Source organism: Carassius carassius, chromosome 9, assembly GCF_963082965.1.
Source record: "Carassius carassius chromosome 9, fCarCar2.1, whole genome shotgun sequence".
NCBI classification, from domain to species: domain Eukaryota; kingdom Metazoa; phylum Chordata; class Actinopteri; order Cypriniformes; family Cyprinidae; genus Carassius; species Carassius carassius.
Genome location: NC_081763.1, coordinates 32954666 through 33098844, shown reverse-complemented (window position 1 = coordinate 33098844; position 144179 = coordinate 32954666). Strand labels below are relative to the sequence as shown.

The 144179-nt window shown below is 38.9% G+C and overlaps 6 protein-coding genes across 8 annotated transcripts in view; 1 reads left to right on the top strand and 5 right to left on the bottom strand.

The window, feature by feature from the left end:
- LOC132149661 (serine/threonine-protein kinase N1-like) overlaps nucleotides 1-2132 on the bottom strand; it is a 19539-nt gene extending 17407 nt beyond the window's left edge. Inside the window, exon 1 of the mRNA XM_059559058.1 lies at nucleotides 1876-2132. Within this exon, the coding sequence (XP_059415041.1) occupies nucleotides 1876-2037 (162 nt within the window). The 5' untranslated portion in view covers nucleotides 2038-2132. The remainder of the gene's footprint in view (nucleotides 1-1875) is intronic.
- Nucleotides 2133-26427: 24295 nt separating this feature from the next.
- LOC132149630 (mucin-2-like) lies at nucleotides 26428-46289 on the bottom strand. 2 transcript variants are annotated; one of them, XM_059559022.1, is made up of 6 exons: nucleotides 46007-46289; nucleotides 35272-35920; nucleotides 34837-34918; nucleotides 30708-30904; nucleotides 29241-30515; nucleotides 26428-28958 (listed from the first exon to the last, which is right to left on the bottom strand). In XM_059559022.1, exons 2-6 carry the CDS (start codon nucleotides 35816-35818, stop codon nucleotides 26563-26565), a joined length of 4497 nt encoding a protein of 1498 aa, XP_059415005.1. In that variant the 5' UTR covers nucleotides 35819-35920; nucleotides 46007-46289; the 3' UTR covers nucleotides 26428-26562. The 2 variants fall into 2 exon arrangements, with proteins under 2 accessions (XP_059415005.1, XP_059415006.1); XM_059559023.1 differs by having other exon boundaries at nucleotides 34837-34912; nucleotides 46007-46288.
- Nucleotides 46290-56270: 9981 nt separating this feature from the next.
- Nucleotides 56271-68669, bottom strand: LOC132149638 (mucolipin-1-like). Its single transcript, XM_059559034.1, has 13 exons — nucleotides 68500-68669; nucleotides 67422-67672; nucleotides 66671-66838; nucleotides 66290-66446; nucleotides 64921-65002; nucleotides 64545-64641; nucleotides 64068-64167; nucleotides 63871-63977; nucleotides 62509-62658; nucleotides 62296-62397; nucleotides 61310-61432; nucleotides 58407-58613; nucleotides 56271-57448 (listed from the first exon to the last, which is right to left on the bottom strand). The coding sequence occupies exons 1-13, from the start codon at nucleotides 68540-68542 to the stop codon at nucleotides 57317-57319; spliced, it is 1719 nt and encodes a 572-aa protein (XP_059415017.1). The 5' UTR covers nucleotides 68543-68669; the 3' UTR covers nucleotides 56271-57316.
- A 1858-nt stretch (nucleotides 68670-70527) lies between these two features.
- Nucleotides 70528-75619, bottom strand: LOC132149761 (uncharacterized). The gene is made up of 4 exons (XM_059559164.1): nucleotides 75492-75619; nucleotides 72533-72593; nucleotides 71062-72446; nucleotides 70528-70558 (listed from the first exon to the last, which is right to left on the bottom strand). Exons 3-4 carry the CDS (start codon nucleotides 72324-72326, stop codon nucleotides 70528-70530), a joined length of 1296 nt encoding a protein of 431 aa, XP_059415147.1. The 5' UTR covers nucleotides 72327-72446; nucleotides 72533-72593; nucleotides 75492-75619.
- Nucleotides 75620-100382: 24763 nt separating this feature from the next.
- Nucleotides 100383-112436, top strand: LOC132149632 (ubinuclein-2-like). Of its 2 annotated transcripts, none has more exons than XM_059559026.1 (15): nucleotides 100383-100894; nucleotides 101851-101967; nucleotides 102087-102188; nucleotides 102849-102980; nucleotides 103854-103948; nucleotides 104196-104634; nucleotides 105099-105169; nucleotides 105257-105493; nucleotides 106482-106592; nucleotides 107269-107412; nucleotides 107490-107540; nucleotides 108589-109681; nucleotides 110613-110808; nucleotides 111739-111807; nucleotides 111899-112436. In XM_059559026.1, the coding sequence occupies exons 1-15, from the start codon at nucleotides 100625-100627 to the stop codon at nucleotides 111943-111945; spliced, it is 3174 nt and encodes a 1057-aa protein (XP_059415009.1). In that variant the 5' UTR covers nucleotides 100383-100624; the 3' UTR covers nucleotides 111946-112436. The 2 variants fall into 2 exon arrangements, with proteins under 2 accessions (XP_059415009.1, XP_059415008.1); XM_059559025.1 differs by having other exon boundaries at nucleotides 103851-103948.
- A 2345-nt stretch (nucleotides 112437-114781) lies between these two features.
- LOC132149658 (telomerase RNA component interacting RNase-like) lies at nucleotides 114782-117911 on the bottom strand. The gene is made up of 3 exons (XM_059559055.1): nucleotides 117418-117911; nucleotides 117193-117270; nucleotides 114782-115123 (listed from the first exon to the last, which is right to left on the bottom strand). Exons 1-3 carry the CDS (start codon nucleotides 117703-117705, stop codon nucleotides 115016-115018), a joined length of 474 nt encoding a protein of 157 aa, XP_059415038.1. The 5' UTR covers nucleotides 117706-117911; the 3' UTR covers nucleotides 114782-115015.
- Nucleotides 117912-144179: the final 26268 nt, after the last annotated feature.

Here is a 144179-nt window from a genome sequence, read left to right as displayed (position 1 = left end):
ATTACTATTATTAATGTTGAAAATAGTTCTCCTGATTCATATTTTTGTGGAAACTTTGGGTAAAGAATGAATTTTAATTAAAAGTAAATAAATGAATAGTAACAATAATACTTTTATTAATTACAACATAATGCGTTTTTGCTGAATAAAAGTTTTTTTTGATCAATATAGGTTTCAACAAAGTTATTTTTAAATATAGTAAATACAGTATTAGTTTTTACTGTAATTGATCAAATGTCTTTTTTGTGCATTTCCAAAAAAAAAAAAAAAAACTTTTATCCAGTAGTGTATTTATTTTATATGGTTTTAATTTCATCTTAATGCCTTTTTTATTTTACATTAATTTAGTATATAATAGCATACAATACAAATGACTGAAAAACAGATTTACATTACAATTAATCTCAAAAGAGTCCACAAAACAAGCAATACTTTCTTAAATACAAAAAGGCTCTACAGAGGATCCAAGAGAGTTCCAGTGAAATGAAGAGCATTTAAATGCAGCTTTAACTGAAGCTCCTGGTGTAGTGTTTGTCAGTGATCAGTAATGAGTCAGCAGCGGTGTGAGGAGCAAAGGGCAGCTCTGCGGTTCATACTGAGGAAGTCAACAACATCAAGAGAAACCTTATAATCATGGATCATGTAACTAACCGTCGACTCGCAAACTCTCTTCTGTGTTTTGTTTTCGTTGGCCGATACCGACACAAGAGACGCAGAGGATCGCACAGACTGAGAACTGTAATCAAACATCGCCCAGCTGAAATATAACACACTTCACACAGCCATTTCAAGACTAAACACACGTCTGTTAGTCTAAAGAGAGCAGGTAGAAGACTCAAGACACCGCAGAAACATTCAACCGCGTTATATTTCAGCTGACAGAGAGCGAACGACACTCATGAACGCTGTGACTCAAAAAGGAAGTTCAGCCGTGAGCAGCTCACTTACAAAACACACACAGAAAACATGTAGGAAAGAAAAACCCCAATGAAATCTCTTCCAAATCTCAATAGTTCAGTGGAGTTTTGCTGAACTTTCCTGCTTCTCAGACGTTCCTCCTTTCAAAAGGACCCAGTTTATCACACATTTATCTCCTCTAAAGTGTCAGAAAATATCTCAATGTCTAAAATTAGCCAAGATCTCAATGTGAACACATGAAGGTATAAACATTTCTCATCAAATGAATCAGAGCTGCTCTCCATGTTACTTTTAAAGCTCTACTCAGTCAAAATTGTAAATTAAACAAAGATTACTGGGAGTATGTTTTACAAAACCAAATTATTATGAGTATATATTCCTATTTGATGACAACTGGTGACTCATTTGGGTGTGAGTCTTGTGTATTTGAATACACATTACTGGTCTGTTGTGAACCCTTTTCCTCTCATGTCATTAATTCATCTTATTCATCAGCCACCTCCACACAAAGACATGTTCACCATCCAATCATCTTGTCCTAATTTTATCTTTATATCCTGTTTCACCCAGAAAGATGTCTCATTACGGAAGTCGAATGTCTTGAGTTATGTTCTGAGAAGCGTTTGTTTCACTACACACACAGTTCAGAAACATCATAAATGCACAAACACAACAGTTATAAACTATTATCATCACAATCTTTGTAAGTTTAGTTCAGACCTTGAAAGAATTCAAAATATTTCAAAATATTAAGTTATTAAAACTTTAACAAAAAATATATGTAAAAAAATTAATAAAACTAACTAAAAACATTAATAAATGAACAATAAAGATACTAAAATATCTCCATTCTATGTTAATCTAAAATAAACAATAAAGTCATACAGGTTTGGAACGACTTAATGGTGAGTATTTTTAGGTGAATATCAAACTGAAGAGCAGAGTTTGAGCTCCTACCACATGTTCGGCCTCGGCTGGGGCTGGGCTGGAGGAAAACTCCTCCAGCGAACAATCTCCCGCATCTCCTTCACTGTCCATCACCTCCTCTCCTCTCCCGTTCTCTTCAGACCATACCCTGTTCTGTCTGTTATTAGAGCCACTGACACCACATGAAGCCATGGCTTCCGCTCAGAGAGAACGACTGCAACAGCTTCCTGTTCATCTCTACATGACACACAAGAGACGTTTGCACAGAAACACACACACATACACACTTGGGCACGTGGATAGCTCGCTTTTGAAATCTCTCGACCAACTTCCTGCTCAGAGACGAGCTCTGCAGATTGGCACCATTACCACCAGTGTGTTTTAATCTGCAGGATGATATTTTTGAGAACTCTTGTGACTGTTCTGCAACAAAGAGGAAACGAAACCATCCAAACAAACATACACACACACAAGTGCATCATCCAAACACTATCTTAAATTCACTGTAACTGAAATATGGTTTCTAGAATAAATAACTTAATGAATAATGTCCCCAAAGCCCATACAAGATGTAGATGAGTTTGTTTCTTCATCAGAACAGGTTTGGAGAAATGTAGCATTTCTTAGCATGCTTTGCAGTGAATGGGTGCCGCCAGAATGAGAGTCGAAACAGCTGATAAAAACATCTCAATAATCCACAAGTAAATAATCTTCTCCAGTCAATCAGATAATGTCTTGAGAAGACAAAAGCTGCATGTTTGTAAGAAACAAATCCTTCATCAAGATGCTTTTAACTTGAGTCAAATAAGATGTGAGTCAAAATATTTTTGTTACAGTAGGCTATTTGTTAGCTATAAAATAGGAGCTAGTTGCTTAGGACCAGCACATAACCATCTTAAAGTAGCTCATAGCCAGTTCAGGACCATCTTAAACCAGATCATGACCAGTTCAGGACCATCTTAAACCAGATCATGACCAGTTCAGGACCAGCTTAAACTAGATCATGACACATTCAGGACCAGCTTAAACCAGATCATGACCAGTTCAGGACCAGCTTAGACCAGATCATGATCAGTTCAGGACCAGCTTAAACCAGATCATGACCAGTTCAGGACCAGCTTAAACCAGATCATGATCAGTTCAGGACCAGCTTAAACCAGATCATGACCAGTTCAGGACCAGCTTAAACCAGATCATGACCAGTTCAGGACCATCTTAAACCAGATCATGACCAGTTCAGGACCATCTTAAGCCAGATCATGATCAGTTCAGAACCAGCTTAAACCAGATCAGGATCAGTTCAGGACCATCTTAAACCAGATAATGACCAGTTCAGGACCAGCTTAAACCAGATCATGACCAGTTCAGGACCAGCTTAAACATGATCATGATCAGTTCAGGGCCAGCTTAAACCAGATCATGATCAGTTCAGGACCCGCTTAAACCAGTTCATGATCGGTTCAGGACCCGCTAAAACCAAATAATGATCGGTTCAGGACCATCTTAAACCAGATCATGATCAGTTCAGGAACAGCTTAAACCAGATCATGAACAGTTCAGGACCATTTTAAACCAGATCATGATCTGTTCAGGACCAGCTTAAACCAGATCATGACCAGTTCAGGACCATCTTAAACCAGATCATGATCAGTTCAGGACCAGCTTAAACCAGATCATGACCAGTTCAGAACCCGCTTTAAACCCAGATCATGATCAGTTCAGGACCAGCTTAAACCAGATCATGACCAGTTCAGGACCAGCTTAAACCAGATCAGGATCAGTTCATGACCCACTTAAACCAGCTCATGATCAGTTCAGGGCCATCTTAAACCAGATCATGATCAGTTCAGGACCAGCTTAAACCAGATCATGATCAGTTCAGGACCAGCATAAACCAGATCATGACCAGTTCTGACCAGTTCAGGACCATCTTAAACCAGATCACGACCAGTTCTGACCAGTTCAGGGTCATATTAAACCAGATCATGACCAGTTCAGAACCCGCTTTAAAACCAGATCATGATCAGTTCAGGACCAGCTTAAACCAGATCATGACCAGTTCAGGACCAGCTTAAACCAGATCAGGATCAGTTCAGGACCAGCTTAAACCAGATCATGACCAGTTCAGGACCAGCTTAAACCAGATCATGACCAGTTCAGGACCATCTTAAACCAGATCATGACCAGTTCAGGAGCAGCTTAAACCAGATCATGACCAGTTCAGGACCATCTTAAACCAGATCATGATCAGTTCAGGACCAGCTTAAACCAGATCATGACCAGTTCAGGACCAGTTTAAACCAGATCATGACCAGTTCAGGACCAGCTTAAACCAGATCAGGATCAGTTCAGGACCAGCTTAAACCAACAAGGATCAGTTCAGGATCAGTTCAGGACCAGCTTAAACCAGATCAGGATCAGTTCAGGACCAGTTCAGGACCATCTTAAACCAGATCATGACCAGTTCAGGACCAGCTTAAACCAGATCAGGATCAGTTCAGGATCAGTTCAGGACCAGCTTAAACCAGATCAGGATCAGTTCAGGATCAGTTCAGGACCAGCTTAAACCAGATCATGACCAGTTCAGGACCAGCTTAAACCAGATCATGACCAGTTCAGGACCATCTTAAACCTGATCAGGATCAGTTCAGGACCAGCTTAAACCAGATCAGGATCAGTTCAGGATCAGTTCAGGACCAGCTTAAACCAGATCAGGATCAGTTCAGGACCAGCTTAAACCAGATCATGACCAGTTCAGGACCAGCTTAAACCAGATCATGACCAGTTCAGGACCAGCTTAAACCAGATCAGGATCAGTTCAGGACCAGCTTGAACCAGATCAGGATCAGTTCAGGACCAGCTTAAACCAGATCAGGATCAGTTCAGGACCAGTTTAAACCAGATCAGGATCAGTTCAGGATCAGTTCAGGACCAGTTCAGGACCATCTTAAACCAGATCATGACCAGTTCAGGACCATCTTAAACCTGATCAGGATCAGTTCAGGACCAGCTTAAACCAGATCAGGATCAGTTCAGGATCAGTTCAGGACCAGCTTAAACCAGATCAGGATCAGTTCAGGACCAGCTTAAACCAGATCATGACCAGTTCAGGACCAGCTTAAACCAGATCATGACCAGTTCAGGACCAGCTTAAACCAGATCAGGATCAGTTCAGGACCAGCTTGAACCAGATCAGGATCAGTTCAGGACCAGCTTAAACCAGATCAGGATCAGTTCAGGACCAGCTTAAACCAGATCAGGACCAGTTCAGGACCAGCTTAAACCAGATCATGACCAGTTCAGGACCATCTTAAACCTGATCATGACCAGTTCAGGGCCAGCTTAAACCAGATCAGGATCAGTTCAGGACCAGCTTAAACCAGATCAGGATCAGTTCAGGACCAGCTTAAACCAGATCATGACCAGTTCAATACCAGTTCAGGACCAGCTTAAACCAGATCATGACCAGTTCAGGACCAGTTTAAACTAGCTCAAACCAGCTGCCATGCTTTAAAACATACCTAACCAGCATATGCTGTTTTTTCAGCAGGGTTTTCACTGGAGGAAGAATTATTATGGATGATGGATATTTTAGCCATTAGTAATGGTTGGAAGTTAAAGGGTTACTCCACCCCAAAAATTTAAATTTTGTCATTAATCACTTACCCTCATGTCGTTCCACACCTGTAAAACTTTCATTCCTATTTGAAACACAATGAAGATATTTTGGATGAAACACGGGAGGTTTGTGACTGTCCCATTGACTGCCAAGTAAGTAAAACTGTCAAGGTCCAGGAAAGTTTGAAAAGCATTGTCAGAATAGTCCATCTCCAGCGGTTCAAACGTAACGTTATGAAAGTGACGAGAATACTATTTGTATGCAAATAAAATAAAAATAACCGATTTACGGTATTCTACAATTTGTCTCCTCTGTGTCTCTGTGCATCGCTGTAGCACCATTTTGGCGAATCTGAGCTTCTGAGTCAGCTGCGGCAACAATAATACCGTTTCTATGTGTATTTACGCTTTGATGTGAAAGAAACCAGTGCATCTGTGTAGTGCAGTTGATACAGAAGAGCATACGCTGCTTACGTTCAGATATTCTCCAAAATTTACTACACTGATGCGAAGAGACACAGAGGAAACAAATTGTTGAATAAAGTAATCCTTTTTGTTTTATTTGCATACAAAAAGTATTGTCATCGCTTCATAACATTACAATTGAACCACTGAAGTCAGATGGAATATTGTTACGATGCTTTTCATACTTTTCTGGACCATGACAGTGTATTTTACTTGACGGGACAGTTACAAGCCTCCTGGATTTAATTTTGGGGTGTCCCTAGGGAGTATCACTTTAAAAACATCTTAATGATGAATTTGTTTCTTACAAGCACACAGTTTTTCATTTGACAAGTCATTAACTGATGGACTAGAGTGGTGTGGATTACTAGTGGATTTATCAGCTGTATGGACTCTCATTCTGACGGCACCCATTCACTGCAGAGCATCCATTGATAATGTAATGCTACATTTCTCCAAATCTGATGAAGAAACAAACTTAAATATATCTCGGATGGTCTGAAAGGAGAACATTTTCAGCAAATATTCATTTTGGGACTTCTGGCTGTAACAACTAGTGATGCAAAGCAGAAAAATGCTATATTACTGTATCAAGCTGTTCTAAAGGAATATAACATCTATGTTCTGAATATAAACACAATTAGCACTTTAATGTCATGCATCTTTCAGCTCATGTCCAAATTCGACCAGGTTAAACTGAGCGTCTACAATCCTAAATGACAGTGGGAACAGTCCCGCACACACAGGGTCTGTAAGGCTCCGCCCACAGATCCAACTGAAAGTGTAACGCTCAGGTATTCAGACTGGGACTGTTTCCCAGAAGCCATCTGACTGCTGTGTTTACAGACAACATTACACAGGAACCAAATTAAATGAGTTCACTTTTCTGAAAAACAGATGGAGCAAAGCAAAGTTAAATCTGTATGTAGGATTTAACACTTTAACAAAAATGTACTGTATTTTTAACTGATTCAACAACTGTCATCAACTGTTTCTGCAACTAAAAAAAACGAGGAGGTTAACAATACAAAATTATTACAGAACTACAGTTAAACCAAAAATCAACTTTTTATATCTGAGTGGAGGAACTGGAGTACCCTTGCAATGCCCAAGCAACCATCTAAAACACCCAGTAACTGCTTCCACCCAAAACTCCCTAGCAGACATATAGCAATGACTTCCCAGTCACCAAGAATTAGGAACCACCCAAAACACGCTAGCAACAAATTAGCAAATGCCTGAAACACCCAGCAACTTCCTAGCATCCATCTATAACACCTATAGGGCCCTATGATTTCCACAATGCATAAAACACACCCAGAAAAAACAGCAACACAGAATTTCTTAAAAAAATCTTAAACATTTATTTTTGTTGTTGTTACTAGTATTATAATTTTTCCTGAACTAAAATTATTATTAAAATTCTGTTAAAACACCATTTAGGAAAAATCATTTAAGAAGAAAAAAGGATTTCATAGGATCATAGACCTGGCAACTGCCTAGCTACCACCAAGAACACCCTTGCAACCATAGATATGTACAGGTGGATTCCTCATTTGACCGATCCAAGCAGACGCATCCACCATCTTGGAACATCGACAATGTCGTCACAATAAAAATCAATTTTTTAGAGTTTCAACATTGTGCAGCATCTGGTTGCAAAAAACGTCTAAATTATAATTCCTGAAGAAATTGGAGGTAAGAATATGTATGTTTTTAATATCTATTAACTCAATATTACAGATTTTTAAACTAAAGTATCTTTTAAATGCCTTGTTAGCTAATAGCTTTGAATTGTATTTGGTTAGTTTAGCAAAAGCATCTTCTGAAGTCTACTGAAGATATACAGTATATTATTCATACATGTGTATAACTACAGTTGCAGTGCAGATGCACGGTCTTGACATTCCATTACGCTGGATGGCTTCAGCATAGCGGCTCATAGAAACATGAGGAATCTACCTATACACCTCTATGCTTGCAACTGCCTAACTACCACCAAGAACATCCCACAACACCACTAACAACCATACTGTAATGCCCTAGCAACCTCCCAGAACACCCCTAGCAACCATAGTGTAATGCTCAGAATGTAATATTCAGAACATCCAGTCAAACACCTAGCAATGCCTTAGTACCGCCTAAACACACAACCATAGCACTTGTATATCAGTGCAAACAATAAAATGAAACCCCCAGCAACAAGCATCAAATATCAGGGTTTGTTTTACTGTTTATTATTTTATGTATCATGGGGTAATGAATTAGACTTCCTTGTCATCGGCAAGAAGGAGGCGGGAACCGGCGGACAATCAAACAACATTTTAATAATACAAATTAAAGACAAAACAGCGCATTAGCCCCTCACGGCGACTGACACGCAGAAAATAAAACCAAACACAACTAAAATCCCAGGCCTGGTCCTCTCTCGTCCTTCACTGTCGTCGCTCCAGTTTTATATCCTTCCATCTCCTACGTGGGACTCGAGACCGGCGGTGGGCCGCAGGTGTCACTGATTTGCCCAATCATTGCCGGCCTCCCTCCTTGTTCCCACGTCCCTCGGCCCCGCCCCACTCGCCACACATGGGTTTTGTGCAAAGAGGATCAGATTTCAAGAGATCTGAATGATTGCTAGTCCACACGTCTCACTGAGTGAAAACAACACCTGATCAATAAAGGTGCGTGTGGACGAGAGAGAGAGAGAGAGAGAGAGAGAGAGAGACAGGAAGTCACTAGTGAGCTTTGAGTGGACTGATCAATTTCTCTTAGTGCTTTTGGCAGCTACAACTAACAACTTAAATATAATAAAAACTGAATTAGCAGAAGGACTCTTGCTGCTGAGAAAGACGGATCTCAGAAAACCACTCAAATCATGCTAAGTCTAACTCAACACTAGTGTATGTGTGTGTGTGTGTGTGTGTGTGTTTTGTGTATGTATGTATATATGTATATATATATATATATATATATATATATATATATATATATATATATATATACACACACACATACAGTATATATATATAGGTGCATCTCCAAAAATTTGAATATCAGGGAAAAGGTCTTTTTTTGTAATTTAATTTAAAAAAGCTAAAATTCTTATATTCTAGATTCAATGCAAACAAATTGTAATATTTCAAGAGTTTTTTGTTTTAATTCTGATGGTTACGACTTACAACTTGAAAATAAAAAAATATTTAAAAGTATTTTAAAAAATTAGAATATTAAATTTTGAACTTGATTCGTTTGATTAATCTTGAGTATAAATACTGGGTACCTCTTGAGCTAGTTTAAAACATGCAACTACAATTTTGGGAAAGACTACTGACTTGACAGTTGTCCAGAAGACAATCATCAACACCCTCCACAAGGAGGGTAAGACACAGAAGGTCATTGCTGATAGCGCTGACTGTTCTTTCTTTCTTTCTTTCTTTCTTTCTTTCTTTCTTTATGACCCCTAAGGGCAATTGATTGCCTGGCTGTTCACAGAGTGCTGTATCAAAATATATTTATAGAAAGTTGACTGGAAGTAGAAAGTGAGGTAGGAAAAGGTGCACAAGTAACAGGGATGACCACAGCCTTGGGAAGACTGTCAGGAAAAGGTGATTCAAGAACTTGGGAGAGCTTCACGAGGAGTGGACTGAAGCCGGAGTCAGCGAATCAAGAGTCACCACACTCAGACGTCTTCAGGAAAAGAGCTACAGCTCTTCATTCTTTGAACCAAGCCACTCCTGAACCATACAAAAACGTCAGAAGCATCTCACCTGGGGTAAGGAGAAAAAGAACTGGACTGTTGCTTAGTGGTCCAAAGTCCTCTTTTCAGATGAAAGTAAATTTAGTATTTAATTTGGAAATCAAGGTATGGCGCACTGGAGAGGCACAGAATCCAAAGTCCAGTGTGAAGTTTCTGAAGTCAGAGATGGGTGCCGTGACAGCTGCTGGTGTTGCTCCATTGTGTTTTATCAAGTCCAAAGTCAATGCAGCCATCTATCAGGAGATTTTGGAGCACTTTATGCTTCCATCTGCTTTATGGAGATGCTGATTTAATTTTGCAGCAGGACTTTAGCACCTGCCCACAGTGCCAAATCCACTTCCAAGTGGTTTGATGACCATGATACTACTGTGCTTTTTACTGTGATTGGCCATCCAACTCACTTGACCTGAACCTCACAGAGAATCTATGTAACATCTGACAAACAATACAGAGGAGCTGAAGGCCACTATCAGAGCAACCTGGGCTTCAATAACACCTCAGCAGTGCCACAGACTGAGCGACTCCATGCCACGCCACATTGAAGCAGTCATTCATGCAAAAGGAGCTCCAACCAAGTATTGAGTGCATAATTAAATCTGCTTCAGAGATCTTGAACATTTCTGTTTTATAAATCTTTTTTTGATTGATCTCTGAGAAAATATAAAAAAATTTTGAGATACTGAATTTGTAATTTTCCTAATGTAAGTCATAACTAACAAAAAATAAATAAAACTATTTAGAATTACAATTATTTCACTTTGTGTGCAATAAATCTAAAATATAAGAAAAATTAAAAAAAAAATAAAGAACTTTTCCATGATATTCTAATTTTTTGAGATGCACCTGTATGTGTGTTAGTGTGTGTGTGTGTGTGTGTATATAAATACATATATATATATATATATATATATATATATACACATACTGTATATAAGTGTGTGTGCATTTATATATGTGTGCATCTATATACAAAACCCAGATGTTCTGAATATCAGATGCTACTGTATGTGAATTTAAGTTTAGCACGAAGCTTCGAACCTTTTAATTATTTTAATGTCGATGTGAAACGCAAATGCATTTTACTTCCATAATGTGACACATTTCAGAACATATTTATTTACTGAAGAAAAGAGAGACAGGACTTCATTTGAATCGATTGAATGGTGAAACATCTCTATATGAGAGCTGTTTGAAAAAATTATTTAGCCTATATAAAATAAAAAATTCTGATGACTCAATAACAATAAAACTACTCTCTCAATACAATTTTATTAAGTCCATTCTGATTCTACATTTAAACATTTAAGATGTAAAAGCTTCAGTTACATCTCGTTTCAGACACAGACCATCAGCATTCAGAAAGCAATCAGACACAATCATGACAAAATCTTCTGCACACAGATGTATTATTCAGAGCCACATTAAGAGTCACTTCAGAACAAATAATGTGTGTGCGGCCGCCGTCAGCATCTGCATTCACACACAAACACAAAAACATCTGGAAAGCTTCAGCTATTTGGCATTTTTGCAGATTTATTAGTGACTCAACTAATGAGGCCAGAGAGACTGCAGGTCAAAGTAAACTAGCAAAAAAATTAGCATTAGCAGGTGCAAAACTGAATGTGAGTTATGAAAAACCAAGCACAGCAATGAGAAAAACAAACAGTAAGATACAAATAATTTAAACAGGGTCTATAAAAAGAAGCACAACATCTCAAATATGTTAAAAACTGAAAATATTTCCAGATTAATTGCTAATATTTTCGCTCTGTGCATCTCGTTTGCCGAATTCCTTCCTGATATCACTCTTGAGGATGTCATGCAAAGTGCTGTAAACATTAAACAAGTGCACCAAAGACTCAAAAATACCCAGAGACTAAACCCTTCCTAATTTATTTTGCTGAGTGTGAGCTCTTTTTAGAAAGCCAAGGAATCTGTGGATAAAAGGGCAGACAGAAGCTATATTGTGAAATAAACTTGTGCAAAATTGAGTGCATACAATTTTGATGTGCGCTTTAAGATTTTACTTGCATCTTGGCATTTCCATCCAGTATTTTGACCAAAATCATGCATAAAAACACATGGATAGAAATGTCCTGCCCTGAGGTGCCCTGAACACCTCCCCACACAACCATTCACACCATTCACAACTCCTGCAACCAACCCTGAATGCCTCTCCAAACAACCGTTCACACCATTAACAACTCCTGCAACCCACCCTGAACACCTCTCCAATCAAGCGCTTTCACCATTCACACCTCCTGCATCCCCCCTCTCCCCCACACCTGCAATACAGATCAGCGAGGATGCGGTGCGCCAGGTCTTCCGGAAGCAGAAAAGGAAAAAAGCACCAGGCCCAGATTGCGTTACACCAGCCTGTCTGAAATCCTGTGCTGACCAGCTGGCCCCCATCTTCACACAGATCTTCAACAGATCGCTGGAACTGTGCGAAGTCCCTTCATGCTTCAAACGCTCCACCATCATCCCCATCCCCAAGAAACCCAAAATTACAGGACTAAATGACTACAGGCCTGTGGCTCTAACGTCTGTAGTCATGAAGTCATTTGAAAAACCGGTGCTGGCCCACCTGAAGGACATCACTGGGCCCTTGCTAGATCCTCTTCAGTTTGCCTACAGAGCAAACAGGTCTGTGGACGATGCAGTAAACATCGGACTGCATTATGTTCTGCAACACCTAGACAGACCGGGGACCTATGTGAGGATCCTGTTTGTGGACTTCAGCTCTGCCTTCAACACGATCATGCCAAACCTCCTCCTGCCCAAACTAACTCAGCTCTCCATGCCCACCTCCATCTGTCAGTGGATCAACAGCTTCCTGACAGACAGGCAGCAGCTAGTGAGGCTGGGAAAATACACATCCAACACCCGTACAATCAGCACCGGAGCTCCCCAGGGCTGTGTTCTCTCCCCACTGCTCTTCTCCCTGTACACTAATGACTGCACATCTAAGGACCCCTCTGTCAAGCTCCTGAAGTTTGCAGATGACACCACACTCATCGGCCTCATTCAGGACGGTGACGAGTCTGCTTACAGACAGGAGGTTAAAGAGCTGGCTGTCTGGTGCACTCTCAACAACCTGGAGCTTAACACGCTCAAAACAGTGGAGATGACTGTGGACTTCAGGAGAAACCCCCCTGCACTCCCCGCACTCACCATCATGAACAGCACTGTGACTGCAGTGGAGTCATTCAGGTTCCTGGGCACCACTATCTCTCAGGACCTGAAGTGGGACATTCACATTGACTCCATTGTGAAAAAGGCCCAGCAGAGGTTGTACTTCCTTCGCCAGCTGAGGAAGTTTATCCTGCCACAGGAGCTGCTGAAACAGTTCTACTCCACCATCATCGAATCCATCCTCTGCACTTCAGTAACTGTCTGGTTCAGCTCAGCTTCTAAATCTGACCTCAGAAGACTACAGAGGGTAGTCCGGACTGCTGAGCGAATTATCGGTACAACCCTCCCATCTATTCAAGAACTGTACTTATCCAGAGTGAGCAAAAGGGCTGTTAAAATCACTCTGGACCCCTCACATCCAGCACACTCCCTCTTTGAACTGTTGCCATCTGGTCGACGCTACAGAGCACTGAGCACCAGAACGACCAGACACAGGAACAGTTTCTTCCCTCAGGCAATCCATCTTATGAACAGCTGATAATAACTGTGGGACACACTACACTATTTATATTTATATACACTACACTTTTTATCCAACACACATACTTAGCGTACACGTAAATCTTTTGCACATAATATACATGTACATACATGGAACACACTATACTACTTATATTTATATTTATATACACATACACTTATTTATCCAACACACATACTTAGCGTACAGTTAAAACTTTTCCACATAATATACATGTACATACATAAATGCTCATTTTAATATACCTGCCATACATTGTCAATTTGTATATTGTCAATCCTTACCCACCTATTTGTATTTTTTTGTATTTTTATTCCTTATTGTGTTTTTTGTTCTGTCGCTGTTATGTTGCACTGCGGAGCTCTGTCACGAAAACAAATTCCTCGTATGTGTGAACATACCTGGCAATAAAGCTCATTCTGATTCTGATTCTGATGTAAAAACATGGGTTTATACTGAAGCTGTCAAACAAACTGAAGTGGTGCAGCATCTGACATCATTTCCTGTGTGTTATTAAGACTCTATGGGTTAGATTCATAACATTAATAACCGATTACTCACTGAAGGACAGCCTGTATGCTTCTGGACTTTTCAGGATTTACCGCAGAACAGAAAGGGATAATAATTCACCAAATTGTATTAAAAGAAAAGCTGATTACATTTACATAATCTCTGACCCAGATCATGATGAATATTTGCTTTAAACGATGCTCTTACGTTGTTATCACTGCTGTGACATGCACCAAACCTGTATGACTACCCATGTTGTGGAACACAAAAGGAAACATTTTCTTCATATCCAAAATTAACACATCTTCATAAAGACTACTGTTATGATACTTTTAAGGTGCTTGTTTGTCATTTTAGGAGCTTGATCATTGCGAGCCACCATCTACTTTTTGCTGTAAAACAACAATGTGAACATTATTTTAAATTCTCAGAAAAACAGAAAGTCCTACAGGTTTGGAGCAACATGAAAGTGAACAATAATTACATTAGTTACATTTTTATTAAACTATCTCTTTAAGGCAAGACAGTACAAGCCTTTTTTCTTTTTTTCTGAGGTCTTGGACTTTTTTTTGTCTTTCAGACAAGAGAAAAAATAAACATTTAAATGTGAAGTTTGGATTTCTTTTTCTATGACACTTTATCTATTTACGTCGGTAGATTTAGATGACGATACATATCTTTAAAGTCAGTTTCTCACAATGAGTTTGTTTTTCCACGTTTTTTAACAGTTTTATTTTTAGGGTTCATATTTCATTTGCTCTGAATTATATAACCTTTTATTCCTGAAACATTCTGATTACTGTTTTCCTAAATGTGTAGCAAGTTAAAAATAGAAAACTAAAAAAAACATTTAACTCTAATATGTCAACAAAAATCAAACAAGAAATTTTAACCTGACTTGATCCAATATTCAGATTTATTCAAATCATTGAATGTTTTTTTCTTTGCACACTTACATAGCATTTCAGAAAACTTGTCTTATACTGCAATTAATCAGTTGGGGATGTATGACGATATATATTAGTTCACTTTTTTAAAGTCTACTTTCTCAACTGGCATCAACACTATAGGGTGAGGAAATTTGCATCAAGTTTTCATGTGCAAATATACAACATTAGTTCCAAATGAGGTGGTCAAAAGTGTTGTCGAAACATCTCTGTCTGTCATTACGTTTCGATGGCGCTCATGTTTCTCTTGTAATGTAAACAGATGGTGGGGAATTTCACTCCAAGCCATCTGAAGGCATTTCTCTCCAAACACGAGCCCGAGGGCATTAGGGCTGATTCCTGCTCTGCTCACAGAAGAAAACATTTGGCCAATTGTTTTAGCAAACGACCAACAGCAGGTTATTGATTTTGTGCAATGAGCTTTAATGCATCTAAAGGGCTGCAAAAGCAGGGGGTGAAGAAGGACAAGGCCAGGCTAAAAGGATCATGCATTCGCAGTAATCTTGAATGGAGCATGTTTTCTACCTCTGACCATCAGGTCAGTTTAACGTTTGTGCTGAAACATTAGAAACGAGTCTTAGACGTAGCGTATCGACAGAGAACAGCTAAACCAGCCAGGCCAGCTGATTCAGTTCCTCATCTACGCTGTTTAATTTTTAATTCTTCCGTGGATGAAGCTGAAACATCAATGCTACAGAGAGCCCTGACTTTCTGTTGCATATAGCAGTAAGAGTCCTACACAACTTGGGTTCCTTTGGAGAACTATTTAGGGTTTGTATAATCCAGCCTGCATTATTCCTATGATGACCACAATAAAGAAAGACCGTCCAACATCAAACATGTTAAATCCAAAGCTTTCTGCACAACCAGATGACCACCAGAGAGAAACCAGTTCAGTTATTCCCGAGATATTCTCCTGAAACTCTAGACATGCCATCGTTACAGTTATATTTACAGGAATCACAAATCTCAAAAGTTACTGAGAAAAAAAAACGTTTTATTAAATAAATAAACAAGAGGTAAAAGGGGGTTACATCTGAATATTTTCACGCATCCAGATTTGATTGATTTCTTTCCCAAATTGCATTAACTGCTCTTAAATATGAAACAGCAGTGTTTTCGGAGTTTTGTACACACGCTTGTTTGATAATTGTTTTATTTACTCTTTAGGTTTATACACGTTTTATTTTATTTTCCCATGAGATTGTTAGATGCCAGTGTTTCCTGTCAGAGTTATTAAACTATATCTTGTTATGATTTTAAATCTGTATTTGAGTATAGAAGTATAGAAAGAGCTGCTAAAGTCTCATGGTGGATGTGCTTTTTAAATTAAATTATTACAATCTTAATTCGAGCCATAAAGGATTGTGAAAGTCTGACAGTATACCCCAGTTGAAAACACTTATTAGAATTTCAGAAAAGTAATCATATATAACAAGTTACATAGGTTTAATAAATTAATAGAAAAAGTTACACTACTTATTACATTTTAAATAGTGTAACTTGTAATCTGTATTCTATTACATTTCCAAAGTCACCTTCCCAACACTGCCTAATATTCCCTGGTGTATAAAGCACGATAACTAACACATTTTTCACTTCCTGTATTAAGGTAGTAAGAAAGAGACAGCGGAACACGTTCATTCTGTCTTCAGTGGCATTTTACTGAAGCACTCAGTAGCTTTTAAGGGAGCAGGCGCGCGCGCACACACTAATAAAGAATAGATTATGTGCAGTGCATTAAAGCATCTCATGCACAGCGACAGATGGTCTAAACTTACACGCATGGAGCGGGTGATGCTGAGGGCCATCTCAGGTGTCAGGGAGCGGAGATGACGATGCTTCTCACCTGAACAGCTTCAGTTTCACCAACAGCGCGTCATAACAGCAGCGAAGCGGCAAATACCCAACATAGTGATGAAGCAGAGGCGGTGAACTGCGTCCTGTTGCGCGGTCATAAAGATCAAATCCACCGGGCCATGTCTGCAAAAATTCCCGCGTGAACAGATGATGAAACAGATGAATTAGTTTGATCAGTCGCCTGGTCTAGATTGGATCGCGTTCATGAGTGTGCAGCATAATGAACAATGGAAAGTTGTCTCTCCTGCGTCTGGGACAGGTATTAATATCGCCTACTGGATAAATGATGAAGTCCAAAATTAAACTCTTTAAAGTAGGCTACATCTTCGGAATCTACAGAGCAAATCGAAACCTGAAAGAAAGTATAGGTTGAACGATCCCGGTAGGGTTCACTGCTGAAGAGAGAGAGGTTCATCAGCAGCGTCCTGCCCCCGTCATTCTGTGATGAGACTTCAGCACGCGCAGGAACCGTCACCCGGAGATCTAGAGCTTCGGTGGCGCGCTCGACCAGCCACCCGCGCGCACCGGAGCGCGGTCATGTGATGGACGTCTGTGTCCGGCGTAGAAACAGAGCGCTTTCGTTTTCTCTTTAATCGTCTAATCACACGCGTTAAGCTTCCTGTTAAGTGAAATTCAGCAATGACCTGACATAACATAACTGCTTTCATAATAATTATGTCAGATCGTCGTCCTATAAAAATCTGGTTGAAATGCACGTTATCTTGGTCGAGCAGAACTTTGGGTGAGTTGTAGCCTTGAAATGTCCCTTTCGAATCAGTGAGCTGTAATGTTGTTTATTAAGCATTCTGCAAAATGCAAATCATCCAAGATCCCACCGGCGATGGTGAAATGAAGTGCTTTCCTTACACACACTGAATAACAAGCGTTTAGGCCTATTTGTGGGTTCAAGTCTACAGTCTTGGTCAAGTTTGAAAGTGCGCCCCCCTGTGGAGAATTTTAAAATACCCACATCAGCAAAGGTGCCGTTATTATTTTTCACATATAGGAACGTTACATAATTTATTAGTATTTTTGTGCGTGAATTATAGGCTATTTAATAGTACACAATGCAGTCAAAATTAAGCATAATTTGACAGTTTAAAACAGTTCAACTGATTTAAAAATAAATAAAATATATTTTCTGTAGTTCAAACCGAAACCCAGATATTAAAATATAGCTACAATAAACCTAAACAAACATGTTAAATTAATACACCTGTTTAAAATAATAAATATGATTTTTTTTAAAAAACATCAAACCTGAGCGTTTGAATAATTAAGCACTCTGATTGGTTAACCGTTTTTGTCAAGTGGTGCTGGCGCGCGGACTTCACAAGCTAAAGCCAAAACCGTCTGACTTACTGGAAAAAGACTTTCCTGCTTTCCTCAAATGTGATTTTTATTGTCCACAGTAAGGTTTGTTCATATGTATAGCATTGTTATTTATACCACATCCAGCCAAGTCAAGACGATCGAGAAAGTTATTCTAGCTTAGCTTTGGCTGATAGCAAGCCTACTGCAAGCACAAACTACAGGCTAGAGTTAGCGTAAACCTCTTACGATTGTTAGAAATAGCCTACATGTTTTATTTACTGTAACTACTTTTGAGAAGTGTAGTATGATTGATTACTGCACTTGCAATCAGGACACAGATGGAGCTGGAGGAGAAAAAAGGTGAGTGAAATATTAGAATAAATGTTGGTTATTCATCCAAACGTGCAACCTTCACCAATAATGGCAACTATTTCAAACGTGAAATCTCATTATAAATTCCTTAAATATAAAAATGTATCTAGAAATATATATTTCATTAAGTAATGAAGTTTTAGTTTGTCTTTCTTCTCTGCAGCTAATTACTTAGTCATCTTCTTTAATAAACCGAAAAAAAAGTTTTATTTAGTCAAATGATACTATATGGTTCCAGTCCTCCATTTTTTTTAAATCCTCAATTAAATGGTTCAGATATTACTGTTGTTCTAAAAAGAACGTGGAAAAGGAAATAAATCGTATATATGTGGTTGTATCTAATTTATGTATCATCACTGCACTTATGATTTTAATAGAGAGAGAAAAAACTACAACCATTTTCTGTAATATACAATTACAATATATATCTTTAAGTAATAATAATGACTTATATCAACTTACCTCAGAAAGTACATTTAACTGTTGCCTAGATCATTGTTTCCTAAATAAATAAATTGGTTTGTCCTAAGAAACCAGCGCAGCATCAATTTATTTTTATGATTCATCATCTGTAGGTGGCGCTAGTGCAACAGATCCTAGTCTTCAGCCAAAAAATTTAACCTTTCTAAAAGTGAAGACAAGACACGAACAAAAATACAGAAATTGGATTACTAAAGTGCTGTAGAGAATATAACAGAAATAATAATTATTTTATTACTATTAGTAGATTTTGCCAACAGGCACACACTCAACGACGACTCCTCCATCAGATATTGTACATCTAACTCTATATAAAAAAATACACCCTCCACAGCATCTAAAAAAAGTCAAATTGATGGCATTGACGACAAACAGCTCATTTTCTATAGCTTTGTGTCTTTAGTAGAGTAGAGAACATTCTCTCTCTCTCAGTATATACACTTCCTTCACTCCTTTTCTCCCTCATGTGTCTTTTAGACACCTCCTTTTTTGTAGTTGCCACAACATCATCAGTAACCCAGGAAACCCATTGACTCAACAAGGACCCAGGAAATGAGGTTATGGTTCAGGAATGTTGGGAGACAAGAGTTTCCCCCACAGCTGAAATCCCCCTCTCCAGAGGAGAATGGCAAACTCTGTCTGACGCCATGTGAGGGCAAGAGTTCTTAGACAACAACATAACATTACCCATAACACAATAGAATGCATGATCTTATTACAACCTATATCTGTGTAAAAATCTCTACTAACCTAATAATACACAAAACAGAGACAAACAGAAAGTTGTCTGAATATGATCGTCTGGCAAATGCAGTCATATAGGTTAAAAGACCAAAAAGCTGTTTGGCAATAAGAACTTCAATAGGCTGTGAGGGTGAATGTAAGTTTGCAGTCAGTTGTGAGGAATTACTCCCTTGTTGAAACCATTAACCACTGTTAAATTACTGCATTATCGGCAAGATTGAAAAAAGTAATATTACTTACAATAATTGCTCAAAACCATTTTCCAAACTTTTCTTTGAGGCTCCGCAACACGTCCTGGCCTGGATTTCTATATGGCTTTGCTAAAGGTAATGATCAAAAAGCAGTTTGACCAATAACATGCAGGCATTGTATATAACTGACCAATCGTGGCACATGAGAAAGTGGGATCTACAGAGAATGGCCAAAGTGATCTAAATATGCATACATATAAGGTGTGTTCAACTATAAGGGGTATAGCTATAGCTCTCACGGTAATTTGGTGTCATACACCGATCGGTTTGTGGAGCGCCGCGTCTAGTCCAACACAATATTTTTAGGCAATATAGAAATCCTGGCCAGGTCATGTCTGGGAAAAGGATATTGTCACACTACTTAATCAAACACAGCTAAATCAGCACATTAGCAGAAACGGCAAACCTTTAAATGGATGGGTCATATAATGGAGACGTCCAAACTATTGGGGAACAGGGTTGGGAAACAGCTTAAACAATATCTAATTAACTATTTGGCTGTTATTTAGCATCAACTCGTAACCCACATGGCCTAATACATCAGCTAAAAAGAAAAGTTATTTCAAATGTGGAGCTGGTTCTTACATTTTGATGGAAGATTAAAGCAACATTTTTCTCATTCACAATCATTTACAATATGGTCAAAGTAAACTGATGAAAGTAGTAGTAGTTGAAATCCTACAGGCGTGTAATTAATAAAATACCATTGATAAAGGTTTTAATATTTTTAAATGTATGATTGTTCAAGCAAAATTATGGTTTTAAGCTACAAAGAAACCCAGATTTTCAGGAATGTGCTTGCACACTGAAGACTCAAAATGACTGCATTCAGAATGGATAAACTAGAACACAAGAGACCCGATTAGAAGGCTTGTAGGATACATTTGTGCTTAGAGCTTAGTGTTTTCTATAATAGTTTTGGATAGGTGATTGATAATTAGTGATTGTTTAATTAGTGCACATGCTGGGTTGAATGGTGCTCAGACTGTCAGTGATGTGTGTCCAGTTCCACCACAGTCCAGTCACCCTGTAGGGAACTGGCCTGGTTGCTGGGGGAGTAACAACTGATAGAGGCCACTGTTGCGGTGGAGCAGTCGAAGTGGGACATGATTTTTGGCCACATGCTGCTCTCTAGAGGGCTGAGGATGCCCCCTCCCTGCCCAGGTAGGTACAGGAGTGGAAGACAGCCATTCTCCCCGGCTAGAAGCATAGTCTCATTAATAAGCTGCTGGACCATGTCCAGTTTTGTGTTCCAGTCCAGTTCCTGTGGAGGTGGTCGGCGAAGGTTTCCATTGTCCACTCTAAGGGGTAGGTCTGTCGGGATGGAATGGCCTGTCTGGTTGGGTGAACCATGGTTGGCGGTAGATCCAGCATCCCCTTCTTCCTCCTCGCTGGTCTCCATGGCCTCATAGATGGTGCAGAGTCCATATGAAGATGACTGGAGACATGGTTGCCCTTTCACCCGCCTTTTCACCTGTGACTGATGTTTGAGTCTCTTTTGCTGCTCCATCTCAAGCTGCCGTTGCAGGAGCTGTCGGCGGAGTCGGTGTTCCTGTTGCTGCTGTTGTAGTTGTAACTGAAGCAGTTCTCGATGTTGCCTATTCAATGACCTTTGCTGCTCCTGCCGCTGCCTTTCTTCCTCCAGATACAGCCATTGCAGCCGTTCCTGTTCCTGGCGTCGCCAAATGTGCCGCAGCTGTAGCTGGTGCTGCTCTAGCCTTCGCAGGTGCACATCAGGCACCGATGGAGTCGGTGGGATCCTCTGAGGAGGATCAACATGTTGAACATTGATACGAGGCTGTGGCTGCTGCAGTTGCCTGTGGGTGTTTGGCAGAGGTGCAAGGTGGTTATTGTCATTCAGCTCTTGGGTTAGCCTTGGATAGTTACCATTCTCCTGTTGGATCAGTGAAATCTGGTGCTCACCAGTCTGTATAGCGTTCCTGGGTTTCCCTGTGGACAGTCAAGACACTTGCAACGTGTTTACGGACTGAGGCATTTGTTATAAAGAAAGGGTGTGACCAAACAGGAACAGAGGAAAAGCACAGACAGAAAGAGGAACATGCAGACAATAAAAGAAAACAAACCAAAGAACAAATTAAACAAAACTCTTAATGAAGTAAGGAATCAAGTTTTCCCACACACCATTCCTGTAAACACATAAGGATATTTTTAAAAACTAGCAAACAGTCATGTAAAGAATATTTTTAATTCAATACTGTATCTGCGGCGTGCTGTTCATTATAAAGAAAATAAAATACTGCCATTTAAAAACAAAAATGTATATGGGACAAGTGATCAACTGCTGCTAGAGAAGCTGTGGAAAGAGCTTTTATTTAACTTAAAATATTCCTTTCAAGTAATATTCAGTCTACAATGTTAAAACAGAAAATCACCTGTTTTAACCAGTGAGAGCCCACCAGTGAGATTTACCAGAATAGTTCAGCACTTCTGATTAAAAATATTTTAGCTGTGTAAAAAAAAAAAAAAACTCAGTTTGCACATATTTTTTCATTGTGAATGTTGATCTGCCTTCAAAACATCCGGTAAAAGTGTGTCATCACTATGGACACACCCTTTACACCATTGGTCCTGGCTTTTGTTCACACAGGGCTCATTCCGGGACTGATCTTGTAATGTTAGGTCCCCATTCCGGGACCGTTCACGGGAACTATCCTGGGACATGTTAGTGTTCACACAGAAGGCACTCCAGCAATTTTCCAGAATCAATGCCCATTGTGATAGGGGCTTTAGTGAGATTTCATATTTGAACCAATCCAAGAATGTCACTGGGTTGGAGAGGGCCTGATTCTTTGGAACATTAACTTGGCAAAATATGGAAGAAAAGCATATAAGTGACCGTTTTATACTGCACAAATTTTTTACAAAATGTAAATTGTCAATATACAAATGTTCATTTTAGTGATTCAACTCAAATTGTAAAACTTGTGTATTAAATTCAATGCACACAGACTGAAGTAGTTTAAGTCTTTGGTTCTTTTAATTGTGATGATTTTGGCTCACATTTAACAAAAACCCACCAATTCTCATCAAATTAGAATACTTCATAAGACCAATAAAAAAATGTTTAGTGAATTGTTGGCCTTCTGGAAAATGTTAATTTACTGTACGTGTACTCCATACTTGATAGGGGCTCCTTTTGCTTTAAATACTGGATCAATTCGCCGTGGCATGGAGGTGATCAGTTGGTGGCACTGCTGAGGGGGTCTGGAAGCCCAGGTTTCTTTGACAGTGGCCTTCAGCTCATCTGCATTTTTTGGTCTTTCGTTTCTCATTTTCCTCTTGACAATAGCCCATAGATTCTCTCTGGGGTTCAGGTCATTGTCACACCATGGTCATTTAACCAACTTTGGTGCTTTTGGCAGTGTGGGCAGGTGCCAAATCTTGATGGAAAATGAAATCAGCATCTTCAAAAAGCTGGTCATCAGAAGGAAGCATGAAGTGTTCCAAAATTTCTTGGTAAATTGGTGCAGTGACTTTGGTTTTCAAAAAAAAAAACACAATGGACCAACACTAGCAGATGACATTGCACCCCAAATCATCACAGACTGTGGAAACTTAACACTGGACTTCAAGCAACTTTGGCTATTAGCTTCTTCACCCTTCCTCCAGACTCTAGGACCTTGGTTTCCAAATGAAATACAAAACTTGCTCTTATCTGAAAAGAGGACTTTGGACCAATGGTAACAGTCCATTTCTTCTTCTCCTTTGCCCAGATAAGACGTCTTTGAAATTGTCTATGGTTCAGCAAATTCCTGGACACGTCTGTGTGTGGTGGCTCTTGATGCCTTGAGAGCCCAGCCTCAGTCCATTCCTTGTGAAGTTCACTCAAATTCTTGAATCAATTTTGCTTGACAATCCTCATAAGGCTGCGGTTCTCTCGGTTGGTTGTGCATCTTTTTCTTCCACACTTCGACTCAACTTTCTGTTAACATGCTTGGATACAGCACTCAGTGAACAGTCAGCTTCTTTGGCAATGAGTGTTTATGGCTTGCCCTCCTTGTGAAAGTTATCAATGATTGTCTTCTGGACAACTGTCAGATCAGCATTCTTTCCCATGATTGTGTATCCTAGTGAACCAAACTGAGAGACCATTTTTAAATGCTCAGGAAACATTTGCAGGTGTTTTGACTTGATTAGCTGATTGACATGTCACCATATTCTAATTTGTTGAGATTGATTGGTTGGTTTTTGTTAAATGTGAGCCAAAATCATCACAAATAAAAGAACCAAATACTTAAACTGCATCAGTCTGTGTACACTGAATTGATTTAATACACGTTTAAAATTTTGAGTTGAATTACTGAAATACCGTAATTTCTCAAATAAAAGCCGGGGCCTTTATTTACCTGAACTGTAGAATGTAACAGGCTTTTATTTGAAGCAGGCTTTAATTAGAGGGAGGCCTTTATTTGTAATTCCATCTGTTTTATAAGGAATTGTTTTAAATAACCCGTTTTAAATTAAAAGCGATTGCGTTCTAGTGGACAGAGATCATAACATTAGCACAGAATCAGTTAAGAATCAACACCAAAAGAATCAGATCGGTTCAGACGTGCTCTGTGTCAGTCTGCTTCACGCTGAATCACGCATTCACAGTATCATCAGCTCCTCGGTTCTCGAATCGGACACGCGTCCGACAGAAACGCTTCTCGGTTCAGTGTACTGGTGTTTTGAAAACCGATGTTTTCCCCCGACCTTTATTTAAGACCGACCTTTATTTGTCCGTGTTGACCACGCCCCCAGCCACTATAAGTGGCCCGGCGTTCATTTGACTACCGGTTTTTATTTGAGGAATTACGGTAAATGAACTTTTCCATGACATTCTAATTTATTGAGATGCACCTGTATATATCAAAAGCCAAATATAGTAATAAAATAAATAAAACAATCTAAACAAAATAAAATGTAAATGAAATAATGATTGAATTCCATTAATATAGGACATTTTTAAAGAGTAGATGATACATAAATACATAAATCAACAAAAAAAGTGTGGATGACCTAAACTTTAAAAAATGTAATTTATTTTCTCAACGTACCCAATCTGCCACATATGATTTTAAAACAGCATAAATTAAAGTTCAGACAAATGTCCTGAAACAGATATATTTCAAAACCGAGACAAGGAGATAAACTGATTTTAAATCAAGAATAAGTTGTACTTTGGCTTATTCTCCTCCAGATGTTTTTGATGTAAAATGACTATTTTTGAGGGCAGGTGGGTGAAACAAAAAAGGAAGTAGAGAGGAGATGAGATGAGATTCCATACTAAGAGGAGGGGGAAAAAAAGATTCCCTGGCACACCCAAAAACAAACGAATATTCAGGGCGGATTTTGAATTTTTGTGTTGAGTTTGTGTTTATGCTTTAAAACATGATGATGACAACAGGCATTTCTTGAAACCAGTTAACCAACTCCTTGAGATACCATGCAACCTTGTTGTGCTGGGCTTTCAGGGTGAGGTCCTGATGTTGAGTTTAGGGGATATTAAATGCTTTACTAAAGAGGGATCATAGACAATGAGCACTGACTGTCATTTAATCAAAAATACATCTGGAATAAACACCATTTCAGTAGATATCTGTTCAAAATCAAAAACCAAAGGAGCACTCAGATGAGAACAAGCCACTCAAAATAAAAAACAAACAGGAAAAGACAGCATTGTAATAATGTTTAATGGAATTCGTGGAAAAAACTTTTAGTTATTGTGAATCATTAATTTCCAAACAACCCTGGATCATGTCTGGATTATTAGCTAAATTAATTTCTTAATTGGTTACATATGCACTTCCAATTCTTGTCGAAATGTCCCAGTACTCACAGTACACTGACCTGTGAGCATCATTTTAAGATTTACAAATGCAGGAAAACACTTCAATTTTCATTAAAAGAAATGTTTAGTCTGTTCCGAAGTACAAATGTTTAACAACTGTAAATGAAAGAATCCAGATAAATCTGAGCCTAGTACTTTAAAACACTTAAGTTACGTGCCAATGAGAATCTATGTTATCCTTCACAAAAATAGGCAGCAGTAGCTCAAAACTAACAAAAGACAACCAAAAATGAAGTATGACTTGCAATCTAACACTCATTCACCTCCCTATGTCAAACACTGTGAGAGTGAAAAGCTTCTGGAGAATATTTAACCTGTATTTAATGCTAAAACAGTTAGTGCTGGAACATGTTTTAAAAGAGAAAGCTGGGATAAGTTTTAAAAGCCAGTAAAGCTACTTTTACAGTGCAGGAAAACTGATGTGTGTACAAACATTAAGGTAAGGACAGCGATCTTAACAAATCAAATAAAAAAAGAAGAAAGTATAAAAAATTACATTTGATTGGTAAAAACAGTAGGATAAATACAAAGGTAGTTGGAGTCCACTAAGTGTGTTTATTTTTTTGCATTTTTGTCCTTTCATTAAAGGACATCAACTTAACTTAGTCTAACATTGCAGGTTCGGGGGTGCCATGAATGTGTTATTTAAAAAGTACATTCTAATAGAAAATGAGAATAGCTACTGTACATACAGAAATTTAAGCCATACAATCATAACCATCACCGTGGTACTGCTCTTCTTTTCTTTCCCCCTTCTATTACGTGTTTCTATTCACTTCTTTGCTTATTAATCCCACATTTGGAAGAAATGAAGGACACAGGGTGGAAGCTTGGAGTTTGGGGTAGACAAGGTAGATTCCAAAAGAGGGACTTTATACATTACCTGCCATAAAGTTATCAGTCTTTTCACATATAGCAGAGTAGTATGGTGGCTGACCATCAGAATCGTCCCCGTGTTGGGGAGATAGGTGCATAGGGGACTCAGGATCCATTTCCTCCATCGTTCCTGGGCCTGTCTTACTGCACAGCATGTAGTGCTCATCAAACCCAGCATCCCTCTCTGTGGGCTTGCTGATAGGCAATAAATCCACTGGGCAGCCCAACAAGTCATCACTGTAGGCAGTAGCTGCTGGCAGGGTGAGCTCCTTGATGAAAGAAGGATCCTTGGCTTCTTCTGGAAGCTGCTCTTCATTTTCCAGGCTAAATATGCCTGGACTCTTTCCACAGCTTTCAGCCATAGAGTGGGCATTGGAGATGGATGCGGAGCAGTCAAAACCGTAGGAGGCCACAGAGTTGGCTGACTGAGGCGTATCACCATCTTCCTCACCAATCTGTTCAGGAGCCTCCTCATCTTCCTCCAGGGCAGTGAGGTTGTGGGGGACTTTAGCATTGTCATCAACCGCAACATTGGGGTCATTGATTTGCATCTCACCCTCTGTATCACTGGCTTCATCACAAGAGGTTGATGGTGATGATGGTACAAAGGCTGGTGCTTTTGCGGCATCACCCAGTACTTCATCAGCTGGCAGTGTTTCTGCCTCTTCCTCCTCCCCATCACCTCGCTCAAGGTGAATACCTAGGTCCTGCTCCATGTCTGTATGCATGGCAGGGACTGGCGTCTGCTGCTTGTCTGATCGGGATTCTACACCTGAGCTGCTGTCATAATCTCCAAGCTCTTCAGGTGTGCTGGTCTCACTGCTGCTATGGGCAGCCACTGTTCCACTGAGGGTGCTGGACTGGGACATTCCAGTGGCAAGAGGAGCCAAGATACCCGACTCCACTAAGACAGAGATACAGGTCTCCTCTTGGATGTCAGGTTGAGGTTCAAAGGTCTTAATCAGGGGTGGACTTGTGTCCAGAAAAGCCTCAGATGGGGATTTGGGTGGTGTATCTGGTTCAGCTGAGAATGTGGGTATTGTGTCAAGGTCGGCTGGGAATTTGGCGAGTGTGTCTGGATCTTGAACTCTTGAATCTGACAGGATTGATTCTGACAGGGCGAAAGAAGGCTGGGCCCAGGGATCAGAGAATGGATTGGAATTACTCCATGCTGCTGTCAAAGGCATAGATGTTGCTTGAGCAGTGTGACCCATGCTGTTGAGAATTAGATCACTCTCATCTCTGTAATCATCTTCATCTTCATTACCATCATCTGTACGAACCCCAAGTCCACTCTCAGCCATGACTCTTCGTACCATCTCCACATCTTCATCTGCTTCCTCTAAGTCTTTCTGTTGTTTGAGATGTTCATCATCGTGCTCTAATGCCAGATCCATGTCTTCCTTCAAATGTTCTTCTTCCTCATCTTCACTACCAAATGACTGGATTCCAGGAGGCCCTGTGAATGGCTGTTCCCTATCTGCCTCGGTTATGATGAAGTCATCTGTATCTTTAGCACTGCAGCTGTCTTCAGCATTAAAAGGAGATGTCACTTCTGAGTCATGTTTATTACTGCTGTAGATGTCATCTGATTGCATCGTACCCCAGTCAGAGCTGGCAAAATCTGCCACCCCCTTTTTAGAGTAAACTTCTTTCTCTGTTTGGGGCACATATTCCTTTATGCCAATCTCTTTTAATGCTTCTTCCTCCTCCTCCTCTTTCTCTTCCTCCTCCTCATCATTGTCTTCATTAATCTCTTCTTCAGCTTTCTCCACTGCCTCTTCTTGTTCTTTCAAGGGGGAGACAGGAGCTGCATTTCTGATGTGATCCCCACTAGTGGAGCCCATCAGATTAAAGTCTTCTATCACATTCTCTGCAGCAGAGGGCATCTGTATATCATCCTGATCTTTTTCATCATCCTGTTCACTTTCTTCATTAGGCTCTCTTTCCATATCCTGCTCCTGGTTCTCTATGGCTACAGAGATGGAGTACAGTGAAGAGCGCTGTGCCCATGGTTCAGATGGACCCTCCATGCTCCGGAAGGGAACTGAACTTGGGAGCTCAACTGGCATGGATGGTGAGCTGGTGGGAGACGATGGTGGGGACAGTACTGTTGTACCCAGGGGAGACACAGCAGGCACTGGCACCTCCAGACTGACCAAGTCTACTTCAGCATCCAGCTGAGACGTTACATGGTCATCTTTATAAGTGTCCATGCTCTGCGGGACATCCTGGGAATAGACAAGCTCCGCCTCATCAGAAGTAGGAGAAATAACAGGTGTAAATGTGTCTTCAGGTTCGTCTTCAAAGGCTGGAGGAATGACAGGTGAAGTTGTTTCTACAGGTGCCTCATAAGAGGTAGGGGGAATGATGGACGCAGTTGTGTCTTCAGGTGTTTTGTCAGAGGCAGGAGGCATGACAGGTGAAATGGATTCTTCAGGTGCCTCATAAGAGGTTGGGGGAATGACAGCTGTAGTTACATCTTCAGGTGTTTCTTCAGAATCAGGAGGAATGACAGGTGAAACAGTTTCTTCTCGTGCCTCATAATAGGTATGAGGAATGACAGATGTATTTACATCCTCAGGTGTTTCTTTAGAAGGAATGGCAGGTGAAACAGTTTCTTCTCGTGCCTCATAAGAGTTAGGAAACATGACAGATGTAGTTGCATCCTCAGGTGTTTCTTCAGAAGGAATGGCAGGTGAAACAGTTTCTTCTCGTGCCTCACAAGAGGTAGGAGGGTTGACAGATGTAGTTACATCCTCAGGTGTTTCTTCAGAAGGAATGGCAGGTGAAACAGATCCTTCTCGTGCCACATAAGAGGTAGGAGGATTGACAGATGTATTTGCATCCTCAGGTCTTTCTTCAGAAGGAATGGCAGGTGAGACAGTTTCTTCTCGTGCCTCATAAGAGGTAGGAGGAATGACAGATGTAGTTACATCTTCAGGTGTTTCTTCAGAAGGAATGGCAGGTAAAACAGTTTTGTCTCGTGCCTCAAAAGAGATAGGAGGAATGACAGATGTAGTTACATCCTCAGGTGTTTCTTCAGAAGGAATGGCAGGTAAAACAGTTTCGTCTCGTGCCTCCAAAGAGATAGGAGGAATGACAGATGTAGTTACATCCTCAGGTATTTCTTCAGAAGGAATAACAGGTGAAACAATTTCCTCTCGTACCTCAACAGAGTTAGGTGGAATGGCACACACAGTTCTGTCTTCAGATGTTTCTTCAGGATTGAAATGTGTAACAGAGTCTTCAGGTGATCCCTCAGAGAAATGAAGAATGACAGGTGTAACTTTGTCTTCAGGTGCTTTCGTAGTGCTAGGGGCAATGACAGGTTTGGCCATTTCTTTTGAATCCTCTTTAGAGTCCTCGGAGGAAACAGGAATTGGAGTTGTAAATGAGTCTCCTAATTTCACCTCAGAGGCAGCAGGATTGACCTGGGTAAACAAGTCCTCAGGTGCCTCTTCAGTGGCAACAGGAACAAAAGATGTGGCTAAGTCTTCAGGTGCTGCCTCAGAGGTCACCATAGAAACAACAGCACCAGCTGCTGCAGTAGCGGCTGCAACCATAGCGGGTACCATGTCCTTTTTCTCGGCCTCTGTGGCTGCTGTGTCTGCAGGCTGGGAGGCTTTTGGGCCACCCTTCAATGGCTTTGGAGTGCTACTGCCAACTGACTTCTTTGGGCTGCCTGTTTTAGTGCTGGGCTTGCTGCCTGTGGTCTTGGGGCTTGCATTGACCTCCTTGGAAGGCATTGCTTTGCTCTCCTTGGGTTTACTAGTCTTAACATCTGCCACCTTACTGGAGGTGGTGGGTTGTTTGGAGGCTGATTCTGCCTTGGCAGTGGAGGCTGACTTAGGGGTGTCAGGTTTGGTGGTCTTAGTTGGTGCTGGCCGGGTAAGCGGAGAAGAAGTGGTCTTCTTGGCTGCTGGAGCAGATGACTGCTTACTGACATCTAATGAAAAGAGAACATATAATTCCAACTCCATATCACAGCTTCTTTCATGAAAAAAAAATACAATTTAAAATATATATATATATAAATATTTACCATATTGTAAATATCAGTATTCACGTACTACAACACAATATTAGTGTTAAAATGGTTACAAATAAGCTGTATGCATGTGTTTCATGAGATACCCACCTTTCTTGATAGGTGTTGTGGTCTTAGGAGGGGGAGTGCGGCCAGGAGGGGGAGCTGTGGTTTTAGCAGGTGAGGGTTTAGCAGTGGTAGATGGTGTCTTGGGTGTACCAGTAGTTGGCCTGGATATGGTTGTAGATGTCTTGCTGGCAGTTGTCGGTGTCCCAGGCTTGGCGGCAGCAGGAGCTGAGCCAACAGACCTGCAAATAGCAGATGTTACAAGAAATTGAAAAATCAATACAGAGGAAGACTGCGTCAAATCCTTATAACATGTATGTTGAGATGTTAAAACATTTTCAGGTCTGGCTGCTCCTAGCTTGCACAACTCTCTGGTAGGAGACTTCCGTTGAGCTTTCAAGTCCAGCTAGGACAATGACCTCATGCATTTAAAAAGCAGCTGGAAAAAAGATCACACAGAAAAGTTCTAGTGTGTCTGAGTTAAAACTGCACTCTCCGCTTCTTTTGACATTCAGTTTTTGGTGATACGTCATGTATCCCATTTAAAGCAGTGACTTATGAGTCAAAGCTTTGATTAGTCACAGCACAGACAGGTAGCTCAAGAACACAACATGGAGTTACGTTAATACTAGCAAAAACATTATTTTCAAGAAATCACCCTCTCTCAGCTATATACCTATAATTCCTCTGTTCTATCCTGGGGTGCCTGACTCTGTGGTTATACACGTTCTACCCTGACGGGGTCTAGTATCTGTCCACTCTGGTCTAGTATGAGCTCAGCTTAGCACACGGCAGTGACTCAGTATATGTCCAGGTAAAGTCTGAGTAAGATAACCTAGATCCTCTTGGCTTGGAAGGAGCTTCTGATTTCCTGTGCATGCTCCACTGCATGTGTCTCTCCTGTTCTAAATAAAGAGCTGACGAGCACGAGGCAGGGTGCGTATCAGTGTAGAAGACACAGTGAGCACCATTTAAATCTTTCATTGTGTTGAGTAAAAATAACCATGCAAATCCCACTGAGGCAAACAGCATGAATCTTGCTAAAACACATGCTCCATAAGCTCCACATTTTGTCTAGGCAAAGTCCAAACGAGATGGGCAGGGGTGAAAATCTACAAAATTGTGGTGTCCTATATATCAGGTGAGAGAGCAAGCAACTGCGCAAAAGAGAGAGATCCAGCAGTGAAGGTTCTGGAACAAAGAGGCCAAGTCTATAAACAAATAAACTCAACAGAGGATACTACACAAATAAATGCAGTGGTGTGTTGTGGCTGCACGACCTAGTTTCACTTTACAAAAACACCTACTTAAGCACACTATTTGGATAAGAACTTTAGTCTTTAAGCTAACTTGATAATCAAACCTGCATATAGTTAATAAAGAAGCTGTCTGACTGAAGCCTTTGCAGTTCTTTTTTTAACCACATATCCAAATGTAACAAGCTGTCCAATATATATAATATTATATATTCTTATTTATGCTTTTTCTGCTTCACCACATCATCTATTGCCATGTTTAATGACATGATTTTACTGTATTTTAATGTAAAAAAAAAAATATATATATATACATTTACTAGACCACAGTAAAGGCACACAGCAAGGGACATTTAAAGAGTCAATCAGCACTAGGAAGAAGCAAAGTAATGAATTGACAGATTATTGGAAAAAATCTACATTTTTTATTGTTTCTAGTATTCAGATTTGCATTATAATTAAACCTTAAATAAGGAAAGCATGCTAGAAGAGAATGATAGCGATAGAGAAAGAGAGAATGAGGTTCTATATTCATCTTAATCTCAAACAAAGAACCAACAGAAATAATATATAGTGACAGGATGACTCAGTATAAGAAGCGAGCACAGAGAGATTAGCACAAACATCATTCTCCTGCAACACGAGGCAGGGAGCGAGTTAAAGAGAGTGCGGGAGAGAGCATCTTTAGCATTCAGTGAAGGCGTATAATGCCATGAAAATCCAAAAAGACCAAGAGTTCATATGACTTGTACACTATATTATTTGGTACATTAATATAATTTTTTTTAAGGTACATTAATAGAACAATGGTCAAATATTCCTTTCAAAAATGAAACAGCCTTTGTCATGCTAATGACAAATCTGAATGTTTTGCAGAATAAAGAAAGTGATTATGGTCAAAGTGATTCATTTTTTGAGTGAACTATTCCTCTAATAGAAAAAACAAACAAATCATCAACAAAAAGCCATAGTTTAACAAGCAAAGCATTTTTCTGTTAGAGCTCTGCCAGGGTCGGGGCAATTATAATGCACATTAAAACCCCAAAATGCACTGTAGCTTAAAACCAATCCAAACACATTTACATGTGTGCATTTGCTTTAAGTGCTTCAAGCTAACGGCATGCCATTCAAGCATTTTTTATATAGCTCTTTAATGTTTTGGGAGGAATGGAGAAGCCTGTTGCCTGATTGTCTAATAAACACATTTTAACTTGCCATTACATTGATGATTAGCAAAATTTACCCTGAAGCCACAGCAACAGTGAGGAAGAAGACCTCCTCCTGAGCCAGTGACTGGCAGACTATGGCTGATGAGATATTAATAAAGCACTCTGGCCTGAAGGGACTCTTTAACCTCAATAACGAGGTTCAAGTCCCTTCAGGATGAATCCTAATGCATTGGTAAAGCTGTGATTTAGTTGCATTTGATGAAACTGCATGTACCTGCTAGCACTTACCTGTGTGGAAATTTGCTGTGTTAGCTTCATATAGCCCAACAGTCATTCATCTGAATAATATTTGATTTACTTTACCTCAACAGCAAAGATCAAAAATGTAAAAAAAATAAAAATGCAGAAAACTCATGAAGCACTGCAGCAAAATCAGAATCACTGAAGTGTTACAAAGCATCCATCGAGTTGGCTGTTGGGAAACACGCAAGCTCCATTTGGAGATTAGATGCAGTGGCTGCAATAAAACCTCTCTCTGGAGGACTGAACTCTACCATGAACTAATGAATGAGAGAAAGTGGGACAAAGAGATACAGAAAGAGAGCAACTCATTTATGAGAAATGATGGTTTAGCGTTGGCTGCTGGGTGTGCCTTTTCCCGACCAGCCCATAGTTCTTACATCAGTATGACATAATCATTGTCAGGGAAAAGCTCATTCATTAAGGTTTCCCTAAGAATTCAGTTAATCAAAATGATTCATGTTTTTGGCCAGTTCTATCATGTCTGCACTACTCTAATGAAGCTAGTATCCAAAATACGTAGGACTCACACACATATATAATATCATTTTTGCCATTCCATTTGGTGCCACTAGTAGCAACTGCAATAGATTTAAATTAAAGTTTGAGGTGGCAAACATGCACCATTAATGCTACATGTATGTTTTATTTATTCAAAATCCAGTAGGTTAAACAGATGCAGAATTCCCTGCAGTACAACCTCTACTGCTCTAGACAGGACACACACATGGTTGGATGCCTATATGCACACTACACTCTTCACATGCACACAAATGTGAAGAAAAAATATGCCACACCCAAAACTGAGTCATATATTACTGGACTGTGAAACAAATGTTAATTTAATATTAAGATATTGATAATTAAGACAACTGTTTTTTGTTATGCTGCTCAACTGTACAAATTTTGACCAAAGTAGCATTTAATATTTGTCAGATCGAAGATACCAAGCGGGTCAAAATAAATATTACAAATGAACACAAAAATATTTCCCCTACCCTCACATAACATCATGAGTCTGAGCTCCTTTGCAGGCCTCATAATGTCCCTCATCGCCTCCATAAACAAGCAACAAAAACTCCTTCATTGTTCATGGCTGATTGCGATAAGTCAACTCAAATCAGCTCCTGTGAGAGTCTTAAACTCACTGGGGAAAGTGTAAGAAGAGAGTTCCTCTTCACATTTTTTTATAATCAGGAATTTTAGGACTGTGCCAGTTCATTTTCCAGCAAATGAAATGCTTTCCCTTTCAGACTTAGAATTCATGCCTAATGCTTTAAGTATTTAGCGAATTAGGAGTATGGACCGCAACGTGAGGCTGCATAAGTAATGCATTAAGGACATTGGAAAAGAATGAGCTACTGAAATGGCCCACATTGCAGAATGCTCATTAGGATACCCAGTCTATTAGCTTCTGTTTGTGACATTCCCACCCTATGAGATGCTCACCTGGTTGTTTTGGCGACAGGAGAGCCAGTGATGCTGGTCTTAGTGGTGGATGCAGTAGCGGGTCTTGCAGCTGGAGCTGGAGTGAAGGATGATGTGAAGGGTTTTTAAGAGTATTAAAACAAGAGGAAAATTACAGACAGTTTATTTGAAATTTTGATAATATGCTACATCAGACATTCTCTACTGAAAATGCAACTTAAATATAGCCTATATCAGGGGTCTCCAACCCTTCTGCTGGAGAGCTACTATCCTGCAGAGTTCAGCTCTACCCCCAATCGAACACACATTAAAAATACAAGCATGCTGGAAAAGGGTTTGAAGTCTAAAGGAGTTGGAGACCCTGGCCTGCACTGAATTAATGCTGGGGGACACTTATTGAATGCGGCTGGGAACCACTGCTGTAATCAATAAGCTCAGATGATACTTTTGACTTACCTGTAGTTTTTGGTTTAGACTTCAGACCATTAGCTGGTGCCGCAGGGGCTTTCTTTATGGGCTGTGCTGCCCCTGTTGTCTTCACACCACTGGCTGGAGCACTGGCAGGTCTTGCCGTCCCCACAGGCTTTTTCTCAGTCACCTTGTTTGGGGTCTTGGTTGTGGGTGCAGAAGTAGAGCTGACTGGTTTTTTAGTGGCAGCAGTGGTTGAGGTTTTCTTCTCCAGGCCTGCTGTGGTGGTCTTTTTGGTGACGCCATTAGCTTGTGACTTCTGTGCCCCATTTATCAGATGGCTTTGGCCAGTGGTGGGACGGGAGCCTGTTGTAGTTGTCTTGGTTCCAGAGGTGGGTGTCTTTGTTTTGACAGGAGCCTTTGTCTTGGCTTTGGGATCCCCAGACTTGTTGGTTGCTTCTTTTTGCTGTGGTTCACCTTCTGTTTGCGCTGCAGGCAAAGTCTGGTCCTGAGCTTCGCCCCCTGGCACCACTTCGACCGCAGGACCTGTGTTTAATGCTTCCATTGTTGCTGTGTCAACACCATCTGGTTTCATCTTGTCCTAGTCCTGGAGGTCCGTCTCAACAAAAGAGAAATCAGGAACCTAGGACTCAGTCCACTAGTTGAAGTCTACAGCTATCAGATGTCTATGGTTTCCCTGAAAACAAGAGCAACAAGAGTTGTAGTTTGATCCGAGACTTCAGACAACAAACAAACAACAAGTATGAACAAGAGAGAACTCTGCACCCCTCTCACTGGCAGACAGACAATCAGATAAAGAATCAGGTCTGGTTAAACTGCAAATGCTAAAAGAATGTTAAAGAACGAGATTAGGAATGAAGTCAAGAGCGTGCTGTGCAAAGGGGAAAACAACAGCTGATTCAGAGCTCAGATCTGTTTAAACTGTAACCAAAATGAATTAAAAATTAAAAATGTCTAATTGCTAACTACTAGCAAAGCAGCCATGCCAGATGCATTACCCACAATGCTTTACTGAAGCAGATGTTGTTTTTATGATTTAAGAGCAACAGCTCCACAGCAAAGTTCATACAGTGGAAGAGGCCAAAGAGAGGAAGTGTCTTGGCTCAAGAAAGCATGAGAAAAAACAAAACAATGGAGTAAGTCAACAAACACTGAAAATGCTCACTCATAGAGGTAGACGTCAGTGTCACAGGACACATCGTCCACATTATATTCCAGAGCTGCAGAATCTCCCTGATTCTTTCTGAGGTCGACATTAATTCCTCCAGCCCTATGACTTATTCTGCCCATTACAAAATCCTAACACAGATGGTCCAGCCAGCTGAGCATCTTAAATTAGAGAAACTGGGGGAGGGGGACAGCGAAAGTGATGGTAAAGAGAGAGAAGGCCCAGGGGAAAGAACCCATTCCATATATGCTGCCAGTTTTTTCAGACCTGCAGATCATTTGCTCCATTCCGAAACAGGGACTTCAGTTGTTAATACTGTTAAATTGTTTCTCGTTTGTTCAATTCAGTTTTCAACTATTATGAATAATGTTTTTATATAACACATCCCTATTATAAATTATGATACAGCTTGGGCTGTCAGTCTTTTGGGTGAGATTGCTTTCTCACCACAAATTAACCAGTCATTTTCAGTCAGGCTGAGACACCATATTCGGGTAATCGCAGACTGATTATTTTGGTGAGGATTCAAGTGCAATTTTCATGTTTTTATGTGCCTAAATTAATCAAAACTGAGGGAGAAAATGTGCCAATGTCTGAAAGAAACAAGCCCAATGTGAGTACGCTCTTAGAGAAGGAAGAATCTGAGCCACTCAAGACAAAAAGTTACACACTCTGGGAAACACTACCTGTTAAGTTTTATATTATGCAGTCATAAAATGTAATTATATGGTCAGATTAAAGTTAGTAATGAAGACTACCAAAGATTTTAATCTTTTAGGCAAACACAACCACATGCAACATCACTTCCACTTCAGAGACCTCAAGGGCTATTTTCCCTTATGGAAGACGACAACTCTAGAAATACAGGCTTTGTTGAATCTGCTTTACCCCTCCCGACTCTTTTTTTTCTTCTGCGATTGATCCTGTTTAGAATGATAGATGAGAATCGGCCTGTGAGAATGTCAGGAGGTGGACAGCTGATGAGATTATAAGGGTAAAACAGCCTTGTTCCGAGAAGGAAACACACACACCATCACACGGCATTATGACCTTAATAATACAACTGAGGGTTATGGACTGCTTCCTCTGTATGTAAACAACAGTGACCCCAGGGGGTCAGAAGCCTATGCTGTAAATCTTATCCTGGGGGGAAGATCTGACCTCTGCTGACTTCTGATGAGCTCTATTCTACAGAGTGGCTGATGTCAACAGGCAAGCATGAAAAAAAGAATATGAAAATTAAATAAACAAAGTTTGAGGCAAGTGGACGGGGCAAAACAACCTTATTTTATTTTCACTTAAATCATGTTTCTTTTATTATGCCTCAGTAACGCTTGTTCTTATTGAAAAACATACAGTTCCTGCAACCTCTGGATCACAAAATGAACTGGCTAATTGAGGTTATTTAATTTAACATTAATGTTCAATAGTCAAATATTCTCAGTTTGTGTTTGAAACCCACCAGTTTTGTCATTACAGCATAAATGCTAAAAATGTCTAAAATAAAACTACTTGGAGAACTACTGCTTTGGGAAACCTATATATATATATATGCGTACATACACACACACACACATGTTTATATATAGCCTTAGTGAGCACAAGAAACCACAAAAGGTAGGTGTGGAGGCTTTGTGACCTTACAAACATAAGACCCATCATACTTACAAACCCTCTTACTGGCACTCCGTCACTCTCAGGGATGAAATGATAATGCCTCATCCAATTATTGTAACCAATCCCAGTGCAGGAGCCTAATGTCCTGAAGGGATGACTCTGCGAAGCGCTCATCCTCCAAAGACCCACATATGATGTAAACAAACACTGCAGACATGCTGCACACCTTCTAGAGGCAGTATTTTGGCAAGTCTCCAGCGACAATGCATCAGTCTTTAAATTGTCCCGTCACCGAACCCCAGATAACCCCTGTGTTAATTGGGTCATTGTAACAGTAAAATGCACTTTGGCCCCCTTATCCGAAGTGCAAGCTCAACACGGCCTTGTGCATGCACTAAGTGCTGCATTTTGCCTTAAAAAGTCCCCCATGTGCAAAGCATGCTTCTAACAATCAGCTAACCACAGTGGCACAGCAGGGGCTAACAGGCTAATGCCATCTTAGCCCTCTTCCAGTTGGGGCAAAACGGACGTGTCTAATAACTGGAGAACAAGAAAACCAACTGCACAATCTCAATGGCTCACAATAAGAAATAGTTTTTTTCCCTACAAATTGCAATCAATGGAGAGACTGTGCCTGGAGGAAGTGCAAATTTGCACACCACAGAGATGCTGCATGAAACTCATGGCTTCTCCCAGGCCGTTTGCATAGACTAGGGAAGCTATTGTTGGCCTCTGATTTGGCGTTTGGTCAGAGTACTGACTAATCAGCGGTAATTTGTCACAGTTTAGGCTTTCACATATTAAGTCTGGCTTGCCAATACCCCATTGTGCCTCCTCAGAGATAATGCACAATCAAAAAATATTTATTAAATATGTCTGACATATGCATAATTTAACTCGTTTTTTATTTTTTATTCTGTAATCAAAATGAAATTTTAAATGCACTTCAAATACATAAATCTTACATTCTGACCTAAATTTATTAAGTGCAGCATCTTTATACACCCTTCCAAACCCCCCTTTTGTTTGTACCCTCCGGAGGTTGCAGAAGTTTCCCTCCACCCCCATCTCTCACTCTAAAACAAGGGAACACTGGATCTATTGAGAGATGACCACCACCACAAAGGGCCACCGGGATTCTCAGTTTGCTGGTTGAGGAAGAAACACACTACTGTGTTGCTCTGAAGAGTAAAAGGTCAACAAGTTTGAGAAAGAAACAGGCAATCAAATTTAAATTCAAGCACCTGTTTCTGAACCCTAAGAATAAAGCAAGAATAAACGTTACCTCAGGTCCATAAGCTAAAAGAATCCATTAAAAACCACAGTAGTGAGGAACCGAATACAACTATAAATTGATTTGCAGGGCATATAAGTGGTGAATGTCAAATGCATTTTGATCAATTCTTTTTAAATTGATAGCTTAGCTTACTGTCAGTTACTTAAGAGTCTTTTTTATCCTCGGAATGGGAGCAGGTCTTTTTATAAAAAGGCTCATTTGAATCACTACTAAAATTCAACAGCGGACGGAGTCTTAAACACATCTGTGTGTTCATACTGGTCCCCTATACCGATCACATGACTCTCTGAACGGCCCATTATACAGCACACACACGCCGAGATGAAGTCGAACGGCCCGAGGAGCATTCCATGAAACAAGTCACCAAAGAAGGGATTGTTGGGGTGGCAGCCCTTTCGGAGGAGTGAAAAGAGGATAGACACACACGGAGGCATATGACAGGACCGCTGCTGTCCAAGCTGACAAAAGCCACTTTAGTGCCCCCACTGTCGAGATAGCAATCATGGCCAGCACATTCCCAAAACACCCTTGGCCAAAGGTCCGGAAGCAGCTCTATCCAACTCACAAAAACAAAGTCATCGGCCCATTCTACAGAACAATTTATAGGGGACACAAACAGAACGAGTAAGTAAAGGTAGTGATGTTAGACTGTAAGAAACCATTCTGAGGCCATTACCCTTAGGGGGATGATTGAAACAAAACCAGTGGTAAACTGAGACAAAACTAGCTGTGATAGAAGAATTGTTTTCTGCCTAAGGCACCAACAGCATGTGTGGCAGATGCCTGGATAGCATCCAGAGGTGACAAGGAGGTAATCCTTGTACTGTAAGGAAGATTTACATAAGTTTTCTGAAACATATGCTACTCCAGGGAGTGAGACACTGGACAGCTCTCTGCGATGCAAAAGATAAGTGACCTACACAAGAACGCTTAGGGGCCATTTGCACTGGATGTATACTCGTGTTCTGCCTTATAGTGACTGAAAAAGCTATTGCACTTTCATGCGAAAAGTTTACCTTCCCCAAAGAAAATTTGTGTTCACTCACAAAAATGTTGCCTTCCCCCCAAAAAACATTGAGTTCTCTTGCAATGCTTTTGCTTTCTCCTAAGAAACTTTGCCCTCTTTTGCAAAACATTTGCCCTCCCCAATAAAACTTTGAGTTTGCTCACAAAATTTTTGCCTTTCCCCAAGAAACTTTGCATTCCTTCGCAAAACTTTTTCACTGTCTTCCAAAATGTTCCCCTTCCCCCAAGAAACTTTGTTCGCTCACAAAAATGTTGCCTTGCCCCAAGAAACTTTGCACTATCTTGCAAAATGTTTGCCTTATCTCAATAAAATTTCACATTTGCTCCCAAAACCTTTTCCTTTCGCCAGGACATTTTCAGTTTGCTCATAATACTTCATCTTTCCTTCAATCACTTTGCATTTCCTCAAAAAAATTATACACTCTTGTAAAACATTCGCCTTCCCCCATTACTACTAAAATATTGCATTCCTTGCAAGGAACTCCCTTTTTTTTGCCATGTAACCATAAAATAAATAGCGCAGTACTAAATGTCATTGACATGTTAGTGTAATAAAGACTCATGCACAAATGACCAAATAAAGTAAAGCCACGACATTTAGAAATAAACAAACAATATTTCTGCAGTTTTTTTTGTCTGTAATGAATGACTAGGTCTGCTCCAGCACACAAAAAAAAGAAAAAAAAAAAAAAAAACCTACCTATGCGTTCTATACTAGACTAACTGAGACTTGTCATGGCACTTGTACACTGTTGTTGTTCTCTTGTTGACCTGACTGCTTCTATTGTTCTCATTTGTAAGTCGCTTCGGATAAAAGCGTCTGCTAAATGATTAAATGTAAATGTAAATGTAAGCACACCTGTCTGTTACTATTAAGTTCGTCTAAAGATCTTTATAAGCTGGTTCAGGTATGTTTGATGATAAAAGATAGATCTCCAGGAGCAGAAGTGGGAATAGTGGTTTGTGAACACAATAGCACATCCAATGTAAACGGCCCTAAAACGACACCATAATTTGCTTAAATGCAGTTAAGCAGTGTCAGAGTAGGGTTACATGACTGAAGGAGCTGATACCAGCACCTCTGTTCACTCATTGAACAGCAGCATGAAACATCACAACCAGCGGCAGACCAACACGGTCCCCTGGGGACAAGGAGATTAACATATGACAGAGCTCGTTAACTCAGGACAAAGCATGATGCTAATCCTGCGCAATCCTCCGACGGACACCCACAGAACAGGACGCACACAGGACATGGGCTAGATACGGGCACCAGCCAGCATGCTATGCCACCTGGCCAAGAGAGTAAGAGGAGAAATGGTGAGACGAGATGAGAGAAGACGGATATTGATCATTGAGAGAAAGTGCAGGGGTCAGAGCACAGATGGGAGAGTTGAGCAGTGCATTAGCAAAACATGTGGGCACACTGGTAGGTTTTTGGTGTAAAGGGGCCTTTTTAACTAATTTGTAATTCAAGGAGCTAGTTGATTCTATTATCTACTGGGAGCCCCAAAAAGCTAAAAAAAAAAAAAATTACATAGGAGTTGATAAAAACCAGCTGGTGGGGTTCAATCAATGACATCTGATAGTCTGTGTTTGCTTGTGACAGCATGGACATAAATGTCATCTGCAGCAGACAATAAACATGCCCTTCACGAACATGAGGAAGTGACACACACACAGACTGCACAGGAATTGACTGTACCTATAAGAGGATTATCCTTCTGCTCACAGCTGACCATTACCTTCTAAATGGACTCTGAGCCTCTGTTCTGACTCAACAGAAAATTTCATAATGTGCCTGTTGGCGAAGCGCGAATCTACATAAGGCTGTTTAACTAATATACAACCAAACATTGATATTAGATGGCTATGGTTGAGGATCTAGACTAGGGCTTCACAATTAATCGAATTTCTTATTGCAATAACATTTATGGATGCCACAGTTATGTAATCGTTCAAAGCGGCAATTAATCGTTAAAAAAGTCCACTTATGTTATTCTGTGTGCATAAGATACTTTTTTTTTTCATTTCTACGTTATCTTAAGGGTTTTTCTATTGTTTTAATTTTAGTATTAGTGTAACATTATAATACCATTCATATTTGTACTTTTTAATATATATTTTAAAGAAGAAACCAATCATACCAAAACTATTGATAAGCACTAAAAGTTTTTCAGTGAAGAGTTTTTTATCTCGTTTATTTTCATATAAATATCCGGCATGCAGTTGCATCAAACGATGGTGTAAACATCATTCAATGTAAATTGGGATAATCATCATTAATAATCGCAATTACAATTTCAAGGGAATAATCAACCATTTAGATTTTTGTCATAATCATGCAGCCCTAATCTAGACTGGCAATGTAAAGGTTGGTTTGCACTCCTGCAGAAGTGATTTCCCTTCTACTGCTGTAGCTTTGCGTGAACGTATTCAACCCCCAGTTGCTCAAAACAGACTGTCACTGTGTTGAAATACTGTAAGCTGCTTTAGATGAAGAATCTACTAAATAATAATTTCCCAGAGTGGATTTATACTTCTCAGAGGTTGGACTTTCAGAGTATTTCATGTCTCAAATTTCTCTCAAACTAATTTTAAATTATTTCTGAAATACTGTAAGAATTATAGAGGCAAAATATGGACAGAATTTATATTGAAGTTATATATATATATGAAATATGAGAAATATTTAGGTTCCTGGCAAATGAATAAATGAGCGAATCCGAGTTTCAGACATTGAGATCCCTTCTGAAATTTGAAACAAGTGAGATTACTGTGCTATTTTTGTCTACAGTCTATTATTTATTTTAAAGACCCATTGACTTACTTGGAAGGAAAGGATCTGGGCCGGGTCCAATAAGCCAATAAGCAACCATCAAAACATTCTAGCAACCATATAGCACCACATTCAAAACTACACATCAACTGCATAGCAACGCACAATGTTTTTCATCGGAAAACTTAATTCATTTTTACTTCTATTGGGAGTTTGGATGCCTCAAAAATTGCTGACAAACTGCAGATTTTATGAACACCTTGAAGTTGATGCTTAGAGAAAATATGAAGGTTGGCGTTGTTAACTGCAATGGAGGCCTGCGGCATCAAGACACCTAGTTTTTTTAGGACAGATTCTTATGGAATTCAGACACAAGAGGGATTTTTACAGCATGTATACTTTAACCTTAATAAAACAGCAGATCAATATCCATTCAATCCATCAGTAAACCGCAGCACCCAAATGCAATCTGTGATACCCTCACAGACACCATTCACTGAGTGACATCTGCCAATACTGGAACAAAGGATACTCAACCAAAATGCAAATGTTGTTCCAAACTGAAAATTAAGATAGCAAGAGTGCTACAACTGCACAGCAGTCGTGTTTACAGAAAGCAGAAGTGTAACCACAAAACACACTCCAAAAAAAGAACTCGGAACGCAACAAACCCTTCAAATTACCACAACTGCAACACAATATCCCATCCTAACAGAGCCAACTGTCCACTGTGACAACTGCTCAGCCCCTAGGGTGCTATCTTTACTGGACGAGGAAGCGCTTCAATATGAGAGACTTATCAGAAAACGACAGACGACACAGGGAAACCACTGTAACTGCATCTTGGGACAACAACGAGTGTTCACAGCACTTTTAAAAGTGAAGGTTCAAAATTTAGTTTTTAGCGATGCAACAGAAGAAGTGTCAAGAATCTAAAGAACCTTTTTTCACTATAAATAACTTTTTGTCCAATGAAAAGGTGCCATGGATGACAAAGGTTTGTCACCGAACCATTGATGCCAATAGAGAACCATTATTTTTAAGAGAGTTCAGTGAGCATGCAAATGTTAGTAGGACAAATAATGCAAAGTCACATTCACTTATGTCACTTCAGATAATCATAAATAAGACTCTGACCTTTCTGATGTCATTTGCTGTAATTTCTTCTCTAGCGAGTCCCACCCCCATTCCTCATACAGTCACTACCCATCATGCCATGACACATTTGTAATTGCTGGCAATGCCTTCCTTCAAGAGCCTAATCCCTGTAGGCTGGAGTAAGACAACCACAGCATTGTCTCAGGATATGACAGAACAATGAAAGTCAAAAATGGATCTGATTTAAATAGAGAGATTTGTTTGCTTTGTTTAGCAGTAACTCGCATATTCACAATACACCAACAGCTTAAAATAGTCTGTATTACTCTCTCTCTATATATATAACTAATATTTAATTATTTCCATAATATACCAAACAAAAGCAGAAGAGATAGATCTGATGAAGCCTCTCTGGAGCGGTGAGATGGTGGCTGAAGGGGGTTGAGGCATCCGTCTTAAACCTTTTGTTTGCCGAGAAGAGAGAAGGGAACTATCGAGCAAGACAATAAGATGAACTGACTTCCAAAGCCAAGATTTAGCAGAAGCTAAACCAAGCCGCACCTGCTGCGAAACGCTTCATTTTGACTCCAGTTGCACATGCAGGGAGCAGAGCCAAGAAACCACCCTGTTGATTTCCATTGTCCCTAAACCACCAGAAGAAACTACCTAAAAAATTAAAACTTATCAAAATGACCCCATAGACCCTTTGAATAGAGTTCACCCGGGATCCTCTCTAAGTACATTACAAAAAATCGGTCAGATTAATTGCCCTTGTCACTCTTTTTTTTTTATGTGGAGAAACATCAATACTTCACAGTAGACCACTGAATGATATCGAACTGCTGGTCTGTTTCTCTTAGATATGGACAGGGTTTGGACAGATGAACTGCACCAGCGGGCGTATATTCTGGCAGGTTGGGTCGTTTAATTAATTCCTGCGGTATCATTATGAGGTCTGATACACATCTAATGTGGTTAAAACACGCACACGCAAACACAACAGACAATTGTATATTTAATTAGTTTTTATATAGATATAGAATGAGTAGGGGACTGTATTTGATTTAGCTATTTAACATTGGTTAATTTTCCAATCCAGTACAATATACGCCTATAGAGCGAACAATAGCCCGGGTCAGTACTGAATGGCCCGAGAGTGTGTTGAATGTGGGGTGTCCGGGCGTGTGGAGGAGGCGCAGAACAAAAGACTCGAGCGAACGCGCTAGCGGGAAGTTTCACTGCTGCGAAACACACACAAAACACCACATGTGGGAAACCGGTATTCTCATTTCGTCTTTCATCTGTCAGCGCAATGTTTTTGGAACGACTGTCCGTGTTTAAAATCGGTCACCGTTACGAGTGGGTTTGTCGTCACCGCCCAAACATCCACCATTGAAACGGACTCAAAGGATGAACAAGGGAACACAGAATAAAAGAAGACAATGTGCCGGTTAACAAGCAGTGAAAGCGCCAAACTAACTAAACCGGTTGCGTGTGCTAGATTAAAGCGTATAAATCAAACCGGTGTGAAACCTGATCGCTTCAGGGGCATTTCCATCTGATGATCTCATTTGTACTTCTATTATAATGACCGATGTGAGCGAGAACTTAATCATTTACATATCAATGCATGCAGTCGTGAATCATGCTGTTGAATGAAAACCATTTCTTAAACTGACTCTGACATTAATGTTTTAGTTTAGTTAGTTGTGACACTGTGAAAAACGCTTTTAATGTATCGTTGACTATTTTAGGATTGGCACGCAGATAATCTTACCAAATCTATAGCGCTTTTCCTCCAGCAACGCCCAGTCGGTACTCGCGTCTCCTCCCGGTTTTTGCCGGTAGCACTGAGGATCGAGAAAAACGGGCAACGATTGTTGAGATGAAAACAGGTAGACTGGAGCTCTGACGGAGGCTGTTTTGGAGCAGACTGACCGTCTACCGGCGAGTAAAGAGATGCGTGTCTCCTGGCAGCAGAGAATGAAACGGCGCTCGGCGATCCGCGCACGCACGCGCACACACACGGACGAGCGAGAGTGAGCATTGAAAAGGATGAAAAGCGCGAGCGGCTTCGATTTCTCCCGCCCGTGACCAATCAGCTCTCAGGCAGAGATTTATGCAAATCAGGGATGATGTCATCGCACAGGCCACCCGGCGTCCTTTCTTTTTTACGCGCCGTCGCTCTTCTCTTCTTTTCTGTCGCATTGGACCCCGTCCCCTGCCCCCACGTGCCCACCCCCAACGCCCGCGTTCCCGCCGTTTCTTTTCACTTTCACTCTTCACTTTCACTTGTGCACACAAGAGAGCAAGAGAGACACATTCAGGGCCAACTTAAACACTGAACACTGATTGTGTTTCGTGAAAATAAACTTCAACTGAAATAATTAAAATATTACAAAAGAAAAAGCAAACACATTCCACTTGGTTGACAGGCAACATTATATATATATATATATATATATATATATATATATATATATATATATATATATATATATATATATATATATATTATGAGACTATATTATAAAATAATGAAATCTATAATAGTATGTGAATGAGAGTAAAATAACATTGAGTTTAGCAGACTGCAGAACACAGATTACACCTTGTATATAATATTCTGACCCGTGCAAAATGTGGCCCTGCTTTATTCAGAATTATTTAAAGACATAAATAGATAACTGGCATCTATTTTGGAAGCATTTTTGCCTCTTCTTTAAAAGCTGACACAGCTGTTTACTTTGCTTTCATGACTATTTATGATAATATTGTTAACCACATTTTATTATTAACACTTGGGATTCTTTTTCCTGCTCTCTTTGAAAAATAAAATTCTATTTGCAACCCACCCGTTGAGAACCACATGCCAATACAGATAATATTTTAAACCTCAATAAGATTGGGGGTAAAATAGTAAATCAAAAATGTTTTGCATTCAGATGTGCATTTAAACACAAAGAAAAATCCGGATCAGATTTTAGACAGATTTATTTGGTTTACAGCTTAAAGACACCTGTGAGCACATTAAACTGCTCCATTCAGTGGACAGTTTGCATGCATTTTGTCCTATCTTACATGTGGTTTAGTAGTGTGTGCTTGTAAGCCGGTTTTTCCAGACACGCTGGAGAAGCCTCTAGACTGCTGCTGCTCTCATACGAGTCTTTGTCTTCCTTCCTCTCCAGCGCTGTGGAGACGGTGGGACACAGGGTGGGCTTTCGGCATGTGTGTCTGCCTCTCTGTCTCGCGAGCGCTCTCCTTTTCAGACAAACAAAGCTGCATGTAAGTGTTCCTCTAGCAGAAGCCCATGCATCTCTGAGAGGCAAAGCACACAAAAAAACTCCTGTTGTATTTATTTTCTGTAGTTTCTACTATGAGTCTCTCTAATTACATCAGTTGCATCTGCAATAATATCATTGCATTACTAAATAGAGATGTTTATGGCAGTGCCTGGTACTATACTAGCTCATGTTTTCTTTTTTTTCTGTTTAATTTCCAGCCTCCTGATTTGAATACAGATACATTTCAATCTCAACAGGCTCCTGTACACACCCAGATAGAAATATTACAGAATATTTATTGCACAAGCCGGTGCCCAGAACCAGGCCTGATTTAGTAAATGGGTGAAACCTCCACTTTCGACTCTAACTATGATATCATAAAGCTTTTGGAGTGGTGCGATGACCTCATGCTTAGCAACAGCAGAGCATCCAGGAAAAATAAAAGGGTGACATTTACCTCTGAGCGCTCAAACGTGAGTGTGTTGGCTGACGGATGTTTTGGCCCCCTTCAGGAGTGCACACAAAGGGAGGAAATATCCTGACCCTGGAGGCAGGGGACGGTGCAGAACCGGCAGGAAGGGGCTGGGCATTTGAGCCGTCACTCACTTCCTATGCTATTTATCTGATTGTTTTTTCCCCAATGCCAGCGTTCAGCCCTGTAGCTGTGCAAAATGAATCGACAACACTGGCACTCGCACAAAAACACAAGCCTGAGCTAGAAACATGACAGGAACAAACACTACCTAAAACAAAAACAGCCCAGATTCAGAAACTTCAGAGCAGAAGCTAAGAAGTAAAGCAGTAAAATCCTGTTTGTTTCCTACACAGATGAACTGACATTGGCGTATACAGTGTGATAACAAATTAACCTGTATCAGGGTGTGCAATCATCCCTATTCAGCCAGATGTTATTTATTGTAATCAAAACTATGAGCGCGAGTTAAGCATTCCCAGCACCCTTTCACAAAAAAATTTTTTTTTGAACACTTAAGCCCGATTTAGACGGTAATTTTTTCTCATGGTAATGTCAGCTATTTTCAACATTTATCTCCTTCCGAAATCACAGTCGGTTTTTACTGTGAATGCCTTTCACACCAAGATCGATAACGATAACTACAACTATAAAGTTTGAGAAATCGTTCTATTCTAAAGCAGGAATGCCACTTTTGCATAGTTTGTGCTTGCTGTTTAACCCTTTTACTGGTAAGTTTACAATATTCTAACTGTCCCCCTGGAGTGAGTTTTTTTTAAAGGTGACCGTTATTTTAGAACATGTTCCCTTATTGTTTCCATATTTTTCTTACAAAATCACATCGATTGGCTACAGGAGGCCTTTTTTTTCATCCCCCGGAGCCATGTGAGACACTTCTTTATTTTTATGGAAGGGTGCTTTTACTGTCTATGGGCGCTCCGCAGCAGACTTCTACCCGACAGTCAAAAAAAAAAGTAAAGAAAATGAACAAAAACAATTTTTAAAGTTTGGGCTCATAAATATTAGATCACTCACACCCAAAGCAGTTATTGTAAATGAAATGATCACAGAAAATAGTTTGCTTTACTGAAACCTGGCTTAAACCAAATTATTATTTTGGTCTAAATGAGTCTACTCCACCGAACTACTGTTATAAGCATGAGCCCCGTCAGACTGGTCGTGGCGGAGGTGTTGCAACAATATATAGTGATATTCTCAATGTTACCCAGAAAACAGGATACAGGTTTAACTCTTTTGAAATACTTCTGCTAAATGTTACACTGTCAGACATGCAAAAGAAGTCTAATGTATCTCTTGCTCTGGCTACTGTGTATAGACCACCAGGGCCGTATACAGAATTCCTAAAAGAATTTGCAGATTTCCTCTCAGACCTTCTAGTTACAGTTGATAAGGCGCTAATCATGGGAGATTTTAATATTCACGTTGATAATGCAAATGATACATTAGGACTTGCGTTTACTGACCTAATAAACTCCTTTGGAGTCAAGCAAAATGTCACCGGGCCCACTCATCGTTTTAATCATACACTAGATCTAATTATATCGCATGGAATCGATCTTACTGCTATAGATATTGTACCCCAAAGTAATGATATTACAGACCATTTCCTTGTATCGTGCATGCTGCGTATAACTGATATTAACTATATGTCTCAGCGTTACCGTCTGGGCAGAACTATTGTTCCAGCCACCAAAGACAGATTCACAAATAACCTGCCTGATCTATCTCAACTGCTATTTGTACCCAAAAATACACATGAATTAGACGAAATTACTGACAACATGGGCACTATTTTCTCTAATACATTAGAAGCTGTTGCCCCCATCAAATTGAAAAAGGTTAGAGAAAAACGTACTGTGCCATGGTATAACAGTAATACTCACTCTCTCAAGAAAGTAACTCGTAGTCTTGAACGCAAATGGAGAAAAACTAACTTGGAAGTTTTTAGAATTGCATGGAAAAACAGTATGTCCAGCTATAGACAGGCTCTAAAAACTGCTAGGGCAGAGCATATCCACAAACTCATTGAAAATAACCAAAACAATCCAAGGTTTTTATTTAGCACAGTGGCTAAATTAACAAATTACCAGACGCCACCTGATTCAAATATTCCACCAACGTTAAATAGTAATGACTTTATGAATTTCTTCACTGATAAAATAGATAACATTAGAAATACAATAGAATGTAGATTCTAAAGCGTCTAACACTTCAGTTTCATCCATCGCACCCAAAGATAAACTGCAGTGCTTTACAAATATAGGACAGGAAGAGCTAAATAAACTTATCACTGTATCTAAACCAACAACATGTTTATTAGATCCTGTACCCACTAAATTACTAAAAGAGCTGTTACCTGTAGCCGAAGAACCGCTTCTCAATATTATTAACTCATCGTTATCTTTAGGTCACGTCCCAAAACCATTCAAGCTGGCGGTTATCAAGCCTCTTATTAAGAAACCAAAACTAGATCCTAGTGTACTGGCAAATTATAGGCCTATTTCAAATCTTCCATTTATGTCTAAAATTTTGGAAAAAGTTGTGTCTGCTCAATTGAGCACCTTCCTGCATAAAAATGATCTGTATGAAGAATTTCAGTCAGGTTTTAGGCCCCACCATAGCACAGAAACTGCACTTGTTAAAATTACAAATGACCTGCTCCTTGCGTCAGATCAAGGCTGCATCTCATTTCTAGTCTTACTTGATCTTAGTGCAGCGTTCGACACCATAGATCATGACATACTCATAGATCGATTACAAAACTATACAGGTATTCAAGGGCAGGCTCTAAGATGGTTTAGATCCTACCTGTCCGATCGCTACCATTTTGTTTATTTAAATGGGGTGTCATCTCATTTATCATCAGTAAAATATGGAGTGCCACAAGGATCCGTCCTAGGTCCCCTTCTATTTTCAATATACATGTTGCCCCTTGCTAATATTATTAGAAAATACGGAATTAGCTTCCACTGTTATGCTGATGATACTCAGCTATATATCTCAACGAGACCAGATGAAACTTCCCAATTATCTAAGCTAACAGAGTGTGTTAAAAATGTAAAAGATTGGATGACCAATAATTTTCTCCAATTAAATTCGGATAAGACAGAGATATTAATTATTGGACCAAAAAACACCACACAGAATCTTGTAGATTACAATCTGCAACTAGACGGATGTACTGTTACTTCCTCTACAGTCAAAAATCTGGGTGTTATATTAGACAGCAAATTGTCTTTTGAAAATCATATTTCCAATGTTACAAAAACTGCATTCTTCCATCTTAGAAACATTGCCAAGCTACGAAACATGTTGTCTGTTTCTGATGCAGAAAAGCTAGTTCATGCATTCATGACCTCTAGACTGGACTATTGTAATGCACTTCTAGGTGGTTGTCCTGGTTCTTCAATAAACAAGCTACAGGTAGTCCAAAATGCAGCAGCTAGAGTCCTTACCAGGTCAAGAAAATATGATCATATTACCCCAATTTTACAGTCTCTGCACTGGCTACCTATTAAGTTCCGTATCAGTTACAAATTATCATTACTTACCTATAAGGCCCTAAATGGTTTAGCTCCTGCGTACCTAACTAGCCTTCTACCACACTACAACCCATCACGCACCCTAAGGTCACAAAACGCTGGACTTTTGGTAGTTCCTAGGATAACAAAGTCCACTAAAGGAGGTAGAGCTTTTTCACATTTGGCTCCCAAACTCTGGAATAGCCTTCCTGATAATGTTCGGGGTTCAGACACACTCGCTCTGTTTAAATCTAGATTAAAAACGCATCTCTTTCGCCAAGCATTCGAATAATGTATCTCTTAAATTGTGAGTGTAGTTGCATCTGCATTTTTATTCTTTAGCTTGGGTTAAACTAATTTTACTTTGTTGGATCAGCAGCTATGCTAATGATGTCTCTATTTTGTTTCTATGTTTTGCCACGGGATTTACACAAGCTCCAGTCTGGATCCAGAACACCTGAGAAGAGATGATGCTGACCCTCAGAGGACCCCAGATGATGCTTACCCTGAATCAACAAACAGAACTAACAATTATTGCTACATGTGTGACTGCATCATATAATTACTATTAATTAATTATATTGATAGTTCATGGTCTAGCTGACTACGTCTTGTATTATTATTATTTTTTTTTATTTTTTCTAAAATCCTGTCAAACGTGCACAAACTACTAGCCACTACTAAATATTGTAGAAACATAATTTTCTGTAAAGTTGCTTTGTAACGATTTGTATTGTAAAAAGCGCTATACAAATAAACTTGAATTGAAATTGAATTACTGAGAAGATGACAATAAAATACTTCTTGAACCAAGCTGGGCACAGGTAAGGTTCAAAGCACTCTGTGAAACACCAGAAACACGCTCAAAGCAAGCACCCAGGTGAATGTGTCGGCATTCATGCACACACACACACACACACACAACCCACAGCCTCTTCTGCACGGGTGGAGATGTCAGCGCATGCAAATCCCGCGTTCAGCGTTTCTGCGCGTGCACACACCGATGAGTTGGCACCATGGACTGTATAAAACAGGTTGGCACACGCGCGCGGGAGCGCGGTTACCCTGGAGACAGGAACATACCGACACTGCACCTGATTAACATTCAGCTTGTGCACGCTAATGAAGCACACGCTCGTGCACGCGTCACGCCCGAAACAGCCTCCAAACAGCACGGAAATAAAATGATTAAATTACATGATACCGCTGCGTTAATTACATTATGATGTCTCAGTACATTTGATACAATTAATTTCTGAGAAGGCTTATGTACTGTAAATACAAAGGAAAACATTATTTTATATTCCTTGTTTTAATGAGCTTTCACTACTCTTTATCTGAGTGAGTAACTGGACTTTAGCCAGTTTAATGATTAACTTGTGTATTTATACGTAGGTACACCGAAATTGTCATTTATTATTTAAAATAAAATGTAATATTATTAAAATAATATATATAATAATATATTTATTTTAAAATGTTTTTATTTTCTAGGGGAAATCTTAATATACCAAATGTATTAGCTATAAAATGTCCAATGCCTAATTTCATTTAATTACAATAAAACATGCCCCATAATCAAAGAAGTCTTACAAAGTTTACATACTTAATTTTTCACCTCATGAATTTTGTCAAATATAATTACTATACGTCCTATAGGAATGACGTGGAGATCTCTGTGAACAGTAAAACGTGCTCATGAAATGATTAAAAATGAACAGATTTCATGTCCTGAAGTGACGTGTGGCACTTTCTCTCGTAATGCAGGCGCTTCTTGTGCTCTCAGGTCAGCAAATTCAACTCCTGGAAGTATAAAATAGACAAAAGTTATTAATGCATTCTCACTCAAACCACTTTCACTCTTTTTAGGACCTAGCACTGTGTGAATACTGAGAAAACTGGATTGTTTTTTTTTTTTCACTCTTCTCACTTTTTGGTCCATGTTTGTCAAGATCCTTCACCTGCCTTTAAAAGCCTCCCCGATATCGCTCTACATATCATGAGCACAGCTAAACGCCTGGAACACAACAGCGTATACATGAAATATTCAGGCCCCAGGTGACAGACTGACAGGTGCGAGGCCACCTTTAACACTGGACACGGAGGAAGTGAGCTCTCTTGTGTCCCTTGGGCTGCAGTCTTCAGTCTATCAGTCCATCTGATGGTCGATTGTGCTTCCTGTGGCTCCGTCCTGCACTGAGTAATGCATGTGAGCGTTAAGAGAAGAGGACGGACACATCTGATCACATCACTCATCCACAGCATCTCCAATGTCATTTAAGGTGAGCTCATCTTCTCAAATGCCAAATACTGATGTTCTTGAGTTGATGTTTCTATTTGAATTGTAGATGTGTGTTCCTGGCACTTGTATTGTGACTCAAGCGTAGAGGCATTCGAATGGCTCGCCAGCTTTCATTTATCAATGTCATTTTTATTGTGTCTGTTTTCTTCAGTAGTGTGGCTCTAGATTCACAACTCCTCCTCCAAATGTAGTCTCTTTTCTCTTTCCAGACATTAGTGAATCAAGCGCAGCAGAGACACATCTCATGATGTTTACTGAGCCATCTACAGGACAATCAGAGTCCGTGCATGCACTTTAACTAGATCAGTGTTTCAATCAGGTCCAGTAAGAACATAAAAAAATGTAATCTCACAATTCAGACCTTTTTCTCAGAATTGCATGTTTAAATCTTACAATTGCAAGGTTTTTTTTTTTTTTCCAAAGAGATGCAAACTCATTGAGGTGGGGGGGGGGGGTCTTAGGATTGCAAGATGTAAACTCAGAATTGCTAGAAAAAAGTCAAAGTTGGGAGATGCAAATAAAAAAATCAGAGGGAAAAATTCAGAGAAAAAGTCATCAGAATTACGAGATGTAAATTTATTAATGAGAAGGAAAAAGTAAGATTTGCGAGATCTGAACTCTGAAAAAAATAACTAAATCAGGACTGTGCATTTAAACTCAGGATTATAAAAACAGAAAGATGCAAGATGTACAAGAGATGCTATAGCTCTTGAAATTACATTTATTTAAAAGAAGTCAAAAGAAGTTTTAAAATAAGCTAAGCCAACTTAAAATCTTTTTGTTTTTCTTATTTTAATTTAAACACGTCAACAACTGTTTTCTGTCTTTGAAAAAACAGAATTCCCAGAATCTTTGAAACCCTGCATTTATGAGGAAGTCTTGAAATGCCCTTGGAAATGTTATTATTGAAGTTTTCTCTGAAACATGCATTACACTGTTCCTCAAAATTGTGAAAATCGAATCAAAAATGATATTTTTTAGTTACAATCATAACGTTTTATATATCTTTCATTCTTCAGAGGAATACAGAAGGAGAAATTCTGAAGAATGCTCTGCATTTTTTAAATTATCACCACTATTTTATTACTATTTTTGTTTAGAGAAATATTTTTTGATATTAATATACCGTTGCATTTCAGGAAATACAAAAATTCTAATAGATGAAGAATAAAGGGCTCAGAAAAATCTTCAGTGATTCAGTCGAGAAAACAGAGAGAGGATGTTTGATGTTGACATTCACAGATGGATTTCATTTGTGACTTTTAGCGCTGAGATTTGTGTTAAAATAAGAGAGCATACATATCAACCATTTTAATGCAAAGCAACTCTGTTTTGTACACAAAACGACAGATACACATTCAGAATAATCACTTAAAATATGTGCAAAACGATGCCTTTTTAAAAAAATTAAATAAAATATCCCCTTTGGTAAAAAACAAATAATGCCACTTATGACACAAATGAACAAACCAAATGCATCTCAGCTTACAGTTAGACACAAAGGAAAATATTAAGATAAACAGTATGTCAAGTACTTTAAATCCCACACCTCTTTAAAACATCCCCAAAATCCCCGGCAGTATGACACTACACCAAAAAGGCATTCTGGGGAAGAAACAATTACATCAGAGTAAAACCACCACAAAAACACCAAATCTAATCAGATTCTCTCTGTCCCAGAGCACTAGATGAAGTCACGCATGAACAGATCTGATATTAAACTGAAAGTCCACGACTAACATCATAAATATAGTACAGAGAAAGCTCATAAATAACATCCAGTAATCAGCTGGTGTCGGGTCCCTCATGGTGATGGTTTCTAAATAGCTAGTAATCATTAATAGACAGATATCAGCTTGCTATGGAGCAAAAACACACAGAAAACACTCAAAGCATCTCTGTAACTCCCTGATGGACTGAGCCCTGTGTCAATATGCAGAGAAAAACTCTCAAGACACCCGAGGCTTCTCAAACATCAGTGTGTGTGTGTGTGTGTGTGTGTGTGAGACGGCTCTGAAAGGAGCAAATGCACCAGGGACAAGTACGATACACCGTCCACATTAATATTAATGTCTAAAAAAACCTAAGCGATATATAATATACTGTAGACAAGGAGTATTCTCTAAAAAAGAGATACAAGAATACAATTATAAAATACACAGTATGAATGCATATGAATGGAATAAAAATATTCAGGCAAATCTCATGAATTCAGTCAAGAAAATGTGCAGGTCTTATTTCAAAATAAATGAAAAACAAGAAATATTTTTGCATATGAGAAAACAAAACCTATTTTTGTTGCAGTATTTTTATTATATATTAGAATTAATATTTGTTCAATTGTGACATTATTTTGATGACAAACGCATTTTCTATATGTCGGGGAATTATTAAACTTTCAGTCTGAATCTTAAAAGTAATTAAAAATGTTTTTTTTTAACTGTAATACAGTAGTATTAATTACAATCCAAATATTTAATTGTCATGAAAATAATCTCACAAAGCAAAACTTTTTAAGGGTCCTCCTTACTTTTCTTCAAGCAAAATATCATTCATTTTTTTTTGCCTTCGATTTTAGGGTTAAATATTGCCTGAAAATGTGCAAATCATATATCAACCTAAAATAAATCAGAAACAACATTAAATTGTTTTGCATATAAGACCACAAAACCTATTCTGTTTTATGTTTATATTTCATGTATTTGCTGAATCAGCATTTAAAATGTATGCAGATTTAAACTGAAGAACAATTCCAGTAGACATTACTGTACTACAGTAACACAAACTAGATGATAACCACGAAAGAAAATCAAAAACCTTTATAACTGTCATGAAAATAATCTCAAAAAGCAAAACATCATAATGTTGCTAAAACAGGATTCATTTTCTTTAAGCAATTTATTTATTTTAGGATGAAATGTGACCTGGACATTTTGTTGCGAGATTCAAGTAAAGCCCCTGAAATATAATGCTGGAAAAGTGTGTTTTCATCTGTGTTTGTGTGCTGTAACTCACTAAACTCACTAAAAGAAAATGTGCAGGTCATATTTCAACCTAAAATAAGATGCTAAACATCATAATGTTAATAAAAAATGCTTTGTTTTCTTTAAGCAAAAAATAATTTCTAAATTTTTGAGGAGAAATGTCACCTGCACAGGGAGATTCGAGGAGATTCACCTGAAGTGTAATGTTTTTCTGTTATTGTGTGTGCTTTAACTCCTCCACGCCTCTAGAGGGAGCAGTTCCCTTTAGCTGGTCTAGTGCATCAAGTCCTGATCACTAAGCCAAGATGCTCATGAATATGCAAAACACATTCAGCTCATTAATTATAACGTGTATAAACGCTACATGCTGAGATCGGCTCTATCAGTGCAGCTGCAACAGCTTTACCTGCAAACAAACACACAAAGAAGTGCACGTCCCTTCCTCTCCCTTGTGCCTGAGAAACAAAGCTTTACCCAGAATCCCCTTCACAAACCCAGTCTCTCTAGTTGAAGCAGCAGAAGAGCGAGCAGGTCGACGGCTCGGGGCTGTGGAAGTTTCCAGAGGTCGGTGTGTCGGTGCATTGGGCGATGAACCGGTGCAGTTCAGACACCTGTGGGACGTCCTGGGTTTGTTGCTGAACACAAAACACACACACACACACACACACACACACACACACAGACACACACACACACATACAGAGAGAAAACCATGATGTTTACAAATCTGACAGGGGTTTTAAATGTTTCGTTTTTTAGCTAGATATGCTGTCTAAAAATCACACAGAAGCCTGTTTCCATCATAAAATAAAAAAAATTTAAAAGATAATTTTAAGAAAATCTCAGAATTGCAAGATATAAACTATTCTGAGTTTACATCTGGCAATTCTTTTTTTTATTTCGCTACTTAATAAAAAACTAAAATTCTAACTGTTTTCTCACAATTGCATGTTTATGTCTCACTATTCAGACTCTTCTCAGAAAGTTTGTATCTCGCAATTTCAAGTTTCTGGCAACAACAAGAACAAAGTCAGAATTGCAAAATCCAACTTTCCATCTCAGTTTATATCTTGCAATTCAGATTTTTTTTTCCACCTTAGAATTATGAGTTAACATTTCAAAACTTTTCTGAGTGATGAGTTTAAATCTCAAAAATGTAACATTTAATGATTATTTTTTCCCTCACTGAATTCAGTTTACATCTAAGTTATTAAAAAAGGTAATTGCAACTTTTTATCTCACAGTTCAGACTTTTTTTCTTGCAATTGCGAAATTATATCTAAAAATTTTCTTAGAATTTTGAGTTAATATCTCGCAATGTTAATATTTTCTCTTGCTCTCATAGTTTGCATATACAGTTTTTATCTCTAAGTGTGATAAAAGTCAGAATCTATTAATTGTTCATCTATTATTTAAATGACTATTTAATTTAAGTTTAATTTCAGTCTAAGTAAAACTTTAACAAACAAAAAGAAAATTGTAAATATTTACTACTTGTTTTATTTTATCTCAGTTAACAGTTTTATTTCAATTAATGTAAAAGATTTTATTTTTATTTTTGAGTCAACGATGACAGCACTGCTCTGGACTCACAGTGATGCTGTCGTAGGCTCCGGTGATGAGTGCGATGAAGAGCGACAGAACCATGTAGATGAAGAGCGAGATGAAGCTGTAGAGATAGAGCTGACTGAACACCCACACCAGCGTCCCGCTCTGCTCCACCTCCGAGAACGTGGCAAACATGTCGTCTCCATTAATGAGAGAAAACAGACACTCCGACACCGTAGAGAGAGAGCGGAACTGAGAGAGACAGAGGTCACAAGACATGGACATGTCAGCATATGGCTAGTAAAGAAACTCTTCGGATTGTAGCCTGGTAATTTGTGATCCGTGCTGGCAAAATGAATGTGAATGCACACAGGCTAATTTTGAGCTACAGACAAAAAAAGTGAAAAGAGCCCATGTTACACCTCTCTTTATCTCCTCGTGGTACCATTAAATTACTCAAAATCAATCTCCAGAACATTCTCCTTCACCATTCCTGGCTGGTGGAATGATCTTCCCACCCCTGTCTGGAATGCTGAATTCCAATATACGGTAATTTACTGAAGTATATCATACTTTAGCGGGGTAATATACTGACGTATATCATACTTTAGCGTGGTAATATACTGAAGTATATCATACTTTAGCGTGGTAATATACTGAAGTATATCATACTTTAGCGTGGTTATATACTGACGTATATCATACTTTAGTGTGGTAATATACTGAAGTATATCATACTTTAGCGTGGTTGTATACTGACGTATATCATACTTTAGCATGGTAATATACTGAAGTATATCATAGTTTAGCGTGGTAATATACTGAAGTATATCATACTTTAGCGTGGTAATATACCGAAGTATATCATACTTTAGCGTGGTTGTATACTGACGTATATCATACTTTAGCGTGGTAATATACTGAAGTATATTATACTTTAGCGTGGTAATATACTAAAGTATATCATACTTTAGCGTGGTAATATACTGACGTATATCATACTTTAGCGTGGTAATATACTGAAGTATATCATACTTTAGCGTGGTAATATACTGAAGTATATCATACTTTAGCGTGGTAATTTACTGAAGTATATCATACTTTAGCGTGGTAATATACTGAAGTATATCATAGTTTAGCGTGGTAATATACTGAAGTATATCATACTTTAGCGTGGTAATATACTGAAGTATATCATACTTATGCGTGGTTATATACTGACGTATATCATACTTTAGTGTGGTAATATACTGAAGTATATCATACTTTAGCGTGGTTGTATACTGACGTATATCATACTTTAGCATGGTAATATACTGAAGTATATCATAGTTTAGCGTGGTAATATACTGAAGTATATCATACTTTAGCGTGGTAATATACTGAAGTATATCATACTTTAGCGTGGTTGTATACTGACGTATATCATACTTTAGCGTGGTAATATACTGAAGTATATCATACTTTAGCATGGTAATATACTGAAGTATATCATACTTTAGCGTGGTAATATACTGACGTATATCATACTTTAGCGTGGTAATATACTGAAGTATATCATACTTTAGCGTGGTAATATACTGAAGTATATCATACTTTAGCGTGGTAATATACTGAAGTATATCATACTTTAGCGTGGTAATATACTGAAGTATATCATACTTTAGCGTGGTAATATACTGAAGTATATCATACTTTAGCGTGGTAATTTACTGAAGTATATCATACTGTAGCGGGGTAATATACTGACGTATATTATACTTTAGCGTGGTAATATACTGAATATATCATACTTTAGCGTGGTTATATACTGACGTATATCATACTTTAGCGTGGTAATATACTGAAGTATATCATACTTTAGCGTGGTAATATACTGAAGTATATCATACTTTAGCGTGGTAATATACTGACGTATATCATACTTTAGCGTGGTAATATACTGAAGTATATCATACTTTAGCGTGGTTGTATACTGACGTATATCATACTTTAGCGTGGTAATATACTGAAGTATATCATACTTTAGCGTGGTAATATACTGACGTATATCATACTTTAGCGTGGTAATATACTGAAGTATATCATACTTTAGCGTGGTTGTATACTAACGTATATCATACTTTAGCGTGGTAATATACTGAAGTATATCATACTTTAGCGTGGAAATATACTGAAGTATATCATACTTTAGCGTGGTAATATACTGAAGTATATCATACTTTAGCGTGGTTGTATATTGACGTATATCATACTTTAGCGTGGTAATATACTGACGTATATCATACTTTAGCGTGGTAATATACTGAAGTATATCATACTTTAGCGTGGTAATATACTGAAGTATATCATACTTTAACGTGGTAATATACTGAAGTATATCATACTTTAGCGTGGTAATATACTGAAGTATATCATACTTTAGCGTGGTAATATACTGAAGAATATCATACTTTAGCGTGTTAATATACTGAAGTATATCATACTTTAGCGTGGTAATATACTGACATATATCATACTTTTGCGTGGTAATATACTGAAGTATATCATACTTTAGCGTGGTAATATACTGAAGTATATCATACTTTAGCGTGTTAATATACTGAAGTATATCATACTTTAGCGTGGTAATATACTGACATATATCATACTTTTGCGTGGTAATATACTGAAGTATATCATACTTTAGCGTGGTAATATACTGAAGTATATCATACTTTAGCGTGGTAATATACTGAAGTATATCATACTTTAGCGTGGTAATATACTGAAGTATATCATACTTTAGCGTGGTAATATACTGAAGTATATAATACTTTAGCGTGGTAATATACTGAAGTATATCATACTTTAGCGTGGTAATATACTGACATATATCATACTTTTGCGTGGTAATATACTGAAGTATATCATACTTTAGCGTGGTAATATACTGAAGTATATCATACTTTAGCGTGGTAGGGTCCCAGTACAATCCAGCCGCAGAAACAGTAGCCCATGTAAATGGCAGCAGCACAGCAGCAGAACCGGATCACGTTTGGAAACGCGGCTCGTAGAGTCACAATCAGAATCTGAGATCAAAACAGATGATTCACATCATAGTCTTTGTAATATTCCTAGTCATATTTGTTAAAGAAACAAAACTAAAGAAAGAGGAAATATGAATCTCACAAAGCCTGTCTGTATTTCAAGACAAAAACTGAAGAAAAATTTATGAACTGACTGATTCATTCATTCATTCATTCATTCAAAAAAAGTGTTTAAAGTGTTTTTACATTGCCAATTAAATTACATAATACATAAGTTTTTTATTTAATTAACAAGACATGATTAAATAAATAAATAGTTTGTTGACTACAATTCCAGGTAACATCACAGTTATATTTGTTGTGCTGAAGTTGATTTTTCCTATTTGAATATAAATAATAATAATACAGCAGAAAAATGACTGTATTTCAGTAAGGTCATCAACAAGAACTACAAAAAGCAAAACATTCGGACAGATTACAGAAACTAGAATGCTTTGTTTTTGCACTGTAAGGGTAAAATTGTTGATTTATTATAGTTAACTAAAACTAAAACATTTCTCATTTTTATTTAGTTCATTTAGTACTAAAATAACTAAATCAAAACTAAAATAAAAAGCTAATAGAAATGTCAAAACACACACAACATAATTACTAAAACTAAAAAAGACAATATGATAATAAAAACTATAATTAATTAATAATAATAATATCAAAGATACTAAAATAACACTGATTCAAATTCACCTGTTACTACAATTTAAATCTTTATATGTCTATTTTCTTTATACAAAATGTATAAAATATTTTCCTCTCAATTTTGGGGTGAAATGTGACAGGTGAAATGGAATAAAATGTTCACACAAAATAAACAACCAATTTCAGAGGAATAACCAATTATGGCTCACGTTGTATTTCTGAAAGAAGCTGAAGTATCGTATCACGCCGACCCACACCAGCAGAGTGGAGGTTCCCATCAAAATACTGCAGACGTCATACGACGACAGGTTCTGCGGCACCAACACAAGCACCAATCAGCTCACAGCATTTCTCAAGCGCAGCGAGAGCTTCAGCACTCCAGGGTACGTGTGTGTGTGTGTGTGTGTGTGTGTGTGCGTTACCTTGGTCTCGATGGCGATCTTGATGAAGGAGGCGATGATAGTGAGAATGTCGCTGATGATGAGCAGCAGATACCAGCCGTTGATGAACTCCAGACGCTCGCCCAAGCTCAGCGACCGGCCCAAAGACCGACGGAAATAACACACAAACTCCTGCCAACACAGATGAATACTGAATTCAGTATTTCTAACAGCTAGGGACCTATGAAATCCCAATTTTCCCCAAATTCTGTTTTATTCTTTTCCAAATTCCATTTTAATTTCACTTGATTATATATTTTTCTATTTTTCTGCTCTCCATTTTAACAGTTAAATTACAGTCATCAAAAAGCAAATCATGAAATAATGAAACTTGTACACTAAAAAAATATTAATAGTTTATTTTTAGGGCATTTTATTTTTCCCAAATTCTGGTATTTCTTTTTTATTTTTCTGGACATTTTAATGGATAAATTAAATTTTAGTAATTTAAAAATCATGTCTTATTATTTACCAAAATCATGAAACTTCTACAATTTAACAAGTCACTTAAATAAATAAAAACAGAAACAAAAAAATATTTACAGCTCTGTGAAATCTGGATTATTCCATTTTATTTATTGTCTTTTTTTAACCAAATTTTATAATAAAAATGTCTTATCAAATTAATTTATGTAAAGAAAAATATTTTTTTTACATTATTATTATCATTATCTTTTACATTATCTTTTACAGTAATAGAGCACTATGAAATGTACCCCCCCCCAATTTAATTAATCTCTGTTAATTTGTTAAAATGTGAATGAAATGTGTAAATTGTATTACATAATTCAGTTTTCAAAATAATTGTATTATTTTTTCTATTATAAGTATTATTGCATTACTAATGCTTAACACTAAGCATTGATGTACATTCTACTGTATAGTAGGAGTAATACATTTCAAGACAAGACACTGGTCGATATCTCTATTAAGTGTACAACCCGTTTTTGATTTATTCATTCAAAATTTCCCAAATTCTGTAACATTTCTTAAGATGATGCTAACCCTGAAACAACATATAATATTAACAAATATTGCTACAAGTGTGACTGCATCATATAATAATTGCTGTTAATAATGTTCATCGTCAGGTTGACTACGTCTTATATTAATTTTTCAGAATATTTCTGTCATATGCACATAAACAGACACTCACCACTTATAAGCTACTACTAAATATTGTAGAAACATAATTTTCTGTAAAGTTGCTTTGGAATGATTTGTATCGTAAAAAGCGCTATACAAATAAACTTGAATTGAATTGAATTGAACATTCCAAATTACACAGTAAACTGAATGTTTGGATTCCATCCGTGCTTTCTGCATTGTGGAAATGACACTTACGTGCTGCAGGATGATTCCTCTGAGGATGGAGCGTCCACACAACACCAGAGACAGAGCGCAGACCACCGCCACCATCACATCGAACGCCACGCGCACATAACTGTCCGCTGGACACACACACACACACAGAGAGAGAGACGGGTTCAGCTTCAGCGGGACCGCAGACAGACAGACATGAGTGTCCAGTGTCGTCTCACCGTGTCCTGAAACATTGGGGTCTCTGCACTCTTTAATAAACGCCTCGTTGAGCAAACTCAGCTTCACTTTACCACTGTGAGCCTTATTATCAAACAGGATCTGAAACACATGTGCCACATTCCTGAAAATCTACATTTATGTGTTTAAAAAGAACACACAACTGTTTTCATCATTGATAACAATCAGAAATTATTCACTGACACTGAAGACTGGAGGAATGATGCTGAAAATACAATTTTGATCACAGGAATAAATTACATTTTAATTTATATTTACACAGAAACAGTTATTTTAGATTAGAATAATATCTCACAGTTGGAAAAATAAATACATGCTTGTTGAGCAGAAGAGACTTCTTCCAAAATCATTCCAAATTGTAAAGATTCCAAACTTTTGAATGACAATATAATATAATTTTGTGAAATGTTATTGGATTCTGTAAACTGAGTTTAGCGTGCAGTGAAATCTGTGCGTACAGTGATGGAGAAGGTGTAGCAGTCGGGAATCTCATTATTGATAATCGTCTGGATGTTTATCGCCTTCAGCTGGAACTGGATAGTCACATTAATCAACCTGAGGAGAGACAGAAAGACGGGAAAGAGAGGAACTCGAGCAACGGTTAGGCAAAAAGTGTCACATTTGCACAGATCAGGGATTGAGAGTGTTACTGAGAGAAAGTTACTCCAGCAAAAAGAATTGCCCCAAAATTAAGCGAAACCTTCTTTTTAGGGATGATTTTAAGTTAAAAACAACGGATTAAAAAGTAATTATCATATTTCATATGTAAGCAGTAGTGTTTAGTATGTCCTCGTTTACTGTAGATTGTTATATTAACACGTGTTTGTGTCTCACTTTTGGAAGTTGAGGGTGAAGTTCCTGTCGTGGTTTTGTGATGGACTCGAGGAGTCTGGAGGTGGATTTACTCCGAGGCAGTCTAAACCAACACACACACACAGAAACGTGCAAAATGAAAGCTCTCTGACTGAAAGCAGCTCAATTCAAACGGACAGCAGCTTTGTGTTGCCAGGCAACAGTGGAATCAGAACAGAGGATCCATGGAATTTAGAATCTTTCGAACATCAGTTTCAGTTTGTTGAACAGAAAAAAACAACAACTCCTGTCTGTTCAGGAAACATCTGCTCTGAACCCTAGTGAGACGACTTCTTAGGGAGCATCTGTGGGAATCACTGCCAATCAACACTATTCCAGCATATTTATTCTGCTCTCTTAGATGGATTGGCTTGATTATAGTTATTACAGATGATTATAAAGCAGCATTACATGTATCCTTTGTGGAGAAGACTCCCGAAATCCAGTTTAATTGAATCGAGAAGGTGCACTAGTCTAGAGAAATGGTGATAAAAAGACATGCTAATGTTGGCATGAAACGGAAGTTGTGACCAACTTTACAACTGTATTGTTACGTATTTCAAAGCAAAATGACTGTCCTCCATCACTGCATACAGGAATGGAGCACTGCAGAAATTATTTTACTTAGCATTTTCATAGTATTTTTGTTGTGTTTTCCATTATAATTATATAAAGTCTTACTAAAAAGAAGATACATTTACTATAGATGCAAAATTATATTTTTCAGAAAACAAAAACTTATTATAAATAATTTATAATAAAGAAATTATGAATATTAATAACAATTTTTAAATAATACATATTTTTTTCTTGTTTTAGGCATATGTATCAATTTTGATAAATTCTAAAGACTTAATATGTTATAAAAAATTAAGTGTTTATACTTAAAAACAACAAACATTGGTAAGAAAAATATTACAAATTATAATAATAAATAAAATATTACATAATAAAATAAAGGGGGAAAATGTTCCTTTTGAATTAAGTTTATTTTTCTTACTCCACTGTGACAGATTTTTTTTTAAAGATATTTTTGTCAAGACAAAAATACTAAGCGAATCATTATTTGCAGTGAGCTAGATCTGAATGCAAATGTAATGCAATACGTTTTTGCCCACTTTAATAAATAAACCTATATTCCATCCAATAATGAAATGCATTAACCAAAATGGTTAAATATAATTAATAATGTACTATTTTCCCAATATCTGTGTCTTGCATATTTATATGCTCAGAGTTTTGTGTGGATATCCTGATAACATGCTAATGTCAAACTAAAGATGTGTAAACCGCAGACAGCATGACAGAGCTATAGTTTCTAGTGATATACAGAAAAGGATTTCCTGCCCACCAGTGACGACATGAGGGTCGATGTCAAACGTGTCATTAACCGGGTCGATAGTGCCCTTCCTGTAGTAGTGCTGGCACAGATAGAGGGCGCTGTCGTTCAGAGCCGAACCTCGAACATACGCGTACCTGCCGACCGACGTCTGCGGCAGAGCCAGATACTGACAGATAGACAGAAACACAGAGAGAGAGAGACGGGTGAACTAGTTCTGCAGTCTACACACCACCGGCTAGACTCCTTACAAATTGTAGTCCATTACTGATTACAAAATACATGTCAGTAATTGTAGCTTGAAATGTAGTCTATTAGATTAAGCATGTTAGGTAATGTATTCGGACTACTTCTTACCCAACTCATGAGAAAATCTTTTCTGTGGGTCCGTACCTGCTCTATGGCGTACTGGATGTGATCATAAACGTCTCTCTGTGTGTGGATGCACAGCGGCTTCTCCGAATCATCCACATAGTCTCTGAGGAACAGATGCTTGAAGGAGTCTGTGTTCTCCTCCTTAAACGCCACCACCATCTGATTACTGAGACCGAACAACACCAGCTGACACAGACAGAGACGCACAGAGCCATTAATTCATGCACAGGCCAGAGTGAAAACATTTATCGTGTGCATTTAAAGATGCAGGTGTTTATCTATTACGCTAAGTGATACTGCAGTCATCTTGGACCAGCCAGTTTTCAGTTACCGATATCATTTTAGAAATGCTGCAACAATAGTAATTTTTCTACAGTAAAACATAGTGTTAAAATGTCAGTAAATGTCTCTGAAATAGGGGTCGACCGTTAATCGGCCTGGCCGATATTATAGTTTTTATGGTTATCGGTATCTGTCAGTTTCAAAACCGATTAACCGATAAAATTATGTAACATTTTTACACATATCGGTTCAAAATATCAGTTATCGGTCTGCTTGATCTGTAGTAATCGGTATAGTCTCTAAAAAACACATATCGGTTGACCTCAACACTGAAAGACTCTTTCACTGTTTGAAAGCAATCAAGTATTATCATATCAGCGTTTTACAGTAATAAAGCATTATTTTGGAGGAGCATGTCACTTTGGATGTGTGCTAAATGAGGAATAATGTAATAAAAATCATGGCTGATCTCAGTGGTTTAATGCACCTGTACAGTGACTATGATGATCTTGAGTAGCTGAAGGGCGAGTTTGAAGGGTTTGCGGCCTTTAGCGTGGTATTTATCACACGGGCTCATGAAGAAGTACTTCAGCTTCCTCCTCAGGGCCTCCTCCTCTTCCTCGGCCCGCAGACGTGAGCCTGACACACTCATGTCCAGTTTGGGAGGGCTGGCGTGACCCCCGCCGTTCAGGTCGCCGGAGCCATATCCCACCACAGGGGACAGCAGACGCTCTGTCTCTGAAGAGACACACACAGATGAACCAGGAGGGTCAATTAGTGGTTAAACATCTGGGCCGGAGGTTTGAATACTATTGTTTACAACCTGAAAAATCACAATGGTGACTCGTTTTTGCCCTATTAACAGTTAACACATGTAGTCTTACTACGGTATTTTGACAAAACTATTGTAACCATGGAGATATAATTAAAAATGTATACTGTCAAACAATTAATCACAATAAATCGCATCCAGAATAAAAGTTTTTGTGTGTACTGTTTATATTTATTGTTTAAATAATTCACATATTTAAATCCATATTTACATTTATATATATTTATATTCATATATAATTTACATTGTATATAAATATTAATATTTTATATATAAACCAAAACATTTTTTTTCTTAAGTATATGCATGCATGTGTGTGTGTTTACAGTATATATACACAATAAACACATTACACACACATATATTATGTAAACAAAAAAAATTTTTGTTTTGGATGCGATTAATCGCTTGCCAGCACTACAAATATTTAAAGAATGAGTGATACATCTAGAATAATAAATTATATTTTTAATTAAAGGATTTACATGGATATTTACTTTCTATCAGCATTAACTATGGCATTATTACGCATTATTATTATAATAAACGTGATGCGATTACTGAATAGGTTTATTAAATGTTAAATGTTCGGATTATGTTTGGACAATCAGGATAGTTACATAGGATTAACCGGATAATTAAACCTCAACCATAAATATTTAAAAACACTCAGTTTCAGTCATTTTATTGAGATGTAAAGAAAATAACGCAGATTGATAATATAATATCAAACCTGTGGCCCCTTGAGGTGAAGCTCTGGTGAAAGAGCTCGCCATATTACGACCATCGGTAAGCAAAAGCAGATATTGGTAGATATATCATAACAATATGATCGATGTGTTTATGAAATAATAACGGACGCGGATGAGGCGCATCGCTGCAGCACAAGCAGAACACAACACTGACGTCATGCGCTCTGAGCACAGGCACTGTCAAAATAAAAGTCCCGCAGCGGCCCTTTCGAGACATGCGTGAGGTCTTTGCAAGCACACAGCATGCATCATGCTGTATATGCATATGGAACTATCGCAATGTGTCTTTATTAAAATAGACATTTAATATAAAATCGTTGCATTTTATCTTGAAAGCATTCATAAACAGTTTTAATGTAACTGTAATGTGTTACAGGTACTGAGAAAAATATTTTCACACACGTACAGATTTTATTGATTTCTTTCCCAAATTGCATTGACTGCTCTAAAATATGAGACAGCGATATTTCAGGAGACAGATAGAACTGTGTCTTACTTACTAGATTTTGCAGGGGACATTTAAATAGGAATAATTCGTCATACTAGGTGAACGTCACGTTGCGTAATTAATATTAATGAGCCACGCTTTTATACGCACGTCTCTCTCTCCGAACGTCAGCAGGTGTTTCATTTCGTGGCACAGCGCGACTGGAGACATGGGGAACGTTGGGGTTTCTCAATAAAATAGATTTATTTAAGATATTCAGGTTGTTTTATTAATAATGTTCACCTTGGAAGTATATTGGTCGATCCTGAAGCATTGCGGAGAAATGTTGGGTCTTATGCTATTTCAAGGCCATCATTGTATCAAGGTATCATTGTATGTGTGAGAAAATGACTTTATTAATTTATAATGAAAGCCTGGATCTTTGAAAATGATCTTGTATTTTGAAAATCTCACTTTGATTTCTTTTGAATGTCATAATATCTTCACACTGGCCTTCTGTTTAACCATGTGAAGCCCAGACTGATTTTGAATGTGCACACAACTAGAGCCCTGAATTGCTTGTCGTGTATTGTAGGGTGTAGGATGTGTGCTACAGTGCAGCAGGGTCTCTGTTCTCTTCTCTCTGTCCTCAGGAGAGCTGAGATGCTTCAGATCCTGCCACAGTTTCATTCTCTCCAGTCCAGCGTTTCATTAGAGCTGCTTCTAGATTTCAGATGAGTAATGCATGCATGTGCTCATGGCAGACTATTACATGCATTTATTTCCGTTGACTTGCAGGATGATGCTGAACAGATGGAGAGACAGAAACTGGTTTGGGGTCTTTGTAAGAGCTGCCTCGTCTCCAAACACTGAAACAGCATCATAAGCAGATGGGTTTATCACTGTGACTTCAGCATGTGAAGAAATCATTTAGACAAAGATTTGATCATGAAAGACCCTGGAGAAACTCTGTGAGCTTTAAACACATCAACAAATAAATGGCATTAAAACACAAAGTGTCTTGATTCAGTTTATTAACATTTTAGTTTTATTTTTGCTGATCTTTTGTTCCAGTACATAGTTTAATATGAAGGTGTTCACATCCATTAAACAATTACAATTCAGAATCAGAGAGTAGACAACAAAATATGATGTAAACATGAGCAAATATCAAAACATGGATTTATTAAATGTTAGTTCATTAAGATACATATTTAGAAACACCTACTCATTTAGTCTTCCAGAACAATAGAAAAGTCATCAAAAATATAAAATAATAATAATAATAGAATAGGAGTTATGTAGTAACTGAAAAATGTGAAACTACATTATATTTTAGTTTCTTTAACAGAGCCCCCAAAGTAACACTGTACATCACATCAAAAACCTTATAATATTTAAACATGAGATGATTTTACACAATATTGGAGAGTTTGTTGCTGACTGCTTTTCTGAACTATATCATCCATTTATATAACTAATAACAACAATAATAATGCAAAATGTAGTTTTGTGAAGAAAGAAAGAAATACATAAGCATAATTATATATTTCTCCTCAAAACTAATTGTAAGCATTTAAGCCTAAGGCTTCAGTTCAAATGGTTTTCCACATCTTGAGAAAGCATTATCATATTAGCACATATGGGGTTATTAAGCACTAGTGAGATCATTTCAAGCTCAAAGGCACATTGCCTCTTGGTCAGTCTGTGATCTAAACACACTCGTAAGAGTAAATCAGACATCTCGCTGTGTTTCAGTGTCATTTGATAATGCAGTAAATCACTGTACACATGTCAGATGTAGACAAAATCATTGTGATTAGAAAGTGGGGTACATATTGTGACCTTAATCTCAGCACTACATGACCCTTCATTTCCATTTCCCTCCACCAATTTCACTTTCCTTGTAATGTCTATCTCTCCCTCAGTGCAGCTGCTTTCTGTGAACGTCAGCCCGGATTCAAATTCAATCTGTTTAATTGGCACAATGTATTTTACTAGCACATCTAGCACATTTTTGTCTTGATCGTTTTTGTCTGTTGATTGTTTGTTTTTGTCTGTTGATTGTTTTTTTTTTGTCTGTTGATTGTTTTTTTTTGTCTGTTGATTGTTTTTTTTGTCTTTTGATTGTTTGTTTTTGTCTTTTGATTGTTCGTCTCCGTCTTTTGATTGTTTGTCTTTGGCTGGTTCCTCATTGGGCATCCTATAGCATTCCAGCTCTACCGTCCCATTTTCATGCTCGATAATTATCACCTTAAAGAAGTGAGAAGGTACTATTTTCTTTCTCCAACTCTTCAATTTCTCTGCCTTTTTTCTTTTATCACTTTGTGGGTAAATTGGTCCAGAATACACATGGACATTACGGATATTCTCTGAATTGTTTATTTTCGCTTGACAATAATTCTCCAACTGTTTCCATAAGTTTTGGTTTAAATAAGGAACCTGTGGTGCTATGTTGCTGAGAAAAAAAGTGTCCTCATAGGCTTCCTGACACCATTTGTGATTGGCAGCAGAGGCAAGATGACCCTGTTCATAGTTACTTTCATCACATTCTTCTATGTTAGCTGCTTCGTAAAGTGTCTCAAATGGTTCATCTTTAAATTTTAAATCCGCTTTACGAGATTGAGTACCGGCTAAAGTACTTTTGTTCAATATCTCATACACCCATGTAGCATTCCTGGTTTGACTGTTGTATAACATAACGTAAGACTTCTTTTTCCTTACTTCTCTAAGGAAAGGAATACTGTCGATTAATTTATAGGTAGGTCTGTTTTTTCCTTCACTTTTCCCCCTTCCCTGAGAGGTTGATTCATTTTTAAACATGACTGAGAGTGGGATACGTATGTAGGTATTTTGAGAATTAGGTTTGTTTGAGCATTCTTTTATTTGTGTTTCATGTGCTTTTTCATTGCCACTTTGAAGTAGATTTTTTGGTACTGACCCTTTGTGTCTTAAAGTGTCTTTCATTGGGTCAGGTGTGCCATCCACACTCTCTACACAAGTCAGTGATACATTTTCAACATTGCTCTGATCAGACTGTGCCTCTTTTCCTTTAGATTCATTGAAATTCTGTCTTCTTTTTATCACCTGCAACATTATCGCAAGAGACCAGCGTTTTCTTTTTAATGAGGTTTTATCCATTCTTTGCGTTTTTCCCCAAGCTCGTTTGATATCATCCTCTGGCCAGCAATCGTCATGCTCCCTTTTAATGTCATATTTCTTCTCAATATTTGTATTTGTTTTATTTAAGTGAGGAGACCCTCCAATATACACTAACAATTTATTAAATATGTTATCTAAAGTTTCATTTGGTGGGTTTCTCCCCCCTTTCTCAAGAGTGGTTTTAACATTTTCATCAGGTTGATTTTGTAGAACTTTCATTTTGGTGCAATAAGAGTGTCTTAAAAGCAAAGTTAAGATATGAAGCAATCTGATATTACTTTTCCAACGTCTTCAATAAAGGATCTTCTCTTCTTCTTGGCTAATATAATGTCTACACTTCTGGGAGGAAGAAAAAAAAATCCTTATTTTCAGGACTTCAACAATAGAATTCTTAGAACAGGTGTTAGAAACAAAAAGATACTCACATCAGCAGATTGTGTGATCTGTCAGGAACTGCTACTGCTCTGATAGGACTTCACCTCTGTTCTACAACACACACACACACACACACATTTTATAATGTTATTTTCAAACAAAACAACTTCAAAACTTTTATTAAAGGGGTCATATGATGCGACTTCAATTTTTCCTTTCTCTTCAGAGTGTTACAAGCTCTTGGAGCATAAAGAAGATCTGTAAAGTTTCAAAGACTAAAGTCTCAAGTCAAAAGAGATATTCTTTATAAAAGTTAAGGCTCGTCCACGCCCCCCGAAACGGCCCCCACATCTCTATGTCACTATGTGGGAAAATTTGCATAATGCCACCAAGATGTTCACACAAAGAAAGAAGGCTTGACTTTTATTCTCTCTGTTGCCATGTCATGCCTAGAGCTGATCCAGTCCGTCACCACTCACTCCAGCCGTTTGTTGCTTGTCATTTCTCAGATCACACATGCTTGAGGTATTCAGCCAATCACAACGCACTGGGTAACTGGCCAATCACAGCACACCTCTCTTTTCAGACCGATGAGCCTTGTACAAATCGACGCGTTTCAGAAGGCGGGGCATAGAGAAGAAACAAAGATGTACAGTATGTGGAAAATAATGTGTTTTTTGTTTTGTTTTACTTAAACCACATAAACACATTTCATTACACCAAATACACTAAATAATGTTATTTTTAGCAGCATCATATGACTCCTTTAAGACAAAAGACTTTACTTTTTGGCTCATACAACCCGAATTCCGGAAAAGTTGGGACGTTTTTTAAATTTTAATAAAATGAAAACTAAAGGAATTTCAAATCACATGAGCCAATATTTTATTCACAATAGAACATAGATAACGTAGCAAATGTTTAAACTGAGAAATTTTACACTTTTATCCACTTAATTAGCTCATTTAAAATTTAATGCCTGCTACAGGTCTCAAAAAAGTTGGCACGGGGGCAACAAATGGCTAAAAAAGCAAGCAGTTTTGAAAAGATTCAGCTGGGAGAACATCTAGTGATTAATTAAGTTAATTGATATCAGGTCTGTAACATGATTAGCTATAAAAGCTTTGTCTTAGAGAAGCAGAGTCTCTCAGAAGTAAAGATGGGCAGATGCTCTCCAATCTGTGAAATACTGCGTAAAAAAATTGTGGAAAACTTTAAAAACAATGTTCCTCAACGTCAAATTGCAAAGGCTTTGCAAATCTCATCATCTACAGTGCATAACATCATCAAAAGATTCAGAGAAACTGGAGAAATCTCTGTGTGTAAGGGACAAGGCCGGAGACCTTTATTGGATGCCCGTGGTCTTCGGGCTCTCAGACGACACTGCATCACTCATCGGCATGATTGTGTCAATGACATTACTAAATGGGCCCAGGAATACTTTCAGAAACCACTGTCGGTAAACACAATCCGCCGTGCCATCAGCAGATGCCAACTAAAGCTCTATCATGCAAAAAGGAAGCCATATGTGAACATGGTCCAGAAGCGCCGTCGTGTCCTGTGGGCCAAGGCTCATTTAAAATGGACTATTTCAAAGTGGAATAGTGTTTTATGGTCAGACGAGTCCAAATTTGACATTCTTGTTGGAAATCACGGACGCCGTGTCCTCCGGGCTAAAGAGGAGGGAGACCTTCCAGCATGTTATCAGCGTTCAGTTCAAAAGCCAGCATCTCTGATGGTATGGGGGTGCATAAGTGCATACGGTATGGGCAGCTTGCATGATTTGGAAGGCTCTGTGAATGCTGAAAGGTATATAAAGGTTTTAGAGCAACATATGCTTCCCTCCAAACAACATCTATTTCAGGGAAGGCCTTGTTTATTTCAGCAGGACAATGCAAAACCACATACTGCAGCTATAACAACAGCATGGCTTCGTCGTAGAAGAGTCCGGGTGCTAACCTGGCCTACCTGCAGTCCAGATCTTTCACCTATAGAGAACATTTGGCGCATCATTAAACGAAAAATACGTCAAAGACGACCACGAACTCTTCAGCAGCTGGAAATCTATATAAGGCAAGAATGGGACCAAATTCCAACAGCAAAACTCCAGCAACTCATAGCCTCAATGCCCAGACGTCTTCAAACTGTTTTGAAAAGAAAAGGAGATGCTACACCATGGTAAACATGCCCCGTCCCAACTATTTTGAGACCTGTAGCAGAAATCAAAATTGAAATGAGCTCATTTTGTGCATAAAATTGTAAACTTTCTCAGTTTAAACATTTGCTATGTTATCTATGTTCTATTGTGAATAAAATATTGGCTCATGTGATTTGAAAGTCTTTTAGTTTTCATTTTATTAAAATTTAAAAAACGTCCCAACTTTTCCGGAATTCGGGTTGTACAATATGCACAACTCTTAAAATGTATAAAAATTAAATAATTCCATTTATTTTCATATAGGCTATAAAGACTCTTCTTCAAGAGTCTTCTATATATATATATAATGTATAAGAAGTGTCCTTTTTCCACTTAAGCCCCTGCTACTCAAAATGCCTGTTCAGGTCCTTGGACAACACACTGTCTGGTCTGAAATGTAACAGTAGGGGGAGTGTGGGAGAGGTTTGAGTTAAATGTAATTTCCTGTTGAGAGTTACAAACAGTTTTTCTTCATAGAAGGATAATGGAACTAAACAATCATAAATTTTAATCTCATAATTTCACCAGTGTGCCTCTATGAATATTGTTTTGGACAGCAGTGTGTAGTTTCATGTTTTCTTTTACATATTGTATTGCTTATATGCTCTTGTTTATTTTTAAATTTAAAATCAAATAATTTTTTGGAAACCAAAACATAGAAGAGAGAATAAATTTTTTGTAGCAGAGCATACATTTTTTAAAATTGTAAACAATATTCCACGTGAAGCTATTAAGCCATAGATTTTATATATAAAAAGTGTATTAGAGAAAAGCAGTTTTATTCCATAACAGAACTGAATTAAAGTCCTTACCTTGCTTGTCTTCTAGTTGAAATACATAGAAAATCTTGTGAACTTCGGTATAGGGCCCAGTAAACGATCCAGAGAAATCTGTGGAATTGAAATGCACTTCATTAATAACTGCATTAGAATGCTATCAACGACTCAAGCCTCGTACCCAGCTTTAAAACGACGTTTTGTTACTAGCAAAAGAGTCATTGGATGAGATGTGGAAGAAATAGTCCTACTCACAATAGACCCCTTAATCGCCTACATCGCTTTGACGTCACCGCTATAGCTGGAGGCAAAACACAAGGAACTAATAACATAACATAATAACATCTATTCATTTAGCTGACGCGCTAAAAGTTTGAGGTTTTGACTTTAAAATGTCGTCTTTTTTTGTTTTTAGCTGCCTGATAGAAGGAACAGCACTTTTGGTTCAAAACTAGAAACCAAGATTGTGGTTGAATGCGTACAGACTGGACGGAGACGATCATAAATAATGCTCGTGTTTGCAGTGCAGACTTCATATCAAGTAAAATAATCTATGTACTGGTGTGTTGGTTTTATCTAGTACAAATCAGCACGTTTCTGTTTTATAGGTGAAAAGTCGCCAACCTTCAGCGCACTAGTTTAAATGTTAAACAAACATACAGCGATAGATGTGTGTGTCATCCTTTGTATGGTCACTTTAAATAATACACATTGCAAATCATGGTTAGCCCAGCGATAGGTTACATTAGACAATAAGCCTTGACAAAATTCCCCAATCCACCCGAAAGTAATTCATATGGCCGTATGGCATACGGGTCAGGTATCCTGCTTCCATCCGCGAGAGTTAATTTAAAAAAATAGCTGTCACGGTCCCGCAGAGTCAGTGACTCACTGTACATATTAGGACAATTCAGAACCTTTTTCTGCATCCATGTTTGTTCTGTCGATTTGTCCTAATCTGTCAGATTTTCCTACCTCCCACTAAAACAGTGGGTAGTACAATTCGACAACGAAAAATGCTACTGTAAAGTTATGAATAAATCCCCCTAAAACATGCTAGTTTACCATAGACTGTATAAGTAGTTTACGCTTGTCAATATTGTGTCCGCGCCTCTTTTTGCATCCAGCTAAGCCCCGCCCACCCAGAGACGTTGCAATGTTTACAAACTTTCAAGGGGTCTATAGTGATTTAAGTACAAAAACCGGAAGAATCTCTTTAAATAAATCATAGAATCGATGTCTCGAGGTGTAGTAACCATAGTAGAAGCGAAATGTTGAATTATTAGAAAAATAATGCACACCCGAGGTGTAACGGTTAACCCTTACGAAAAATAATTTAAACTCCGCTTCGCGTCGTGGTGTGCCTCGGGGTGTGCATTATTTTTCTAATAATTCAACGGCCCGGAGTCAATTATTCCTTACTTAGACGGTTTCACGTTGAGCATAGACCGTCCCTGAACATGCGGGAGACATACACTACAGAAAACAAACATTCTGAGTGACTAACCAGTAAGAGTCTCTAAGCTCTGTTCTGATAAAAACCTAAAATTCCCAGAATATCCCATTAATCAAAAATGGTTAGTTGGGTTTTAATAACTAAATAAAAAATAAAAAAAGTCAAACCTGAGGAACTGTTTATTCCAAAAGGTTCTGTGTTGTTTTCTTGAATTCTTTTGCTGTATTGCCACTGTATTGTGGGCTTAAATCATTGTACTGGTGTTTCGCAAGATGCATGACAGCCAATCAGAAATCATTAGTATCCCAGGGGGTGTATCAGATTTGTGCTCTCTCTTTCTAGTAAATCACGTGACTTTCAAGAAGGGTCGGGGTAGGAGTGGACAGTGGCGCCCCCAGAAAATTTTAATAGGGGTGGCCAGATGAGGCCACAGTAAATCTTGGGGTGGCACATGAAAAAAAGAAAGAAAAGAATAATAATAAGGGTTTGTAATATTGAAATAAAACAATATCTGTGATTTCTGGTATTTTTTTTTTACCTTTTTTTTTAAGCTTTTTTTTTCTAAAAGTGTGCACCATCTTTTAGGTCAAATACTTGCATTTGGGCTGTTACCAATCAAATGCAATCAGTATCAACAAAATTTATATTTGCAATGCAGAGAAAACAGAAGCTGCATCTGAAGTGCCATTTAGATGTTTTACACACTGTTTAATACAGCTCTGTGGGACATGGAATACTTTAACCTGCAGTTACAGATTAATAAATCGTGTTTTGGTATTTTAAATGTAAAACATTGAAAACTGATGTTTGAAATTATTTAAAAAATGATAAGGTACCTTAAATGTGAAATTAAAACCGCCAGTAGGTGGCAGCGAGTCACTGTTACAATAGATTGCAGTAGAACCGAATCATTTAAATGGTTGATTCATTCAGGAACGAAACACTATCATGTTGCTCAAAACAGTGGCTGTGTTTGGACTGATTTTTGATTGAGGGAATATGTTGTCTAAAAGGTAAGTCTCTTGATATTAACTTCTTGTTTTTATTGAACTGTTGTATAAAATCAATATCACATTTGTAATTATGCTGACTTTTGGAGAAAAACGTCACTCTTTGTGTGATAGTAACTATATGAAATTATATAGATCTATAAATGTTCTGTCCCATATATTGACACATTTGATAATTCTAAATTTCCAGTGAAAGAACGCACTATAAATGATTATGAGCACTAGTCTAGAACATCACATGTAGCTACATGCACACTCTGTGTTTTGATTGGACGGGGGAGGGGGAGGGTTGAAGGGCAGCTACTCTGGTGGCACCAATCTGCAATCTTTTTTCAAACCTTGCAAACCTTTTTTCACTTCTTAAACTATTGTGAATTTACATTCTGCATTTAAATTAATAGTACCCACTGCAAATCATCCTAGGGGTGGCCACAGGGGTGGCCAGAGTTTATACAATGGTGGCCGTGGCCACCCCTTGGAGGCGCCCCTGGGAGTGGAGAACAATGGAAAGCCTTTTTAACATTTAATTTATAAGCTGTACTAGTATCTTTTTTTCAAGTTACTAGTACTTATTTTTTAGATACTAGTATCTTTTCCATTAAGTACTAGTACTTATTCATTAGGTACTAGTGCTTATTCATTAACTACTAGTGCTTATTCTTTAGATACTAGTGTCTTTTGTAAAGTTACTAGTACTTATTCATTAGATACTAGTACTTAATCATTAGATACTAGTACTTATTCATTAGATACTAGTACTTATTTATTAGGTACTAGTACTTATTCATTAGATACTAGTGCTTATTTATTAGGTACTAGTACTTATTCATTAGATACTAGTACTTAATCATTAGATACTAGTACTTATTAATAAGATACTATTGCTTATTTATTAGGTACTAGTACTTATTTTTTAGATACTAGTATGTTTTCCATTAAGTACTAGTACTTATTCATTAGGTACTAGTGCTTATTCATTAACTACTAGTGCTTATTCTTTAGATACTAGTGTCTTTTGTAAAGTTACTAGTACTTATTCATTAGATACTAGTACTTAATCATTAGATACTAGTACTTAATCATTAGATACTAGTACTTAATCATTAGATACTAGTACTTATTCATTAGATACTAGTGCTTATTTATTAGGTACTAGTACTTATTAGATACTAATACTTATTCATTAGATACTAGTGCTTATTTATTAGGTACTAGTACTTATTCATTAGATACTAGTACTTAATCATTAGATACTAGTATTTATTAATTAGATACTTATTGATTAAATACTAGTACTTATTTATTAGAAACTAGTTTTTATTTATTAGACACTAGTACTTATTCATTAGATACTAGTACTTAAATCAATAGTGACTAGTAACTTTTACATTGTTACTAGTAACAAATTCAACATTTTTGCTATTGACTTCTATGGGGATTATTAGTTATTCATTAGGTACTAGTGTGTATTTTTTAGATACTAGTAATGATTCATTAGATACTAGTACCTATTAAATAGACACTAGTACTTATTCATTATACTAGTACTTATTATTAAATACTAGTACTTATCAATTAGATACTAGTACTTATTTTTTTAGATACTAGTACTTATTTATTAGATACTAGTACTTATTCATTAGGTACTAGTGCTTATTTATTAAAAACTAGTTCTCATTCATTAGATACTAGTACCTATTAAATAGATACTAGTACTTATTTAATAGATACCAGTACACATTTATTAGATACTAGTACTTATTCTAAATGTTACTAGTATGATTTTTTATTTTACTAGTAATTTTTTTGTTGAACTCTACTGTAGCCATTTGGACTAGTCATAACATAAGAAGAGTAAAAAAGCAAATCTGACTAGTAAGATAAGAATAGTTACTAGTAGTGATTAAAAAAGTTACTAATGTCTAAAGAATAAGAACTAGTACCTAATGAATAACTACTAGTATCTATTAAATAAGAACTAGTATCTAATGAATAAGTACCAGTATCTAAAAAATAAGTACTAGTATCTAATGAATACTTACTAGTAATATTTAAATAGATACTAGATACTATTGCAATAATTACTAGTCAGAAATTAAAAGATGATATCAAAAACAGAATAACCCAGAGTCCCTGTTCATTTGGAGATACCTTCAACCTCATTAAGAACTAGTAAGAATGCATTTGGAGATATCCAATCAGAGTCCACATGGTAATACAACACGCAGAATATATTTGCATTAGGATTGCGTTTTAAACTTTATTCTCATAAAAATACGCGCGATGGTTTGAAGAGCAGAGATAAAAGCATATACTGTCACAGTCATTGTTTATTTTCATCAAGTTTCATCAGTAAAACGTCTATCTGAATGTTATTCAGCTACATCTACAGCGAAAGCTGAGTTTCCTGGAACTTCATCAGTGAGTCTCACTTGTGGAGTTTCTGCGCGAGGGTGAATTAAAAATAAATTCATTGAGTTCATTATTGCTTGCAAACAGGGGCGTAACAAGCTTTTCAAAAGTGCGGGGATGGATGTGGTTTGTTTATAAACAATAAAAACGATGAATACAGTGACAGAGGGGTACAAATGCAGGACATCTCGGTTACGTATGTAACCTTGGTTCCCTGAATAGGGAACGAGATGCTGCGGTGACGTGACCACGTATGGGAACACCTTCGGTGTGACGAATGTCTGAAGCCCTATACCATCCCGCCAATCCTATTGGCCAAATAGCGCGTGGCACCGCCCAGCATGCGTAGGCATATATATACCTGGTGCCGCGCGCCATTTACCTCAGATTTCATGACGAAGAAGAGAAGAAAGCTATCAAGGTATGGCATGGCCAGAACCGCAGCATTTCGTTCCCTATTCAGGGAACCAAGGTTACATACGTAACCGAGATGTTCCCTTTCATAGATCACTTCGATGCTGCGGTGACGTCACCACGTATGGGAACGCTATACCATAACGCATGACGTACCTGATAGCTGGGATCCAAGGAAGCATCTGCTCAAGCGGAGAGAACCCGGGAGCCAGGAGCCATCCTCACATCCAGACTGTAAGACCTGATAAAAGTGCTCGGTGAGGACCAGCCTGCCGCAGCACAGATATCATCCATAGAAGATCCACTGAGAAAGGCTTGAGAAGAAGCCACTGCTCTCGTGGAATGACCTTTTACTCCTAAGGGCGAAGCGAGCCCGCGCGCCTCATAGGCCAAGAAAATAGCCTCCACCAGCCAATGGGACATGCGCTGTTTCGTAACTGCATGACCTTATTCTTATGTCCAAAACAGACAAACAGCTGGTCAGACTCACGCCATGGGGCAGACGTTCCACATAAGTCTTTAACGCTCTCACAGGGCAAAGACTTAGATCCCCAGACTCCGCCGCAGCAGGAGAAAAAGCCTCCAGGACCACCTGCTGAAAGCGAAAGGGATAGATGCGACCTAGGGACATAATTAGGCCTTGGTCGCAACAACACTTCCACAGAGTCTGTGCTATAAAAGTCAGGATTTATCCGGAACAAATTCCAAGGGCTCAAACAGATGCCCTGATAAACCATGCAACACAATGGAAAAACCCATGAAGGGACCCGCACGGGGCGGAAAGGCCTCAGCCGTCGCGCACCCTTTATGAACGAGAAACAGTGGATGACGGCCCACTGAGGCACCATTTATATATTCGTGGTAAGCTGAATGGCTGCCATGTAAACCTTAGGGTAGCTGGTGTCACTCCATCCGAAAAACGTTCCTGAAAGAACTCCAGTACTGATGCCACTGGGCAGTAAACTGGATCCATATTATGAGTTTCACACCAGGCCGTAAACAGTCTCCACTTGAAAGCATATAAGCGTCTCGTAGAAGCTGCTCTAGAATTCAGTATAGTCTCGGTAGTTTCAGCAGAAAGACCAGGACATATGAACTCACTCCGCTCAGAAGCCACGCCCACAGATTCCATAGATCTGGCCTCGGGTGCCAAATCAGTCCCTGTGCTTGTGATAATAAATCCTGTCTGAGGGGAATCTCCCATGGAGAGCCCGCTAACAGATTGATCAGATCCACAAACCACGGCTGTGTGTGTGCCACCGCGGAGCCACCAGCAGCAGCTGTTCCACCCTGTCCACCCGTATTCTGCATAATACCGCCGAAATCAGACAGATTGGGGGAAAACGCATACAAACTGGTCCTGGACCAGTTGTGGGCTAATGCATCCAAGCCCAGGGGTGTTGGAGGGCATAGGGAGAACCAAGGCGGGTAATGCGTAGTCGTGTTTGACGCAAACAATTCCACTTCGCTTCCCCAAAAATCTGCCATAGAAGACTCACCGTTTGGGGGTGCAATCCCCACTCCGCTTGCTCCAGAGTCTGCCTGGATAGCGAATTCGCTCCAAAGTCCAACGTCCGGGGACATGAACAGCTCGGATCGATAGAATTTAGTTCTGAAAACAAAGAACATTTTTTGCCAGCCTGCACAGGGGGCGAGAGAATAATCCTCTCTGATGATTCAGGTATGACACAACCGCTGTGTTGTCTGATCTGAGCAGCACATGACGGCCGATCAGCAGATTCGAGAAATACTGGAGAGCCAGAAAAACAGCCAGTAATTTCAACCTGTTTATGTGCCAACTCCCTTGACAAACAGCTCCCCAGTCGGTCAAAGACGCATCCGTCGTGACAGTCTCTCGGGAAGCGCAAATCCCCAGCCGGACTCCGGTCAGGATAATTCGGTTGACATACATATTTTTAGCGACATCACACATCGCCGTGTCACCGGAATCGTCCGATGCGGAGACAACGGGGTGAAACATTCCATACGTAAGCCCAGGCTGTTAAAAGATTCAGCACAAGATCCCCATGAGAGTGTGCTTGAGTCTGCGATTGCGCTAAACACCAGCTAATCGCCTAAAATAGTTCAAACACGAACACCCTGGGACCGCAAAGGGGCCAGAGAACCATCCATGCACTTTGAGAAGTACTGATACACTCTGCTCTCTAAAGCGAATCTGAGGGACTTCCTGAGTGCAAGATTCAGATGGTGTAAATCCAGAATGGGTCGTAATCCGTCAAGTGTTTTTTTTGTTTTTTTTTTTTTACCACAAAATTACGGCTGTAAAAAACCCCGCCTCCATCTGAGAGGGGTGTACTTCCTCTATAGCCCCTTTGCTCAGCAGAGTTGACATCTCCTGTCGCAGCACCGCTATTTCCATCGGCTTCGCCACCGTGGAAAGAATTCTGCGGAAAGGAGGCGGGCCTTATTGAAACTGAATGGTGTATCCATGACAAATCGTGCGTAACACCCATAGAGAAATGTCGGGCAAGCGTTACACACGGCCCGAGACCATACTAGCGGTCTCAAAATTTTCGTTTCCTGCAACGCTGTCATACATGTTAAAATGTCCGGGCATGAAAAGCTCGTGGCGTTCGTGCACAGGGGAAGTGTATGTATAAGAGCCGTTGCGTCTCGTTGTGTATAATCCTGAAACGTGTCCACGGCAGGAATTAGGCCAACAGATTGAACATCGGGCTTTGCCGCTAGCGAAAAACGCCGGCTGTGCGAGCCGTCATAAATGGGTCGTCTGTGCAGGACCCTTGAATTGCCCCTCGAATTCTGAAAGCTGGATTGCGCAGAGTGTCTGAGGGAACGTTTGGCATTACAGCTCAATCCAATGCTGCTCGAAGCACCGTTTGCTGCGAGGCAAACAATGTAGAATGTGGGGACTGCAGTGAGAGAGTTAGATGTGCATAGCAATCCAACAGCACTCTCTAGTGGAGGGCACAGTCCCTGGCAAGCATTAAGGAAAACGCATGCGTCAAACTCGCTGCGTTTCGTTGTGTATAATCCTGAAGCGTATCCACGGCAGGATTTAATCCAACAAGATAAACATTGGGCCACGCTGCTAGCGAGAACGCGGCAGCTGTGTGAGCCGTCATACACTGGCCATCTTTGCCAGCCTCCGCGCCGTCCCTCAAACTCTGAAGGCTGAATTGTGCAGGGTGTCTGAGGGGGCGCGCGAATGAGAGCTCAGTTCAATGACGCTCGAGGTGCCTTTGCTGCGAGACAGTCAATGTTAGAGAACATGAAGGAAAACGCATGCATCAAACTCGCTGCGTTTCGTTGTGTATAATCCTGAAGCGTATCCACGGCAGGATATAATCCAACAAGATAAACATCAAGCCACGCCGCTAGCGAGAACGCGGCGGCTGTGTGAACCGTCATACGCTGGCCATCTTTGCCAGCCTCCGCGCCGTCCCTCAAACTCTGAAGACTGGATTGTGCAGAGTGTCTGAGGGGGCGCGCGAATGATAGCTCCGTTCAATGACGCTCGAGGTGCCTTTGCTGCGAGACAGTCAATGTTAGAGAACATGAAGGAAACGCATGCATCAAACTCGCTGCGTTTCGTTGTGTATAATCCTGAAGCGTATCCACGGCAGGATTTAATCCAACAAGATAAACATCGGGCCACGCCGCTAGCGAGAACGCGGCGGCTGTGTGAACCGTCATACGCTGGCCATCTTTGCCAGCCTCCGCGCCGTCCCTCAAACTCTGAAGGCTGAATTGTGCGGAGTGTCTGAGGGGGCGCGCGAATGATAGCTCAGTTCAATGACGCTCGAGGTGCCCTTGCTGCGAGACAGTCAATGCTAGAGTATGGGGAGTCTAACTAACAGTCTAACAGTCTAACAGCACTCTCAGTGAAGGGCATAGTCCCTGGCATATTAACATGAAGAAAAGCGTGTGCGTCAAACTCGCTGCGTTTCGTTGTATATAATCCTGAAGCGTATCCACGGCAGGATTCAATCCAACAAGATGACATCGGGCCAAGCCGCTAGCGAAAACGCGGCGGCTGTGTGAGCTGTAATCCACCATTTGAAGAGCAAAACTGTTGATTAACGCGCTCGAGTGGGGGAGAGCGAGCACATGGAACTCCAGTGGATCACTGTATTCATATTCAAGCCGCACATATCGCCCCTAACCAACACCTCGTGCGGGGCCTCGGCGACCGCAGAAGCGAAACGGTGGGGGTTAGACGCGAGGCGACTTAAGAAATACACTCCAGAGCGCGGATACTTCCTATTGGCGTTAGTGCACAGGGGAAGTGTATGCATATTTTACTGTAGCCATAGGCTATCAAGGAGAGAACCTGTAGAGAGGCTGCAACGAACCTCTCATAAGTGCCTCCTCGTGATAACCCATCATACGGCTCCTACCTTTCGTTGACTCATCGCGTCCGCGGAGAGGAGTATACTGCTCGTAGATGATCGCTGAGAACGCGAGATAATAGGGCACAGAAGATTCGCTTCGTACTGAAGGAATGAAATCTGAGGTAAATGGCGCGCGGCACCAGGTATATATATGCCTACGCATGCTGGGCGGTGCCACGCGCTATTTGGCCAATAGGATTGGCAGGATGGTATAGGGCTTCAGACATTCGTCACACCGAAGGTGTTCCCATACGTGGTGACGTCACCGCAGCATCGAAGTGACCTATGAAAGGGAACTTTAAGTTCTCCGGCACTGTGCCGGATTTCCGGCTTGCAGCGTTTGGCTGGGAAAAAAATAATCCTACATTTAAAAAAAAATAAAAAATCAGAAAAGGGGAGAAAAAAAAACGCCCACACAAAGCTTTTTCTCTGGTGGTATAAATAATGTAACAATTTACTGTTTTTTAGCAATAAAATAATATACACTTTTCTTTCATAGTTCTTCAACAGGTATGCAAACAATGTCATCATTTCTCACTTTTTTCTCCTCAACAGGTAACGTTATAATCAAACACAACAGGTAAGTATCCACAAAAGTATTCAGCTAATCAACAAACAATGGTCAAAATATCAAAATCAGTTGCACTGGCAATGAATCCATAAATACACTGCTTAACAATGGCAGTTTGTCCCCCCTCCTCGTCAGTTCCCTGCCTTCTTCATCACAGTTATGTTATACATTGCATGCCACATAACGTTACATAACCGAATTTAGCTAGCTGCTGAACAATATCCCATTAATATAAATTAGCATTAGTCTAAAAAACTAAATATAATACCGACAACACTCGACATGTCAAGAAAACGATAAAAGAACATCTTCCCAAACACATATCAAGCTTATTTAAAAACCTCGAAAGCATAAACACTCATTCAAAGTACCTGGAAAAGGGAGATGTAAATAACAATAATCATAAGTTCCCGCCTCCTCATACAGTCGCATCTAGTCATAGCTGGGGGCGTGGCAAGGGCGGAGTCGGCGTGGGGGAAAACACTGCGAACATCGTGTGTATCTGAATGACAAAAATGCACATATTGAGCACTCATTCCCAGAGACACGTAGAACAATTGTAGTCTTTTTTAACTTTAATATTCATATACACTAGTCCATATCGATATTTGATTCATTTTACAGCCCTAATGTAGATGTATTCATTCAAAAATAGCCAAATTCCGTGACGTTCTGCTTTATACAGCAAGTTCTATTTTTGACTGGATTCCGCGATTCAATCGTTTCGCAAACACAGACGGGGTGAATTTATGAATGAAAGTGTAAAAGTTCTGACACAAAACTAAGTTGTTACGTGTCCACACGCTTTTTTAAGTGGGTTTATGTTCGAAACTAGGCTAACGTTACATAGTTTAGCTTCAGGTAGAATGATAAGGCTAATTATATATGCATGCCACTTTCTGAAACAACCTTACACAGTTTTGATGGCGTTAATAATGAACACAATGTTAACGTAGCCTGCCTGTGATGAAATGCCGACTGCACACATACACATGCTTAGTCTTGGGATTCCACAACTTCCCTTGATCATCCTCATAAATTATTGCTTGGAGCCATTTTATCATCCTTTCCGGCTCTGTATGTTTATTAGGAAGGATGTAGAACTTCCATTCATAATTTGTTAGTTTATTGGAGGTACAGAAAACGACACAGCAACTCTTCGGCGTGATTGCCCCGTGTATTTCAATTGGCGCCAAGGCAATGTTTTCCCCCACGGGCTAAATTCACATCACGTGACGGGGCGTTCCCGGGGGCGTTCCCAGACCAACCGTCTGTATCTATAACACCCCAAGAGAGGCGGGACTTAAGGCAGAACAGCCAATCATCCGCCGGTCACACTCAAAGCCGGTGTCATGTTTGAGGGGGAGGAGGAGAGGAGGCAACCGCAGCGAGAGCAGACTCTAGAGCGGCCAGAGAAAAGGAGGAATGATTGTAGTAAGGCGTTTGTGCAAAACTGCGGAAAAACTGCAGAAAACGTGCGGGTGTTGAACCCTCTCACCTGGAAAAGTAATCCCACGGGTGCGATGCCCCTGCTTGCAAAACCCTAAATTTGAGTAAAAATAGCTAAAATAATTAAGAACTTTGAGGTAAAAATGTGCAATTCCTTACGTTATTCTCCGGGGTAAAGAAGTGTGCATTTTTTTGCAGCTATATTTATTATTATATTTATTCTTATATAGGCTTCTCAGTTTTGTATATTATAGTGAAATAGTGTTATTACAAAAGTAATGGTCCTTATTTTGTATAGTGTTTTTATTTAGAAATAATAATAACCCTAACCATTATTAGTTTTATTAATATATATATATATATATATATATATATATATATATATATATATATATATATATATATATATAAAATAAAATTAAAATAAAAAAACATTGGGCAAAATTGTGCAGCCCTTCAAGTACAGCAAACCTGGTGTTTTATTATTATATTTTTTTATTAATACCTTTTGGCCTTCTTTTCAAATAAAGAAAATGTTTGTCTGAAAACCACAAGGTTTGGATTTTGGGTGCCCTGTACAGAACATGAATGTAAAAACATTCAGTGTCTGCTGCACCAGTGCTACAGTCATGCCCAAAAATATGGACACCCTTGGTAAATATGATCAAAGAAAGCTGTGAAAATTAATCTGCATTGTTAATCCTTTTGATCTTTTATTTACAAAAATGCAAAAAATTCTAACCTTTCATTGAATAATAAGAATTTAAAATGGGGGGGAAGTGTTATTATGAAATGTTTTTCTCTAATGCAAATTGGCCAAAATTAAGGACACCCTTTTATTGAATTATTTTTGAAACCTCCATTTGCCAGTTTAACAGGTCTACATTTTCTCCTATAATGCCTGATGAGGTTAGAGAACACCTGACAAGAGATCAGAGACCATTCCTTCATCCCCAGCTCCATGTTGGTGCTTCTCCTCTTCAGTTCACTCCTCTCATTTTCTGTAGGGTTCAGGTCAGGGAACTGGAATGGCTATAGCAGAAGTTTTGGTTTTGAGCTCATTGACCCATTTCTGTGTTGTTTTTGAGGTTTGTGTTTGTATTATTGTACGGTTGGAAGATCCAAACATGGCCCATTATAAGATTTCTAACAGAGTCAGTAATTTTTTGATTTTTTTATATGTTGGTATTTGATATAATCAAAGATGCCATGTATCTAAACAAGATGTCCAGGACCTCCAGCAGAAATATAGGCCCACAACATCAAAAATAGAGCAGTATATTTCATTGTACACATGGTTTACTTTTCATCTCTGTGTTCACCAAATCCATCTTGAGTGATAGCTGCTAAACAGCTAATTTTTTAGTTTCATCTGACCATAGAAGCCAGTCCCATTTGAAGTGCAGTCATGTCTGATAACTGAATTTGCTTTAGTTTGTTTTTGGATGAGCTAGGAGAATTTTTCTTGTAACCCTCCCAAACAGCATGTGTTGATGTATGTGCTGTTTGACAATTCTTTTTAAGGTTTTCTGAACCCGAGACTCAACTATTTTCTGCAATTCACCAGCTGTGATCCTTGGAGAGTCTTTAGCTACTCAAACTCTCCTTCTCACCACACATTAGGACGATATAGACACACGTCCTCTTCCAGACAGTTTCGTAACATTTTCTGTTGTTTGGAAAGTCTTAATTATTGCCCCCTAATTATTTTCACTGCTCTAGCTCAGTTGTTAAAGTCACTTTCTAATTTGTTAGAAAGAAAATATATTATCAGAAATATATTCTTTGGTTTTTCTCATTGTGATGGATGATTAAGGGCATTTGGGCTTTGTTTTGCCGCCTCTTTATATTTCTGTGAAAAAGGAAGCAATGGCTGGATTATTTCATGTTCATAATCATGCTGGAGTGCTCAAAATTGTGAATATGACTGGGAATATACTGTAGAGTTATTTTACTCATAAGGATTTCTAGGGGTGTTCTTAATTGTGGCCAATGTGTATTAGAGAAAAACATTTATATCATAATGATATTTCCCCCCATTTAAAATTCTTATTATCCAATGAAAGGTTAGATTTTTGTGAATTTTTAAAATAAAAGATCAAAAGGATTAACAATGAGTATTAATTTTCACAGCCTTCTTTGATCATGTTTATCAAGGGTGTCCATATTTTTGGGCATGTCTGTATATAAAAAAATAATAATAATTAAATTAAGTTAACATACAGCTCGTGTATGATATTTATTGTTTTTACTGGAGGAAAAATAGGAAAATAACAGCTAATACAATTGGTGCCGTATCTCCATCCTGACAGCAGAGGTCACTCAAAGACCAACAAACACATTAGGCTACTATATTTACGAAATATATTAACGACAAAAATACGTTTTCTATGTGCTTGTGTAAAAAATAATTGTTTCTTTTCTATTTGGTTTTCTAAAAAAAAGTACATCCATCTCCTTGTTTCAGTTTCCTGTTTAATCTCTCTCCTATATGTTGCTGGCTCATTAATATTCAACATACAATTACAACCCGAATTCCGGAAAAGTTGGGACGTTTTTTAAATTTTAATAAAATGAAAACTAAAAGACTTTCAAATCACATGAGCCAATATTTTATTCACAATAGAACATAGATAACATAGCAAATGATTAAACTGAGAAAGTTTACAATTTTATGCACAAAATGAGCTCATTTCAATTTTGATTTCTGCTACAGGTCTCAAAATAGTTGGGACGGGGCATGTTTACCATGGTGTAGCATCTCCTTTTCTTTTCAAAACAGTTTGAAGACGTCTGGGCATTGAGGCTATGAGTTGCTGGAGTTTTGCTGTTGGAATTTGGTCCCATTCTTGCCTTATATAGATTTCCAGCTGCTGAAGAGTTCGTGGTCGTCTTTGACGTATTTTTCGTTTAATGATGCGCCAAATGTTCTCTATAGGTGAAAGATCTGGACTGCAGGTAGGCCAGGTTAGCACCCGGACTCTTCTACGACGAAGCCATGCTGTTGTTATAGCTGCAGTATGTGGTTTTGCATTGTCCTGCTGAAATAAACAAGGCCTTCCCTGAAATAGACGTTGTTTGGAGGGAAGCATATGTTGCTCTAAAACCTTTATATACCTTTCAGCATTCACAGAGCCTTCCAAAACATGCAAGCTGCCCATACCGTATGCACTTATGCACCCCCATACCATCAGAGATGCTGGCTTTTGAACTGAACGCTGATAACATGCTGGAAGGTCTCCCTCCTCTTTAGCCCGGAGGACACGGCGTCCGTGATTTCCAACAAGAATGTCAAATTTGGACTCGTCTGACCATAAAACACTATTCCACTTTGAAATAGTCCATTTTAAATGAGCCTTGGCCCACAGGACACGACGGCGCTTCTGGACCATGTTCACATATGGCTTCCTTTTTGCATGATAGAGCTTTAGTTGGCATCTGCTGATGGCACGGCGGATTGTGTTTACCGACAGTGGTTTCTGAAAGTATTCCTGGGCCCATTTAGTAATGTCATTGACACAATCATGCCGATGAGTGATGCGGTGTCGTCTGAGAGCCCGAAGACCACGGGCATCCAATAAAGGTCTCCGGCCTTGTCCCTTACGCACAGAGATTTCTCCAGTTTCTCCGAATCTTTTGATGATGTTATGCACTGTAGATGATGAGATTTGCAAAGCCTTTGCAATTTGACGTTGAGGAACATTGTTTTTAAAGTTTTCCACAATTTTTTTACGCAGTCTTTCACAGATTGGAGAGCCTCTGCCCATCTTTACTTCTGAGAGACTCTGCTTCTCTAAGACTAAGCTTTTATAGCTAATCATGTTACAGACCTGATATCAATTAACTTAATTAATCACTAGATGTTCTCCCAGCTGAATCTTTTCAAAACTGCTTGCTTTTTTAGCCATTTGTTGCCCCCGTGCCAACTTTTTTGAGACCTGTAGCAGGCATTAAATTTTAAATGAGCTAATTAAGTGGATAAAAGTGTAAAATTTCTCAGTTTAAACATTTGCTATGTTATCTATGTTCTATTGTGAATAAAATATTGGCTCATGTGATTTGAAATTCCTTTAGTTTTCATTTTATTAAAATTTAAAAAACGTCCCAACTTTTCCGGAATTCGGGTTGTACCATACTGGGCAGAAATGCTAATTTAAAAAGTAGTATCTATTAAGTTCAGGATATCTCTGGTCTAAAAAGTTACTAGTAACTAAAAAATAAGTACTAGTTCTATTTTTTGTTAACACGGATAGTTTATTGAAATACTAGTCACTATTGGAATAAGTACTAGTATCTAATGATTAAGGACTAGTATCTAATGAATAAGTACTAGTATCTTATGATTAAGGACTAGTATCTAATGAATAAGTACTAGTATCTAATGATTAAGGACTAGTATCTAATGAATAAGTACTAGTATCTAATGATTAAGGACTAGTATCTAATGAATAAGTACTAGTAGGCTATCTAATGGAAAAGATACTAGTATCTAAAAATAAGTACTAGTAACATGAAAAAAAGATACTAGTACAGCTTATAGATTAAATGTTACAAAGGCTTGCCATAGTAGAACTTTGTCTTTAACAAAGTTGCATTCATGATTCATGATCTTTATTTTTTTTCTTCATCATCAGCTTCTGTGCCTAACATATGTACTGGCCATCGGGACTACCAGGAGATTCCCGGTGGGCTGCGGTCTGGTTGGGCTGGTGCGTCATGTATTTTGTTTTTAAATCATTATTAATCGCAAATATATTCGTAAGTATATTGTTGTATAGTCCAATTCCGGCCTTATGTGTCTCTCTCATGGAGCCGCGTGATGCTGATGCGAGCTGCGAGACGTGACGTGACGTGTTCACTGCTCATTGGCCAATCAGAATCAAGTTCTAGGCTTGAAAAGCGGCCGCATTACAACTGCAACGAAATTCAATATTCAATTTTAAATAATAAAATATCTAAGCGTAAAGGAGGGGCCGAAAGTTGAGAGAGAGAAAACGAAAAGCACTTGAGGCAGATGCAACCAAATGTGTCAAGCTAAATAAGTGATTTGCTGGAAGGCAAAAGAGTTAAGTGAAGATGTCAGCAGGGCGGGACTTGACTGCTGAGGTGAGACAGAAATGTAAGGATACACGTAGGCTTCTACATTGTTTTGTTTCAAAAAGTTAGGATATTCCAGCTGTAATATGTCACCACTCACTGATCTATATTAAATGACATTTAAAATTCTCAGCTCTCAGGTTCTGTCCATTTTATTACAAAATTCAGACAATACCGTTTTGTCGTTAGAAAATGTGACGTGACAGATCGCTTTCCGATCATCTGTTACTTTCTATTTAAAGATAAAGTACAACTTACCGAATTGTATATATGCCTCATAAATAATATCGATCAATCAGTCATCAGTCAAAACAGAACGTTACATTTACCTCAAGAAAGCCATTTAAAGACCATAGCAGGTTAGTTGAGAAAAATAGCCATAAGAAAGGAGTATTTTGCTAAATATGTGCACTATAGTACATATTTATGATATTTTCACAGGTCATTAAATAATTGTTGTTATAATGAAAACTGCATTATATTTAATTTTAGCTAGTTATTTTTAACCTTTAATAATACCAGCTGATGCTCTATGTCTCTGTATGTTTACAGCATTTATGTGAGATATATTTTTTCAATTTGTAATCAATTGAGAAAAAAATCCCTTAAAGTGCCAGGCAGAAACCTTATACCTACCGTCGGTCTGTGTCATCATTAATGTGAACAAAAGACAAAGAGAAATAACTCACTGCTCTTGAATAACAGCTTTAACAAGGATATATATATATATATATATATATATATATATATATATATATATGTATGTATGTATGTATGTATGTATGTATGTATGTATATGTAAATGTGTGTGTGTTAAGTGAAGTATTTTACATTTGATTATGCAATATCTGTACCTGAAAACAGTGCTATTTATGATAATTTTTTCTTATTTTATTACTGACTGTTCACTTGTCTTCATTAATGTTTGAACTTAATAGTTAGTGTTTATTGTGGTATTGAAATTGGAATTGTGAAATGAGACTGCAGCTTATTTACAAAGAAAACAATAGCAATTTTATTTTTATTTATGTATTTATTTTTTGGCAGGGCAAATACAGTTTTGAACCCTTACATTGAGTTCTGCATTTGAATATATAAGCCTGTGTACTTCAAGATTTTTTAAAGGCCTTTGATTATATTAAGAAAAATTCATTATAAATCACTACACAACGTTCTTTGTCTTAATTACTCTTTTATTTTATTGTAGATCAGTGGTCTTTATAAATCATGTTTACTGTAGATCAGTGCTCTTAATAGCCTATAAGCAGCCAACAGGTCAAAGGTAATTTGTGTAAATTAATATAAAAAAAACAAGTGTTATGTTGCAGCACATTAAATAGTTACAGCAGAAATTGTGTACCCTAAGCATTAATATTTATATTAGAATAATAAGAAGCACATAAATTAAGACCTTTAGATATTATAAAATAAAGCCTGATAAAATCATTTGCGTTTTCTTTGTTTATTACTTTAATAGTTTTTTCTTGGTTTTAATAGTAATACATTCTAATCAGTAATTTTACATACAGATTAATGTATGTATAGACATGTAGTGTGTGTGTGTGTGTGTGTGTGTGTGTGTGTGTGTGTGTACGCGCGCATGTTTACATGCATAGTGGACCGGTCTGGATGAAGTCCAGGGCTGATTTTTTTTGTCCCAGTCCAGCTACCATTCACCCCATATTTGGTCTGGATCTGCGAAATCAGAGGAAGACTGCAGACTATTTCCACATAATCACCTCAACCGTAACTGTACTGTAAAACTTAAAATTTGTTGACTTGCTGGAAGTTATAAGTGATGCGCGGTTACGAGTCATCCAAAAATATTTTAAATGATATTCGGGTCGCGGTCGGTCGGGTGGTTTGAAATAAAGATGCCAATTAAAGCTGCAGTCGGTAACTTTTGATGCTCTAGCGGTTAATAAACAGAACTGCTTGCGTCTTGCGGAAGAACATTGTAGCCGGAGCTACTTCTCTCTGTTTATGTCTATGAAGAATCACAAAGGTACCGGGTTACTCCGCCGCGGTACCCCCGAAGCAATCTAAAATAGTCCGAATATAAACACTTATTATAGGTGTACCCTAGTGATTCAGGACAGGCTAAAAACACGGTTTGGAAAATTGATTCATGGTGTACTCGCTTATTATATACATTTTGTATACTTTGAACACAAAAAAAAGTTACGGACCGCAGCTCTGTTTAGTTTTTTCTTACCGCTCCCGGTAAAGAAACAACCAATCAGAGCTGCGGTCCGTAACTTTTTTTTACTGTCCGGAGTAACCCAGTACCTTTGTGACTCTTCGTAGACATAAACAGAGAGAAGTAGCTCCGGCTACACAATTTTGAAATACATAGGCCTACACTTTATTGGCTGAATAACTGGCATGATTATAGAGTGACATTGTACTGTACAGCAGTTTTAGCCTTTGTCCCGCCTCATTCATATCTTTACAGAAAAGGTATGCTATTATAATGATCAACAAGATTAGTATTATGGGGCATACACGCCAAACGTGGGGCATCGCGTCTCTAGACCTGCAGGAGGACACGTCTGATCCATCGTCTGATTGCGTCTTTGCATTGACTTTGTATGTAATCTAGAAACATGCAAATCAGTGCAATCGTTTTTCAATAAACCAAATGACCCACCGGCTGACAAAGTTTGGGCAGCAGAAGTGACGAGCATTTATCATGCCGTACATCACACACATTCATATCGCTCTACTGACTGCTGTAACAAGTTAGCCCCAGTCATTTCTCCTGATTCTGAAATAGCTAAGAAAAAAGCTGTAGAAACTTTGGGTGATATTTTGGGTCAGGTAGTGTCTTAATCTTTTAGTCGGTGGGTTTAAAGAAAAATATAGGCAATATATTACAGAAAACTTGAAATGTCTACTTTTAAACGAAAATATTCAAATCAAAATAAATAGGCTACTCTCAGATTATGTAATCCATATCAAATGTGCATTTCTCTCCCGCGTTCATGGAAAATGCGAACAGTGTCGGACTGAAACTAGCAAACACACTTGCGCTGTGCCTTGCATCGCATTGCGTCGGGTGTATGATAGGGCCCTAAGACTTACTGAGTTCGCCCAACAAAAGTCATACATTTTGTCATTTACATTGCAGACATGCAGTTACAAACCCATAAGAGTTTGGTTCATCTTGAAAACACGACTGAACAAGGACCTGAACAGGCATTTTGAGGGGCAGGGTCTTAAGTGGAAAAAGGACACTTATTATTTTTTTTATTCCCTCACACTCACCCAATTGTTTCAATTTCAAAAAATGTCTACAAAACAATCAGTTCTCAGTGGTGTTATAAATACACTTACTGTACCAGGCACGCGCACACACACACACACACACACACACACACACTCCGACTGATGGTGACAAGAACTTTGTTTCTGATTTGAGGGAGGGCTCAGGATACAACATACTAATAGAATGGACGGTTCGTAGATGAGGAGCCTGAGATCAAAATTATGAAGTTATTGTTTAAGGCAGGACACTTTATGTACTGTTGAATTTTAAGATTTTGGTCTATTTTGCTTCCACATCGTCTTTTGCTCTTATGAAAAGGAAATTTCCAAAAAATACACACCAAGATGTTCTTAAGCCAACTACCTTCGTCTGTTTGTTTTCAGTTACCGATATCATTTTAGAAATGCTGCAACAATAGTAATTTTTCTACAGTAAAACATAGTGTTAAAAATGTCAGTAAATGTCTCTGAAATAGGGGTCGACCGATTATCGACCTGGGGTGCGTTTCCCAAAACCATAGTTGCTAACCTGTTAGGAACTTAGTTGGTTGGCAATGGGAAATTGCATTGCTTAGTTAGCAACTATGGTTTTGGGAAACGCACCCCTGGCTGGTATTAGTTTATGGTTATCAGTATCTGTCAGTTTCAAAACCGATTTGACAATAAAATTATTTAAACACTTTTAAAGATCGTTTTTGTCAGAATAATACAAAATTTGTGAAATGTAGTCTTTTTGTTGAAATTTGATGTAGCTATTGTTTGACTATTAAATGTATTGTTGAAATCTCCCAATAATAAAACATTCAGTGGTTTGTGAAGCCTTTGGAAATGTCTGTACTTCTGCATTGATTACTCTTAAAATGTGAACTTAATGATTTTCTCCTCAATCTCCAGTGTGTCATTACAGAAATCTGCTGTAGCCAGCAGCAGTTGAACAATGAAAAAGAAATGTGCATTATACTTGGCCCTTCTCTGTAAATTGTGTTAAAAAATCAGATCTGCCGCTGCCTAAAGCACAGCATGAATAAAATATTATTTCATACCACCCAACATTAAAAGCTTCTGTATATTTTCAATGTAAGTCAAATTGTGTATTTTTAACTGTAAATGATGAAAGTTTAAAATCATCATAATTTACCTTTTAAATCTACATTCTTTTGGTGGTGACATTTTTATTTTTTATATCTTTGATATCATGTTTTTAAATGTATAATATAAAATGATGTATAATATGTGTTAGGGTGATTGTTGATAGATGTCAAAATAAATAAGTATAATAAATAAAATGGATGGAAAACACGTCTGTGTGGGTACTTTGGGTGTCTTGTTCTTCATGTGTAGGACTATTTTATATAAAAACAACAGATTGTAAGTGACATTCAGTTTATTAGTAACAACGTATGAGCGTGACACGTCACATCTGCCTATGATCTTGTCTGTACATTATCAGTATGGTACAACCCGAATTCCGGAAAAGTTGGGACGTTTTTTAAATTTTAATAAAATGAAAACTAAAGGAATTTCAAATCACATGAGCCAATATTTTATTCACAATAGAACATAGATAACGTAGCAAATGTTTAAACTGAGAAATTTTACACTTTTATCCACTTAATTAGCTCATTTAAATTTTAATGCCTGCTACAGGTCTCAAAAAAGTTGGCACGGGGGCAACAAATGGCTAAAAAAGCAAGCAGTTTTGAAAAGATTCAGCTGGGAGAACATCTAGTGATTAATTAAGTTAATTGATATCAGGTCTGTAACATGATTAGCTATAAAAGCTTTGTCTTATAGAAGCAGAGTCTCTCAGAAGTAAAGATGGGCAGAGGCTCTCCAATCTGTGAAAGACTGCGTAAAAAAATTGTGGAAAACTTAAAAAAAAATGTTCCTCAACGTCAAATTGCAAAGGCTTTGCAAATCTCATCATCTACAGTGCATAACATCATCAAAAGATTCAGAGAAACTGGAGAAATCTCTGTGCGTAAGGGACAAGGCCGGAGACCTTTATTGGATGCCCGTGGTCTTCGGGCTCTCAGACGACACCGCATCACTCATCGGCATGATTGTGTCAATGACATTACTAAATGGGCCCAGGAATACTTTCAGAAACCACTGTCGGTAAACACAATCCGCCGTGCCATCAGCAGATGCCAACTAAAGCTCTATCATGCAAAAAGGAAGCCATATGTGAACATGGTCCAGAAGCGCCGTCGTGTCCTGTGGGCCAAGGCTCATTTAAAATGGACTATTTCAAAGTGGAATAGTGTTTTATGGTCAGACGAGTCCAAATTTGACATTCTTGTTGGAAATCACGGACGCCGTGTCCTCCGGGCTAAAGAGGAGGGAGACCTTCCAGCATGTTATCAGCGTTCAGTTCAAAAGCCAGCATCTCTGATGGTATGGGGGTGCATAAGTGCATACGGTATGGGCAGCTTGCATGTTTTGGAAGGCTCTGTGAATGCTGAAAGGTATATAAAGGTTTTAGAGCAACATATGCTTCCCTCCAAACAACGTCTATTTCAGGGAAGGCCTTGTTTATTTCAGCAGGACAATGCAAAACCACATACTGCAGCTATAACAACAGCATGGCTTCGTCGTAGAAGAGTCCGGGTGCTAACCTGGCCTGCCTGCAGTCCAGATCTTTCACCTATAGAGAACATTTGGCGCATCATTAAACGAAAAATACGTCAAAGACGACCACGAACTCTTCAGCAGCTGGAAATCTATATAAGGCAAGAATGGGACCAAATTCCAACAGCAAAACTCCAGCAACTCATAGCCTCAATGCCCAGACGTCTTCAAACTGTTTTGAAAAGAAAAGGAGATGCTACACCATGGTAAACATGCCCCGTCCCAACTATTTTGAGACCTGTAGCAGAAATCAAAATTGAAATGAGCTCATTTTGTGCATAAAATTGTAAACTTTCTCAGTTTAAACATTTGCTATGTTATCTATGTTCTATTGTGAATAAAATATTGGTTCATGTGATTTGAAAGTCTTTTAGTTTTCATTTTATTAAAATTTAAAAAACGTCCCAACTTTTCCGGAATTCGGGTTGTACTTTTGATTGTTTAATAGAAAGTGAAAAAAAAAAAGTGAAGTGACATTCAGCCAAGTATGGTGACCCATAATAGCATATGGTACGAGTCATGCCATCATATTAACTTTTGCTATGCAGTTCATGTTGTTGATTTGAAATATGTGTAATGATTGTTAGTGCATTCATGTTAATTTATTCATCTTTTTGTGCAGATAAGTTCAGAAACCAAACTGATGCATCTATGTGGGGGCATGGTGCTGTGGGTTGAACGGCATTTTATGGGCACTTAGATCAGCAGTATAGCTCTGTTAGCCACTCTCGCGGGGATATGTGAAGATTCCTGTTGAGGGGTCAAACAAGAAGTCTCCTCACTTCAGTCCAGTGATGCCAAAAATAAGAGTAAGTAACCTCATCCTACTGTTTGAACGACTCGACTCGATATGGTATGGCTTCCCAAGCCTGCGCTCAGCAGCGAGGGGCCTGACACTCGCACTTCAGTAAAGAAGCACTGCATGTGCCTGTGATTATGGGGAGAGACAAGAAGCATGACTTCTGTTTTGGAACAATTCAAACACAAGAAATGTTCAGACATCCACAACTTAATCTTAGATAGACGGGTGAGAGATGGGAAATATTCACATTTTGGCCTGGATTAGAGTGGATGCAAATCTGCGAATCGTCAGTGTAAAAATGTTAGTTCAGTTCGAGAGAACTGCCGAAGAGGAAACATATAAATGCTAAAAAGCAAGGGACCAAGTAGTGAGCCCTGAGGGACACCAGTATTAACAGGACTGACCTCAGATCTGTGACATCCATAAAAACAAAATGACTACAAAACAAAGTGTGGTGGTCTGGAGCCTTCAGGTGTGTGTTAACACAATGCCAAAGAGGAAAGACATCAGCAATGATCTTACAGAAGCAATTGTTGCTTACATCAGTCTGGGAAGAGTAATACAGCCATTTCCAAACAATCTGAAGTCCATCATTCCAGAATGATTTTATTTTGGGGGCAAATTATGTGGGCAAAATAAAGTGAAAACCCAGTATTTTTATTTATTTATTTATTTATTTAAATAATATAAACACTCTCAAATGAATCTAAAATAATAATGATCAATGCATAATTTGATGTAACAGAAGATGCTGGATTTGCTTAAAACCCATCAGGGCTCTGTGAGCAGTGGAGACTTTTGAATTTGAGAGAATTTGAAAAAGGTTTCATTGATGTAAAATATTAAATGGTATCCACTTTAGCAATTTAGACATTAATGAATTATAAACAGGCCTCAATTTTTAACTGAAGGGAAATATAAGAATAGCAATAAAAGACCTATAGATTTTAACAGGTTTGAAATTATTTTAATTGTTTATTAAATAATAGCTGAATATTGAAGAAAGACCCGTTTAGTCACTGGTCGCCATCTACAGGTGTAACATACAGAAAGACTACATATTTACATACTTCATACTTGTTAGCATGGAATATTGCTAAACCTACAATAAACACAATAAAAAGCAGTGACGTGAAAATAGAAAATAAGGAGTTAGAAATCATAATAAAATAACGATAACTATAAGCAAACAATGAACTGCGTCTCCGAACGAGTCTTTTAGTGAACTGAATCAAAAGACTCGACTCACTGGGATGAATCACACTGCTGTGCGGTTCTGAATCTCGAATCTCCCGCGGTCAGCGCGCACGGAAGCAGCCCCGCCCTCGCCCGCTGGGTTTTTCACAGTGGGCGGGTCTTAGCGCGCTGCGAGACTTCTGATTGGTCACGTGTCAGTCGAGCTCGTATCGCGCAAGCGCTGTGACCCCACATCCTCATCCGTGAAAATGGCCGAAATTCAACAGAGACAAACAAAAAACTATATTCACACTCGACTAAATGAGATGGATGCAACGCAAACACGTTGAGTGAATATTGTGTGACGCAAAACGGAGTTCATTTCGTTCCGTGCCGTCACTGAAGTGTTGTTTAACAGTGTAAGCGCTAATTTTAGCTCAAGCTAACAATCGGCAGCGCGCACGCGCCTGTGTGTGTTCGGGCTCGCGCAGAACCGGAGAGAGTCGGTCCAATGGCTGACCCGAGAAAAGTCCAGTTCGTCACGCTCGCCTCATTCAGCACCACACCGACGGCGCCCGAGTCAAAGAAGCGGCGACGGGAGGACGAGCAGAATCAACCGAGTGCCGGTGTCACCGGAGTGGGGGTGTTCGGTACCGGGAAACCGGCATCGGATCTCAGCGAACCCAAACCCACCGTCCGCCTGAACCTGAACCTGTCAGAACCGAGCGAGCAGCGATCAGTCGAGTTCAACTACGGCGAGCTGGCCCAGTCCAGTCTGCAGGTGGGTTAGCGGTAACTCGAACCCAGAGAGCCGAGCATGCCCTACATGTACTGTGACATACTTTAGTTTAGATAAAACTTATTTATTAATTACCAGTGTTGGGGGTAACGCATTACAAGAAACACGAGTTAAGTAATCAGATTACTTTTTTCAAGTAACTAATTAAGTAACGCATTACTTTTACCTTTCCCAGAAAATATCTGCGTTACTTTTTCAACTACCGGTTACTTTGTTTTCTCGTGTGTTGACTGACAGCTCTCCTGTCCTCATGTTGAGAGAAATCCGGAGTGAATGCAGAGGTGTGTGTGAACATGATCTTACTGTAGATCTGGACTAAATGTGAACATGCATTTATTCATCACACTTGGACAATAACAGATTCAGTATTTATTACAGTAGCTGCTTGGTCTGTTCCTGCAATGATGTGTTTAATTACCCACCATTTATCCATGTCTAAAATTAACATCTACACTGGACAAAATAATTAGCACCTATTATGCTTTACCTAAACAAGAAAAAAAATATTTGTCCTAAAATATGAAATAAATGTCATAGAAAGCATTCAATTGTACTACCTCGTAACCACACTCATTTTATGTTTTAAAACAAATTATAAGTAAACTGTTTCTATTTCTTGAAAATTGGTGCTTCAGTTCATGTTTTGTAAGATGGAACCTTATAAATCCAAGCGGAACTTTTTTAGAACTAGAAGGTTCTATCTGCATTTGACCTGTTCCACAAATCTGAGAGGATTTTGATATTGTGCATTTATAATTTGTGTATGAAAGAGACTTGCTCCCCATATCACTTTTGCTATATGCAATGCAAAAACCTTAAAGCTCAATATCTCAAAAGCGCTCAGAATGCAGATAGATCCTTATAGTTATACAAATATCCATAAAAGTATCTGTTGGTATTTGGGACTATAAATGAGTTCCTTTGGTTTGCTCCTAAAGGTGAGGAAGGTTCCTCAGGGTCTCACTCCAGCTCTGGACCCCAGCGACCCGTTTGCAGATGAAGACAAAGAGCGGCAAGAAGTCGAGGCTCTGGCCAGGAAATTCGAGAGCAAATATGTATGTAATCTTTCATATGACGGCCAATCCCAATCCTAGTCATGACATGTTAAAGAAATATTATAATGTGTGAGATGTGTTATTGACTTTACATTGAGACACGTGCGTTATCGTCTCAGGGAAGCACTGTTAAGAAGAAGAGACGAGACCGGATGCAGGATCTCATCGATATCGGTTACGGCTACGATGACACGGATCCGTTTATTGACAACTCTGAGGCGGTGAGTATGAGCGGGAGATGCATTGATCCTCACGGACAAATTCACTAATGATTGTCTCCTGAAATGCTCTCAATCACAGCGTTGTGCCGATAGTATCATGCATGTGTTTAAAACCCCAAATTGTGCAATGAAAATATGTGCAGCACCGCTTATTACACGATTATTGCGCGCCATCTTTCCACTTTTGCAACGCTGAAATTGCTTTTGCCTAAATGGTAAAATACATGCAAAAATATGTCAAAATGCTCCGCTTGGTGATTATTCATGTATATCTTCGTCGGTCATGTAATAAATGAACGTAAAGTGTTGAGAATGAAAATACGTATTAACAGTAATTTGCATCCGTGTGGCACTTAAAGTCACAGCGGGCTAGGTTTTATTTTACATTTGATTATTCATAGGCCTGTCACGATTACAACATTTTGTTGTGTGATATATTGCCCCAGAAACAATTGCGATAAGCGCTATTATTGTAATTTTAATGACCATTTTATGCCACTGAATATATAATCATAATGTAACGGCATAATAATGCAACTTTTATCTTTTATATAAAGATCATGGAAATTAAGTATCAAAAAAAACCTTAAAAAACCTGAATAAATAGTAAATAAACATTTTCTAACAAAAATTGTCCTCATGTCTGTTGTGTCTGTACAGTACGACGAGCTGGTTCCTGCGTCTCTGACCACTAAACTGGGCGGTTTCTACATCAACACCGGCACGCTGCAGTTCAGAGCCGCGTCTGAGTCCGAGGGAGAAGACGGACGGAGAGACGCCAGCCACTGCAAGGTGACCATCTTCATCACGTGCTGCTCATCCTCAGACACATCATATAGAGAGACAGAACTATGGTTCATCAGTGCTAATTTATGAAAGGGTTGAACATGATTATTAAAGCATCAAATAATGAAATGCACATCTGTGACTAGGGCTGCACGATTAATGGCATGCAATATTTAATGCACATCTTGCTGCATGTGAAAGCAGGCAGATTACGGCTGATTACAGAACCGCTTTACTGACAAGATGTGCATTAAATATCGCATGCCATTTATCATTCAGCCCTATATGTGACCCTGGAGCACAAAAACAGTCATAAGATGAGATTTAATAAATCAGATTTCCATTGATGCATGGTTTGTTAGGATACAACTGTTTGAAAATCTGAAAGTCTGGAGGATCCAAAAAAACATCTGAATATTGAGTAAATCGACTTTAAAGTTGCTTAAATGAAGCAAAGAGGGATGCACAAAACACTTGTGCATTATAAGTTATAGGCACTTTTTTATTTAACAATATTGGACATTATTGGATGTTTAATTAATCTATCACTAATTTAATGGAATAACGATCGATTTTGGCAAAGGTTTACCCTTGAAAAGTGCATTAAACCCTTTGAAGTGTGCATTTTTGTATATGTTTTCTTTTTCTTTTCTTTTTTAAAAAGGTAGTTTGAATTAAAATATCTGCCTATTTATTGATGATCAGCCATAGCATGAAAATGGTGCATGTTTTATGAATCGTATCACAGTTCAGACTGCAGTGTTAGTTGAAGTAATCCCAATGTATCTGTCTGATCGAGTCATGCAGTTCTTCTCAGTGTCTCTCTCTGGTGATTATTGTGTGATCTGAGATGATGTTCTGGGCTCTGATCGACAGAAGGATGGAGAGGAGCGGATGATAAAGAGACGGAAAAAGAAGCAGGACGGCGGTCTGGAGGAGAAGAAACCCAGGAAATTCAAAGTTCCCAAACCAGGGTGAGTTCAGATGAGTCGTGTGTTTTTAAAACCTTCTCATTTTACTGATGACGCTTTGAGTATCTGCATTTGTTCAGGAAGGTCTTGAGAAATATGTTTTCAGTCTGTATTACAATAATGCATTGACTTGTGTGTTTACGATGCAAATTTGTAATTTGTACGATGAAATTGAAATCTTCAGTAACATTATACATGTCTTTTTTTATTAATGTATTAAATAAAAGCATTTTGTGTCTCTTCCTGACAGTGTTTCAGTTCTGAACCGGCCGGAGAAGAAGAAGAGGAAGAAGCTGATGAAGGAGACTCTGTCTCTGGCCGCCATGATCCGCCGCTTCACGCGTGAGAAAGAGGATATCCGCAGGAAGACCCCTGCGGCCCCCGTGAAGCTCATCCACGCTCCGCCGAGCACCGCCCCCAGCTCTGACCTGACCATAGCCGATCTGACCTCTGACCCGGTGGTGATGTCACTGCTGGGCGGAGCCACAGAGAGCGACGTGCTGCAGGAGCTGATGGCTGATCTGGACTTCAGCCTGCTGGACTCTCCCGGGCCGCCCAGTCCTGGAGCGAGTGAGACGGGCCAGAGAGCAGGAGGAGTGGACCGAGGGCAGAGGACGGGCCTGATGCCTCCACCGCTTCCCCTCAGCCTTCCTGCTCCGCTCCTCAAACGCATCGAGGACCTGCGCACGGTGAGGAGCGCTGAGCTTGACACGCACGGCTCAGTCTCTGTGTTTAGATCATGAGCCGTGACGCTTTCAGAAACATGAGCGTAGTGTGCATGTGTACATAGCCACCAAAGCAGCAGTGTGTGTGTGTGTGTGTGAGTGTGGTGTTTTCTTTCCAGCAGACTGTGAAGCAGAGAGAGGAGGACTGGAGGTAGATAGAGGTGTAGGAGGAACAGAGCTCGTCCTGATAGAGAGACAGTAGAGAGAGGAGTGAGAGGGAAAGGTTAGATGAAGGACAACAGTAGATCAGATCATGCTGCAGTATTACTACAGATCTTTTTGACTTCTGTTCACACAGTGGGGGATCCTAGCAGACGGGCAAACTGTTCATTTCCTTGTGTTTTTCCTGACATATTTTGATGCATTTTTAACCTGTTTGTCACCCTGAAAACAGCTGAGCTGCTGTTAAGTGCTTGTTTTTGTCCCAGGCGTCTCGTCAGTTTGACATGGAGGGCAGGAAGAAGTTTTTCACACTGGACATGAACAACATCCTGCTGGAGTGAGTTCCTTCGGCCGCTGTTGTAGTTTCTCTCTCTGGTGTTTATCTGGCGTCTCACTGCTTCTGTGTGTGTGTGTGTGTGTGTAGCATCGAGCTGCAGGTGCAGGAGCAGCCCGTGTCGGTGCGAGCCTCCGTCTACACTCATCTGGAGGCCTTCGTGCCGTGTAATAAAGAGGCTCTGCTGAAGCGGCTGAAGAAGCTGAGTCTGAACATCCAGGACGACCGTCTGCGGACGCCTCTGCACAAGCTCAAGCTGGCCGTGTGCAGCGTCATGCCCGAGCAGATCGCTCGATACAACATGCACTGCATGGCCAGAGTCACCAAGTGAGAGCCTGGACCAACCTGACCATGATTCACATTCACATTTCAGGATCACAGACGCTCGGTTCAATTTACATTTGATTTATATTCATGTGTTTAGCAGATGCTTTTATCCGAAGTGATTTACAAAAGAGGAACAGAAGCGATTAGTCAAAGATAAAATAATATTGGTAACACTTTACCATAATGTATGGACTTGATCAATATTAGTTTTTACTTCATGTTAATTCACTAATGTTAACAAATACAGCTTTTGATTTTAATAATGCATTAGTAAATAATGCATTAATTAACATTAAATTAATAAATGCTGTAAAAGTGTTGTTCATGTTAACTAATGAATTGTTTTTTATTTTTTACATATTTTTTTGACTTTTTCCTTTAAATTTTAAAGGAAAGTCTTAATGCTTAATTTAGATATTTATTTTATGTATCATATATTGAATGTATTTGTTATTAATTTCTACCGATAAAATATTGTAGAGGTTGAACTAGAAAAATGCTTTATTAAAAAAAAAAAAATGAAAAAAGTAAATTAATTATAAAAATGCCCACTTGTTTTTAAGGACTTTCTAAGTCTAGAAATCATATTTTTGAATGACTTTCACAGTTTGTGATTTACATGATATATATTTATGTATTTAGCAGACGCTACAAAAGAGCAAAAGCAATGTCAAAGAACAAACAATATTCATAATATACGATGCCAGGTTTATTAAACTACTAGATCAGGAAGCCAGATACAGAAGAGGAGAAATGAAGAGAAGAATTAGTATTTATTTATTTGTTTGTTTACTAAATATATAGATATATTCTTATTCCTGGTTTCTACCGATTAAAACATTTTAGAAAAAGATAATTATAACAAAAATATATATATATATATTCAAAATATCCAAGGCTCTAGAAATCCTGGTTCTTCAATGACTAAAAAATGTATTAAATGAAGAAATCTGAATATTTTTGGCGTCTTTTATTGCTTGTTTGTCAGGCAGCAGACGGAGGACGGCGACAGAAACGGCTCCGAGGACGACGATGAGGAGAAGCCCGGAAAAAGAGTGATGGGACCCAGGAAGAAGTTTGTGTGGGACGACAAACTCAGGTGAAACTCACACAGATCAGGAAACTGTCTGTACAGTGAGCCTCCAGGTCGTCCTCTTAAGCCGCTTATTTTGAATCAAATGAATTCCAGAAGTTTCAAGATTTGAATAATCTTCAGGTTTCATACCAGGGTTATTATCCTTAACTAAAACTTAACTAACTAAATCATTTTCAAGCGACTGCTGAAAACGTATTTCTTTCGACTCCATCCCAAAAAAAAAAAAACTTTCTCTTTATTTATTCCTTCTTGTACTTATTTGAACAATGCCAGAAACTTGATGTATATCAAATTTAATTCTGTTATTAATGTACACATGTAGGCTTATTGAATGCATTAAAGGAGGAATTAAATTTAGGCCAAATCACAGACGCTTCTGTTATAAGCAGTTTTGTGCATTTAGATTTATACTAATCCATGCGTTTATAGACTAAATACCATAAAACCATTAATAGAAATTATCATCATTATTACAACGATCCCAACTCAAGACTTTTCTTCAGTTGTTCATGACCATATAATCACACTTACATCTCCCTCATATGGCCAAGACTTGCTTGAGGTGATTATTGTTAGGAATTATTGGTTTGAGCTGATTTGAAAGCTAGTTTTGTCTTATTTTAGTCATGTAGTGGTGGAGTAAAGCCGGTGTAAGGTGTGTGTGTGTGTGTTTGCGCAGGTCTCTGCTGTGTAGTCTGGTGCGGGTGAAGCTGGGCTGTTACCAGCTGGAGGGTCAGAGGTCACTCTCACCTGAAGATTACCTGAAAGTCTTCATGGAGACCGAGGTCAAACCGCTCTGGCCCAAAGGATGGATGCAGGCCAGGTGGGTTTCTGTGCCAAAGCCCCTCAAATACAAATAATGTCAAGAATGTGCCTCATGATCGTCTCTCTGTGTCTCAGGATGCTGATTAAAGAGAGCCGGATGGCTCACAGTCATCTCACTGGAAATACGTGAGTCATTTGTCCTATTCTTTTGAGGAACTGCTTATTTTTATACACAAACTAGATGTTTTGCCCTACTTTGTGCAGATCTATTGTGAGCGCTTTGTTAAAGGAATAGTTCACACAATACAGATTTGCTGAAAGCGAATACTTTTAGACTGAATTGTGGTCCTTGAGACTTTGAGAGTCACGAAAGCATGTACAGGCCGGACAAAATAAATACTCGTGGCTCCTGATGATACACTGAGGTCTTATAAAGCGAAGCCGTCGTCCTGTGCAAGAAACCAAACATTATTTACAACATCATTACCTGTCATCCAGAGCCTCGGGCAACAGGGAAATATGATTTCTGTCGGATTAATTAGTTCAGTTCACTAGTTTATTTACGTAACCAAATAAACAATCACATCTCGTATACGTGATTGTATTATTAAAGAATATGTTTTACATGTCTAAAGCATATTAAGTGAATAAACTAGTTTTCATCAGCTCACCTTTTTACATGTGTGCTGATGTTTTGACTGATTTGCGGTCGCAGTGGCTGTCAGGCGTCTGAAAGTCAGTTTTGATCGAGTAACTTGTGGTTCGGTCTGATTTGATGAACTGGTTTAACTAGTTCACCTACAAGAACGATTCGTTCGTGAAGCGGACATCACTTTACAGGTAATAATGTTGTAAGTAATCCTCAGTTTCTTGCAGAGAACGATCGTTTCGCTTCGTAACTCCTCAATATATCATCAGGAGTCACGGGATTCATCTGATCTTGCCTGTATATTCTATCTTAGCTCTTAAAGTGGCAGCACCCATTGACTTGCATTACGGTTTTGGCTAAAAATCTTTACTGTTCAACTAAAGATTTTTTTTTCCTCAAATTCTCCAAATTGAAGAATGACACGCATATCTTGCCTTTAAAATAAAATAATAATAATAATTTTTAATATTTTAATAAAGAAACAATTTAATATTGTTTCATGTAGAATATTGTCTCAGTACAGAAGTAAGCTGGGTGATGGTGTATCACGTTGGTCTTGATTGAATTGCATCGCTCTGTTTTCAGAGTAAAGAGGAGGATGTTAGTGGCTCCGAAGGTGAAGCCCAAGCCTCAGGACAGCGGTGTACTCCAGCGCCCATCGGTCTCTGTGGACTCCACCCCTCCTCCACCCGTCTCTGTGGACCCCGCTCCTCCTGCGCTGTCCCCGCCGGACCCCATCTGTCTGTCGGACTCTCTGGATGAGGACCTGAGGGCCCCGTCGCTGGACTCCATCTCTCACGCTCTGGCCATGCTGAGCAGTGCTGCTAAAGACCTGGCCCAGTCCAACAGCTCTCCATCCTCCGAGGTGCCCAAACCGTCCCAGTCACAGCACCTGTGCAGCACCCTGCCTCCGCCTCTGCCTCCGCCCGGTGTGCTCTCCTCGCCCACACCTCCAGCTGTTAAAGGCGTCCCACCGCCGGTTCAGAGACATTCGGTAATTCCCGCTCAGCGACCAGCTGTGACCCCGTCCAACAAAATGGCCGTGTCTCCAGCGAAGCCCCGCCCCCCTCCAACGGCATCACCTCTTCACGCCCCTCAGAAGATTCCGGCAGGAAAAACTGTGACTGTCGCATTACCGACAGGCTTCATCAAAACCAGCAATACCAGCTCATCCCCGGCACAATCGCGCGTGGCTCCCGCCACTTCTTCAGCATCGCTTTTAAACGTCAAATCCATGCAGACTTTCCACATGACACCGCAAGCCAAAAACAACGAGTCGCCCAAACCTGGCTTCATCACGCCCATGCGTGCCACGCTCACCAAATCACCCCACAACCCCAGCTCAAACATCCTTAAGCTCACACCCACCTCCTCGCCTGTCGTCTCCAGACTGCCCACGTTACCCAGCATGCACCAGCACGCCTCCAAGGGCTTCCACGCGGGGTTCGTCTCCAGCGGTTACAGCGCCCCCGCGGGGCAGAAGACTTCCTCTCAGGGCAACACAGTCTCTGGACTCGCCAAAACAACCGCAGCGGTCACCAAGCAGCCGGCCACCAGTGTGTCAGCCGTGGCAGGGACAGCCAATCACAGTCAGCGACACAGACAAGTGGGAGGAGCTAATCAGGGGGTGAAGACAATCACGTCTGTGTCTTCTGCCACAGCGTCTCCACTCTCACAGGTCTGTCTCCTCGAAGAAATTGTATTAGAATACAAAAATTCATTAGAATAAAATGAGTAATTTGAATGTTTAATAAACGTGTAAAAACAATTATTTACTATTTAATTATTTTTCATGTTTTCATTTTTTTATTTTAAAAATCCTGCATCTACATTTTCATTAAATTAAATTTATTTTGATTATTTAATGGAAATTTTACAAATAGTTAAAATAAAGATTACAATTTATCATTTTAAAGGCTATTTGTTTAATTTTAGTAGACTTAAGTAGTTTTGTAATGTTTAATTGCTTTTTTTTTATACAAGAGTCCTAGAATTCTTTTCTTCAGTTAGTAACTTGAACTCTTAAATATTCCTCAAAATATGAGCCATTACTAAAAGGTAGTTTTGTCACTTAAAACCATCAGACTCCACAGAAAAGTCTTAATTATTTTATGTTTGAGGAGGTCTTGAGGAAGGTCTGCTGTGTGCGCTAATGCTGATGATGTTGATGATGATGATGCTGATGATGCTGCTGATGATGATGATGATGCTGATGATGATGATGCTGATGATGCTGTTACTGATGATGCTGCTGCTGATGATGCTGATGATGATGATGCTGCTGCTGATAATGATGATGCTGCTGCTGATGATGATGCTGATGATGCTGCTGCTGCTGATGATGATGATGATGCTGCTGCTGATGATGATGCTGCTGATGATGATGATGATGCTGATGATGATGATGATGCTGCTGATGATGCTGCTGCTGATGATGATGCTGCTGATGATGATGATGATGATGCTGCTGATGATGATGATGCTGCTGATGATGATGATGCTGCTGCTGATGATGATGCTGCTGCTGATGATGATGATGATGATGATGCTGCTGATGATGATGATAATGCTGCTGCTGATGCTATTGTCCTCCTCTTCCTCGTCTGCAGGTGTCGTCCTCCAGCGCTCAGCTTGGGTCGGCCGGTCCCTCTCTGCCGCTGGGCTTCGGGATGTTGGGAGGTCTGGTTCCCGTCTCGCTCCCGTTCCAGTTTCCAAACCTGCTGAATCTGCCTTCCTCTGTGGTTTCCACGGCAACCACCGGAGCCTCGGCCACTCCCAGCAGCTCAGGGTTCACCCTTCCCCAGAGTGAGTCCAACCCATCAGTAAACATGGGATAGCTTATTAATCATTAGTCATATTTAAGTCTCAGAAAGGTGAATTCTACATAATCTTAGGCTGTTTACATTCTTTACTTCTCTGAGATCAGTGCTGTAATGTTCCTGAGACTCGTTTGTGTCATGACTTCATACAGTATTGAACCCTGAAGAATAACCAGTGTCACATTATATCATAAATCATATTAAATGATATTAGGCATTTAATCTATTCAGAAATGTAATTAACAGATCTATTTAAAAAATATATATATATATATTTTAAATAATTTATACTTATTTTATTATTTAAAGGAAATATTGTTGAATTATTGTATATCCATTCTTTATTTATTTATTGAAGTTGTATTATTGTTTCTACTGTTTTGAGCCATGAAAATAACCTTTGCTGCTATGACTTTTAGTAATCAATATTGAAAATAATTATAAATTTTTTAATTATTCTATTTTTAATAATTTAATTTATATATAATTATATTATTTATATAAATTGTTTATTATAAAATTAAATAATGGTGCATTTGTAGTCTTTAAGTGACAAATGTGTATCAGGAATAATATGATAGTGATAAATATTCAGATTTTGTTTATTTTTTAGAAAGTTGCCAGTTATCAATAGTTTATTCACTCTCTCAGTATGTTAATGAAATAAAGACTCAGTAAATGCAACATCCCTTCACTCATTTACTTGCACTTTTGTCCTTACAAATGTCCATTATTCAGACTTGTTTTTGATTATTCATTTTCTTTTGATGTACTAGCCAGGCTCGAGTGAGTCCTCATTAGCTGCTGTTGTGTGTGTATTGTGCTCTTCATCACGTGGCTCATCATGCATCGGTTTCCTCTCATTGTATCTGTGTCTCATGCGTGGGGTGTGTGTCTGTGTCCCGTCTCTCCTCAGATGTTTTAACGGGTCTCATGTCAGGGGCTCAAGCCACTCTGCCGCCACACTTACAGCTGGCTTTCTCAGGTAAATGCTGAGCGGGCGTCTGCTGCTGCTGCTTCATCTTCAGTCGGGACGAGTGGCTGTGCTTCATAACTCTCTCTGTATCTGTGTGCAGATGTCAATCAAACTCAGGGCGGAGACTTGAAGAAGAAGACCTTATGACATCACACAACCTTAACCCAGGACTGACTCCGCCCACTTTTATACATGATCTGCTGGCCTGCGAGACTGAACCGTTTTTATATGCATTTGAATATTGATGCTGATGCATGGTGTTTGTCTGAATGATGATCCGTGGCGTGGGTTGTACATATGAATCAATGTTTACACAGACAGACCCGATCACTGTGACGGGGAGGGAGACACGTGTGTGTGTGTGTGTGTGTGTGTGTGTGTGTGTGTTGACTTCTGTAAGTGAGGGTGTGTTTGTTTTGTAGGGTGTGTATTAATATTGCTGAGCGGGTGAGTGACGGTGTTCCTCCCTCTCTGGTGTAGGTCCGTGTCTCTGGTACTGTTCACCAACAAAACACCCTTTAAAACCTTCAAACAATCTGAAAACCAAATGCTGAAGGGCATTTTCATATACTTGAATTTTCAGGATTTGTTTACTTGCATTTCAGGACAAAATAAAAATGCAGAAGCCTTAGTCAAAACTCTGTGTGTGTCTGTGAGGTTTCTGACATGATCTCAGACGTACATAAAGTTTTTTTATTATTATTTTGGTGACGAGTAAAAAAAAAAAAAAAGATTTCTTATTTTGTTTTACTTTTTATAAGGGTTTGATATTGCTTTAAAATATCTAAATAAATGACCTCTAATGAAGACTTGCTGACTAATAACATTATTGTGAATTTGGCGTTTTGAGCTCTGAAAGGTCTCCTAAATTATAAACTATTAGTTTGGATTAATGCAATGTGTGCTTGATCCTGAATGTTTTACCATGTTTAAATCCAGATTTTCCTGTTTAAAGAAACTGCTCAGAGAAGCAAATGCTGTTTAAAGTGCAGATTGAAATGTAATTTCATCTAAAATGTAAAAAAAAAAAGTTTAAATAAGGATAACTACAAACACAAATGTCTCTTGTTTAATTTTATGTTCTGAAACATTTCTCCTGCTTTTGTATTAAGTTAATTTAGAAAAACGTTTGGAGCATTTTATGTTCTTTAAATATAAGCCTATGTTTGATCAGATTAGCCTTCTCAAATCATCATGACTTGTAGAAAATCTGTAGATATAAAACAGTTGAAGCATATAACAATGTTTAAACATTAGACCCAGATAAATGTGCGCTATATCCAATACATGGAGACGCCAGCACGATCACTTGCATTTCTTTCAGTGGATACCCCGTAATTTTTTGTTAAGTCAAAGTTAAGACTCGAGTAATACATTATTCGTAGCTGTGAAAGGTCTACTTTTTGGCTTGCACTCACAATAATCAACAAAACTTTGTGCTTTTATAAAATAAAGAAAACAAACATGATGCGCTTTTTGCCGTCTCGTCTTGAAGTGAAAACATGCTTCATAGACATAATAAATATATCTGTAGAAAGCTTTAAATTATTACTTAATGAAATAAAACAAATCAAAAACTCTTCCATGATAATCATAATACGTGAAGATGCACTTCTCTCTAAAGCAGGGAGGGCCACTATCCTGCAGAGTTTAGCTTCAGCCCTCATAAAAACTCACCTGCCTGTAATTATCTAGTAATCCCGAAAACACTGATTGCCTTGTTCAGGTGTGTTTAAAGGGTCATGAAACCCCAGACTACTTATTCTAAGATTTTAGCAGAGGTGTTTGTGTTGCACATCATAGAAGACAATGTTAGCATCCGCTAATTTTAACTGTTGGAGAAAATTGGTTAATTTTAAGCTTTTTTGCTCCATTTTCATCTTCCGGATTTAGAATCTACATTGTGTTGACGTCACAATGGACTATTGTACATTGATGACACGTCGGTGTCTATTCAATTATTCATGAGATTGCGTGTTTATCCTATGATAAGACGCTTCGCTTAATTATTCACAACAGCATGTGTTGATTTGCTATTAAAGACTCATCAGACTGTGAAATGACATCGCACACATTAACAGAGAAACATTCATGGATTGCAGAAGAGTGTTTGTTTTTTCTTTGTAATAAGAGTTCGGCACAAACGCGATTCATTCACTTGGTGAGTGTAACCGTTTTTATAGCTCTGTGACACAACCTGTCAGAAGGCTTATATAAACGCCACAGAATAATATATATGTCTCATTTGTGAGGCGCTTTGAATAAAAGCCTCTGCTAAATGACTGAATGTGTAATATGTTTTCGATGCAGAGTGCAAATGGCTGTGCATTTATTTGTGCTTTTAGCTCGATGGGAGCGAAATGAAACTTTCTGAACGCAAAGCTGTGTGTGCTGTCTGTCTCCCCTCTTTCTTCCCCCTCCCCCGGTCCGCTGCACACCACGCCCACTTTTTTAGCATTTTTTAAAAACCGTGGTGAGAACTAACCTGTGCTGAAATAGGGGGTTTCATGACCCTTTAATTAGGGTTGGAGCTAAACTCTGCAGGACAGTGGCCCTCCAGGACCAAAGTTGCCTATCCCTGCTCTAAAGGAACGAACAGACGAACACGGTCTCATATTGTTTACACCAGCACAGCAGTTTTTTTTTTCATCACTAATTGATGGATGTCTAAAATATAAAAATAAGGAGAAGCCTAGAACAGGCACGGCCCACGTCTAAACTATGTGGTAAAAATTTGCCCGAGGGCTGTAAAAAAAAAAAAAAAAAAAAAAAAAAAAAAAAAATGTCGGGGGCCCATTTGGTCCCAGGCTGAAATTCAGGGCTCTATTGAGAACCATGAAGAGTTAAAGCAACTTGACTATTAAACTAGTTGATGCTATTTGAAAAACATGCAACATTTATAGAAAGACAAAGCATGGCATCCTATTGGTGGTGAAGTGTGTAAAATGGAAACCACCTGAACATCACAGTCAGATACAGATACTGTGGTACGGTGAGTTTAATTCATCATCGTCAATCTTCATCAGGTGACATTCAAGAACCAAACATGTCGAGTACAAAATATCAGCAAGGTGAACGAGATCGCTCTGATGCCACGGACTAAATTATAATGTCTCAAAAAGATCCAGAACCCATCAAACACGGTGCACAGGAAAAAAAACTCGACCTGGAAATGAAGAGCTGAAGGAGAGGAACAGACAGTGTGAAGCAGTTCAGTCTATTTGACCAGCGGTCTGGTTTTATCATCGTCTCCACACTGATGCGCTTTATACTTTTTCACTTCTGCCATGTATTTAGTCCAGGCGTCTCCTTTCCCAGTCTCCATCTGCATCAACAAACACACAGATGTATCACAGCTTCCACCAAAATATGAACTGTTTTCAGCACTGATAATAATCAGAAATGTTTCTTGAGCAGCAAATCAGCATATAATTAATGATTTCTGAAGATCATGTGACACTGAAGACTGGAGTAATGATGCTGAAAATACAGCTTTGATCACATGAATAATTTACATTTTGACACACCCATATAAAAAAAATTGATGCAAAAAAATGAAATGCAGCCTTGCAGACAAGAATTAATTCAAAAACATTAAAAACGAACTGTCATTTTCTTATAGTGGACTTCAATTGGAATCAATGGGCTGAAAGTCCAAATAGCAGTTTTTTTCTTAAAAAATAAATAAAACACTTTTTAACCACAAATGACCAATTGTTTGCTAGAAGCTGCACTAAAACTGCAATTTGGACCTTCATCCCGTTGATCCCCATTGAAGTCTATTATATGGAGAGAAATCCTGGAATGTTTTCCTTAAAAACTTTACATTTCTTTTCAATTATCAGGAAAGTTTTATTCTTGATGTGAACGCATCCTTTAAAGTCGGCATGAAATCAAATTTGACAAATCTTTTTATATGTAATATTGTAGTGTTTATTATAAATGATTTATCTGTGCACTTAATTATTTTTTTTAAATTCATTTACCCTTATAATCTTTAATCAAATACATTACCCTACCATCCCCCCTCGAAACGACCTCTCTTCTCTTTCGGTCACGTGCCATGGCGAAAGGGTGCGGCTATAGGTGTCTGTCTCGTTTCTGCACCGCCTCTCAGAGAAACTTGTCAGTGTCATTTTGTTTGCAACGCCCAACCTCCAACGAACCAATCAACGAAACCAAGCCCCGCCCCTACATTTTTTCTAATTTCAGAAGCCGTTTAACTCGGATATACGTCACAGCAAGGAAAAAATGAAAATCTCAACTTCCGTTTCATGCCGACTTTAAAGGTAAAGTAGCAAAAGCCTACTAATTAAAAATTAAAAAGGTCGAAGAGAGTCAAAAACTATCATAAAAACAAGTTTGTTTGGAAATGACTCTTTTAATACTTTGCTTTAATACTGCTAGACTGTTAGGAAACCATGTAAGAATTAAATAATATGCTAATACGCTTTGCAAAATATCGGAAATCACAAATTGATATTTAACTAACAATTACACATTTGTACAGTATTATAAAGTATATGAACATTTTGAAAACGTCTAAAGGAATATCGTTATGGAAAAAAATGGGACATTCAATATATCAATGTTTTGTTTGCTAGCAAACAAAACATTTTTGTGTAGTTTGTTTATATTTTTACTGTTAACGCTAATATAAATCACACATTTTGTGTGTACAACAGCCTTTCATTGAAAATGAACCTTGTTTTACTGTAGTTCAACTACAGTTTTTGTAGATTTCCATGGTTACCATTACAGTAATTGTATTTTAAACATGTACAAACAGAAGTTCAACCAAAGTTGCATTAAAGCTACACTAAAGTGATTATTACATTTTGAATATGGATATTTTTCTTATAAAAACGCATGGATTCGCTTTAGGTCTTTGTTAACCGCCCGGAGCCGTGTGAGGCACTTTTTTTATGGATGGGTGCTTTTTATTTCACTTCTTTTGGACTGAAGCACTGCAAACAGCCACTGAGTGACATTAAGATTATATTTTTTTATATAACTCCGATTGGTTTTGTGTGAAAGAAGAAAGTCATACACCTAGTTTGACTTGATGGCGAGCAATTTAAGGGATCATATTCATATTTGGGTGAATTAACCCTTTAAGTTTATTAGTATTGTATTTAAAAGGTATCGGTATTAACGTTAACAGAAACGGTCTTCCATAAAACGCGCCGCGGACCGTTGGTCTGTTGCATAGCAACGGCCTAATTTAATCCAGAAGCCGTTGAAATATTTAAATTCTGTGAGCGCTACTGTATGGATTTGCGCCATGAAATAACGTCATAATGAAAATTATACTGGTGTTTTTTTCCATTCTTATACAAATAACAAGATAATTTTAGCCGTTATTAAATCATGACCGGAGAGCACATCTCTCACCTCGGAGTCGAGCTTCTGTTTTTTGGCCACCATCCCGGTCTTGAGCGCCAGTCTCGCGCCTCCTCTCCGCTTGCCCACCTGAGTCAAACAGGGACAGACTGACAGCGTTACACGGGCTTCAGGAAGCGGCAGGGACCCGAACAGAGCCCGAATCTCTCTCTCTTTCTCTATGTGTGTGTATGTATGTGTTACGCTAAACTAAAGCGCGTCCACTGTCGTTCTTACAAAGCTACTCCCTCCAAGCGGCTTCTTGTCCTGAGGCGCTTGACCTGCAGCAGCAGAGCTCTTCTTCTTGTCCTCCTCCTCCTCTTCCTCGGTCTGTCTCTTCCTTCTCTCCTCCTCCATCTTCTTCTTGAACAGCTCCATGAAGCTGCCGTCGTTGGCGAAGGCGTTGGCCGCTGTGGGCGCCCCGTGGGCCGGGCTGCTGCCCCCGGACTCCCCGCTGCTGCTGCTGCTGCTGGGGGACTGCTGATGGTGAGGATGTCTGTCTGATTTATGTTGCTTTTTTTCCATCGTTTTTCTGCCTGGTAAAATAATAAATAAAGCCTTTACGTTCACGTCTGTTTTATTATCGCGCGTTTAAACGTAACACAGGTGAAAACGAAATAATGATACGTTGGTTTGCCTGGTTATTTGATTATAAAGTGTCGCGACGAAACGGAAACACCGTCAGCGGCAAGCGCGATTATTGAGCCGCGGGCCCGCGTGTGATAATACTCGCTCATCTGCCGGATCGCGGGAGGAATTCGCAAGTTTGGGGGTTTTATCCCGGTTTTTTTCGCACAGTTTTGTTGTATTTCAGCGTCGCTCCGCCATATAGACAGTAAAGGGGGGGCCATACCATACTGCATTTCATCTGCGGCCAGCGGTAAAGAGCTCTGAGCGGCGCACCGCCGCCTGCAGGCCGGAGGAAGAACTGCAGTCACTGAATATAACGCCTTCAATAAGTATGTATGTTTAATTGAATATATTAGACAAGAAATCACAATTTTTATCTTTCAGCTTCAAAATTTCACGTTGAATTCAATGTGCTACTTGCCCTTTCTTTGTAATTATTTGCGATTAGCAGTTTCTGAATTAACATTATTTATACCACCATTTTTAAAGTGAAGTTATTTTACTTATTTCATAGTTTTATTATCCATGTAAACATATAATGCAGCACGTGTAATAATTACAGCAGCAAGATTAGTAGTAAAAATGTAAAAAAAAGAAGCAGAAACACAGGGGTTTATGGATTATGATTTAATTAATTTAGAAAGCTTATTTTGACCAAGATTTGACTTGCATTTCAGGTAGAAATGTTTTATTCCTCACATTTACAAGATCAATAGATAGATAGATAGATAGATAGATAGATAGATAGATAGATAGATTTGAGAAACAGTGTAAAAGATGCAAAAATATATAAATGACAAAATAAGATTAACTAATGTGACTAAATTTGATTAAAATATTTAAAAAAATATTTGATTTGATTTATATAAAATAAAATGATTTAATACATATAACAGTACAATATATAAAAATGATTGAATAAGGGTTAAACTAACTCATCTAGCTAAATTTGATCAAAATAAAGCAAATGTACATCTAACAAAAGCATCTAACAGTACAGTAGTGAGAAGAAAGACATTTTTTAATGATGTAACATAATAGAAATGAAGTATTTTAACAATAAAACTACTTCCATTGTCAAAGCTCGGATTCATCTGACTGATTTCAAGTACTGATTTGTGCAATATGTTTAATAATAAAAGCACATTTCTCATACTCAACTACATACTGACGTTTGGATCGACTAAAAATAACAGACAAACTGCATCCTGTCTCTGTTCTCAGCAGGACGATCACAGACAGACAGACGTGAAGCGACGTGAAGGGTTTATCGGGACAGGCCTCTGTGGGCTTGCGTCCACTGTCTCTGCTGGGCCAGGAAGGACTGAGCCGGACCTGAACCTGATCCAGATCTCTCTCCGGTGACCTTCTGATGAAGAGTGAGGTACAGAGATGTGTTTAATACTCAACGCTAGCATCTGCTGCTCATCTCACAGACAATCATCTCAGCTCGGCCCTCGCTTTCTACAAATGAATGGAAATTTGATATAAAATAAGAGTTTTAAAACTAAAAAAGATATATATAAAAAAAAGTCAGAATTGCGAGATAAAGTCAGAACTCCAAAAAAAGAAAAAAGAAAATTATAAAAATCTGATTAGCGGGAAAATCATTAGAATTGCAAATGAAAGTAAAAAAAGTCAAAATAGCAAAAGAAAGTCAGAATTACGAGAAAACTCAGAATTGCAAAATAAAAAAAGTCATAACTCCAAAAAAGTAAAAATTCTAAGAAAAAGAGTCAGAACTTCAAAAAAAAAAAAAAAAAAAGTATTGCAAATGAAAGTAAGGATTTAAATAGAAAAAAGTCAGAATTGCGGTACAAAAGAATCCACAACTACCTTTTATACACTACAGACCAAAAGTTTGGAAACATTACTATTTTTAATGTTTTTGAAAGAAGTTTCTTCTGCTCATCAAGCCTGTATTTATTTGATCAAAAATACAGAAAAAAATGTAATATTGTGATATATCATTACAATTTATTATACTTTAAATTATCATTTATTTCTGTGATGCAAAGCTGAATTTTTAGGATCATTATCACATGATCCTTTAGAAATCATTCTAATATGATGATTCATTATCAAAGTTGGAAACAGTTCTGCTGCTTAATATTTTTTCAGAACATGTGATACTTTTTAAGGATACTTTGATGAATAAAAAGTAAAAAAAAAAAAAAAAAAGAAGAAGCTATGTTTTTAAAATATAAATATTTTGTAATAATAATATACACTACTGGTCAGTAATTTTGGGTCAGTAATTTTTTTTTCTTTCTTTTTTTAAATAAAATCAATACTTTTATTCAGCAAGGATGTGTTAAATTGATAAAAAGTGATAGTAAAGAAAATATATTATTAGATTTTTATTTTTATTTTGAATAAATGCAGTTCTTTTTAACCTGTTATTAATCAAATATATGAGACAGCAGAACTGTTTCCAACACTCATAATAAATCATAATATTAGAATGATTTCTAAATGATCATGTGATAGACTGATGTTACATGTGACACTGAAGGCTGGAGGAATGATGCTGAAAATTCAGCTTTGCATCACAGGAATAAATTATTTTTTTAAAAGTATATTCAAATAGAAAACTATTATTTTAAGTTGTAATAATATTTCACAATATTACATTTTTTTCTGTATTTTTGATCAAATAAATGCAGGCTTGATGAGCAGAAGAAACTTCTTTCAAAAACATTAAAAATAGTAATGTTTCCAAACTTTTGGTCTGTACTGTATATATATATTTTATGGTGAAACGGGCTTCCATACATTGACTTCCATAGCACCCCCCCCCCATACTATGGAAGACAAGACAAGCAACTATTTGGTTACTCATACTTAGTCTACTTATTCTTCTTTCACACTTACATTTCTATCTATCTATCTATCTATCTATCTATCTATCTATCTATCTATCTATCTATCTATCTATCTATCTATCTATCTATCTATCTATCTAGCATCACATTTTGCAGTAATTTAACAAGGTCTATATCCACCTGTTCTTAAATGTGGAGAATTTATTAAAATGTCAAAATTGTAAAAATGTACACTTATTGAGTTTTTCTGACGTTTTTAAAAATAGAAAAAACAGCACTTGTGATGCAGATCTGTTGTGTGACCACTAGAAGGCACCAGCCAATAACCTAAAGTGAGCAGATTTAAGTTTTTTTTAAAAATTTTTTTATTTAAGAAGTGAGAAAGAGTGATAAAAATAAATACAAATAAAATAATAACAGCAAAAAAAAATAAAAACATTTATAGATAAATAAATGATTTTTTTTTAAACAGATCACATAAGAAAAAACAACAATCTTTCCTATGAAACAGAAAAATTAAACTGAAAAATTATACAAAAACACCAAAAAGTGAACATACATTCAAAGTTTCAGTTCCTGGAAGGTGACAAGGATTTAATAACTTCTTGAAAGTAATACAAATGGGGGCAATCTTTCATAATCTTGCTTTTGTGAATAAGATATTTGGCAAGCAAAATAATTAGGTTGCAAACACAACAAAAACAAAACATCTTTAAAACAAAGCTTAAAGTGATTATGAATGAAGTTTACAGTGAACTGGCAAACTGGTTTTCTTGTATGAACACGATGCCACACAATATGCAAAACAGGTTCTGGTTGTGAGTTGCAGAAAGTGCAGTTCACATCTATACTTCATTTGAGTTTTAACAGGATAATACTGTGCCACGTAAAATAAAAGAAAAAAAAGATCACGAGACTGAAGTCGTACTATTTTTAGAAAAAAAAATTTAAATTACAAAAATAAAACCAAATATATTTTGAGAATTAAGTTGAAATGTATAGTACTTTAAGTTATAATATTTTGATATTAGTATAGCAATTTATTTGCATATATGTGGGATTATTAGCACAAATAACACCATGTGTCAGAGACAGCGTGCCTAGAAATAATATTTAATAATAATAATAATAATATGTCTTAGAATCTATTTCGACTTTATTCTCAAAATATTTAAACTTTATTCTCATATTGCTATGACTTTATTCTGGTAATTTTGACTTTTTCTCAAAACAGTGCGCGTTTAATCTCGTAGTTTTACTATTTTTTAAAATGATTATTATTTTAAAACGTGGCACTGAAATGCGTCACAAAACGACTGGAACGCTAACTCAGTTGTTAATCGTGGTTAGTCTTTACATGACACTTCACACGTAGACCTGTGTTTACATCACTTGACCGCTCTAGCACACTTTCTGTTTCTGATACATGTACACGCGTACACACGTGCTTACGTCACTTCCTGCTCTTCCTGTCCGGCCTGTCAATCACCCGTGATTACTGTGGTTGTGTAACACCTCTTATTGCAGTTATTATGTGTTCAATGTGCAACTTATCTACAAGTAAATATTGCATACATTTTTTTTTAAATGAACAATTATTTTGAGGCGCTGGTCTGTGAGTCAGAGCGCATGTTCATCTGATCTGACCCTCGGAGACTCACTGGTTTACATGCTGCTGCTCTCTGGTTATGGTTAGTCATCCTCTGGGAGTTCGTGACTAACAAGCTGGCAAAAGTCAGGAAGGGGATTTCCACAAGACGGCTATTTTCATCCGGAAAACTTCCTCTTCTCTGCGCTCAACCCGTCTGTCCATCCAGATGTGCTTCCTAAAACTACTTCCGTTAAATAACTGACACATTATTTTTTTCTCTCCCTTGCTCTGTTCTCAGTGTATATTTAATACTATGCATACTATGTTGTCAAAGCATCAACACACAAACAAACACAGTAACAGAGGAGACTGTTTTCTGTCGGTAATGGAAATCCAAATAAAAATAGCTTCATTTAATTAAAAAAAGTTTAAAAACATTAAAATTAAATACTCTAAACTTTCAAAATACATTAATAAACACTCTCTTTAAATAAGTTAAATAATATTTAATAATAAATAAGTATAAATAATAAACGGTTTTTGCCTACTTTGTTTAATCATAATTCTTAATCCAAAATATAGTTATTGTAAAAGGTATAAAAATAGAATAATGTGTACATTTGCTTCGTAAACCGTGCATTTGATTGATTTTTTTAAGTTTAAATCCTCAACAATATTCATGATTTGAGGAATCATTCGTGTCTGGAGCACAGAAGTATTACAAAGATTAAATGACATGATAGTTCATTCAGAAGAAATCTCTGCACATTCTGGATGCGGGTTGGCAGACTCTAATTTAGGGTCACACACCCACATCTGACGTCAGATCAGACTAAACAGTTTATAACCAGCTTCTGATGCAGACTGAATATGGAAGGGGAATGGGGCCAAAAGTCCTTAAACAGAGCGCATAACATTTGACCATGTAAATCTGCTTTAAAAAGTTCAAGCAGGGTCAGAGTGTGCATGACTTGAGAAACAAATATTAAATACAACATTTTCATCTGAACACTGTAAAGCAGATGCCTTAATACAGAATGTGTGTGTCTATACATAGAAAAGAAACACAGTTTGTGTTGAAAGGTTCAGTTTAAAGACTTTTGGCCCCATCTGCCTTCCATACTTCTGAGGCATGTTGAATGCATGGTGGTTTTGTGGGTGTCCTGTGTCTTTAAGGCAGGAATGTGTGTTATGTGCGACTGCTGCCAGCTCTGGCTGACGGACGGCCGAGAGTGTTGGCACATCACAGCATTGTGCCAGGTGCAGGAAACACAGGAAAAACAAGACGAGATGTGCTTAATGTGAGGAACACTGTGGGCTGGGCAGGTGGATTTACAAACCCACGACTCCAGACGTGAGCTCATGAGGGCAGGACGACACTACAGGTGTGTTTTCACCCCAGATTCACTCTGCAGATGAAGATTTACAACCTTGTCGAGGGCGGATCTGATAGAAGACAGCAATGACCCTGCAGATGTGGCCTAAACACAGACGAAGACTATTAAACCAGGCTTTAACGAGGTACTGTGTTGACTCACTGTGTGCAGGTGCTGCTGGAAGACCTGACATGAAAATAAACATCGTAAATATTCCCTGCATCCTTCATCTGAGGAAAATCAAGGAGAAACAGATGCATGTAGCAACATAAAAGTCAAGCAGCTTCTAGCCGACTGAGCTTGAATTATGTCTTTTTGAACAAAACCCTGACCTTCAGTATTAAACATCTGCACACAACTTATACATTTCAGAAATTTCAACCGGTAGATGATAAAATGAGCACAACAAATCCAGAGGGAAATCAACCCTAGCACCTTCATGTCTTATCAACCTCATAGTATTCAATTCAATTCAAGTTTATTTGTATAGCACTTTTTACAATACAAATCGTTACAAAGCAACTTTATAGAAAATTATGTTTCTACAATATTTAGTAATAGCTTATAAGTGGTGACTGTCAGTTTGTGCACGTTTGACAGGATTTTTAGAAAAAATTATACAAGTCGTAGTCAGCCAGATGATGAACATTATTAATATTATTAATAATTAATACTTATTATATGGTGCAGTCACACTTGTAGCAATATTTGTTAGTTCTGTTGTTGATTCAGGGTTAGCATCATCTGAGGTCCTCTGAGGGTCAGCATCATCTCTTCTCAGGTCTTCTGGATCCACACTGGAGCTTGTGTGAATCCTAGTTACCAAAACATAGAAACAAATAGAGACATCTTTAGCATAGCTGCTGATCCAACAAAGTAAAATTAATTAGTTTAACCCAAGCTAAAGAATAAGAATGCACATTTGATCAGATACAACTGCAGTCACAATTTAAGATACATTATTCAAATGCTTGGTGAAAGAGATGTGTTTTTAATCTAGATTTAAACAGAGCGAGTGTGTCTGAACCCCGAACATTATCAGGAAGGCTATTCCAGAGTTTGGGAGCCAAATGTGAAAAAGCTCTACCTCCTTTAGTGGACTTTGCTATCCTAGGAACTACCAAAAGTCCAGCGTTTTGTGACCTTAGGGTGCGTGATGGGTTGTGGCGTGGTAGAAGGCTAGTTAGGTACGCAGGAGCTAAACCATTTAGGGCCTTATAGGTAAGTAATGATAATTTGTAACTGATACAGAACTTAATAGGTAGCCAGTGCAGAGACTGTAAAATTGGGGTAATATGATCATATTTTCTTGACCTGGTAAGGACTCTAGCCGCTGCATTTTGGACTACCTGTAGCTTGTTTATTGAAGAACCAGGACAACCACCTAGAAGTCCATTACAATAGTCCAGTCTAGAGGTCATGAATGCATGAACTAGCTTTTCTGCATCAGAAACAGACAACATGTTTCGTAGCTTGGCAATGTTTCTAAGATGGAAGAATGCAGTTTTTGTAACATGGGAAATATGATTTTCAAAAGACAAATTGCTGTCTAATATAACACCCAGATTTCTGACTGTAGAGGAAGTAACAGTACATCCGTCTAGCTGCAGATTGTAATCTACAAGATTCTGTGTGGTGTTTTTTGGTCCAATAATTAATATCTCTGTCTTATCCGAATTTAATTGGAGAAAATTATTGGTCATCCAATCTTTTACATTTTTAACACACTCTGTTAGCTTAGATAATTGGGAAGTTTCATCTGGTCTCGTTGAGATATATAGCCGAGTATCATCAGCATAACTAATATTTCTAATAATATTACCAAGGGGCAACATGTATATTGAAAATAGAAGGGGACCTAGGATGGATCCTTGTGGCACTCCATATTTTACTGATGATAAATGAGATGACACCCCATTTAAGTAAACAAAGTGGTAGCGATCGGACAGGTAGGATCTAAACCATCTTAGAGGCTGCCCTTGAATACCTGTATAGTTTTGTAATCAATCTATGAGTATGTCATGATCTATGGTGTCGAACGCTGCACTAAGATCAAGTAAGACTAGAAATGAGATGCAGCCTTGATCTGACGCAAGGAGCAGGTCATTTGTAATTTTAACAAGTGCAGTTTCTGTGCTATGGTGGGGCCTAAAACCTGACTGAAATTCTTCATACAGATCATTTTTATGCAGGAAGGTGCTCAATTGAGCAGACACAACTTTTTCCAAAATTTTAGACATAAATGGAAGATTTGAAATAGGCCTATAATTTGCCAGTACACTAGGATCTAGTTTTGGTTTCTTAATAAGAGGCTTGATAACCGCCAGCTTGAATGGTTTTGGGACGTGACCTAAAGATAACGACGAGTTAATGATATTGAGAAGCGGTTCTTCGGCTACAGGTAACAGCTCTTTTAGTAATTTAGTGGGTACAGGATCTAATAAACATGTTGTTGGTTTAGATACAGTGATAAATTTATTTAGCTCTTCCTGTCCTATATTTGTAAAACACTGCAGTTTATCTTTGGGTGCGATGGATGAAACTGAAGTGTTAGACGCTGTAGAATCTACATTTGCTATTGTATTTCTAATGTTATCTATTTTATCAGTGAAGAAATTCATAAAGTCATTACTATTTAACGTTGGTGGAATATTTGAATCAGGTGGCGTCTGGTAATTTGTTAATTTAGCCACTGTGCTAAATAAAAACCTTGGATTGTTTTGGTTATTTTCTATGAGTTTGTGTATATGCTCTGCCCTAGCAGTTTTTAGAGCCTGTCTATAGCTGGACATACTATAGTACTATACTATACTATAGTAACACATTATATACTTAGTAACTGCATAGGAGCACCCTGGCAGCTGCATAAGACACATTAAAAACACTTAAAATACACCGTCAACCACCCCAAATACTCTAGCAACCACATAGTAATGTTTAAAACCATGTTAAATACCTTGCTAGTGCACAATGTCACCCTGTGGCAAACACACAAAACAACCACTTCGTAACACTAAAAGCCATGCTTAAAACCATGCTAGATTCCTTGCAATTGTACAACACCCTAGCAGCTTAGAATATCTTAACAACTGCATAACAATACCCTGGAAAACAACCCTCCAACTCGCTAGCAACCAGATAGTAACACTAAAAACATGTTAAATACATTCCAGTTCTATCTACTTTGGCTAAGTTCACATTGTCAGTTTTTGGGATTGACAACCACATTTCTTTACAGACGTGAGTCTCGAAATGTCTTGTTCACACAGCAGCTTACAGTGCTTTGCTCAAGGACACCTCAGTCGTGCGAATTGCTGTCCCAAGACTCGAACCCACAACTTTAGGGTTAGCAGTCAAACTCTCTAACCACTAGGCCACGACTTCTTTCTTTGGGTGGCATTACACAAATATTTCCACATGTAATGAAACGTGCATTTTTATTAAACTTTTTCAACATTTTGAACATTTACATTAGATATCTCAACATGCTATTGAACTGTAGTCAGTCGAGATGAAGTGATTTATGTGTCTGTACTTTCTTATCATCTCCAGCACATTTTAACAATACCGCGATAATACAGATAACACTGATAATTTTGGTCACTATAATCGTGATAAGAAATTTTCATACTGTTACATCCCTACCCCCCAACAACCACATAGTAACATATAAAAACCATGTTAAATACCTTGCAATTGTACAACAATATCCTTGCAACCCTAGTGTCACCTTTCTGTACTGTTCTGCGTTGCTGTGCTTTTGAGACTGTTTATGGACATGTGGATATTTTCTTCAGGATTTATGATCTAACACTCCTTTTGACCTTTACTCCTTCACCGTGCACTTGATTACTCAGCCAGCACGCCTAGCAACCACAAAGTAATGTTACAAAACTTTTAAAATAGTTTACAATCGTACAAAGCCGCAGCTACTCAAAAGACCTGAAGAATTCTGTATGGAAACATTAATATCTTAAAAATAATGCATTTTCATTTGTAGCTTTAAAATAAGTTATTAATCAAAACTGAGTGACAGAAGCTGTATTTTAGTAACACAACTGTGCTAACACAACTCAAGCGACTCAGAGATTGTGGCTCTGGTTGTTTGGTTTGGATCTTATCAGTCACAGAAGATCCCTGATATGAAAGTAAATCAAAAATATGATTAATCAGTGCAGTAGATGGCGAGCTCATGTGGCACGAAGAGATGAGACAGATGTGTCAGACGGACCACAGACATGATTTATTGCTGGAGTCCTGCGGTGGCATCTCACACCTAAACACACGCTTACACAAGGCCTGCAGTGAGTCGCTCTCACCGGCCATGTGCTGTCACTGCAGGGGTGGATGAGTGCGTCCATGATTTCTGGGAGACTCCCAACACATTTCTCTGTCATTTTGGCCAAATCCTGCGATGCTCAGATGGGAGTGTAGGCTGTGGGGACATAACATTACTGCTATTGTTCACATATGAAAACACACACACATAATAAACAGGATTCAAGCATCTGGTGACCCACTTCACATATGTAGCATGTGCACATGACAGCCGTTTTGTGGATGCATTTTTCGTGAAGTTTACAAATCTGATTCAGTCCCTGATCAGTTCTTTTAATGATTCTTTTAGTCATTTAAGCACACAAAGGCTGCATTTATGTGATTAAAAATGCAGTTAAAACAATCAAATATTATTATGTTTTAACAGGACTGTTTTCTATGTGAATATATAATATTAGAATTAATAGAGAGTATATGTGTTAAATTTACTGCATTTCGCATATGATGATTTGCTGCCCAAGAAACATTTCTGATTATTATCAATGTTGAAAACAGTTGTGCTGCTTCACATTTTTGTGGAAATGGTGATACATTTTATTTTTTCAGAATGCTTTGATGAATAGAATTTATTTCAATTATGAAATATATCGTAACATTATAAATGTCTTCACAGTCACTTTTGATCAATTTAATGCATATTAGTTGAATAAATGCATTACCTTCTCTTTTATAAAATAGAAGTCAACAGTACAACCTGCTGCACTGAAATGAGGCCAAACATAAAACATGCGCATAAATAAATCGTTTTTTAATACATAAATGAGTCAGGATCATGCCAGTACCTGAAAAACTCACCTCCTTAAATCACTGCATGGACTCTTGACCCTTTAAAGGGATGTTTCACGGTAATCGTTTTCAATTTGTGTTTCGAAGAGGATAACGGCTTTGGAATGACATGAGGGTGAGTAATTAATGTCTTAACTATCACTTTAAGGGCAGTTAGATATGATTATCTAACCCTGCTTTCTGTGCTTCTGCCGCTCAGACAGCAAGTCAACCAGATAATGTCTTATGAGATTCCCTGATGATATGCTCCTGAAATCCAAGTAAATCAGACTAGATCTTGATTTCAGCCTGGAATCACTAGTGAAAATCTGCAGGATTCATTATGCATTCAGTACTCTCATATAAGTATGTGCACATTAGAAAGGCACTCACAGCTTTTCTGTTGACTCGTCCTCTCACAGTTATCGCCCCCAGTGTTTGAGAGTTTGGACACAGAAGTGCTTGGTCAGGAAACCCGCAGTGAAACTCTGACCTACTTGGACACAGAAGAATCAGAAAAGCTGCTGAGAGCCGCACATGTGCAGCTCAACCTCACAGCACATTAATCACAACAGAGCTGCTGGAGGTCTGCAGATGTTAGTCCGGTGACTGCAGCCGTGTGAACGAGGCTGGAAGAAGACACGCACTTCTCAACATCTGATTCTTTCAAGGGAATCGGTTCGTTGGGGGAAAAATGATTCACTAGTTCAGTTAAATCCCACATCATGTTTAATCTCATTTTCTGGACAGGATTTCTGAACAAGAGTGAAACTCACCTTAGCAACAATCACTGTGGTAGAAACAGTACAGTGTTGTGTGTCTGTGGGGCATCACACACCTGTGTGTGTAATTACAGACTGCAGTCCAGACCAGGTGACACACACACACCCACACACACACACACACACGCCGGTGACTGATCAGTACCGCTGTGACCTCTGACCTCTGAGTAAAGGTTCAAACGGAGGTTAATCTGTCTATTACTTGCTCATTTTCTTTCTATCTATCTACCCATTTCCCTATCTATCTATCCGTCTGTCCATCCATCATATCCATCAATCCATCCATCCATCATATATCTATCTATCCATCCATCCATCCATCATATATCTATCTATCCATCCATCTATCCATCCATCATATATCCATCTATCCATCCATCCATCATATATCCATCTATCCATCCATCTATTATATATCCATCTATCCATCCATACATCTATGCATCATCCATCCATCATATCCATCAATCCATCCATCCATCATATATCTATCCATCCATCCATCCATCATATATCTATCCATCCATCTATCCATCTATCCATCCATCTATTATATATCCATCTATCCATCCATCCATCTATGCATCATCCATCCATCATGTATCTATCCATCCATCCATCCATCATATATCCATCTATCCATCCATCCATCTATGCATCATCCATCCATCATGTATCTATCCATCCATCCATCCATCATTTATCTATCTATCCATCCATCTATCCATCCATCATATATCTATATATCCATCCATCCATCATATATCTATCTATCCATCCATCCATCATATATCCATCTATCCATCCATCTATTATATATCCATCTATCCATCCATCCATCTATCCATCATCCATCCATCATATATCTATCTATCCATCCATCCATCTATGCATCATCCATCCATCATGTATCTATCCATCCATCCATCCATCATATATCTATCTATCCATCCATCATATATCCATCAATCCATCTATCCATCCACCATATATCCATCAATCCATCTATCCATCCATTTATCATATATCCACCCATCCATCTATCCATTATCCATCCATCTATCCATCATCCATCCATCCATCTATCTATCCATTATCCATCCATCTATCCATCATCCATCCATCCATCCATCTATCTATCCATTATCCATCCATCTATCCATCATCCAACCATCATCCATCCATCATATATCCATCTATCCATCCATCCACCATATATCCATCAATCCATCCATCCATCTATCATATATCCACCCATCCATCTATCCATTATCCATCCATCATCCAACCATCATCCATCCATCCATCCATCCATCATATATCCATCTATCCATCCATCATTCATCAATTTCAGTTAAGTTTACTTATAACTTTGATTTGCACATTTTTTTGTTTAATCAATTCAAAATCAATTAAATTCAGCATATTGTATATTGTGTATTATATGTCATATTGTGTATTGTATTTAATACGGTTTATTGTATTGTGTTCTAACAGATTTCCCCACAAGCCCTCATTCTCAGTGTCTGGTGTATCAATCTCAGTGTGACATGAAGACACATATAATACACAGCAGTCTGTCATCCTCAGCTGTGTTCAGACGTCTGCTCAAACAGGCTCAGACGAGTAAACCGTGTGTTAACCTGCTGACCTGATGACTAACCCCAGACACAGACTCTGCAGGTGAGCTTCACCGCTCTGCTGTCCTGTAAACATCATGTTTGGTTCTGTATTTCAGTACATGATCTGAGTTCAGACTAGCAGCCGTGTGTCAGTCGTCTCTGTGTTTACAGGAGCCATCAGATCTCATTGGCTCTCAGAAACGTGGGTGAAGTCCCCTAAGTTTCCCTGTTATACAACACACTGTCTCCTGCAGGACAAGCACTCTTAGGAGTCGAACGGATACAATTAAACCCAGTTAAACAACAGGCTGCCAAACAACCCGACTTCAAACGGATAGTCTGAGTATCAGAGTGGGTTATTTATGACACTGTCCCACCTCTGAAGAGCAATGCTAATTAGAGCTGCTAGCATACTAGTGACCCGAGTCACTAAACAGGCTTCATTCAGCAAGCAGCTGTGTTCACTGGAAATATGAACACACAAATGACATGGACACGCTCTTTAGTATCTCAACTCTATCACCTAGACAGCTGTGAGATTAAATGAAGACATTTCTTAAGATCTACTGATGTTTTTCTTCAACATTGCAACATGATTTTTAAATGTGTTATATGATTTATATTTGTTTTTCACATGAATTTGAGGAGAAACATCTGAAACAAGCATTAAGTCATACATGTAACTGAACTCGGTTTGATCTCGGGAGCTACAAAAGAGCAACAGGGGTCCAAAGTTAAGAGAAAAACAGTCTGAAAAAGCTATAAATACATAATAAAAAAATATATATAAAAAATAAAAAGTATTTTGATTCATTCACATTTAAATGTACAGATTAAAATATGTTTTAATTGCAAAGTAAATAATAATAAAAAAATAACATTTTATATAATTAAACAAGCGTATTAAAAAGTAAATAAACCTAAAAGCAAGCAAATATGATTAAATTAAGTAATTGTAAGATTAAACTAGATATTAAAATACATCTGATTAAAATAAATACATTATATTTGTATTTTTAGAAAATTACATTTGATTACAAAGTAAATAAATAAAATTGAATTAAAATAAGTAAATATAAATATAATAAGATTAAAGTAGATATCTACAATATATAATTGAATCAAAATAAAAAAAACAGATAAAAAATAAATGTAATTAAAAATGTTAATGAATAATAAGAAGATTATTTAATTAAATTTGATTTGAAGAAAAAAATATTTTAATAAATACATTTTCAATGAAAAAAGAAAAAAAAACAATTTAATAACTTGAAAAAAATAAATTAAATTAAATAGATAAAGAATACGTCTTAACAGTACAGTCGTAATTAGAAAAGGTAATGATGTAACGTAAAAGTAACTTTATATAGTAATATATTACAAAATCATTCACTTCTTAATTCGGGTCTTTACATATGAAAGCATGGCTGCCTTGTAAATTTTAAGATGAGGATGATCATATTTGTGGGTCTGTGGCATCTAAAGATTGAAACCCCCTGATGTGAGCAATGCACACACACACACACACACACTGTTCTTCACAGTTAACAGCCCGGACCCCACAGCAGCAGACAGATGACGGTCCCACACACAAACACTCGGTCAGCCTGTGACCCCAACGCCTGTCAAAAGAGCTTTTATCCCTGTGAAGGAGCGAGAGGGAAAAAAGGAAAACATTCCGTTTCCCGTAAGGCGGGAAGGGAGGAGGGGGTTTTGGGAAGCTTGGTGAGTCATCAGTTTCTCTGTTTTAAAGCCTGTCTCTCTCTCGCTCTGCCCTGTCAGAGGCAATGACTTTCTCACAGGTCCAGTGATTTTCAAACACACGCTTTGTTTTTATTGTGTGTGTGTTTGTGTGTAACTGTAGGTCTGCACCTGATCTGATCTAGTTACTGTAGTATAGCACTCCTCGAAACACACACACACACACACACACATTTGTTAGTGCTATGAGTGCTTCTATATTTAGACGTTTCATGATCTCGGCTGTATCTGATGGAATATGAACATGTCAGGACAGAAAGAGACAAAACAAGTACAGTACATTAACACGGATATGAGTGCCTGTCCAGATCGCAAACAGGACAAACGTTTACATACACTTTCAATGTTGTTAATAATCAAAACTTCTGGAAATCATCTTAACATGCTATATAGCTTCTGGTGGGCATAAAAATGAATGAAATCTTTAAATAAAATAAGAGCAATTCACACATTATGTTCAGAAGTTTTTATATTTTTATAATTAAACTAGGTAATTAAATTTGGTAATAAATTAAATTAAATTCTATTGAAAGATGTATAAATAAAATATTAAATGAAAAATAAAAACAAGCTAACTAAATTTGTTTAAAATAAATAAATAAATGTTTAAATTGTTAAAAAAGTAAATAAAAAAATGCATTACAATAATAAATGATAAAAAATTAGATTTAACTACCTAACTAAATGTGATTAAAATATATGAATTTGAATTGAATAAACTTAATTAAAAAGTAAAGAAAAGGAATTAAAATGCATACATACATGTATTGAAATAATAGAAATAAATTGATTGAAAATCGAATTAAAATAAAAATTTAGTAATTAAAAAAAATTATATTAACTTGCCCGTGATATGTCATTAAAATAAATCACATTTCATTTTAATAAATAAATAATTTTGATTTAAAAACTAAAGAAAAAATAAATAAAATGTACATTGTGCAACATACTTGTGTTTTATATTCTTGCATTTGACAGGCTTTTTATCCAAAATAACTTGCACTGAGTTCAGGGTATATTTGTGCTACATGAGCACTTAATTTGTTTGAAAAAAAAAATGTTTTACTTAACACACCATCTAAAAATGCTGATAACATATGTTTTACAAACCAACAACTAAAGCTAGAATTTAGAAATTTAGGCAGATTTATCAGTTTCAGTGAGGATGTTGAAAGACACTCTGCCAAGTTGATAAAAATGCTAACTTGAACTGCTCTGCACTCTGGTACGCATCTTTAGCCCAATGACAATCACAAACAGACAGGTGCAGTTGTGTTTCAAGAAACTGAATATGTTATATTTCTACTTGATTTTACTCCGACATGCTTCTTTCCACATGCTGACACTGAACGTTAAGCATTCCTGTCCTTCAAACGCTCCGTCAGTGATTTCCTTCATGCGTAGGAGCTCTACTTGTCTTATCTTTCTTGGCTGTCATTTTATTCTCCACTTCCTCGCAGATGGCAGTGGGAACAGACCCTCTTAAAAATGCATTTAATGAAAACTAAAAGCCACATGGCCAAGAATGGGAACTGCTTTCTCTCTGGAGCCGGTCCTATTTCTGGAGTTCACATCTGCTGAAATCATCAAAGCCTCATTATTTCTCTCTTTTATGGCATATTTGTGGCTGGTGTTGTTGTTGTGTAACAAATTCGGTCAGCGTGCAAACTGCACAACGTACAAGCACCAATTAGAGAGCCGCTTATCACATGCACTTTCTGAGGTCAGAGCCCACACGCGACCCTCGCAGCACTCAGACTGAAACCGCGTTGTGCTCGGGCCACACTGGACACACATAAACATGAACGTGTGATTCATCAAGATCATGTGCTAAACGCTGTTGCTCAAAGAGTTGAGCTGGGTGATTTGTGAACCATCAGCGCAAACTGCACGAAACTGAACTGGATTTGAATCAAAGGAACAAACAGGGTGAAGAACTGCCTTTCAAAATCAAATGTAAAAAGGAGAGTTAAAAGAAATTAAAATGAAACTGAAATTAAAGCAGCTCATTGGACTATACATTTTCAAAAGTCTAAAAATTGATGGATGGGTAGGTGGACTGATGGATAATGCATAGATGACATGGACAGACAAATGGACGGATGAATGAATGGATGGATGGACAGACGGATGGATGGATGGACAGACGGATGGATGGACAGACAGATGGATAGATGAAAGAACGGACGGATGAGGGGATGGATGGATGGACGGATGGCTGGATGGACAGATGGAAGGATGGATGGATGGATGGACGGACGGATGGATGGGTGGGTGAGTTTTTGGATGGATGAATGGATAATGAATAGATGGAGGGACGTGCGGACGGACGGATGGATGGATGGATGGATGGAAAGATGGATTATGGATGGATGGAAAGATGGATGGCTGGGTGGTTAAGTGGGTATGGTTTGTGGATTGTAGATTGTGGATTGATAGATGGATAGATAGGTGGGTGGATGGATGGATGGATGGATTATAGATGGCAGATGGATGGAGATGGTTAGATGGACAGATGGATGAAAGGAAGGATGATGGATAGATGGAAGGATGGATGATGGATGGATTTAAAGACGGATGGATGGATGGGTGGGTGGATGGATGAATGTATGGATAATAGGTAGATGGACGGACGGACGGATGGATGTTAGATGGCAGATGAATGGAGATGGTTAGATGGACGGATGGACGGACGATAGACAGAAAGAAAGACAGGCAGATAGATAGATAGACAAATAGACAAATTGATTCACACTAATAATGTGTTTCAATAGTAAGCAGCATTCAAAAAGAACTGAAGATCCCAAATGAAGACATAATGCTCTGGTGATCAGCTCATCCATCGATCAGCTATTGGCTGTCAGACAGATGAGAGCACTTATTCCTCTGTTGTGCCCATAATCATCTAAACACCATCTCCCAATTCAAACCACAACACACCCTGAGCTAATGACGGAAACCAGGCTGCTTTATAGCCATTCCAGTAAAATAAATTCAAAAGAGGCCAAAAGCGCAGCACCCATTACAGTAATCTGCACCATTAACTGCAGGAGGAACTGTGCCACAGTTATTTATTTAAAAAAAAAATTACATGCAGCTGAAAACGACACTTAAACACACACACAACATCCTCTGGTGTGGTGAAGTTTTCCTACAGTGCACTTGAGTGAGTCACGGACGAGTGAGCCTTACAGTTCCACTCCCTGAGCGAGATGTTCTTCATTACAGACGCGCTGCAGCTGCTCTATACAATCAGAGATCTGCTCAAATGGAATATCAGTGTGTGTAATTGAATTCAGGTTTCTATTGATCCACATGGGGGAGAAGAAAACACACGTCCGTTTCCCAGAATGCTCATCTTTCTGAGAACCACTGTTCATCCATCTGTTTTCTCTTTTCCATTAAAACTCTTTTCTGTACTTTTTCTTGTTTTTACTTCAAATGATTTTTGAGGGACACAAAATAGTTTACCTGAGAAAGACACAGTTCGAAACATACCTCTGAAAGCTGATTGGTTGACGGGGCTGTAGATTTGGGAGCATGTGCCGATTTGGGTAAATCCCAGCCAACAAAAATATGTTCTTAAACATTTTGATTATGTTCCCATTAATGGAGTGGTTCAGTTGTTTTTTTCTAGGCTTCATTGTGATTATGTATTGTCAACAATGGCATCGTTAATATCGCTTAGCAATTTGAGCCCGATTGAGAAACAGAGGATATTATTGAAGAGGATTGTGCAGAACCTGCATTTAATGGTAATGGTACTATGTTTTTTGTTGTCTCATACTTTAAGACACGCTGTTATTTGTAAATGCTTCTGTTAGCTTTTAATATACAGTTTTATCCTGATGAAAGCTTTAATACAGAATGGCAACTGCAAGCACGTCCATGTTTAACGCGTCTCATAGCTATGTGAAAATAAATGTATAATTGTAACAGATCATTGCTGGAGCTGAGCTGACTGAGAGAGAGAGAGAGAGAGAGAGAGAGAGAGATGCATGATCCCGTGGGCAGGGTTTATCTGGGTTTGTGATGTCACAAACCAGGGAAGTAACTTGTTGTAGTCCCAAACCAGCCATTTTTGTAGGCATTAAGCTGGCAGAATTTTAAAAGACGTTATTTCTGTTTGCATTGAATTTTCAGCTTTGTAACTTTGCAGTTATTATTTATGCTCAAACAGCAACATATAATGCGATTTCATGGTTTTATATTTACGCATCGCAACACAATGTGTACAAAAACAGTATAAGTCATTATAATCAGTAATTATGTCCCCACTTGATGCAACTGGTTTTGTCTCATCTAGTGATGTCCGGATCGTGAACGAATCTTTCTATTTAACTGGATCTTCTTAGTGAACCGTTCGAAACCAGTTCACCAAATCAAACTGAATCGTTTGAAATGGTTCATGTCTCCAGTATGCACTAATCCACAAATTACTCTAATGGTTATAAATGTGTCTGACACTCCCTCTGACGTGAAATAAACCAATATCCCCAGTTATTTAGTTAATCCTAATTGTAAAAAGAGGCTAAAAGAGATCTGATGATGGGATGTGCACCCAGAGACGGCTTCACAGTATGTTAAGTGTGTAACATTTCTGTAACACGCTTGAGGCATTTGGCCAATCACAATGCACTGGACAGCCGACCAATCAGAGCACACCTCACTTTTCAGAATGAGCTTTAGCTTTGTACAAAACGCCCCTTTCAGAAAGGAGGGACATAGAGTAGAAACAACAATTTACATTATGTGGATAAGAATGTGTTTTTTGAACCTTAAACCGCATAAACACATTGCATTATCCGTTATCCATATCCTTTTTAGCAACGTCATATTTAACGTCACATTTAGCAACCCCTTTAAATAAAAATAAAAAAACCTTTTTATGATTGTTCTTGAATTATGACACACAATATATAATATATTGATATAATCAAAAACTAGCTACATTGTTTAGATGGTGTTTAATTGAAAGATCTGCAAACATGTAGAATTAAATAAACTTTTATAAACTTTTATATAAAAAATACAAAAATGACATATTGTACTAACCTACAGTAAACGCTCTGATTGGCCACCGCTTTCAACAGAGATGAGTGTGATTGGCTACAATACTCAATGCTGAAAAAACACGTTGTAAATGTATGTAATTTGAAACCAGAGCGCGCACACAAAAACACACAGGAGAGTTTGAAAGCCGTCGACTTTGAGCGGGTACCTTTTAAAACCTAGATGAATCACACAAATGAGCCATTTTGACGCTGACAGGTGACAAATTTGAATCCCAGATAATAATTTTACCTCATAAATCTAATAAGACTCTGTTTATAACAGGAGAGTTTTTTGTATATTGACTCAACGTTGACTGATCTGAATCTGTAATAAGAGAAAACTGAGTTAGCAGTACCCCCCTCCGCCCATCTCAGCCCCCCAAACACACCGTCTGTGGATGTTTGTGGAGCAAAACTCTCACTTTTCTTTCCCCGGAGGACAGAGTGCTGAAGAAACCGCAGTAGCGATGCTCTTACATGACTCACGGATCTGAATCACACATGCTGCGGTCGACTCACATAGACACAGAAGCCTTGGATAAACGCCGCGTTTGGCAGATGAAGACACATGCCGAAACAAACACTCACATGCTCCCCTTGAAACATAACGGCATCAAACCGGTGCAGAGACAGGAGCGCCATTTATCTCCTCTTTGATTGATGGGAGCGTTTGCGCGGGAAAGAGGTTCAGGCGCGCGTAAGAGGAAAGGAATTTAGTTCACAGCCCACGAAAATTATTAACACTTAAACACTCCTGTGTCTGTCGATCACGAAAGGAAGAATCCTAATGTGATCCTTATCCACATTCCTGATTTATTACCACATGATCAAACACGTTAAATAATAGTTAAAGCATTAAAAAACATAATAATTGATACCACAAGTTCTCCTCCATCACAAATGACAGCTTTACTTTCCGTTCTTTATGTGCAAAAGGAAATTTTATATTGGAAAACAGTGTCTAATATCATCATTCATCTTATATAAAACAATAGAAATCTCCTGTAATTCTCTCTCTCTCTCTCTCTTTCTCTCTCTGTGTGTGACGCTAGGTAAGTGAGACAGGAGGCAAAAGCAAGTAAACAGTGTTTATTGTAAATGACGTGCTGATGGAGGGTCGGAGAGTGACGCAGGAATCTGGATGGCAGCACAGACTGGTGAGTAGGTGCGTTGAGTGCGCTGGTACAGATGACGAGGGTGGTAGATCCGATGGAGGTGATGATAATCCGTGTACGAAGGGAACAATCCAGGGCAAACCAAAACAGGAGACCAAGCAGGACAGGAACACGAGAACCAGACATCTAACACGGAGGACCTCAAACAACGATCTGACAAACAAGAGACGAAAGACAGGGCGTTATAAAGGCGGTGGGGATGAGATGCACCTGCCGCTGATCAGGCGATCAGTGGCCACACCCACATGAACCAATCAACATGACATAACCAGACTACAGCTGGAGACGGTGCGTTCACGAACCGTGACAGTACCCCTCCTCCTAAGGACGCCTCCTGGCGTCCCCAGAATCTCTTACCTGTCGATTGTAATCATCGATAAGGGAGTGATCCAGGATGTCCCTGGCAGGTACCCAACTTCTCTCCTCCGGACCGTAACCCTCCCAGTCCACCAAGTACTGAAATCCGCGTCCCCTCCTTCTAGAGTCCAGAATGCGATTTACCAAATAGGTGGTCTCCCCATCTACGAGACGCGGCGGGGGAGGAACCGGGGTAGGCGGATTAATGGGAGAATGAAATACGGGCTTAATTTTGGACACATGAAAGGCGGGATGAATTCTCCTGTACGTAGGAGGGAGTTTAAGGCGGACTGCCACCGGACTAATGATTTTGGTGACAGTAAACGGGCCAATAAATTTGGGAGCCAATTTATTAGATACGGAACGGAGAGGAATATTCTTGGTTGAAAGCCACACCCTTTGACCCACGACGTATACGGGAGGCCTAGACCGGTGGCGATCGGCCTTGGCCTTGGTGCGCGCCCCCGCTCGGAGTAGAGTCTCACGGGCTCTGGTCCAAGTGCGGTGGCACCTCTGGACGAAGGCGTGAGCGGAGGGGACCGCAACTTCGGATTCCATACTGGGAAAAATAGGTGGCTGGTAACCTACACTACACTCAAAAGGAGATAGGCCCGTAGCTGATACTGGTAAGGTATTGTGGGCGTACTCCACCATAGACAATTGTTGGCTCCAGGAGGAAGGATTCTTGGAGACCAAACATCGCAACACTCTTTCCAAATCTTGGTTGGCTCTCTCGGTTTGCCCATTGCTCTGGGGGTGAAACCCTGAGGACAGACTTACAGTCGCTCCCAGTAGTCTACAGAATTCTTGCCAAAATTTAGCCACAAATTGGGGTCCCCTGTCGGAAACCACGTCTATCGGGAGGCCATGTAACCGAAAGACGTGGTCTACGACGGTCAACGCTGTCTCCTTGGCTGAGGGTAATTTGGGCAAGGGAATAAAATGGGCCGCCTTCGAGAACCGGTCCACCACGGTTAAAACCACCGTGTTTCCCTGGGAGGGTGGGAGGGCGGTAATAAAATCTAGAGCGATGTGGGACCAGGGTCTCGAAGGAACCGGCAGCGGTTGGAGTAACCCATCAGGGGGCCGATTGGAAGTCTTACCAGTGGCACAAACCGAGCAAGCCAAAACAAAACTGTGAATGTCACGAGCCATAAGTGGCCACCAGAATCGTTGCTTGACTAAAAATCTAGTACGGTTAACCCCTGGATGGCAAGCTACATTCGAGCAATGTCCCCACTGGATAACGTTGGACCTTAATCCCTCCGGCACAAATAAACGGTTCGGTGGGCACCCGGGCGGAGGCGTTACCCCTTCTAAGGCCGTTCTGACCTTCGATTCGATCTCCCATGTGAGAGTGGAGACCACTAATGTCTTCGGAAAAATACTCTCGGGAGTGGACGGGCGTTCGGAATGGTCAAAAATACGCGACAAAGAATCGGGTTTGATATTCTTGGAACCCGGGCGGTACGAGATAGTAAAGTCAAAACGTCCGAAAAAAAGTGCCCACCGAGCCTGCCTGGAGTTCAACCTCTTAGCGGTGCTAATGTACTCTAAATTCTTGTGGTCAGTCCATACTATAAAAGGAACCCCCGATCCCTCTAACCAGTGTCGCCATTCCTCTAATGCCATCTTAACTGCCAACAATTCTCGGTTACCAATATCATAATTTCGTTCTGCCGGAGATAAACGATATGAAAAATACGCGCAAGGATGGACCTTGTCGTCTAAGGGAGAACGTTGAGATAACACCGCTCCTACCCCCACCTCTGATGCGTCGACCTCCACCACGAACTGACGCGTAGGGTCCGGGGTAATCAGAATAGGGGCTGAGCTGAAACGGCTCTTCAGTTTGGCGAACACAGCCTCAGCTGTGTCCGACCACCTGAACGCCGTCTTGGCGGAGGTCAAGGCGGTCAGAGGTGCGGCTAGTTGACTGAAGTTGCGAATAAAACGCCGGTAGAAGTTAGCGAACCCCAGAAACCTCTGTAGGGCCTTACGGGAATCTGGGCTTGGCCATTCTACCACAGCCTTAACTTTCTCGGGATCCATGCGTATTCCCTCAGTCGACACGATATACCCCAAAAATGGAATTGACTGTGCATGAAATTCGCATTTCTCCGCCTTGACAAAAAGCCCATTCTCTAGCAACCTCTGAAGCACTCGTTGGACGTGCTGCACATGTTCCTGGAGAGAAGAAGAAAAAATCAATATGTCGTCCAGGTAGACATAAATGAACTGATCGATCATATCTCGCAGCACGTCGTTAACAAGTGCCTGGAAGACCGCTGGGGAGTTGGAGAGCCCAAACGGCATAACCAAGTATTCAAAGTGCCCTCTGGGGGTGTTAAAAGCGGTCTTCCATTCATCCCCCTCCCTGATCCGAACCAAATGATACGCATTGCGTAAGTCCAGTTTTGTGAAAATTGACGCTCCCTGCAACCTCTCGAAGGCCGAAGACATCAACGGCAAAGGATAAGTATTCTTTACCGTGATGTTGTTCAGTCCCCGGTAATCAATACAAGGTCGCAGAGACCCGTCCTTCTTTCCCACAAAAAAGAACCCCGCCCCCGCAGGAGAAGAGGAAGGGCGGATGAATTTAGAAGCTAGAGAATCAGAAATATATTTCTCCATAGCCTCCCTCTCTGGAACCGAAAGTGAATAGAGTTTGCCCTTAGGCGGAGACTTACCTGACAGTAAATCTATGGCACAGTCGTAAGGACGATGCGGAGGAAGAGAAGCAGCCCGAGACTTACTGAACACTTCCTTCAGATGGAGGTACTCAGCGGGCACGTTAGACAAATCCACCGCCTCCTCCTGCAACACAGACACAGACACAGACGGACAGGCAGACACTAGACAAGACTCATGACATCTTTTGGACCAAGACAAAACAGAGTTAGAGAGCCAGTCAATGCTAGGGTTATGGAGGAGGAGCCAAGGGTGTCCGAGGACAATGGGTGCCAGGGGAGAGTCAAGGATGTGAAAGGAGATGGTTTCGGAGTGATTGCCAGACGTGATGAGTGTGATGTCCTCAGTGATGTATGATATGGTAGGAAGTTGCTGGCCAGTGAGGGCGTGCACCGTGATGTGGTGCGGAAGGGGTTTGAGGGGGATGTGGAGCTTGTGAGCTAATGTGCTGTCCATGAAGTTACCTTCTGCCCCGGAATCCAGTAGTGCCTGACAGTGATGTGTCTGTGCTGACCACCGCAGCCATACCGGGAGGAGCGTGGAAGATGATGGTGATGATGATGATGATGAGGTCTTCTCGGCGGAGATCCCACCCGATAGTAGCCTCATACGTACTACCGGGCCTGGCCTTTTACCGGACAGGCGTGGGCTTGGTGTCCGGCTCCCCCGCAGTAAAGGCAAAGGCCCAGGGACCTCCGCCTCTCCTTCTCCTCCCGGGAAAGCCGAGCTCGCCCTACCTGCATGGGCTCGTGATCGTAGACGGGGCTGGCCACGTCCCCGCCGCTGAACCGCACGTCTGCCGGTCCCCTGGATGGGGTGTTGAGTAGCCCCCTCCTCTCCATCCGTGCCAGACGTGCGTCGACCCGAAGGGCCAGCTCAATGAGCCCATTGAACGACGGGGGAAGGTCCAGGGCGTAGATCTCCCTCTGGACGCGGTCAGCCAGCCCATGCAGGAACATGTCCCACTGCGCCTCCTCGTTCCAATGGCACTCCGCCGCCAGTGTCCGGAACTCGATGGAGTAGTCCGAGACGGATCTTTCGTGCTGGCGCAGCTCCGCCAGCCTCCTGGCCGCCTCCCGTCCTGCGGCGGCCCGATCAAAGACCCGTCTCATCTCGACGGAGAGGGCCTGGAACGAGGCGCAGCATGGGTCCTGGTTCTCCCACACCGCTGTTCCCCACAGTGCCGCCCTCCCAGAGAGCAGGGTCAGGACGAACGCCACCTTGGCCCTCTCAGTGGCGAACGTCCTAGGCTGGAGGGCAAAATGCATATCACACCGGTTAAGGAACGCTCTACAATAATCGGGTTCACCTGAGTAAGCCTCCGGAATCGGGAGGCGTGGTTCCGGCTGGGAGGGGGCCTCCGATGGTGCTGGTGGAACAGGCGGTGTGAGTGGCGCAGTGGGGGCTCGTAATAGCTGGAACTGTTGGGTGAGCTCGGACACCTGCGTCACTAAAGCCTGGACCGCGCGACCAGTGTCGTTAAGAGTCCGCTCCTGGGAGTCCATCCTCCGAACACTGGCGCTGAGGAAAGCTTCGAGAGATGAAGGTTGGTTACTCGCTGCCTCCATGTTGTAGGTTCAGATCGTTCTGTGACGCTAGGTAAGTGAGACAGGAGGCAAAAGCAAGTAAACAGTGTTTATTGTAAATGACGTGCTGATGGAGGGTCGGAGAGTGACGCAGGAATCTGGATGGCAGCACAGACTGGTGAGTAGGTGCGTTGAGTGCGCTGGTACAGATGACGGTGGTGGTAGATCCGATGGAGGTGATGATAATCCGTGTACGAAGGGAACAATCCAGGGCAAACCAAAACAGGAGACCAAGCAGGACAGGAACACGAGAACCAGACATCTAACACGGAGGACCTCAAACAACGATCTGACAAACAAGAGACGAAAGACAGGGCGTTATAAAGGCGGTGGGGATGAGATGCACCTGCCGCTGATCAGGCGATCAGTGGCCACACCCACATGAACCAATCAACATGACATAACCAGACTACAGCTGGAGACGGTGCGTTCACGAACCGTGACAC

Excerpts from the sequence above, each read along its gene's own strand:
- LOC132149638 (XM_059559034.1), bottom strand. The coding sequence starts at position 68,542 with ATGGCGAGCTCTTTCACCAGAGCTTCACCTCAAGGGGCCACAG. Across the intron at positions 63,978-64,067 it reads CCCCAATGTTTCAGGACACG|CGGACAGTTATGTGCGCGTG; the intron begins GTGAGACGACAC and ends GTGTGTGTCCAG. Across the intron at positions 58,614-61,309 it reads TGGGACCCTACCACGCTAAA|TTCCGCTCTCTCTCTACGGT; the intron begins GTATGATATACT and ends TGTCTCTCTCAG.
- LOC132149761 (XM_059559164.1), bottom strand. The coding sequence starts at position 72,326 with ATGAAAGTTCTACAAAATCAACCTGATGAAAATGTTAAAACCACTCTT. Across the intron at positions 70,559-71,061 it reads AACAAACAATCAAAAGACAA|ATGTGGAAAACCATTTGAAC; the intron begins AAAAAACAATCA and ends TGCTTTCTCAAG.
- LOC132149632 (XM_059559025.1), top strand. The coding sequence starts at position 100,625 with ATGGCTGACCCGAGAAAAGTCCAGTTCGTCACGCTCGCCTCATTCAGC. Across the intron at positions 100,895-101,850 it reads TGGCCCAGTCCAGTCTGCAG|GTGAGGAAGGTTCCTCAGGG; the intron begins GTGGGTTAGCGG and ends TTGCTCCTAAAG. Across the intron at positions 105,494-106,481 it reads TGCATGGCCAGAGTCACCAA|GCAGCAGACGGAGGACGGCG; the intron begins GTGAGAGCCTGG and ends CTTGTTTGTCAG.
- LOC132149658 (XM_059559055.1), bottom strand. The coding sequence starts at position 117,705 with ATGGAAAAAAAGCAACATAAATCAGACAGACATCCTCACCATCAGCAG. Across the intron at positions 117,271-117,417 it reads CGCTTGGAGGGAGTAGCTTT|GTGGGCAAGCGGAGAGGAGG; the intron begins GTAAGAACGACA and ends TGTTTGACTCAG. Across the intron at positions 115,124-117,192 it reads AACAGAAGCTCGACTCCGAG|ATGGAGACTGGGAAAGGAGA; the intron begins GTGAGAGATGTG and ends TTGTTGATGCAG.
- LOC132149630 (XM_059559022.1), bottom strand. The coding sequence starts at position 35,818 with ATGAAACCAGATGGTGTTGACACAGCAACAATGGAAGCATTAAACACA. Across the intron at positions 30,905-34,836 it reads CCTGTCGCCAAAACAACCAG|GTCTGTTGGCTCAGCTCCTG; the intron begins GTGAGCATCTCA and ends TGCTATTTGCAG. Across the intron at positions 30,516-30,707 it reads CACAACACCTATCAAGAAAG|ATGTCAGTAAGCAGTCATCT; the intron begins GTGGGTATCTCA and ends TCTTTTCATTAG.